This window comes from Carassius carassius, chromosome 37 (assembly GCF_963082965.1).
Source record: "Carassius carassius chromosome 37, fCarCar2.1, whole genome shotgun sequence".
NCBI lineage: Eukaryota > Metazoa > Chordata > Actinopteri > Cypriniformes > Cyprinidae > Carassius > Carassius carassius.
The window spans coordinates 18,472,531-18,616,709 of record NC_081791.1 but is presented as its reverse complement, the minus strand read 5'-3'; the positions used below and the strand labels follow the sequence as shown (position 1 = coordinate 18,616,709).

Sequence of the window (144,179 nt, the reverse complement as noted above, 5' to 3'; positions counted from 1 at the left end):
CAGGAAAGGTTGCATCTGTGTACAGCATTGCTGGTCCATGTTGCCCAGGGCTAACACACACACTGTAACAACAGTGGCCCATCTGTGTGTGTTTGTTTAAATCAGAGCGCATGTTGTTCATGTTCCAGAGGGAAAATACAAAGCAAGTGAGGAAGAGAAATTAAGTGGTTCTGACAAACTCTTGTACTTCTGGTGTGAAAGAGGGTGTGTTAGTGGTGTTATATACTAGTCAGACATCCTAGAACTTTGTGTCATGTGATTAATTATGGTTGTAGCTCAGTGTTGCGACATTAATATCTGAAAATTTACCTATATATATATATATATATATACATATATATATATATATATATATATACACACACACACACACACACACACACACACACTAGATAGACAACATATTTTTTCTCAGTGTAGAAACCTTTTTGTTACTGATGTTTCCTCATAAATCCTTCTCTTTTATGAGTGATGTACAGTACAAGTACAGTATGAATACAGAATTGTGTTGAAAATAATATTTTCTGTTAAAAATAAAACAGAAAATAAAGAAACATACTGTAAGACAGAGGACCTGAGTGAACACAGACAGACCCACAGAAACACATGTAGAAGACATTCTGGTCCCTTCTCTCTTCTCACCAGGATAAATATTTAACAGAGCCTGTCAGCAAGACTTCACTTTGTCTTATCTCTCTCTGAGATGGAGGGAAGGAGTGGAGAAATGTTGGCTTTGTAGGAGAGAGGGATTGTTAGAGAAGAAGAAAGAGGGGGAGAAAAAAAACAAAGACAACAGGTTACAGAGAAAGACAGAAAGATTTCACATTTTAGACTTGTGTGACTGGTTCATACTTCCCTTTAAGCCAGTGTTCAGTATCAGATAGCCCGTCTGCTGCATGTCCTGACACGGCTGTGGCCTCCATTAGCTGTGAAGGTGAAGCAAAGAACAGACTTAAATGTTGGCCGAAATGTTTTTACCAGATATTCATGTTCTTGTTGCTCTGAAGAAGTGCAAAAACGTTCCTAGATGATCAAAAACAGAAAGTTTACCATTTTGTTTGTTTACAACTGTTATTAATGCCACCCACCATTGTTATAACTTAGGTTTGGATCATTTTCAAAAAATGTAATATATTTTATGACAGCGTTTTAGTGGCATGTTGAAAAAAAAATCTAAGATTACGAGATTTAAGTCATAATACTTCGAGAATAAAGTCGAAATATTACGAGAATAAATTCAAAATGTTTCAAGAATAAAGTCGAAATATTACGAGAATAAACTCGAAATATTACGAGAATAGTTTTGAAACACTTCGAGAATAAAGTTGAAATATTACGAGAATAAAGTCGTAATACTATGAGAATAAAGTCGAAATGTTTCGAGAATTTAAATAGTAGAAATTAAAGTTATATTATTTTGAGAGTATGCCTTTATTGCGCATATAAATGCCCCGGATTGATAGCACCAGGAGAAGTTGCAGGCCACCGGGATTGATTTGAATATTGTTGCGTCCGAGCGGCCACAGCATCTTACTGGGATGAGGAAAAGTCCATTTTAAGGACTCCCGGAACCAGCTTAATATCAAGAATATGATATTTATTAACAGACTGAACAGGAACAAATTTTTATCTTAACATCAGCTCACACACCCAATTGAGATTCCTTCGGGGGGCGTCGTAGCTCTCTTATTTAAAGCTTTTTTTTATACACTACAAATATATGTGGGATTATTAGCAGAAATCATACCATGTGTCATACTCACAGGGACAGTATGCTTGGAAATAATATTTCATATCTTCCATTGCATTCGTTATCTGTAGTGCACCAGCCACCCAATAGCAATAAGATTTGTGCTTTTGATAGACCTACTTTTAATGTCGCACCTTTCAAAATCAATTTTATAGTGAAACACAAATTATGTGTCTTACAATAATGTGTTTTTCAAGCTCTTTAATGATCAGATTGCTGTATTTATGTGAAACAATTCATTAAATTAGACTGTTTTCTTTGTGAAAATTCCAAATATGTGAAAATGTATTCTCGTAATATTTCGACTTTCATCTCATAATATTTCGACTATATTTTCGTAATATTTCGACTTTATTCTCGAAACATTTAGAGTTTAATCTCGTAATGTTTAGACTTTATTCTTAAAATATTTTGACTTTAATCTCGTAATATTTCAACTTTATTCTCGAAACATTTCGACTTTATTCTCGTAACATTTCGACTTTATTCTCGAAACATTTCGACTTTATTCTCGTAATATTTTGACTTTATTCTCGTAATATTTCAACTTTATTCTCGTAGTAGGCTTATTACGACTTTATTCTCGTAACATTTTGACTTTATTCTTGTCATTTCTACTTTATTCTCGAAATATTAAGACTTTACTCTCGTATTCTTAGATTTTTTTTTTTTTTTTTCAACGTGGCACTAAAACGGTGTCGTAATATTTACACCCACTGGATGACAAAACGTTTAAAAATTGCTTTACAGGAGGGGCCTTATCCATATCTCGGAACTGGAATTTCATATATATATTTTATTTTATTTGGGAAAGGACTCTTTTGATTTGGGCTGATTTGATTTGAGTTTTACATGGGCATGCAGTTTAGTTTTACATAATGGTGCATATCAGTTTCATCTTTGCACAGCTTATTTGGATTAATAATGTATCAGTTATAGTTTAATTCATTGTTACAGCTGATGGATGTCAGATAAGTAACATCCACAGTGACTGATTGACTACAGTTACAGGTTGACTGTAGCTGAAACTGAAACCGGAACCAGAGAAAGTAAGAGAACACGAGCAGTCGGGCCAGGATTGGGTGTCCATATCCAGTAAAGCGTATGGGTTTAAATAGGAACTGAAGCACTGGATGGGAGCCAGTGAAATAGTAGATCAACAGGTGACTTCACTGTAAAAAATCCAACTCACAAAAAGTTAGACTAATGATTATATTTTAGTTAACTGGACAATTAAATGCAAAAATATTGGCTTAACTAGTGAAAAGACGTTGGTTCAACAATCATTGGACCAACCTAGAATTAATTATAAATTCAATTTGTAAATGCAAGTTAACAAGCATACAAGGTTGGGTTGGAGGTTGGAGCATGCGCACTGTAACGACTATGAAATTGGCGCATGTGCAATGAATCGAACAGAATGAACACCGAACAGACAAAGGAGCCTCACCCTAACTGTGGTGGATATGGTGAATAGGCTAAAGTCCCAAAAAATCAGCGTACTCCTTTAACTTGCACTTATATTGCTCGTTTTGTTACATGTTTTGTGTTAACAACTTAAAATGTTAAACATAGAACATTTAAAGTATTTAGGACCGGTTGAATGAGATAGCACTTTGAAGATTTTTTCTTCTTCTGCCTACTCATTTATTTACTTTTTTTTAAGAATGAGGATGGCTAAAGTTACCAATGTGTTACTGCTGGTTTGAAATAAAATCTGGACCAAAATATCAAGCAATATCAACCTTGTGATGCTGTTTAAAAACACATTTTTAGTCCACTGAACGTACAATATTAAGTCAAGTGAAAAAAAGTTGAAAGTTATTTTCTTAGTTTTTTTTAACTATAAAAACTCAATCAGCTGAACAAAAGATCTTAAGTTGGGAGACATGTGACCTTACTCAGTGAATTGAGTTAAGTGAACTACTTTGTTTTAGAAGTTGAGTAAACCGTGCAGCTGTGCAGCAAATTGCCTTGTAATTTTAAGTTAAGTCAACTTTTATTTTTTTAAAGCGTTCAAACACAGCCTGTGGATTTAGCAAGTCCCTGTTTCTGTTTTTCTACATGATATCACAGTACTGTTTGACACGGTAAGCTTTTAAATTGTGTAAGCCACTGTTTGTAAACAAAAGCTGAATGTGAAGAGGATGCCATATAGTTCGCCCAATAGGAAGAATTGCAGTAAATGGATAACCTTGATACCTTGAGGCACTGAGATGTGGTTAACAGTTGAAGCTGCCCCAGCTGTTCTAGCAAAAAGCCATTACCCTTTACAACTTCTGCACTGCCACAGCTTCATAATAAAAAATATCCACAACACCAGTGATTACCCTCTAGCCCCTCCTCTTCCAGCTCGTTCCACAGGCCCAATTGTATGGACACAGTTCAGGGTCAGTCTATCCAAGCTATGTATTCAAAGTTACGCTAGCAAATCTCATCAACAAAGCAGTCTATACTGAGTACTGGTCATCGGATAAAGAGTCAAGCTGAGAAACCTTAAAAGGTTACAGGAGATCTCTCTTAAGCTAATTGCCTGTGAAGATCATATGATTTTTATTTTATTGGTTTTTATGTGTTCATTTTATTTTAGGATTTAATATCCATATGATAATTAGCTGTAATGAGTTAATGCAAACCTTTTTTACCTTAGTTAAACATTTGACCTGGCTACTTTGTCATCTAGTAAAATAATTTGTGTTTGTTGCTGCCATAATAATGGACAATTTCAGAAGTTTATGCATGTTTGTTCTCTTTTTATTCTTAACAGTAATATTAGTTATAGTGTAACATGTATTAATATTATTCTTGTAAATGGTTTCCAGCATTTCAGGATAAAATCAGAGCCGATCCTCCATATAAGAAAAATACACAAACATGTGTGTGTAATAAGCAGAGTGCACGTTCATTGTGGACCCCAAAAAAACTACTGTGCCATTGACTTGAGACCAGGTTTTTGTTGGTCAATGGCGCAGTCTATTTTAGTTGCCTCAAAATAGCAATACACCAGCAATGTGCCTGAACACACACCTCAGTTTTAGATCAGATCAGATCATGGGCGCAGAAATGGGCACAAATGCATTTGCTATTTAAACAATGTGGCGCAGGACATGAAAATGACAACTGCATCGGGCTAAAACTATGAAAAAACACTGCATTGCGCCGGGTGTATGATAGGGCCTGCTATTTCTCAAGCGGTTTCCGCAAGCACAATTCGAGATGGAGTGAAACACAGACAAATGCATTTCATTCATTCGTTAATAAACACTCATACCCCCCATCCCGACCAACACAGTTTTGCATAGGGCCCCATAGAAGTCTAGGATCATTTCTGAATAAAAGTCTTAAATTCTGCAAACACAGAGATGTGGATTCAGACAGCAATTAAATTACCATACCATATTGTCAAAAAACTAAATGTAATTTGGTGATAGAAGGAAAAACAATTTGGGTTTGGATTGGTGATAAATTCACAACTATCCCTCTTAATGTTAAAATGATATTTTGTCCCCATGATAAACAATTACCATCCAAACACCACAAAATTTAGTAAACTTATTTTTTAAGTATTGTACAGCATTTGGTTATCTAATTAGTATATTCATTATTTGTTTGACATAATTGGATGATGTTGGATACATTTGACCTTGTGGAAGTTGATGTTGGACTTTATGCTAACAGTTTACATGCTTAACAGCTTTATGCTGAGGTGAAACATGCTTCAATTCATGTTTGTAGTCCCCCATTTCTTCCTCTTAAAAGGTATAAAAGAACCAGAAAATAAAAGGTTTGCAAAACAAAACAAACAAAAAGCAAAAAACAAACAAACAAAACAACAACAACCCCCCCCCCCCCCCAAACAAAAAATAAACAAAAACAAAGCAAAATCTAAAAACATAAACAAAAGAACAAAACACAACAAAGTGTTATAACGAATCAGTCCAAATGAAGGCCTTGCGTTTTTAAAAACAGCAGGCATGGAGAGAACAAAAGTGACCAAATTTTCAATTGTGATGTTTACATGCATGACTGAGGCTATGTTGCTTTCCTGTGTTCATTGTTAGCTCTGTGTGTTTATGTTTGAAATGAATGGTTGACCAATGAAGCCAAGCTTTGTCTAATAATACAAACAAACTGAAATTGAAATTGAGGTGTTTTTTTCTTTCCATCTTTTGACAAACCCCACTTTCATGTGGCCTTGTGTGAACAGCATCATCTCATAGTCACTATGATAATTAAAGTTGCAGGCCTTTCTTCCTACACGCCTCCAAATTCTCTGTTGTACTAGCAATTTCATCTGACAGTTCTCCAAACAGACCAGATCCATTTTAAATGGGAACAATAATATGGAAAATAACTTCTATGTTGACTCACTCCTCTGTCATTCTCTCTCAGCATGTTTTCTTCAATGCAGGGCCATTAAGATACCACAGACTAGGATTAGGGGAAATGAAACATTGTCCAGAGCTGAAGGATTCCTGTGTGCCGAAGGGAGGACAGGCGGAGGGAGGGGTGTGAGATAGGATGATGAGGGGCAGACGTGGGGAAAGCGTGCTATCAAAGCTGAAGGAATGCAGAAGTAGACTGTTGCAGTCTGGAGTTCAGTCTGTCCTTTAAACACCTAATTACAACCAACAGACCAGAGACAGAGAGATACTCTCCATACGATGACCTCCACATGGCAGTTTGGACACCATTGCTGGAAACTTTCCCATCAGAAAGAAAAATCAGTAATAAGAGATCTTTAATATTGTTGTTGTTTCATCTAGCAAAGAGGTAACATGGAGATCATTTTGACAAGTGAATCATGTCATCAGTTCACTTGCTATTATGTCCTTTCATTTTGATAAGTTATTGTCAAATTTGCATTCTGTTTTTTTTCTAGTTGCATATGAAAACAAAATGTCCTTAAGAGAAAATGGTAAACTGTAAAATTATTTAGTTCTTTTCAGGTATGCAGTGGAACATGACTGAACAATTACTTTGAAGAGTTCAAAGACATAGTTCACTCAAAAATGAAAACAGTCATTAATCACTCTCTCTCATGTTGTTCCAAACCTGTTGGACCTTTGTTCACCTTCACATCTACCACTTTTGAATAAGGACATCTTTAAAATAGTCCATGTGACATCATTGGTTCAACCTTAATTTTTTGAAGCTACGCAAATAATTTTTCTGTGCAAAACAATTTATTCAACAATTTCTTCTATTTCCTGTCAGTCTTCATTGTGGTATTCTTGCTAACTAAAATGACAAAAATACAAAACAAAAGAAAACAAAAGACTGACAGGGAAGAGAAGAATTTTTTTTCTTTGAGCTTCATAAAATTAAGGTTGAACCATTGATGTCACATCGACTATTTTAACAATATCCTTACTACGTTTTTGGGCCTTGAATGTGTCAGTTGTGTTGCTGCCTATGCAAGGTCAAACAGCTCTCGGATTTCACTAAAAATATCTTAATTTGCGTTCTGAAGATGAAGGTCTTATGGAGTTTGGAATAACATGAGAATGAGTAATTAATGACAGAATTTAAATTTAAACAAGGCTGCATCACATTGCTAGTTTTACTTTATCTTAGTGCTGCGTTCGACACCATAGATCATGACATATTCATAGATCGATTACAAAACTATACAGGTATTCAAGGGCAGGCTCTAAGATGGTTTGGATCCTACCTGTCTGATTGCTACCACTTTGTTTATTTAAATGGGGAATCATCTCATTTATCACCAGTAAAATATGGAGTGCCACAAAGATCTGTCCTAGGTCCTCTGCTGTTTTCAATATACATGTTGTCCCTTGGTAATATTATTAGAAACTGTTATGCTGCTGATACTCAACTATATATCTCAACGAGACCAGATGAAACTTCTAAATTATCTAAGCTAACAGAGTGTTAAAAATGTAAAAGATTGGATGACCAATCATTTTCTCATATTAAATTTGGATAAGACAGAGATATTACTTATTGGACCAAAAAAAAAACTGTACACTGAATCTTGTAGATTACAGTTTGAAACTAGATGGATGCACTGTTACTTCCTCTACAGTCAAAAATCTGGGTGTTATATTAGACAGCAATTTCTCTTTTGAAAACCATATTTCTCATGTTACAAAAACAGCATTATTCCATCTAAGAAACATTGTCAAGCTATGAATCATGCTACCTGTTTCTGATGCAGAAAAGCTAGTTCATGCATTCATGACCTCTAGACAGGACTATTGTAATGCATTGCTAGGTGGTTGTCCTGCATCTTCAATAAACAAGCTACAGGTAGTCCAAAATGCAGCAGCTAAAGTCCTTACCAGGTCAAGAAAATATGATCATATTACCCCAATTTTACAGTCTCTGCACTGGCTACCTATTACGTTGCATAATAGTAACAAAATGGTTTTGCTCCTGCGTTCCTAACTAGCTTTCTACCACGCTACAATCCATCATGCTCCCTAAGGTCACAAAATGCTGGACTTTTGTAAGTTCCTAGGATAGCAAAGTCCACTTAAGGACATAAAGCTTTTTTGCATTTGCTCCCAAACTCTGGAATAGCCTTCCTGATAATGTTCGGGGTTCAGACACACTCTTCCTAATTAAATTTAGATTAAAAACACATCTCTTTCGCCAAGCATTCAAATAATGCATCTCTTGATTTGTGACTGCAGTTGTATCTGATCAAATGCGTATTATTATTCTTTAGCTTGGGTTAAATTAATTAATCTTACTTGGTTGGAACAGCAGCTACACTAATTATGTCTCTATTTTTATCTCTGTTTTGCAATGGGATTTACATCCGGTGGTAACTAGGATTTACACAAGCTCCAGTCTGAATCCAGAACACCTGAGAAGAGATGATGCTGACCCCTCAGAGGACCTCAGATGATGCTAACCCTGAAACAACATATGAACTACCAAATATTGGTAGTCATGTAATCTAATATCATAATTGCTGTTAATAGTGTTCATCGTCTGGTTGACTACGTCTTGTATTAATTTTTCCGAAAATATCTGCCATACAAACATAAACTGACAAGCAACTACTAAATATTGTAGAAACTTAATTTTCTGTAAATTTGCTTTGCAATGATTTGTATCGTAAAAAGCGCATACAAATAAAATTGAATTGAATTTTACTGTAATTACTGTATCATTTAAGTTTCAAAGCTTTTCAATTTTATTTCTTTGTTTTCCATGGTTGACAGAAAGAAACTCATACTGCTTTTGAACAACATGAGGATGAGTAAAAAAGAAAACTTTTCCTTTTCAAGTAAATTATTTCTCTAATGAGCTTATCAATGTAATCCTCATTTATTTATTTCAAATGCTAGTAAAATTCTTTAAATGGCCTCTTTACTGTGATTTTTTATTCTTGTTATTATTCTTGTTTTTATTCTTGTTCATACTTGATTGTATATACTATGATTAAGTGCTCTTTATTCCTTCATATGATCATCCATGTACTGACCTATTTTTTATTAAACATTTTTACAAATTCATGTTACATAGTGCCTTTTTCTTTTTCTTTGACACCCACAGACGCACTCATGCATATATGCATGTACAATAGCGTGATTGGAATATCGTCATCTGTCACAATCGTTATTTTGCTAAAATTTTGGGTTCATTTTTACAGGCTCCATAGTGTGAGCGAGAGCAACATTCAATAATTATTGATCTGTGGACATACAACTTTTACTGGAGCGCCCATTTAATCACAAAAGCTGATTTATTGTTGCCTTTCTGACAATCCCATTAAAATGCTGTCTAGCTAATCAAGTCTATTCACTCTCCTGGAGGACTAATCTTTTACAGGGCTGCCAGAACAAATCCCTGTGGTAACAGGATTGCCAGGGAGTGAGAAAGACTATTTATCTGCTTTACCCCATAAATGGAAGATTAAAGTTTACAAGAGTTTTGTGATTCCACACCTGATCCTAAGACAGTGTTTTATCCTGGTGAAATATACGGTCATTGTTCTGTTATAATTATTGTTTTGTCAATTATTGCCGGTTCACTACATAGAGGATTGAAGAATTGCACAACACATTTATAGACTGCCCAACTAACTTCTTGATTTGGTGTATTTCATATTTTTCTGTTAAAAAAGTGCATTCTCCAAGCTGATATAGAAGCCAAGGCCGGCATGTCTATTTTCTAAGAACAATGACAATCTGTACTCTAAAAAATGTTCTCCATAATTTAATTATGAACACCTGATAATACTGAATACATTTTCTAAAAAAGCTGTAAGCTAAAACGTCTGTTGACTTATTTTATCCTCCAAGTAAGATTGAATATACTTTCCTTAAATTGCATTTATAGAGTGCAGTCATTTGTTGTCTTTTGGAAATATTTTTCTATTCCGTCATGTTATTGAATTATGTGTGTTCAGACCATTATGCAGCCATACTTGTGTGGCTTAGTGACATGATGCATCGTTGACAGTAAGCCGTCTTTGTGGCCGTTCTTTGACCTTGGAGTGTTTGTTACAAAGCCTTTTGTGAGGGAATTGGTTTGAGGGCTTTTACGTTTGATCTGCAGTATTTGCGTTGTGATTTTTATGCTGTGCAGTGGTCTCTGTGATGGGTTAGGTGTGGCAAACTTCACTGCATGCGTATCTGGATCATATACATTCCAGAGTCATGCAGTTATCTGAACTATTTGGTTGGAGGCAGTGCAGGCTCAAATGTGGTTGTGTGGTTTTGGTCACTATACAGGTTTATAATTGTGCATGTGCATCTTGGTGGTTTTTAAGAGGCTCCGGTTTGAGGTCAAAACAAATTGATGCTCCTGTTTGAGATAAAAACAAATTGATTCCAGTGGAGGCACATAAGGTCCTAAAGCTTGCTATAATTAAATTTTACTTTTAAAGCCTTCAGGTTTCTCCTGCGTGGGTATATTTGAGGGGGAGCTTTGTTTTATGGGTTTTTCATTGTGTGTGGGGGGCTTCATCCGCTAAATGAATTGAGAACCCAGTTGAGAGTGACAATGAAACCCCGAAGATACTTTATGGCAGATTTTCACTTTAGACTTGTATTTGAGTCTTATTGATACAGATCGAACAAGGAGCATCTTAAATCTGTCAGTCTGTCAGCTTTACAAATCTATGAAAATGAAAATGTTTTGCATCTTAAAAACCTAGCTTGAAAAATGTGAATGGTTGAACCAAACCTGGTGGGGTTATGAAATCACTGGAGTGAGATATAGGTCTATAAATCCAACTGGATTATGTAGAGTGCGTACTGTATCTCACACTGGCTTTTATTCAGAGTCTATATCATTTTGTGCAGTGTTGGTGATTGCACCTTTGTGTTTCAGCCTCTCTGACCCACAATGCAATCTGATATGTCCATTGTTCTGATAAGCAGGCTCTATGGAGAGAGTTATTAAAGTAATTTGTAATATTGGCATTTTCCTACTGCCTCTAGCTGTGTTTATATTGCATTATTTTATCTGAGAAAACCTTTCCAGACAATTGTACGTGATAAAGGGTCTTCATATGTGCTTAGTGATCAATGCTTATTATAGGAAGAGCTATTGACTCTTTTCACATTGTCACCTGCTGGAAAGGTGATTGTTCCCCTTACATATGCATATTCTTCTGCTGACATTAGAGTTAAATAGTGGAAGATGATCATTAAATGTGGTGTTTCTTGTCTTACAGTGGCGCATGCAAATGCTGTCTCAAGGGCCACTGTGCTGACGTACTGCAACAAGCTCTTCATTAGAATGATATGCAGAAAAGCGGCCCTTCTATTGATCTCACTGGTATTATAGTTCCTCTCAATGCTTGGATCTCATCTCCGGTGAAGCGTATCGTCAGCTGGCTGGTATTGTTACACAAAGGCAGTGTAACATGAGCCTGCTGTCTGGACAGAAAACCGTCAGCGAGAACCATCCCTGTACTCATTTTACCATTTTATATTTGTTTCTTTTGTTTCTCACGGATCATTGGATTGTTCATGATCTTAAAACGAAACATTCTTTTCAATCGGTGCTTGCATAGAAGCTCAAGTCTTGTACAATTGAAGTACATATACCTTTCGATTTACAGCATCGGTTGCAGGCTCTTGCTCCATTTACTTTCACTGCTTTGCTCTAAAAGATTGTCAATCTGGGAATGGCTGCTGCCGATGGAGTGCCAGTAAAGTCTTGTCGATTTCATAAAAAACGGGGACAGATGTTTGTCATTACCCTTATTGATAAGAGCATGGTCAATAGTGTGATTTATTCAGGAGGCTCAGGCTAAGCTTTAGTCACAAGTTTTACAGTGACTTGATCAATAGCACACAATGAACAAGTACAAGAGTAGCACACATGAATGCAAGAGTGTAAGCAAAGGGTTTTGGTGTGTTTACATTCAGGGCCGATAACAGAGCTGCCTGAGATACATTAGTAATAATGTGATGGTTGCATAAGTTATAGTCAAGGAATAACTTACTATTGGTATATTATGAATTTGAAATGCTTCTATCTTTCTGAAATAACCAATAAATGAAAGTGCAATAGGATTATTCTATAAGATAAATTCTATAAGAATAGCGTGGTACATAAGAAAGGGATTTTGCTTGATACAGTCTAGTTTGTCAAAGCCTTTAGTCCAAAAGTAGACGTCACTATGTTAAAGAAGATGGATCTATTACACAATTTGTGACAGTGAAAATTGCAAGTGCCCCTCACCGCAGGCCCAAAGCTTGTCAGAACCTGTGCTGCCAGATCCAAAAATAGAGCCTCAAGGCAATTAAAGTTGTAGGTCAGGCATAATGGATTTAGTACATTATGAGTATAATATTCTCTAGATATTATGCAAAACTCAGTGTTCAAGTCACTGAGAGTTCAAGGCCATCCTTAGATGTTTGAAAACGTGTTTCTGACATTATCTGACTTTTTTTTTATAAGTATATGCATACACCAATTAAAAGGAAGAATTTAATTCTTCTTATTCAGCAAGGTTGCAATAAATTGTTTAGAAGTGACAGTAGACTGTTAAAAAAAGCTATCGCAAATAAATGCTGTTCTTTTGAACTTTATAATCTGAAAAAAGTATCAAAAAAATGTATCATCTGTTTTCAGAATTCATACAGTAGTAATTTAAAAAAAAATCTTAAACAGCAAATAAGCATATTAATATGATTTCTGAATGACTGAAGATTGAAGAAAATAGAAAAGAAAATAGTTATTTAAAATTTTTATAATATTTCACAATATTAAGTTTTAACTGTATTTTGAGCCATGGTGAGCATATACATACAAAAAATATACATACAAATGTGATATGTATGTATGGGCCTTTAAATGATTTTGAAATAGAGTAATGACATCTTTGTCCCCATGAACAATGACTGTTTGCTCTTAAGCAAATGTCTAGCGCTCATTGTTGCGTGGGGGTGGCAGCACAGCCATCTGTTTGTCTGATCAGCTCGTTTCTGGTTCCCTGGACCAGTCTGACCAGAGAGACGCACATTCCTCTGACTGATATAGAGCCTGAAGATGCTGCGGCTCTGGGTTCCAGTGCAAATACAATTACAGCAGCCTTACAATGTCAGGGCAGACACGACCCTGACAGCGGCTAAAGAATGAGCAGTTTAGAGATTGAATTATCCTGCTGCAGCACCGCTGCCTGTCTGGGGCGTGAGGGATGATATAGAGCTGTCTAGAGCTACATCTAATTTTCTCTCTCTCTCTCACTCTTGTCTTTTTATATATAGGCTATATGTGTTGTGAAATATCTGACATCTTTAATGTAAAATAAAGGGACAAAAGTAAAAATGCTTTCATCCTTTACTAACCCTAATGTTGTTCCAAACCTGTATTCTACTTTTTTATTTCTTTTTGTGGAACAGAAGCTAATTCTATGGAACAACAGTTCACAGTGCCTTTGGCTGTCAAAAACACCAAAAAAGATTTCATTTTATTTCCTCAGTGCTATAGTAGAGCTTAATTCCAATTGTAAGAATTGTAATTTTACAGGCCAATTTCCAATTTATTATTATTTTTTTTTATTGAATTAGATTTTTTCAATACTGTTCAAAAATGTGGTGCCCGTAAGATTGTTTAAATGTTTTTTAAAGGCTGTGTTTATTTAACCCGAAAAACCTTTAAAATGTCATTTGTCTGTTTAAGCTTCAATATATGTAGACATACTAATTTCACAGTATCTCTCGAGTTGTGTAAACTTTCATTCATTTTAAAAAGCAATTACTGTGATATTATTTGAGACAAGGCCAATGCCAGGAAACACCGTGTTGTGCTGAATCTAGTGCTAATGAATTTGCACCTCAACACTGACAAAGAAATCAATGGACATTTTCTCTTTACTGTCATATTCAAAACTTATGCTTGCAGTAAGAACCTTCTCCCATCCTCTGACTGCTCTCTAGTCTGTCCTTTACCTCATTTTCATTCTCTGAAGTCACTTTCACAGTTTAATTAATATTCCTGTAATGGCTCTTATAATCTTTGCAGTGTAGCACATATGTGCCATAGAGTCGGTCATGTAATAGAGGCTTAAATTACCTATTAATTCATGTGGCTGAAGGATAAAGGGACGAACCAAATGGCTATAGATCATAACAAGCCCTTATGTAGAACAGTCCTACAGATGGACTGCTGCAGGATCTAACGGTGTTAGATCTGTAATCGGGGAGGAGGGTTTGCAGTTCATAAATGAAAATCATTCAGACAGTTTAACCTTGAAACAGCATTGTCATGTGCAAAAAACAGCATTAATTGGTGCCTAAATCGCTGAAAAAAGATTGGGAGACGTTGTATGGTGAAAGACTGGTCTTTTTATATGAGCTAACGTGCCATTGTGAGTAATGCATTTGCTTGAGGGACTGCAATATTGACCGTAGATAATTTGGCAATGTATCAGCCTGTCTCATAATACTGGACTCACAAGGCCTCACAGTAGATTTCTAGTCTGATCACCAAAGCTTTATATTGATGTCCTACTGGTGAAGATAACCTTGGCTTAACATTTGCTTAGATTTTATGTACAGAATCAGTATAAATATATAGAGTGGAGTGAAAAACTGAAGCCACTTATATATTTTATTTTAATTTTAAATATATTTTTTTAAATGTTGTAGTATTTGATTTTACTCTTTGTATATTTATTTTATTTTATTTTAATAGAAATCAGATATTATTTTGTATTTGATTTTACTCTTAATATAGCTCTTACTCTTATTTTGTTTTTTCTTATTTTATTTTATTTAAATTCAGTGCTGCAGTATTTTATTTTACTAAAATTTGGTTGTTATTTTTTATTTTAATATAATAAATTAATTATACATTATTTGTGAATACAAAGTTTTGTTATATTTGATTTTACTCCCAAATTGTACACTTACTATTTTATTTTATTTTATTTTATTTTATTTTATTTTATTTTATTTTATTTTATTTTATTTTATTTTATTTTACATGTTGTAGAATTAGATTTTACTCTTAAGTTTTACTCTTATCTTATTTTGTAATTTTATTTTTAATTGAATAATTATTTTATTTTGTTGTATATAAATTCAGAATGTTGTAGTATCTGATTTTACTTAAATTTTATTCTTACAATTTTATTTTATTTTAAAATGATAAATGAATTGTACATGTAAAAAGAAAAAGTTTTGTAATATTTTATTTTACTCCCAAATGTTGCACTTACAATTTTATTTTATTTTATTTTAAATGAATTTCAGAATTGTATTTGATTTTACTCTTAAATATTTATTTTTTACATGATATCACTTTGTTTATCATCTGGATTTTAAAACTCAGCTATTATCGGTGTGGTTTCGGACTTCCCATTTAAAAACCCAAGAAATTAATTATCAAACAAACATATTAGTACTTCTATACATTTACTAAAGATTTTAAGCAATCCATTTTTTGTTTACTTCCAGCCAAGATGGCAATGAAACATTTTTCTAAATAGAGACCTTGGTAGTTAATGACTAAGATATTTTTCCCAGTTGTCTGAGCTTAGGACAGTACTGTAACCCAGTGATGGCACTTAAGGGAGCCGATGAAGAGATCTGGGAGCACTAATAGATTCTGCGCTGTGCCAAAATGGATCCTGTCTCCTCCCAGGCCGCTGTGTTGTCACTGTATTTGTGGATCAAATAAATTATGGATGGATAGCTGATCAGGAACTCAATTACAGGCAGATTACTGAGGAAGGCAGACACCAGGAGACTGACGGCCTGATTGAATTAGCACCCTCACACACTTCAGACTCGGCCCTCCTTCCAAGACCACATGGGGATCCCAAATGCCTCAGGCTGTTTCTGCCCACCTCTTATGTTCCTTCCAGCACTCTTAAGATGCAGTTTCTGGGTTATAAGGACATTTCTTGGATTGATTATCAGGTCTTTTGGACAAGGTTTTCTTTTATTATATTATATGTGCTTATTCCGATATTTTGAAGCACAATTGCTTTGAATGGCCTGTATGCAGTGTATCTGTACATGGAAGGATCTAATCCGATACGCCATGTATTCAGAGGCATTAATGTTTTTTGGTGTGTTAATATGGAGCTGCTGTGCTGTATACGTCTATGGATATGTTTACATCCATTTATGTGCACAGACCTTGACACATCTGTTGAATATGTCTGTAGCAGCTGCTTCCATCCGAGCTTCAATAGGAGCAACAATCAGCCAATGTGGGCTGAAAATATATGTGCATAAATATGGGCATTTATAGGAATCTCATTCATGTAACATGATACGTTGAATTGGAATCTTGCCTCCGAAGGAAAGAAGCTATTACAAAGCTCCGGATAGAGAGCTAGAGGGTGAATTGGGTGCATTTATCTTTTCCCACTGGTCAGCAATTGAAAGGGGAAAAAAAGTGAAAAAAAAGCTTGCTGATGCGAAGAAACACCTTTATTGAACAGATCAATTTGCTTCAGTCATCAGACACTTTTTTTTCTAAACTGTTCTATATCCATCTTTTTGCACCTCAGGTCAGAAATCCATTTGTATTTGACTATTTCACATATAACGAGACTAATTGAATTTAACTTTTCGATTAGCAGAAAGTAACATGAAATAACAATAAACAATACATTACAGCATTTATTAATCTTGGTTTAATGATAATTTCTACAAATAAATCAACATTTTAACATTATTAAATTGTATATATTAGTTAATGTAATGAACTACTGAGAAAAAGTATCTTTTTTTAGTAAATACTGTAAAAATAAGTTAATATAAACTAGTTTTGTTAATCATTGTTAACCATCATTTATTTTTCAAGTACTTATTTAATCATTATTTTAGCTTTTAATGTTTTGTGTGGTTCTTAAAATGCATTTCAAATATATACAAATATATTTAAAAAATATTTAAAATAGAAAATCTGCAAGCATAATAATGACTATATTATAATTGTAACTGTATTATAACTATAATTTATTACCAAAATGTCATCAACATCCCTACTAAATACCTACAACTCATTTATCCTCATTTGAATTGTACTACTTGTCCTATTTATATATATATATATATATATATATATATATATATATATATATATATATATATATATATATATATATATGTCTCTCTCTCTCTCTCTCTCTATCTGTAAGGAGTCAAGTCTATGTATATATATATATATGCCATTATTTAAACTGCAAACAAAATCCTGAATGAGGACACCTGTTTGTGGCTTCATTGTCATTGGAGATACTAACATAGCTGAACAAGAGACTTTTGTTGCTGCTCTGTTGTGTCTGTTTTTCTGGAATATTCTGAGACTTTCCTGAGTGTTTCTTTGCTTGGTCTTGATCAGATGCAGTCTATGGCATACTGCTCTGATACATATACACATTTATTGATAGACTATTAAAAAACACGCTGATTTCAGCTTTACTGACAGCCTTGGGCAAACAGGCACCAGCAATATGGCTCACCACCACAGTTTTCCATGCAGTGTGGGTGGGTTGTATGTATCACACTGTCTCCGTCTCTCACTCCAGACGCCATTCTGGCTCCATCAGCCCCCCCAATGTTTCAGCCTGTTCAATTTATTGCAGCTTCAGGCTCTCTGTTAGAGCACCAAACCTTCACCCAGCTAGATATATACTGTACTCATGTCAATCAAAATTGTCACATAGCCGAATATTTTCAGCCGTGCGTGCTTCAGGCATTGATCACTGCTGTTTAATGCTGTGCATCCGATAAACCACCTGACAGATAATTTTTTTTTTTTTTTTTTTTTTACAAACCAAATCATCTCTGATCAATACGTCAAATGAGTCGCTGGTCGAAAACTATCAATCACAGAGGAGCAGAAAGGAAATCAACAGTGCTGCCTTTATGTCTTTTAAAGCCAATGTAAACAAAGTAAGCACCTCGAATGGTAAACAGTCACTTTTTTTGTTTGTCAAGTGCAATGACATTGATCGGATGAGTGGCAACTGTTAACTTCATGAATCATGCAAGTGAGAATCGGCTGGTATTGTGTATGTGAGCTGGAATGTGTCCATCTCTCTGTCCGTGACTCATCTGTGCCAAATCAGAGCTGCCGCTATATATAGAGTTCCTGACATCAGGCTGTGTTGAGGGAAGAGTTGGTGGAAACGTTATCCCGACACAACGGGTCTGGCGAGGTTTGAATAGACAGAGGAGCTCAAGTGACACAGAGTTGCAGACCGAAAGTTATTGTTCACATGTTGCCTATAGGAAAAAAAAATAAAAAATTGGAATGTTTATACTTCATGTTTTGTTGAGATTTCGCATTTGTGACTGTTTCAGATATGTTACCATAAAATTAGGAATAAGTCTTTAGGCCATTCATATTTTATTTTTTATTATATTATTTTATCTAATGACCGGAGGTATTTTAATTTTTTCCATTTTAATTTCCATTTTAAAGTTTTAGTAATTTTTACGTGTTTTCATACCATTAATAAGTCTTTATGCCATTAATATTTGATTTGATTTGATTTCATTTCATTTTGCCTAATGACCAGTAGTATTTTTTAATTTCTATTTTCATTTTAAAGTTTTAGTCATTTTGATGTGTTTGTTTTTTAACGTCTACATGGTTTTTATAAATTTTTCTTTCAGTTTTAGCTTTAGTTATTGTAGTTCAAGTTGCAAAAAGTAAATCACAATGAGAAATGTTGAAAAAATAAGTTTTTTTTAAATATATTTATTTGTATTTAATAATAATAATAATAATTATTATTATTATTATATTTTTTTTTTTTGTTAACTATAATAACCTGGGTAATATCCAAATAACTAATTTCTGTATGACATTTAAATTGTTAGGTGACTTAAAGGTAAGGTAAAAAAGCTCTGACATGTAATTATGTGAACCAACACAAAAGTGAGTTATTTTTAATACACACACAATCACAGTCTTGTTCTGCAACACATGAATGGCAAAAATGTGAGTGGTTAGCCACAGTAACCAGAGTTCCCCCTTGCAGTTAGTGGATTAACCCTCTGTCTTTAATTAGAGCTCTAAAGCACTCTCATCTGACTCCATTTGCAGCCTCAGAAATGCATTGGCACTCTAACCAAAGAAATGTAAAACCACACACTTCCCCTGAATCTTTGCAGGTATATTTTGCAATTCTTTTTCTATAAGCTGGTTTCAACACAGCTCTATTAACAATGTGAATAGTATGTCATGTCATAACTCACTTATTTTATTTTATTTTATTTATTTAATGTTTGCAGTAGCAGGGAATCTTCTTCTAGGCTGCTCCAGTCTAAACTAGTCTGAGCATGCATATATTGTGTTTGGAATGGCATTAAAATCTAAATTCATCATAGGTGACCTTTTGTATGCACAACGGCCTGCTTGTGCTGCTCTAAACGCCATGCCTGCATTAGATAGAAAGTTCATGTTTCTCTGTGGGCTGTGTCACATGTTCCCAGCCAGATTAGCAGCCTTGCCTGGACGTGACTGGGCGTCTGTGGGGAAAGAAGGCATAAAAATGGAGCCCAGTTGCTTCTACTGCTTCACACGGAAATGAATTCCATCCCCGCTATTGCAGAACCTTCAGTGATGTGAAACTTGATTATACACAGACCAACCAATAACAGAATGTTATTGGCAATGTACTTTCATATTGTCATTGATTTAGTCAAATTTGTTTTCATGTTGATTGTACAGCTCAGATTATCAGTTAATGATTATGTTTGAGTTCATACTGTAATCTAGACTTTGGTATCTTGTCAAATTTGAGGAGTTTGTGACATTTGTTTAGCTCACTTTTGAAACTTTTTGTAAGATTTCATGGTTCTTTTTCTCAGGAGCCTCTGTTTAATCCCATTGCTTTCTTTGGGATACTGAGTAGAAATTGAGATATTAAAGAGATTGATGATAGAATATCGGCATTGAAAGGCAGGAATTAACAAAAACAACAAAAAAACATTCAGCTAGTGTCTTTATCTCTGTATTGCTTTCTGTCTTCCTCCATTGACTCAAGACTCCATCTGTGTGGAAGCGCAGCACATAAAAAGCTGAAAAATGTATTTTATGTGGAGCCAAAGTGCTGGATTTAACCCCTCCGTACTGATCCCTCAGGCTGCTGCTTAATTCTCCAATTTTCAGCTGTTAGAGATAGAATAAGAATAATAAACATCTGAAACACCCAGTAATAATCCATCTGACCCACTCCCCTCCTCTTTATGGACACCGAGGCCAGGCTAGAGTTTCAGTCCATCCTAATCTCTGCTGAAGACTCTGCACTCGCCTGGCCGGCTAATGAAACCATATCACCAAACTTGAGCAGCCTGGGACTGATTATCACCACTTTCATGCCCATTCATGCACATTGCACCCCCCCACTCCCCCCCCCAAAAAATCTTGTCACGCACACATTATGAACTCTGAGATAAGATTAAATAATTTGTTCTCCAGCCTCATTCAGTTCAAACTGAATCCTTTGTATGGATTTATTTATCTCCTTATGGAATTCAAAGTAACCCAGTATATTTGTCAAATCAAACGTGTTCTTAAAAAATTGTCCAGACACACTTTATTATCATGTCATGCTATTGATTATAAATACCAAACCAAATATATTGCTTTTAGCTTTTTATGTTTTGTGTATGTTCCTGACATTTTTCCAATCATACCTTGTGTAAGGCTTTTTTTTTATGATTGACGTATTTTGTATTTGTTCAGCTATGATAGAGAATGACCACTTGTCTTCTGGAGTGCCATTCTCTCTGGCTCTAAAATGGCATTGTCTAATTATAGACTCATTTTATTTTAGGTGGTTGCTGGAAAAAAAAGCATGACAATTTTTCCTCTGTCAGGCATGTGTACCACTCAGCAGTGTACAGCTGTCACCTAAAATGAGACCTGAAAATTAGCTCATTAAACAGAATAGTGCAGCAATAGCAGATACACACACACATGCACTTTATATATATATCTCAACAGCTTTGGGTTGGTAAGATATTTTATGTTTTTGAAAAAAGTCTCAAATGCTCACAAAGCCGCATTTATTTAAGTAAAACAGTGTTATATTATTAGAATTTTAAATGATTATTTTCTATCTCAAAATATTTTTTCATTTAATTTATTTCTGTGATCCAGTGCTGAATTTTTAGCATCCATTACTCCAGCTGTCAGTGTCACATGATCCTTTAGAAATCGTTCTTATATGCTGATTTGAATAAGAAGATTTAGTCTTATTATCAATGCTAAAATTCAAACGGATTTTAACTTAAACGATTAAATGTTTTTAGTAGAAACCCTGATAATTTTTTTTCAGGATTCATTGATGAATAGAAAGTTCAAAAGAACAGCATTTATTTGAAACAGAAATCTTAAAAATGTCTTTGTTGTCACATTTGACAATTGAAATCTTTTCTGAATAAAACATATCTTACTGACCCCAACCTTTAGTATAAATTAATAAAACGTTTTTTTTCTTATTCCTGTATTTAGAAATTACTGGGAAAGTCATGGACACTTATTGGTAATAAGGCATGGGATTCCTGTTACATAGATGAGCGCAGCCTATTTTAGCTTAAAACTGAAAATCACCAGCATTTCATCTTCATTAAAGGGTATGCTGGAGTAATCCTGTTCTTTTGCTCGCTTAATGAGTACCAGCGGGGGACGACTGCAAGGCTTGCAGCTTCTCATTGAACCAAATTACTTATTACCCTGATTCATCACTGGACTGTCATTTGTGCACCTGAACCCCCTGCACTGTACAGGCAGAAGACGGCAAAGCTGCTAAAAACTGGTATGACCTCTAACAATAAGGTCAGATTGAGATTTTCAGCATTTTATGTTATTAGCGTTGTTTCTCGTCCTTTGTGTTTATTTTGGACTCCTGCATTAAGTAAGCTCAGCTGCTCGGTTCTTTAGTGTTTATAATCTAATATGCTCAAGATATCATGGGGTCAGTAGACATGTGGTGTTTGAGGTTGTGCTGGGTGGTGAATTGTACACGCATGAGGTTGATTTTATGAGTGACACCTGTCAAACTCACTCTTTCCCACTCTGTCCCTCTGAAGTAAGACTGCTTTGTGGTCATTAGTGCTGCACTCAGCAGGCTTGCAGTAGCCAGACTGCTTGCCTCAGCATTAATGGTTAATTTTTTTCTCTTCTTGTGGGCGATAGAGTGATGGGCCTGCATCCTCACAAGGGCCTGCCAATCTGTTCCCATACAGCCACTATCATCTCCCAATTATAGTCAGCCTGGGAAGAAAACTGCACCATTAATAGATACTGATGCACAGTTAAATGACGTTTCCGCAGGTTGTATTTAGCTTTCCACTTTTTAAATGGTTGCTTGCGCCCTTTTGTGCTACAAAGAGTTGAAATAAAAGGATGAAAATGGGCAGCTACCATTTCACCCCATGCTTTGTGCTGAGCTACAGTGATTTCCACTGGAGCACCACTAAGAATAGTACCGGTTAAGGCTTTTTGTGAGGAAGTTTCTTTTGATGGGGGGTGGTGCTGAATGGCAGCATTTGGGATAAAAGACCTTTGTTGGACAAAGGATAGTTTTATAGATGCTGATGGAGCAAGTTGCTGTGTAGAGTTGACTTGGTTACTGGTTGCATGGTGGGCTCTTTTCCATAGAGGGGTGTTGAACTCTTGCTTTTTTCCCCTTTTTCTTGAAAACCTTCCCACTTCCCCCTGTTTTTAAACATTGATGTCTGCATGCTTTCTGGTTTTTAGGTGTATTTCAAATGAGATTCACCCCCAGTGCAATGTGACGTGTTAGATTTGGATGCAACGGATTTGGGTGCACATGGCTGAACACAGCACTCTAAAAACAGATCGTCAGCTGTGCAGAAAAGCTCCATACACAACCTCGCACACTCTTTACACTCCTCGCAAATTGCTGAGGAGCTCCAAAAATAAAGGCATAGGACTCTCCAGTCCACCTGTGAAAATGTGGGAGTCTGTATAGAATGTAGGTTCCATTACTTCAGACCCCTCCAATGCTAATATGCTAAATGGTCAGTGTGGCAGCTGCAGTCATATCATGTGTTCACACACAAACATTTGAACTGACACATTATGCTAAACTGATTTGTAATGTTAAAATGAAATTCATTATGGTATTGAGTGGATCATTCAGCATTTTCTTATATGTTGAAATAGGTACAAAAGCAGAGCTGAATTGTTGAGCATGTCAAACTGGACTTTGGTGTCAATAAAATGTTCCTGTAGCGGTCATGACCTTTGCTGACGCAAGTTCAGTTAACAACTACAGAAATGAGAGTTAGTGATTGCCTGGAAATTTCTACAAAACTGAGGCATAAATGATACAATTTGGTAATACAAAACTTGCCATATAAAAGTTAAGAGTATATTTAAGAGCTACAAATATGAGAGTGATCTAAAATTGTCTAGAAAAGTATTTTTGGACTCACTTCAAGTTGAATTTAGTACTGACTTGAGACATAAATTCTGCATTTTCATAATTAATTATATATATATAGAATTGTGAAAGTCCACTTAGCAACTACAAAGTAATCAGTCAATTAAAAAAATGTCTAGAAATTTCCACTAATTTGGACTGTGTTTCCCAACATTGTGGACTCAAAAGGAACTACGATCTATTTAGGCTTATGAAACTTTTGGGAAATGCAGCTCTGAGGTGCAAGTTATTTTAATGACAAATGTTTAAGACTATCATTCAAATGTTTGTGGTCAGTATGATTTTTTTTTTATGTATTTGAGTCAATCATGCTCACCCAGTCTGCATTTATTTGATATGAGTGTGAGATGTGGTTACAATGTAACCTTTTTAATATATATTTTTAATAATATTTTTCTACACAATTAATTCCTATTTTTGCTAACTGGAATTTTCCGCAGACAATAATCCAGTCTTCATTGTCACATGAGCCTTAAAAAATCATTCTAATATGCTGATTTGTTGCTCATGAAACATTTCATATTACTATGAAAACAGTTATTCTGCGTCTCTGTGGATTTTCTAAAAGTTCAGAATTCAAAAGAATAACATTAGTTTTAAACAGAAATCTTTTGCAACATTATGAATGTATCTGCTGTCACCTGATCAATTCAATGCATCCTTCCTAAATAAATAGTTTATATAAATAGAGACTACATTTTAAACGATAGTCCAGTATGTTTATAACTATATAAATGAGAGTCTGTGATGTTGAATTGTCTAGAAATGTCATGTTGGATTTACTTAAAGTTTGAATTGAAGTTCCATACTGGTTTGAGACATATGTGATGTTTGATAATAAGATGTTTACCATATATCAAGCATTGGCCAGTATTTTAGAGTCAGCAGTAATTTGACCATTTTCAACCAAAATAAACATCTTTACGCTAATTCCCTCAGGGACTAGCCTAGCTCAGCCTCTGCCTTTCCCTCCACCACAACTAGCCTTCTCTCTCTCTCTCTGTTTCTCTCTCTCAGAAAAATAATACAAGCCTGCACTCCAAGCATGATTGGTCAGCTGCCCCCACACCATAGTCCTCCTCTCATTCTCTCTTTCGCTCTCTTTGCTTAAATAGTTTTAACAAAAAATAGAGAGAGAGAGAGAGAGAGAGAGGGAGGGAGGGAGGGAGGGAGGGAGGGAGGGAGGGAGGGAGGGAGGGAGGGGGATGGGGAAAGCTGGGGGAGGGTAATTGTGTGTGGGTGCTCTGTTGTTACTGGTTGGGAGGGAAAGAGAGAAGGATAGAGAGACAGACAGAGAGAGAGAGTTGAGTTGTGTCCCATATGTGGTAAAAAGCATAGTACTGCACACACAAGCCTGTCTGCTCCAGGGATTATGCTTTTGAATCTGATGTTGAAAACGCAGGCATGAGTAGGTGAGTCTACTTTACTATTAAACTGGACACATTGCTGCTGCTGCTGGTGGTGTTCTTGTCTGAAGCTGTAAATGATTAAAAGTCTTAACTCTGCATTGCACTGTCCTCTACTTCTCCTGATAGCGTGCACTCGTCTTCTCTCTGTTTCATGGCATTCTCCCTCCTTTAATGTGAAACAGCCTCTTCTGCATTCCCCACACTGCATGCAGGTGTCGGTTTGTAAGCGTATGGCTCTGCATGTGTATGCATGTGTTGCATATATAGATGTGTCAGCCTTCATTCTAGGCAAGTTTAGAGGTTGTTGGTTTAGCAGAGTTTTTCGGTCATTGAGCAAATGTAAAATGATCCATGTTTGAGTTTAAATTCTTCCAAAAGCACCATCCTGGAATGAAGATTTGTTTTTCTATCCTTAGCTGATATGTGTCTCAATTCTGATAGTTTTAGTTTTACACAGTTTGTAATTTTTATCATTAAACCAGAGGTTATATGAACATAAAAATATTCTATATTAAGTAGAGTGTCACACAATATCTCATTTTTATCATGAAGTCAGCATGAACTGTAAGAAAATATCTACAGAAAATATATACATTATTAACTGAAGTTTAACAGCAGTTACGTGAACTGTAAGTGTACATAAACTTAAAATATACTATATTACATCGTTCTTTAGTATATTTTTGTTCACTAATTTATTGTTAACCTGACCAGATTAGGTTCTTTAAAAAACTGATACTTGTGTGATTAAAAAAAAATGACACATAAACAAACATAAATTCTGTAAATTAAATTTGTTTGTATCATTATTTAATGTCTAATTTTGTAATGAATGGTGTGCCAGTTGCAATTTCATTTCCTGAAAGCAGAGCTGGAAACCACACTGTTTGACTAGCATTATTATGTAATATTTTTCATTCATGTGTGAGCTTTCCTACATGCTCACTTGAGAAGAAACAACGTTCTCCTTTGAAGTACACAAAGCAGATTGTTCATGCTGCGTTTTGTAATGAACTAAATTCACTTGATATTGAATTTGTATTATTTATTATTATTATTTAAAAATGTTGTATCTTTGCATTTTAATTTCTAAGACTATTTATATATATATATATATATATATATATATATATATATATATATACTGTATATATACTGTTTTAAAACCCATGTGATAGTATGGAAATCCATATGGGATATATATATATATATATATGTGTGTGTGTGTGTGTGTGTGTGTGTATATATATATATATATTTTTAGGAATTTTTAATTTTCATTCTTTTTGTGGTTGCCAATATAGGCTAGTTGTTCTTTTTGCATGTGTCATAGAAAAAGAGAGAGAGATAATTGAACCAGGAGAGTGTGTGGCTAGGGATGAAATGAGCTTAATTTTGTGAAAGCATGCTCTCTGCTGCTGTTATGAGGCAGGGAGAACGGCTATGGTATGCATGGTGCTTTTTGTCAGGGAGATTTAGAAAGCCCTCTTTAGAAGCTGCACATAGCCATACAATCAGCTTAACGTCTGTGTGCAGGCTCTTAATGAATACCCCGTGTATGTTCAGCCCACAGTTAGAGTGCCTGTTTCACTCCTGTATAAAATTGAGATGATGCCTTTGAGGTTCTTGATTGTTAGTTGTATGTCATTTATTCACATTTATGCATCATAAACTTGATGTTTACATGTAAACAATTGTGTATGAGTATATGATTCACCCCTGCTGATCACTGCTGCTCCTCTTTTTTTCCCCCAGAAACACGTTTTTTTAGAGTCCCAATGTGAATACCGGCAAGCGATGGACTACAGTCGTATAGACGCTAACCTGGGTTTCCCCGCAGAACTGTTACCGTAATCGAGACCAGATCCGCAGAATGCTGAGTCCCATTGTTCCCTATAGTAAGTTAAACATTTTTGACATCAAGCTACAGATAATGCAATAAATAACTTATTGTCAACTCATGACTAGTCAAAAATTCCCCTACGGCTACTTGTTTAGTTTGTTGGTAAACCAGTTTGAACAATGGTGCATTTTAAAAAAAATCAATTCCCTAGTCTCCTCTTCACAATGATTTAAGCCACATTATTTTTAGGTCTATGTCATGGCAGGTATGAGAGGTGTGGGGGGTGAGCTAATGGCTCTACCATCATGATGAGATGATGACACTGCCAGTGTCCAGCTTAATCACACAGTTACTTCCTCTATCTCTGTCCTTTTCTGAATCTCTTTCTGTCTCTTCTTTTCTGCCTCTGTTTCTCCATTTCTCTTCCCCCTCCTCACTGCTCCTAATAACTGACGTGTCCAGTTTTAGCCCCCATTCCTAACCTCCCTGCCATGCTTCATTTGAGCTCCGCTCTGGCCCTCTCCAAAACAGCATTGTTTGTAGGCCAGCATGGGGTTTCTTCCCCCAGTTCTGCCTGAAGAGATGCTTTTTTTCTCCACTCTTTAGCTCTTCTTCTCTGTGCTTTATAGGCATGACAGTTACATGAAAAGAGGGAGGGAAATCAAACTAAAGGACCAAGGCACCTCTATTTGAGATGTAATCATGTATTAATGAGTCGCCGGCTTGAATATCTTTAAGCTGGCATGCTAGGTTATTGCATCAACCAATTACCATTGATGTCTAATATGTATAATTCCATTTAGTGAGGCATTCAGAGGACCTTTGTCAGATGTGCCAATGGAATTAATTTTTGTTTGTTTTGATAAATTCCTCTTGTCATGCAAACTGAATTCTGTGAATGCGATTTAGAAAAAAAATGGTTTGATGAGGGGAAGAGGTTTTATAATCAATACGAATGATTATTCCACATTTCCATAGAAGCTAATTAGTTAATCCTCAGAATGTGCACACCAAGAAACATTTTATATTTAAATTTAAATGACAGTTTATGACTAGATGTACCATTTTAGTTTATGGGTTGTAAATTCTTGAAGATCAGTTGTTTAAAAGCCACATTCTTACCTTGATGCAGTAACAATGTACCTTTACTTTTCAATGTTTTCTTTATTATATATATTCCTTCAGTATATATTGTAATTTTTAATATTCAGTTTATTTGATGTATCAAACTCCAAAGTAAAATAAACAATAAAATCAAATATAAATTTAAAATGTTATATTTAACAATGCATCAAAAGTTTGGGGTCAGTAATTTTTTAAGATACCTTTTTTTAATACCTCAATTCAGCATTAAATTGCATTCAGTTACCTCGAAAAAACATTTATTATGTTACAAAGGATTTCTAATTCAGATAAATTATGTTCCAATATATTTTAAAAACCTTACTGAACTCCAGAATTTAGTGTGTATAGAAATTATGTTTTAATTTATATTTATAATTTGTTATGATATGCTTGTCCCAGTATAATGAATCAGTCATTTTTAAAGTAAGTTTTTAAATGTTTGTTGTCTAGTCGGTCTCTCTTTTCACACTTTATTTTCAAAAATGTCACAAAGCCATGTTAGAATATTTTGAATTCTTTGAGGATCTGGACAGTTGTTTGTGTGCTGTTTAGTGTACACACCTTTTAGCCACAAATTTGAGATGGCTAATGTCACAGATCCTGATTTTCAAGTCCTACAGCATGCATTTGGATTCAGGAACTGGTCTGCTTGTTTCTGAAGTTTGATACTTGTGGGCTGTACGAATGTGCATGTGACTGTTCACCCTGAAAGTCTAGTGTGATATTAGGACAGCACACAAAGGTGTTAGCTATCCCTCCTGTTTACTCTTTAAGCTTTTAAACTCAGGCAAATTCCTTTTTCTCACAGTCGTTCCCAGTCCTGAAATGTCCTTCCTGTTCATTCTTCCTCATTCATAAGTCACCAGAGTCAGGTGAGTGTAGGGCAGCTTATGCAATATAGATGTGAATAGTGTCACATCCATGCTGGAATTTTCTTTGTGAAGCAACTTTGTAAAGCGTTTCTGACATCAGTGTTTATGTTTGATTGGAGAAGACAAGCATATCTGTACTCTGTATGCACATTTGAGGATTTTGTTTGAGGTCTGTTACACGCAGTTGCATGCACTCTTGTTGAATCCACAAACAATTATAAGAGTTGTTCTGATGAGCACGTAAGTAGGAACCGCAAGCTGAAGAGTGTTCAGAGTATTCAAGGAAATCTGAGAGAGATTCCTGGGGCCATAGATACTCCTGGAGGGATTTGGTGCAAAGAATCTGTAATCTGCACTTCAAACACACCCTTAAATCAGTCCCAGGCCAGCAGCCCATGAGTGCTCTAACTCTTGTTGCTCAGGGGCCCTGCAGTCCAGCATATTCCAAAGAGAAACAAGCATAGCCTCAGCTCTCACTTTGCTATGACCTCATTTCTTTGCTTCTCCACACTGAAGGCCCAGGCTGAAGAAGCACTCTAATTGCATCTGGTAAGTCATTAAGGCTTTGAGTTGGGTCTATGGGAAGGGGCGCGCTGAATGCTTTATAAGAAGCGATTAACAACGAGCATCCAACACATCTATTCTAATGAGAGCGATGGGGTGAATGCAGCTCTGGAGGGGCATGCGGACCCTTGAGTAAACAGGCAAGGTGCTGAAGTGTTTGTGTGAATGAGTGCGGGGTCATTAGTGGTGGGTGTGAATGGACTTTAATTAGCCTGCAGTGTAGGCAGTGAGATGGAAGAGAAATGGCGGCTGTACGGAAAGGGGCTTAGAGATACACATTCTGCCTGGGACCTCCCGCCTCTGCTCATCATCTCACCATCCTTGAAGACAGCTCATTAGACCCGTTGCTGCAATAATTACGCTTCCAATTAAGTCCCGGGCTTTTGAGGGTTATTGTTCTATGCTCTGAGATATCTCTCAAAGGGCTTGTCCGTGGTTCTCTAATTTAAGATGTAGTTCACTCAAAAGTGAAAACTGTGTCATCACCTTTACTGTACGTTGTTGCAAACCTGTATGACTTTAGAACAGTGAGTAAAATGTTGCAGTGCTTGTTATTTTTTTTTTTTTTTTGCACACGCTGTGAAAGTCACTGAGGTCCAGTGTTGGTTTTGGGCCCCACTGATTTTCATTATATGAACAAAAAGAGTTGAAACACATTGATGCTTTTTAAGTTTTAGTAATTTAGCTTAAACTAACAAAAATTAGAACTATTGCCTTGGAAATTATAAGTTTAATTTTGTATGTTTTATTTTGTTTCAGTTAGTATAGATTTCTGCTAAACTTTAATTTGTGTCATTGTTACAGTGTAATTTTACAGTTAAGTACTGAGTGATATCAATTAACTACATGTACTTACTATATGGTAAGGATTAGGGTTTGTCTTAGAGTTACTTACATGTAACTATGCAAAATTAATTTAGATTCTAATTGTAAATGCATGGAACCTGTGTAATAAAGACACATTAATATCATGTATTACCTTGATTTCAAGTAATAATTGTTTTTAGTGATTAGTTGTACTTAACTATAATAAACCTAATCCATTCCAAGTCATATTTTTGAGTGTGCACACTGAAAATCCCAACACGGTTGTAGGGTCATTAACAAAAAAACATTCATTAAACAACGCAATCCGGGAACTCCTTATGGGGGCAGGGTGGAAAGGAAGGAGGGAGAGGGGAGAAAGAGAGAGATTGGAAGAAGGGGATGGAGGAGAACGGGGGAGATGAAGGAGAGATTGGGTAAGAGAGACAGATGGAAGGGGGTGATTGGTCATCACAGAGCCTTAGGACAGCTGTTCTTTGATATATTAGTGGACACAATGACCTAAACCTGGCCTGCGGACACAGAAAATAGGAACCCTGTTTTTCCTAAAGGGGAGGGGTGCCAGGCATTTGGCCATTTGTGGACAAGAATTAGCTGGTCAGGGGGATGGGGATGCTGTTTCTAAAATTATAAGCATCTATTCATTCATTCAAACCACCAAGGCTGTGTGTTTCTCTCATTTTTAGCTCAATATGAGTAATGATACATATGGATTACAGATATTGTGCTTGACAACATGCACTTTCATTTCCCCCCTAATGTGCCTATATAATTGTTTTGATTTCAGACTTAAAGGAAAATGTGTATACAATCTAAAATGTGCAAATATTCAATATTTTTAATCATTTTATCATGAGTAATAGCCTACATTACGTAATACACTTGTCACATTGCTGATTTGTCATCCTTCTTATGCTGTTAGACTCAATATTTACTGTAGGCATCATCAACATGAACCCACAGATTGCAACACTTACAGTGTCCCAAAAGGCCAAGTAATAACAACTTCAAAGCTCAGAGGTTATGGACTGCAGCTCAAATGGAGAGAGAGAGAGAGAGAGAGAGAAAAAAAATTCAGATCCTTCACCGCCACTCTAGCAGATAGGCTTCTTCCTCTAGGGACCCCACAGGGCCTGGCTGAAAAGAGCCATGGTGTCTGGCAGTGCGCTGAGGAGCAGGTGTGAAAACTCGTAAGACCCACCGCCTCTTCTGCCATGATATCTTTTTAGGCCCATGAAAAGGGAACAGATGAGCAGAAAGAAAGAGCAACAGAGAGATCATGTTAACCACACTTCTGTAACTAATGCATCACTTTATATATATTATCATAGTTATGGCCTATTATGCATGCCTTGTAAATTATGAGGAGATGTTGTCAGGATTTTTGAGGAAGGATCTCACACTTGTTTCTTTATTATTTTCCATTCAAAGATATTTGAAAACTGGATATTCAAGCCCATTTTTGTGATTTTTTTTAAATTAAAATTTCTGTTCAGTATATTGAAATATGTAAATATTGTATATCTCAATGCTATTTATTTATTTAGAATTGTAATTATCATTAAAAAGTATACAAATAAACCCTGCATTTGATTTTCAATAACTACTGTAAAGGATCTGCATGACTTTAAAGTGTCCGATAGGCTTCATCATCGACATTTTGCAGTCCCTCTGACTAAAGCATTGATTTAGAGATGTCTGTTTACAGAATACAAATCAGCTGATGATTAGAACACAGGCTGCCATCTTATCTGCAGTGAGGTGATTAATTCATGTAGAATCCCTCTGCACTCTTTTCAACAAGATCTACTCTCATCTTTCTCCCTCTCTCTCTCTCTCTCTCTCTCTCTCTCTCTTCTATCTTGAAAGAGCCCTTCTTTTGCAGCATCTGCGTCCTTCAAAGGGAGTTCCACACATACCAGAACTGTGGGCTGAAGTTTCGGGACATAATTCCTAACAGGATGCTCACTGTTTAACCGTACAACTACCTCTTTCATGTTGTTTTGATGTTTTATTAACAGAGATGGGTCCTAATTAATCAAATTCGTATGTGTGTGTGTGGTTATTTCCTGTCGCTTGCCTTTTAAAGTTGTCTCCTATTTCAACAGTTTTAGGGCAGATAAATGCAAGTACACTCTTTTCTGCGTGTCGCAAACAGTGTTTGTAGATTTATATTTGAATATGCAATGGGGGGGGGGGTCTTTTTGTAGATAAACCTACTTAAATCAATGTGTGGGGTTTAGGGAGTGGGTGCCCACAATAATGCCTGATTGGATTGATTCAGGCTGGTCCTGTTTACAACTGGCCCCTGTGCAATCTGCCTGGTTTAATGGCCCCGTGTCCCAGAAGGCTTGTTGCATCCATGTAGGTTTTGTTCCTCCGGGCAGGAAAACAAAAGTGACGCTGCCTGAAAGTGCACATGGACCCCTGGGGAGCTGTGAAAAACTGAGCATCCTGCTCCCGCAACCTGCTTGTAGTAACATAGTGGTCGAGTCAAAATCATAACTAATATTTTGGTTATCCTAACTCCCTAGCAGCACTTTATTGTAATCTGCTGATATATACTGATTAGTAATTTTATTCAGATCACATCTGTGAACTCAAGATGGCACGCACAAACAAACACACGCGCACATTTACAAAAGAACCCTCAATAAATCCCAGGACGGCACAAAGGCTGTCAGCGCACTACTGCTGAATAGATTAATAAGATTTCCATAATTAGGCAGGCTTCTGACAATAGGATCCCTCAGCTTTTGTCTCAGGACCAACAGGATTGTCAGGCCAGGAGGACGTCCACTGGATGGACTGTGCAACAATGGACACACAGACAGTAAGACGACCAGTGGAAACATCTGTCTCCCTGCCAGCCTCGGACCCGTATAGAGCCACCACGGCAAACCACTTGTCGCGGTTCACACAAAGCAATGGCCAGGAGCTCCCATGCAGACAATGAAGTTTTGTTTATATGGCCCTTGAGAATGAAACCATGTTGAGACAAAGCTGCACTCTCCAGCATGTATCCAGCATAACAATTAAACTCATAACATACTTTGCCGTTTTGTTTATCTGTCTTAAGTCAATGAAATCTCTCTTTTCTCCAATTATTTATTTTTGTTTAAATACGCACTTCATCATTTTTCAGTCATTGTTTAGGTTCAAACAGAATTAGTTTGTTATGGCTTATTGCAACTAGAAAGTTTTTATAATTTTTTTTTTAATTATACTGCTATATTGACCAACATAAAAAAAGACTTTCAATTAGTTAATTGCTACATTCTTTGCATAAAATATATAAAATCAAAAAAATTAAATAAAATGTTTTGCACTACTTAAATGTTTTTTATTCATATTCACATTAAAATTTGTTATTATAATCAGTAGTATAAACAGTATTCTACTTTATTTTACAGTGCATAATGTCTTGTTATATTTATGCTGCACATGCTTGGGCAAGACAAATGTAATGGCAATAAAAAACCTTAAAATGTAAACGGAGAGAATTTAAGTGATCTTTTTTTTTAATAGAATATTTTTTGTTCTTATGTGAATGCAGCTATATTTCACAAAACGTATCATCTAACTCTTTATTGACATACCTTATGATTGATTCCTTGGCTTGATTCTGTCATTTATTCACAGAAATAAATGGCCTTCAGTGGTCATTTGCACTTCTACTGGTGTAATTGGACCATCTATTCTCAAATGCCCAGAATGAGTTAATCTCAGAAGCTGTTGTGATTTAAATAGAAACACAGATTAAATCACATCTAGATTATTAGAGTCCCTGCTGAGGCGTAGCTCTAATTGCAGACCAGCTCATCTGTGGTTTATTTAATGCTAATGGATATCATTTTTAGCCGGGTATTGGGATATAAATGTTAAATCTTTCTTCTTGAAGCCTGCCCAAAATGGCACTTCCATGTTCAGTTTGGCAGTGCTTTCCCATGTGTCTTGGTGCATGTACTCTTATGTAAATTGATGCAGTGGACAGCAGTGTGGCCGCCTGAATGACTTCCCTAATGTCAAGCCATATCCTCTCAGATAGACTCATGCGTGTGCATGCACATGCACACACAGTGGCCGGAGCGCCTGCTGTCCATTTCCCCTCCTCATTCTCTAACCGTTCCAGGTTTTATGAGCTCCTCTGGGCTGCCATCCATCTTTGTCACACACTGGCCCCATTATTGTACTCCATACAGCACCTCAAAAACCAGTCTGCAGATGGGATTGTCCTGCTGGACAAATACTGTATCTACTGACTTTACAATGACCAAATGCTTTACCTGTGTTCATCTTGTTTACAAATTCTGAAGATTTTTTTGTTTTTATCTTGTAGTTATATTTTAAATCGGCTATAGCAGTAAGGTGCTAATTTGTGTGTGGGGAACTTAAGGCTCTAGAAATGAATATGAAGGACATGGTAATCCAATGGCCATCTGGTCTGTTGATGTGATTTTTTGGAATAAATAGCCGGCGTAATCTGAAGACACACATGGGAGGGTTTGCCAAAGGGAGGAGCGAGAGTTCGAGAAAGAGAAAGAGCACACAAAGAGGGAGGGCCGATTTTTTGGGAGAAAAGGAGTGAGGTGGAACATAGCGCACACGACTGAAACTTGATTTAAATTGCAATAAAGCTGCAGCTTGCACACACAGAAGAGTGAATAACTTATCACTTTCTCCTCAGACTGCAGCCTACGATGAAGATTTGCAGTTTATTCCTTTTACAACCTCATTTCCCCCGTAGCCCTCACCCCAGGCTGATTCCTGACAGTTCAATAATGCCAAGCTATGTATGGAATTTAGGCTAGCTAATGCCTGTGGAAGGAGCAGTTGCAGACCCTCATGAAATGACTGGTTTTAAAACTATTTTCTGCTCCCTGAAATTCTCAAGAACAAGAAAACATTTTATTTCATTTTAAAGGATTTCAATCTTTTTACTATTATAACATACATAAATTATGCATACTTCTAAAAAAAAGTATATTTCTTATGCTGTTAAGATGCAATTTGATTCATTGTGATGGTTTATTTAAGTTAATTTTTTTTTTTTATGAAGTGCCTTTGAACTTCAATGCTGTCAAGTGTATTGCACTTTTAGAAGCACAGAAAAGCTAATTTGAGGGTTGAGACTGGATGTGGAAAAGAAAATGTTTTCTTTTTTATTCAGATTTATTTTTCCTCATGTCCATTAAGATCTCCTTCATATTAGGTCAGCATAATTAATCACAGGATAGCCAGAGGAAAGGACATTCCACATTCCCAGTGCTTATGGGAAGTGGCCATTGAATAGCACAACTATTTTGTCCACCACCCCCCCCCCCCCCCCATTTTTTCCCCAAATGGTCCCCTCCATCTCCCCCTCTGTTCCTTCTTCCCTCTTTTTGCCTCCCTCTGTCAAGCTGGCCACAGAGGCCTTTTGGAGAATTGCTTTGTGGATGGACTGTGGTGGTGGGAGGGGATGTATTGAGGGAAACATCCAATGGCTGATAACAGTTTCTCCTCTGAGAGAATTGCAGATGGTAACACAAGGCTGCTACATGGCTGAGGGCTTGAAAGGAACAAATTCACAGCCCTTTTCTTTTATACATAATGCAGAAAAAGAAAGACTCTCTCTGCATGCACGCACAATACCAAAAGAGTCCTATTACCAGGCAAAAAAAAAAGCCCTGCTATCAGCCATAATGTGTCTTTAGTCATTTTACCTAATCTTATAATTCTTTGATAGGAAAAAAATTAACCGGATCTAAGATTGATTTGTGAAGGATATGAACACATGCTGTTGATATATACATATAAGTTGCATACATATAACTTGCATAATCTAACAAATTGCTGTCTCCGGCAGGCCTATTGAAGATGCACTGGAACCCGGAGCATGCACAGCCCCTGAGCCAGTGGCCTGAGCAGCATTTGGACGTGTCCTCCACCACCTCATCCCCTGCCCACAAGTCTGAGCTCTACCCCAGCCGCAGCCCCTACAGCTATGCCTGGGCAAATGATGACATTTCAGCGCTTACTGCCTCCAACCTGCTGAAGCGCTATGCTGAGAAATACTCTGGAATGCTAGACTCACCATACGAACGTCCTGCTGTGGGCACATACCCTGAGCCTGGAGCCTTTGGGGCCCTTAATGGAGGGCAGAAAAGCGAACTGGAACCTTGGCCTCTAACGCACAGCACTGATGGGGGGTATCCCTTAGTGCCTCCTTCTCATGATGGTTTGTCTGGAACAAAGGTGGTTCCCACATCAGCAGGTCCACCAGGCTCTGGCAATGTGTCAGCAGTTAACCTTTCAGACTCGGGATACAGTGGGAGCAGCTCCTGCAGTGGGCCCCATTCCAGTGACTACCCACCCAGTTATAATGGCACCTACCTTTCATCAGGGTACTGCACCCAACCCAGTTCAGCACTTCCACCAGTTTCATTACATGCCCTTCAGCCTAGCCCCACACTTCTCCCCAGTTACACACCTTCTACCCCGATTTACAACTACCCCCCTAACACCTACGCTCACCAGACTAGCCTTGCTCCTAGCTACACCCATCCAACAGGCCCTTACATCCCCTCAGGCATAGCCACCCCTTCTCCACTTCCATCGAGACCCACAGTGGTTGCTGGCAGTTATGGTTATCAGAACAGCAGTCTAGGGGGCTCAGAGCCAGGTGGCCCTCTGAAGAGAAAAGCATTTGAGATGACCCTGGATGAGGAAGATGGAGACAATTCACGCTATAGGAAATATAGCTATGACCCCATAAAAGCTGGGGGAGATTCTCCATATGGGGTCCCTGATAAAGCTGAGTGCCATGGAAATGGCTTTGGAACAGGCGACACAGATCCTCAAGCCTTTAAGCCTAGTAAACCTTCATCTCAGTCGAACCTGGAAGGAGACGGAGTGGGGAAGTACAGTGGGCTAAAGCCCTTGGTTTCCAGAACGTATGGAGCCGCAGGGGACTACAGTCCACCGGCAGCCATGACTGGGAAGAACAGAAATGCGGAGCAAGGCTTCTCCCAGCATCGGTCTCAGAAGCGCTCCGATCCCATGAAAAGCATGGAGCCCCAAATGCTGGAGCTAGTAAGCCAGGAACTGCAAGATTGCCGTCCGGCTTTACTTTGGAGTGAACTGGCTGGGAACAGTCACATCAAAGCAGCGCTGGAGGAAGATGTGCTGTGGCCTGTCCTTCGACCCAACCCTGCCATCCGCCCACCCAGAACCGTCCTGCTGTTTGGTCCTCAAGGAGGGGGCAAAACCACACTGGTACGATCCATGGCATCTCAACTGGGTGCTACCTTCTATAGGCTGAGTTGTGCAACTTTGGCCTCTAAACCGAAAGGAGAAGCAGAGCAACTTCTTGCCACTCTGTTCTTGGTAGAAACAGCCCGACAACCTGCAGTGGTGATGCTCAGTGACGTGGAGGTCATTGAGGGGGAAGGTCTCAGACAGCAACTGCAGGCCCAGTTAGAGAAGATTCAGCATGGTCAGAGCAACCTGGTTCTGGTTGTGTGCACCACGAGACGGCCTGATTTGATCAAAGATCCCCTTATGCGCTGCTTCACCAAGCGTTACCACATAGGCCTGCCAGATGGAAACACACGCAGACATGTGCTTCTGCAGGCGCTGGCGCCCCAAGGCTGCAGTCTAGGCGAAAGGGAGATGTCAGCAGTACTGCAGCGTTCAGAAGGCTTCTCCGTCTGGGAGCTGCTGCAGCTCTGCCAGCAGGCTCTGGCATCAGCTTCTACCTCTGCACCCATGCCCTTGCACGGCCTCCCTTCATCCCTTTCTTCTCCTACCTTCCAAGACTTTGAAAATGCTTTCTGCAAGGTACGACCTCACAGCACCCCCAAAGAACTGGCCACTTGTATGGAGTGGAGCAAGGTTTATAGTCACTGAGAACCCAGTCAGCCACTGGTTTGGGACTGCTATATGTTTATCTTTCTTTTTTTAACTACTTTTTGCAGCCAAAAGTGTTGGACTTGAAATTACAGTTTATGGTGGGGAGGCATTTTGCATTTAATCTAGGAAACATACCATGGCGTGTTGTTTTTTTCTATAAATATACATATACTTTATTTTTTTCCCAAAGAAATGAAATTTTTGGCCTTTCTTGAAGGGGCATTTATTAGTTGCTTGGCATATCTGATAGAAAGTCTGAATTATATTTTGGAATTTCACTGGAATTCCAATTAGCCTTTATCCTGGATTAAACCTGGAGGTTATATATAACTTGACTTTTCCTGAAAAAAAACCCATTAATTATAACTCTCAGGATCCTATTTATTGCCAGTCCACTCCAGTGGTGTTGTTTAATTTGTGTTGATTTACTTTAAAGATCTTTTGGTGTTAAAGGGCTTAGGATATATCAAAACTACTTTGTTTGTACCAAAAATGCTCACCAACAATATAATGTCAGAGTCAAAGCATTCACCAAAATGTATTTACTGTTATGCAACCTCTAAGGGAAGAAAGCAACAGTATTTTACAAAGTTGATTGTTAGGCCACGGTCAAATCTTGTGCACTTTTTGTCAAAATGGTCATTTTACCAAAAGAGTATGCATTGCTACCCAAAAAGTGTTAAAATGCTAATCCATAGAAACTCAGATAATAGAAAGACAGACTTTTACTGTTGATACACTTATTTCAGAACACTTTATTGAAGATAATAAATATTTCCTCAAATACAACATGTAAACAACCCATCAAATTCCTCACAATCTTGTGAGAGCCTTTGCGCAGGACCCTCAAACAAAAAAAAACAAGCAAGGGCCCAAGAATGACAATTTTCTCGCTTTACTCAGTTTATTTTATTAGTATATGTAGTCTTGTTTGAAATACTCAGGAAGAATTTCTTTACCTCAGAAATGATAAATAAAGAATGTATGTAATCTTAGGGTCTTAGTAGTAAGCATTGAGGTTGGAGGTGAGCAACAGACCTGACACAGACCTGTATACACACTGCATCTGTGCTGTTACCTCTTAGGTGAAACTTGAAAATGCTACAAAGACGAACAATGAATGTAATTCAGGTATTTCAGAGAATATCTGATGCCATAAATACATGTTTTTAACTCTATTGAAAATTTTTCCCTTATCCTTACCCTTTATTTTTGATGTAGATTTTTGATGGAGTGATGATTGTCTTCATGAAGTGTTATTGTAGATGGCAAACAAGACGCTTGATTTTGTTGGACAACTGTTTTCAGAAACCAAGGTACAAAGCATATGTCAGTGCCCTTTTAAAACAACCAATGTAAGTACTTGAGGAGCAAAAAAGAAACAACCCAAAGATCAGAAAATGAGAAATATATATATATATATACAACCCGAATTCCGGAAAAGTTGGGACGTTTTTTAAATTTTAATAAAATGAAAACTAAAAGACTTTCAAATCACATGAGCCAATATTTTATTCACAATAGAACATAGATAACATAGCAAATGTTTAAACTGAGAAAGTTTACAATTTTATGCACAAAATGAGCTCATTTCAATTTTGATTTCTGCTACAGGTCTCAAAATAGTTGGGATGGGGCATGTTTACCATGGTGTAGCATCTCCTTTTCTTTTCAAAACAGTTTGAAGACGTCTGGGCATTGAGGCTATGAGTTGCTGGAGTTTTGCTGTTGGAATTTGGTCCCATTCTTGCCTTATATAGATTTCCAGCTGCTGAAGAGTTCGTGGTCGTCTTTGACGTATTTTTCGTTTAATGATGCGCCAAATGTTCTCTATAGGTGAAAGATCTGGACTGCAGGCAGGCCAGGTTAGCACCCGGACTCTTCTACGACGAAGCCATGCTGTTGTTATAGCTGCAGTATGTGGTTTTGCATTGTCCTGCTGAAATAAACAAGGCCTTCCCTGAAATAGACGTTGTTTGGAGGGAAGCATATGTTGCTCTAAAACCTTTATATACCTTTCAGCATTCACAGAGCCTTCCAAAACATGCAAGCTGCCCATACCGTATGCACTTATGCACCCCCATACCATCAGAGATGCTGGCTTTTGAACTGAACGCTGATAACATGCTGGAAGGTCTCCCTCCTCTTTAGCCCGGAGGACACGGCGTCCGTGATTTCCAACAAGAATGTCAAATTTGGACTCGTCTGACCATAAAACACTATTCCACTTTGAAATAGTCCATTTTAAATGAGCCTTGGCCCACAGGACACGACGGCGCTTCTGGACCATGTTCACATATGGCTTCCTTTTTGCATGATAGAGCTTTAGTTGGCATCTGCTGATGGCACGGCGGATTGTGTTTACCGACAGTGGTTTCTGAAAGTATTCCTGGGCCCATTTAGTAATGTCATTGACACAATCATGCCGATGAGTGATGCAGTGTCGTCTGAGAGCCCGAAGACCACGGGCATCCAATAAAGGTCTCCGGCCTTGTCCCTTACGCACAGAGATTTCTCCAGTTTCTCTGAATCTTTTGATGATGTTATGCACTGTAGATGATGAGATTTACAAAGCCTTTGCAATTTGACGTTGAGGAACATTGTTTTTAAAGTTTTCCACAATTTTTTTACGCAGTCTTTCACAGATTGGAGAGCCTCTGCCCATCTTTACTTCTGAGAGACTCTGCTTCTCTAAGACAAAGCTTTTATAGCTAATCATGTTACAGACCTGATATCAATTAACTTAATTAATCACTAGATGTTCTCCCAGCTGAATCTTTTCAAAACTGCTTGCTTTTTTAGCCATTTGTTGCCCCCGTGCCAACTTTTTTGAGACCTGTAGCAGGCATTAAATTTTAAATGAGCTAATTAAGTGGATAAAAGTGTAAAATTTCTCAGTTTAAACATTTGCTACGTTATCTATGTTCTATTGTGAATAAAATATTGGCTCATGTGATTTGAAATTCCTTTAGTTTTCATTTTATTAAAATTTAAAAAACGTCCCAACTTTTCCGGAATTCGGGTTGTATATATATATATATATATATATATATATATAATTGGCAGCTAATCATGTCTAATCATAAATTGTGTTATACTATTATGTGTAATGTATAAAGTTGGAGCAGCCTCTACCAATGTTCAAAATGTTAATCTTTTTTGGTTTATAAGGTACATAAAAGTTGCATGGAGTAATTAGATGTCTTCAAATCACCACTGCTGAAGAACCTGATATTACGTTTATAATTAAAGTTAACAGCCGCTGATCACTCCTTTACCCCAGCACACCCCATGCTCTTAGCACAATGGTTTGTCTCCTTGGTTGCTGGCCCTGTATAGCCATGTGTTGAGCTGTTTTCCCATCCCCCGTTCCTCTATCTTACAAACAGCCTTTTGGAGAAGCCATATTCTGACTGATGTCGAGTAACCCTATAGCACTGTTCGGCTCTTCAAGTACAGCTGGTGGCTTTACTCATGCTACACAGGTCAATCAGAATGACGCCAAGAGCACATATTGATCAGTTCCGAATTGGCAAAAACCTACAGAACCTGACAGACTCAGGGACATCCAAGATCCAACATGCACAAATACATAATCTTGTGTAGAAAAATTCAGCACCAATTTCCATTCATTCAAACTGAGATTTTTACTAAGATATCATAGGCAAATACGGATATTTTGCTGATTTCAAAACAGGAACACAAAGATACTGAGCAGTTTAACAGTTTGTCCAACAAAATTGTCATTAATTAGCTGTTTTGAATCTATAAGTACAATAAATTTGTTCTTGAATCTTGTTCTTGTACATTTTCTGTAACCATTTCTACCTCATTTTGCAGCATATTGTACATGAAAATATTTATTTCATGTCTTTTTTTGATGTCTGTTATAAAAATGATAATGTTCTTGAACTGTAATGGTCTACCTCAGAAAAGACTGTATTTTAAGAAAAAAAAAAGTATTACACAATATTAAAGAGAATATGTTGAAAAACTTTAATGGCTTATCTTCCTGTACAGGTCAATTGGTAGATTGGCTTCACTTTACATGCACATGATTTCAAAATATCAGTGAGATTATCAAGTGATGTATTAAAACTAAGTTTTGTGGAATGTTGAGGGCCATGTGGCTATTCTAAACTCTCAGAAAAAAGCTGTCACTGAGAAACTACCTTTTCAAACGGACACTTTTGTACATTTAAGATACCAATACAGACCCTTTAGGTACAAAAGTGAACCTTTTGAAATGGTTCTACCAGAGTGACAGCTTTTGTAACTTTTTTCTGAGAGTGCGCATATAAAAAAATAAGTGAATAATATAGCTTCCGTATAAGACAGTTCGAGCTGGACACCTGTCGCATCAGGTGTAGACACTGTTTCTCACCCATCTAGAAGAAACAAAGCAACCCTGGCATCCGATAGCATAGCTTCAGGGTGGAGTGTCAAATAAAGGTGCTCTGTGATCAAGGCTTCAATATAGTACAAAAAGAAAAGCTAGATCATTTATCTTATGTCTGCATGAAATATAGTCCATACAGATATGATGGAAATTGACTTAACTACTTACGAGTGATTGCAACCATTGTCTTAACATAGGATATGCGTCAAAACATTGACCCTCAACATAACTCTCATTAAGTCCAATGTATTTTTATAGTATGGAGATTAATCTCATATTTAATGTAAAGTGCTGATGGATGTTGATGATTAAGTCTCCGATTAAGATGAATAATGCAGGGTTATACACAGTCCTTGCCCTCCAGTCCCTATCTAAAGGATAATTAATCCCCAGCTACCAATAGAATAAAATAACATCCTTCAATTCATACATTCAATTGTGGTGCCACTAAGGGTTATTAATACGAATGTGAAGGTCAATAATTACCTTTCCATTGAAACTAAATCTTTTCATTTTAAATTAAAAGATGTTTTTAGTGTTAAAAAATAGTAGATCTCAGACTGTAAAGAGAGAGATTGTTCAATATCAGTTTCATGAGCTATAATTCCACATCAGTTTGTTTACATAATGTTAATTAGCACCAAAATTTGGTTTACTAAGCTGATCGGAGTGTTATTATTTCCTAGCTCTACCTTTATTTGGTTATCCAGTGACATGCTTGTATTTCACATATAGATGGACAATTCTGGAAGTTCCTATTTATATTTTTACTTAATTAAAACAAGCAAACAAAAAAGTGTATATTTTGTTTACTGTTGAGGATATTTGAAAATGTACATGAGCAAGCAGAAATTCCTCATCGATCCCCATATCTCTTCCACCATATCCCTCACCATGGCAATCATCCATGCTGGTGCACTCTGAGTGATGTGACCTGGTCAGCTTGAATTCGACCTCTCTGACTACAGCAGAATCTAAATAACAGAATGATAAAGTGTTCAGATTCAGCATTAAGGAAAAGCTAAAAATGACTATGGTTAAGTTTACCATGAAACAATGTTAAAATAGCAAATAAACACATTCATATGTGCTAATACACAAAGGTACATGTGTATTATAAAAACAATAAAGATAATATAATACTTAATATGGATACCTCAGTGTATATCGTAAAATCCCTCAGTTGCACCTACATAAGTCTGTCAATTTACACCTTTCATAAGACCCTCCCTACAATTTCTCAAATGATATTCATGATTATTGCTAAATGTATTCTGTATTTTAGTGGAATGGATGTGGATGTGAGCAACAAGATTCTCAAAGATGAAAGCTGTAATTAGTATATAAAAGTTGTAATAATCTGTCAAAATAATTGTAAAGAATATTGCATCCCCTAAAGTATATTATAATCCATCAAAGTTATATATAATGTTCTATTATTATATTTACATTTGATTTAATATACAGTATATATTATATAAAATTTATGTACAGAATACAAAATACACACACACACTCATTCAAGATACAGTTATATAATGAATATGGTCTTAAAGTGCACACTGTTTAATTTAATTTTTAATTTGATGGTATTCTCATCTGAATTGGAGAAAAGTTTAATGAATCACAGCTCTTTAATAACCCCCCCCCCCCCCCCCTTTTTCAAAGGACCAAAGTAATTGGACAACTGACTCAAAAGCTGCTTCATGGACAGGCATGGGCTATACTGTACTTTTGTTATTTTTACATCAGTTAAGCAAGTACAAGTTCTGGATTTGATTCTAAGTGTTCCATTTGCATTTTTAACTGTTCTGAACCCAAATCATGCAGTCAAAGGATGAATCCATACAAGTGAAAAAGGCAATTGTTAGGCTTCAAAAACAAAACAAATTCATCAGAGAGATGGCAGGAACATTAGGAGTGGCCAAATCAACTGTTTGGTGCATTCTGAGAAAAAAATAACTCACTGGTTAGCTCAGCAACATAAAAAGCAATGGACACCCACAGAGGACAACAGTGGTAAAAGATCGGATGATCCTCTCCATGGTAAAGAATAACCCTTTCACAACATCCAGCCAAGAGAAGAACACTCTCCAGGAGGCAGACATGTCACTGTTAAAGTCTACAATCAAGAAAAGACTTCACAAGAGCAAATACAGAGGGTTCACCACAAGGTGCAAACAAGGCCAGATTAGACTTTGCCTAAAAACATCTAAAAATGCCAGAATACTTCTGGAAAGGCATTTTTTTGACCTTTGAAATGTTTTGATGACAAGAATGTAAAAGGGTATGGAGAAGGCTTGGAACAAAGCAGACAACATCATCTGTGAAGCATAGTGGAGCAGTGCGTTGGCATGAGCATGCATGGCTTCCAGTGGCACTGGGTTACTGTTGTTTAATGATGACGTGACAAAGTACAGAAGCTGCCAGAAGAATTCTGAAATGTGCAGGGATATACTGTCTGCCCAGTTTCAGTCAAATGGAGCAAAGTTGATTGGGCGGTGCTTCATAGTACAAATGGACGATGACCCAAAACATACATCAAAGCAGCATATTACATCAAAGAGTGGTCTTGGCATTTTTAAAGGTAAATAAATAAAAATACCTTTCCTGATATTTGCAAATGCAAACACATTTTAAATATGCCATGTCTTCTGCAGTTAGTCTCTGTGATTTGAGCTCTGTTATATTAATATATGTTAGCCTTTTAAGAACATATTATGCTTTAAGGTCCCCACAAAAAGCTTACCATGCATTACATCTTTTAAATGGAATTTGTCCTCAATTTTTCACATAAAGGCAGAATTTTTTGTGACGCAAACCAGAGAATTCACATGCAGTGCAGCAAGATTTCCCATAGCTCAGACCCTGACTACTCTTCTCTTCGTAACTGCTCGTGTCTTACTCTCCTTTGTCCTGTCTAGCCTTGATACTGACAAGGTTGACATCAGAGGAGATCCCTGACACAGGGTGAGTTAAGGCTGCCAGCTGGTAGCAATCAAGTCTATTTAGGAGTCAGGGACACATGGACCCCCAGGGCCAAAACCGTAACTAGCCCAATCCTTAGCTCTAACTCCCCCCAAAACCCTCTAGTTACCCAGTTCAGCTGTATTGATTCCAGATGTGCTGCCATCGGTGCTACTCAGCGCTAGGCCTTTACCAAAGAGTACCCCAAAATAATGAACAGCTGTGAATGAGGGGAGAAAATGTTTTTGAGTAAACAAACAAAAGGTCAATCCTTCAACAATTTGCTGATTTTTGCCTTCCTTTTAAAATATGAATCATTATATTTATAATTGTGCTATATATATATATATATATATATATATATAGTACAGACCAAAAGTTTGGAAACATTACTATTTTTAATGTTTTTGAAATAAGTTTCTTCTGCTCATCAAGCCTGCATTTATTTGATCAAAAATACAGAATACAGTAATATTGTGAAATATTATTACAACTTAAAATAATAGTTTTCTATTTGATTATACTTTAAAAAAATAATTTATTCCTGTGATGCAAAGCTGAATTTTCAGCATCATTACTCCAGCCTTCAGTGTCACATGTAACATCCAGTCTATCACATGATCATTTAGAAATCATTCTAATATTCTGATTCATTATGAGTGTTGGAAACAGTTCTGCTGTCTTCCAAATTCTACTAATATATATTCTAATAATATATTTTCTTTACTATCACTTTTTACCAATTTAACACATCTTTGCTGAATAAAAGTATTGATTTTATTTAAAAAATAGAAAGAAAAAAAAATTAATGACCCCAAATTACTGACTAGTAGTGTATATTGTTATTACAAAATATTTATATTTTAAAAACATAGCTTCTTCTTTTTTTTTTTTTTTACTTTTTATTCATCAAAGTATCCTAAAAAGTATCACATGTTCTTTAAAAATATTAAGCAGCAGAACTGTTTCCAACTTTGATAATGAATCATCATATTAGAATGATTTCTAAAGGATCATGTGACAATGATCCTAAAAATTCAGATTTGCATCACAGAAATAAATGAGAATTTAAAGTATAATAAATTAAAAAACAATTATTTTCAAATTGTAATAATATATCACAATATTAAATTTTTTTCTGTATTTTTGATCAAATAAATGCAGGCTTGATGAGCAGAAGAAACTAATTTCAAAAACATTAAAAATAGTAATGTTTCCAAACTTTTGGTCTGTACTGTATATATATATATATATATATATATATATATATATATATATATATATATATATATATATATATATATATATAAACATGTATCACAACTAAATCAATATTTACTTTGACTTTTCCTCAATAAACTCCTGCTTATTACTAGTTAGCAAGGTAGTTGTTAAGTTTAGGTATGGGCTATGCTTGAGGGATCTAAGATATGGACGTGCAGAATAAGTCATTAATATGTGCTGGTAAACATAAAGTACTACTAAACTGCAAATAAACAGAAAATATGCTAGTAACATGCATGCTAATAAAGCAACCAATTGACAGGGAGAATAGGCCACTAAAGTGTTACAAAAAAAAAAAAACATATTCTATCACAGTTTCTTATGCTGTCAATTCTTAAGTTGAAATTGGCTCACAAAAATATCAACTGGCATCATTCATGCATTCATGTTTTTGAACAATTTCTGATAATGTCTTGTAAAGTTTCCATAGGCCTATGTTTATTTTCACAGTTGTTACTTTTTTAAAAAGCTGCAAATGGTTTGTTGAGATAGAAATTAAACACTTTGCACAACTATTATGTAATTTTTATTGATAACACTTGTTGCTTCAGAATTTCGTTTCGGGCCTGTCAAACTCTATCAGCGGGAGATTGATCAAGTCAACTCTGACTTTGTTTAAATTAAGGCTGGACAAGAAAACAACCCCTGAAGCTCATACAGCATTTTCAACAGCCCTCAGCCAGGCCACATGCATCATGACCGGTCAGGAAATGGGCTTTGATATGAGGAATGCCTGAAGCTTGAAACAAACTTCACTGCATGAACATGGACCATATGGGACGAGTTTGATTAAATCTAATCTTTAAACGTGTAAATATAGATTATTTAACATTTACAATTTTTAATTTTTGAACGTTTAGTTTTATTGCATAACTTAAACTTAAAGTGACCAACGCAGGTCAGCTCGCTTTTCAAATAGTGACCCATTGCCCTCTAGTGGTAGCACAAAATAATGTTGTTTTTTTTTTAGGAGGATTAAAAATCTTGTTTTATTAATGTTCTATACGCCTACACTATCCTAGTCATTTCTCAAAGATATCAGCGAGCAAAAGAAAATGTTATTCTGAGTGTGAGTGTGAGATTAGAAATAACTCTATAGTCGTACTAATGACTATGCAGTTCCCTTTCATAGGTCACTTCGATGCTGCGGTGACGTCACCACGTATGGGAACACCTTTGGTGTGACGAATGTCTGAAGCCCTATACCATCCCGCCAATCCTATTGGCCAAATAGCGCGTGGCACCGCCCAGCATGCGTAGGCATATATATACCTGGTGCCGCGCGCCATTTACCTCAGATTTCATTCCTTCAGTACGAAGCGAATCTTCTGTGCCCTATTGTCTCGCGTTCTCAGCGATCATCTACGAGCAGTATACTCCTCTCCGCGGACGCGATGAGCTTCAAAAAGTGCAAGGACCCGTGTACCAGGTACATCGTTCAGGGGGACACTCATGACAGGTGCGTAGTTTGCCTAGGCTTACACCACGCACAGGAGGCACTTAGCGGCCTTTCTTCATGCCCCCATTGTGATGGCCTGCGACTCAGGGTGCTTCGCTCTAGGGTAGATGTGTTCTCCGATGTTGCCGTGTCTAACCCCCGCCACACCACTTCTGCGACTGCCGAGGCACCGCACGAGGTGATAGCTTGGGGTGACACGTGTGACATGGAGTTCGAGGACAGTTCAGCGATGGAAAATTACTCTCCACAGGAGAGGAGGTTTCGAGGTCCTGGAAACAGCCGTTTGCGGCGCGCATCACGAACACTGCGGCTGCGGATTTCGCCACCATTTCGGGCATGGCGAGTCATGGCTATACAGCGATACCGCCGGTGGAAGAGACTCTCGTCGAACATCTTGCGCCTAATTCGGCCGCGCCGTGGAAGTCCCGCCCCCTCCTCCCCTCGAAGGCGTGTCGAGTCACGTCTAGTTTAGTGGGAAAATCCTATATGGCCGCTGGCCAAGCGGCTGCTTCGCTTCATTCTATGGCGGTCCTTCAGGCCTACCAAGCGGAGCTGTTAAAAGGATTGGACGAGGGGGACGGCATTACACCTGAGGGGGTCAAGGAACTACGGCGAGCAACTGATTTGGCGCTTCGTGCTACCAAACATACTGCTCGAGCAGTGGGCCGTTCCATGGCTGGATTAATTACGGTTGAGCGCCACCTCTGGCTTAATCTCACCGATATAAAGGAAAAGGATAAATCTTTCCTCATGGATGCCCCTGTGTCTAAGGACGGTTTATTTGGAGAGGCTGTCACTTCAGTGGTGGAGAAGTTCAGAGCAGCGAAACAGCAATCAGCCGCTTTCCGCCAGCTGATTCCCCGCAGACCCAGAGAGGTTGAATGCCATCAGGCGCCCGCGCGTTCTCGCTCAACCTCCTCTCACCGCCAGCGAGTGCCCTCTCGGGAAGAGCCTTCACCTATGGCGCCCCCTCGCAAGGACTGGGGCCTTAGGGTTGTTCCACCGGCTCAACAATGCCAGCGAAAAAGGTTGAACCTGAGTTCGACGGCCAATGCCTCTCGTTCTCGGGCACCTAACAGCAGCTCCTGATTTTTTCGCTGCCTGCCAAGGACTGTGCCCTCCGCTAGAGAGCGCTGTTGGACCGCTTTCGCGCATCCAACACTCTCATTGCAGTCCCCACGCTCAAACCCTGACTGTTTCGCCGCAAACAGCGCCTCGAACAGCATTGGAGCGAACTGTAACACCAATCGCTTCCTCAGACACTATGCACGATCCAGTTTTCAGAGCTCGAGGAGCGCTTCAAAGGGTCGTCATCGAACGGCCCGTCATGACGGCTCGCACAGCCGCCGCTGTTTCGCTAGCGGCAGAGCCCGATGCTCAATCTGTTGGCCTAATTCCTGCCGTGGACACGTTTCAGGATTACGTACAACGAGATGCAACGGCTGCTATGCATATACTTCCCCTGTGCACGAACACCGTGAGTCTTTCGTGCCCGGACATTTCTATGTGTGCAACAGCGTTGCAGGAAACGAACATTTTGAAACTGCTAATATTGTTTCGGGCCGCGTGGGAACGCTTGACCGGCGTTTCTCAATGGGTGTTACGCACAATTTGTCACGGATACACCATTCAGTTTCGGAAAGGCCCGCACCCTTTCCGCGGAATTCTCTCCACGGTGATGAAACCGATGGACATGGCGGTGCTGAGACAGGAGATGTTAGCTCTACTGAGCAAAGGGGCTATAGAAGAAGTACACCCCTCTCAGATGGAGTCAGGGTTTTACAGCCGTTATTTTGTGGTACCAAAAAAGGACGGCGGATTACGACCCATTCTGGATTTACGCCGTCTGAATCTTGCACTCAGGTCGAGCAAATTCAAGATGTTGACGGTAAAATCTATTTTGTCTCAGATTCAACCAAACGACTGGTTTGTCACGATCGATCTGAAGGATGCTTATTTTCATATTCAGATCATTGAGAGACACCGGAAGTTCCTCAGATTCGCTTTGGAGGGCAAAGCGTATCAGTACCGCGTTCTTCCCTTTGGCTTAGCGCTAGCTCCCAAAATGCATGGACGCAGCTCTGGAATTACAAACAAATTGGAATTACTGGCGGTTTTTCTGGCTCTCCAGTATTTTTCGAGTCTACTGACCGGCCGTCATGTGCTTCTCAGAACGGACAACACTGCGGTCGTGGCTTATCTGAACCATCAGGGAGGATTACGTTCTCGCCCCCTGTGCAGGCTGGCGAGGCGTATTCTTCTTTGGTCTCACGACAGATTTCTGTCGATCCGGGCTGTTCACATCCCCGGACGACTGAACTTCGGAGCGGATTTACTATCCAGACAGGCTCTGGAACAAGGGGAATGGAGATTACACCCCCAAACGGTGAATCACCTATGGCGTATTTTCGGGGAAGCGAAAGTGGATTTATTCGCGTCGAGCACGACTACGCATTGCCCGCTATGTTTCTCCCTATGCCCTCCATCACCCCTGGGTCTGGATGCGCTAGCTCACAGCTGGCCCAGGACCAGTTTGTATGCGTTTCCTCCGATTCGGCTGGTCCCAGCGGTATTATGCAGAATACGGCGGGACAGAGTGGGACAGCTGCTGTTGGTGGCTCCGCGATGGCACACACAGCCGTGGTTTGCGGATCTCATCAATCTGTTAGCGGGCTCTCCGGTGGAGATTCCCCATTATCGCAAGCACAGGGACGGATCTGGCATCCGAGGCCAGATCTGTGGAACCTGTGGGCGTGGCCTCTGAGCGGAGTGAGTTGATATGTCCCGGTCTTTCTGCTGAAACTACCGAGACTATACTGAACTCTAGAGCAGTTTCTACGAGACGCTTATATGCTTTCAAGTGGAAACTGTTTATGACATGGTGTGAAACTCATGATGTGGATCCAGTTTACTGCCCTGTGGCTTCAGTACTGGAGTTTCTTCAAGACCGTTTTTCGGAGGGATTGACACCAGCCACCCTGAAGGTTTATGTGGCGGCTATCTCAGCTCACCATGAGCATATAGGTGGTGTTTCAGTGGGTCGTCATCCACTGGTTTCTCGCTTTATACAGGGTGCGCGACGGTTGAGACCTTTCCGCCCTGTGCGAGTTCCTTCATGGGATTTATCCATTGTGTTACTGGGTTTGTCAGGGCATCCGTTTGAGCCCCTGGAAACTGTATCGGATAAGCTCCTGACTGTGAAGACACTTCTTCTCATGGCTTTATCCTCCCTCAAGAGAGTTGGGGATTTACAGGCTCTCTCTGTCTCACCCTCGTGTATGGAGTTTGCACCAGGCTCTGTGAAAGTGTTGTTGCGACCTAGGCCTAATTATGTTCCTAAGGTCGCGTCTAATCCTTTTCATTTTCAGCAGGTGGTCCTGGAGGCTTTTTCTCCTGCTGCGTCAGAGTCTGGAGATCTAAGTCTTTGCCCTGTGAGGGCGTTGAAGACTTATGTGGATCGCACTGCCCCATGGCGTGAGTCTGACCAGCTGTTTGTCTGTTTTGGACATAAGAATAAGGGCCATGCAGTTACGAAACAGCGCATGTCCCATTGGCTGGTGGAGGCTATTTCCTTGGCCTATGAGGCGCGCGGGCTCGCTTCGCCCTTAGGAGTAAAAGGTCATTCCACAAGAGCAGTGGCTTCTTCTCAAGCCTTTCTCAGTGGATCTTCTTTGAATGATATCTGTGCTGCGGCAGGCTGGTCCTCACCGAGCACTTTTATCAGGTCTTACAGTCTGGATGTGAGGATGGCTCCTGGCTCCCGGGTTCTCTCCGCTTGAGCGGATGCTTCCTTGGATCCAAGCTATCAGGTACGTCAGGCGTGATGGTATAGCGTTCCCATACGTGGTGACGTCACCGCAGCATCGAAGTGACCTATGAAAGGGAACATCTCGGTTACGTATGTAACCTTGGTTCCCTGAATAGGGAACGAGATGCTGCGGTTCTGGCCGTGCCATACCTTGATAGATTTCTTCTCTTCTTCGTCATGAAATCTGAGGTAAATGGCGCGCGGCACCAGGTATATATATGCCTACGCATGCTAGGCGGTGCCACGCGCTATTTGGCCAATAGGATTGGCGGGATGGTATAGGGCTTCAGACATTCGTCACACCGAAGGTGTTCCCATACGTGGTGACGTCGCCGCAGCATCTCGTTCCCTATTCAGGGAACCAAGGTTACATACGTAACCGAGATGTTTCCTGACTTCAACATTTCCTGATCTAAACGATGATGTGCTGCCAGATCCACTTCAAATCAAGCAAACTAGACTGATGAAATGAGCGACTTTCTTCACAAAACAATAATAGTGACTACGTCAAATTGTGTATTTCTATGCTTCTAGAGAAAAGAGTATAAAAAAATATCAAGCAACTTGCACCTACAAAGTAGCTTATAAACCGCTGGCAAGGCAACACCTCACGAGATTTCCAATGTTCATTAATTATTAAGTAAGAGGTAGCCTATATTGTTACATACATTCATTGTTGCATTTAACTGTTTTAAAGTCGTAAACAATACATTTATTTTATTTTATTTAATGAAAAAATGTAACATAGCCTTCTGGATTCTTAATTACTTGTAGCTGAACTGCCGGCTTTTTGATGCATTACAGTGCATTAAATATATAATATCTCCTCAGTTGTTGTTGTTTTTTTTTTAGATAAGAAACCAGAATAATGAAAACGCAAAAGAAATCGGTCTTATTTGAAAAAACGGAAACCTCTTTCGAAACTTCTTACTGGAAATCAAGCGATTCGAGCTGAAATGGCGTTGTTTCCCCGCCTACAAAGTGACGTTTTGTCTTGATAAATAGAAAGTTAGGCTACCTCTTACAAGCATGATGCGCAAAATGTTGTCTTGCTAGCTCTCTAGATTTAGTTTCACAGCCAATGAGAATGTGTAGATATATTAGTCTGCGTTGTGCTCGTTGATGATGATCACACAGCTGAATTTGCCCTTGTGTTGTTATCACCGATTCACTGATTACCAGCACAGTTTCAGTGGCGCAGCCTGGTTCATTAAATATATTCATAAATATATTTCCTACAACAATACGTTTTCCTTGTATTTTTTTATTATTATTTTCAGTCAAGTTAGAATTTATAGTGAGAATATTAGGCCTATATTTGTAATTTATTATAGGCCTACCTATATTTACAATATATTCGTTGTCGGTAAATAATTATTTCCTAAGAGGATTTTCTCTCTCTTTCACTTTCTTAAGTTCTTTTTTAGCATTATTGTTTTGCGATGCTAAAACGTAATACATAGCCTACACAACCCAGTGACAGAATGGGGTTAAATGCAGATTTAAAAAAATATATAATATAAGGTGCCATATAATGTTGATAAAATAAATACAATACATTATGAACTTTGAGCAAGAAATGAATGACCATTAAGACGTAGTGCGGTCAAACAATATGAATTTAATAAAATATTCAGGCTCACATGTAAGACGTTAGAAAGGAAAATGCTAAAGTAGGAAGACAAAACCAAGATAGACCTAGTTACAAAAGTGTGAAGATACTCCCTTTATGTATGAATATAAAAGTTTGAACATAGCCTAAAATAATTAAGCCCTTTCTGGCACACATAAAACTGGATTTAAAAACGATGACATATCTAATGGTCTGGGTATATAAAAATAATATATAAATATGTAATAATGTCAAGCCGGATAAAGTTTCTCATTCACCTGGTAGAAGATCTGCATCAGGGCGGCCAATAGGCAGCAGCTTTAGTGTCATTGTAAAGTGAAAGTAGGTGGATAGAAAGAAAAAAAACAACAAACGCACACGGAAGGCGCAGACTTATATCTCCTTACGTGTGTTAAAGAGCTGGCGTCGAAATCAGGTAAGTTAGCCTATATTCTATCAGTATTGTATTTTTGCTATATAAACTGCGAACGGTGAGTTTATCGCGAACTGAATTTGTTTATCGCTTGGTGTTGTTGTAAGGAGGAAACATGAGTTTTGTAACAGCCTACTTTCCTCTACTGTAACTGTTGTACGAAAATTAGCAATCGTTCGCAGCGAGCGAGCAAAAACTGACTAAAAAGCCATCAAAGAGCTCTCTGACGAATAAAAATCTCACTTTATGATAATTTAATCTTGTTATGATTGTGAAGTCGGTTTAGTTAGGCCATTATATACTAACCTACTTAAACGATACCAAATGACATAACCATATTTTTTTGCCTGGATACTCCATGTAAAGATACGCGAGGGATATGTCTTCATCTGAATTCACATATTCAACAAGTTTCCTGTATTTGACTCACTGCACTGGAAATATAGCAGGAGCGTAAGGCCTACTTATATGACTTAACGTAGCCGACTTCCATGATTGTGCTAAATGCCACGTTATATATATTTTAGTTTGAAAGTGGAAAATACTTAATTGTTTAGCACGAGCGCCTACACGAATTCACGCCCTACTTTCTGTTCCCCATAGGCTGTTTGTGGCATTGGTTTGTTACGCTTTTTTGTGTGTGTACACTAGAGTGGTCTGTTCTTTGTAAACCCTCTTCACTGTTGTTGTGACATTGCTTGTGTCAGCATCATACTTTGGGATGTAACACCCTCATGCTGTTATTTGTCATAAATATTATATGAATACTAATGGTTGGCTTTGCTGTGGCCTTTTAAAATGCACTAAAAAGGCTTAGTGAAGTGTTTATTTCAGTAATAAGTGGATTAGTTGATGTAAATCAATATATCTATATGTCAATCATTATTTTATGCTATTTGTCAATGGGTAGTTTTTGTCATGGATGTGGACATATCAAGAATGCAATGCAATTATTAATTACAACGATTCAGTCAATTATAAAGGTTAATTAAAAATTTAATTAAGGAAAAAAAGTGATTGTATGCACACCTCTGTGCAAAAAAAAATAAATTAAAAAAATATATAAAATTGAATTAAATTTTGTATACTTTATCAGTTTGTAGATTGTTTAATTTGCTTAAATCCTTTGTGTTATTAGTCACAGCATTTCAAGTTGTATCAACAGTAATTAGATGAGTGTAAAAGTCTCTGAGTTTGTTCATTTCTGCAGTATGACATGACCATTATGAATGCAGTCATCCATTGAATGAAAAGAGATCAAATAAAGTGGATGAGTGGTAAAGTGGTTCATGTGTCAGGTGCCAACTGCTATCTAAGTTTCAGTGTTTGGCAGGTTTGATGTTGAGAGATGGCTTTCTGTTTTCCATCACAGAGAATTCACTTTATAGGAAAGAAAATACACAAATCAAACATCAGAGATTTCAATATGAACAGATTTCTCTTAACCCAAAGGATCAAAGCTATCTCTTGCATATTTGTTTTAGATGCTTACCGTACAGTTGTTCAATTTCTTTTTTATTTCCTTCAGTGTATTTTAAGAGAACTAAGACCTGGATGACACCTTAACAAGACAGGACTATGAAAGAGCAGTCTTTGCGATAATTAAGTCCAACTCACACTGCACTGACAGACACAGACCAGTGCAGACAATCACTAGATTACAAAACATTACACCTTAGACATTCCAAGACCTGAAAAATACTAATTCAGCATGTTTAACTGGTGAAAACAAGCTTTGACAAATGCCAACAGACACTAACAGACTAACAGACACACTGATAAAACAAAATGCTGTGAATTGACCTGTAAACTAAATGTTTAAAATAAAATGTCTTCTCTGCAAATACATAAAGCATTACATAGAGCATTGTTCTATAAAGTCCACCTACAGTCACTAATTTAATCCCTTAAAACTTATCTTTAATAATAAAAGTAACATTTTAAAATTGTTTCCCATGAAAATATTTTTTTCATGTCTTGAAATGGATTGACTACACCTTTACCTCATTGGTTAACCGAAGCTGTAAACACTATACAATGGCAAGTGGCAATATTGGATTAAATCAGATGTCTGAGCCAGAAGAAGAAAAGGAAGATTATACATGGATTATACACGGGAGCCTACAAGTTTGATGTATCAGAATATTTTTGAGACAATGCACTTTTAAGGAGAAAAATGCTCAGCAGTGGCCGATGAATTTGCACATGGTTTTCCTTAAATAAGATTCAGAGAATATGACCTTGCTTTGCAGCCCTTAGAGCATAAGGATCAGCGCAGTGCTGAAAAAGAAAATTATTTTATGCAACAAAATGCTAAGAGATAATAATGAGCAAAATAGTTAAGTAATACTTTACTTAAAGCCTCTATGTAAAATTCATTATTAAGGTATTCATTATGCGTGTTGTAATGCATTATATCCTTTAATAAATTATTATTATTACCAAAGTTATTTTACCAAAGGTTAGCATAATTCATGCATTAAAACATATCAAAATATATATAAAACGTAAATAATGCTTTTTTGTAATGCTTTAGGTAAAATACATACATATATGAACATCAATCGTACTAATAATGTATGTATATGTATATATATATATATATATATATATATATATATGTGTGTGTGTGTGTGTGTGTGTGTATATATATATATATATATATATATATATATATATATATATATATATATACACACACACACACACACACACACACACACACGGATGTATTTTACACATATTTTTGTTTTGTTTGTTTTTAATCTATCTATCTATCTATCTATCTATCTATCTATCTATCTATCTATCTATTAGGGATGGGACGGTATGAAAATTTAATATCACGATTATAGTGACTAAAATTATCACGATTATCAATATTATCACGGTTTTGTTGAAACGAGATGAAAGTGTTCAAAAATAGTTGATGCTCACACTGAAAACATTTCAGCAAGTTTTATATTTAATAATCAACAAACAACTAATAAAACAAGCAACTCTATGCACTTAATTTAAAGAAAGATTAAATTCTGTGGCATTTCCTTCCTTACAATGAAAAGTGTAGAAGCATAGAAAAGCATAGAAAAGTCACTGACTTTCGCCATTCCTTCTCGAAAAAAAACAAAAAAAACATTGTGCGCTGCGCTTGCGTCAGACTGTTGCTGGCTGGACATGATTTAATAGTGAGTTATTAAAACCGCGATAATCAAACACGGTTTTAATGATAATTCATTTTTAAACGATATTACTAACCTTCAGCACATTTTATCACGGTTATCAATAAAACCGGTTATCGTCCCATCCCTACTATCTATCTATCTATCTATCTATCTATCTATCTATCTATCTATCTATCTATATACAGTACAGACCAAAAGTTTGGAAACATTACTATTTTTAATGTTTTTGAAAGACGTTTCTTCTGCTCATCAAGCCTGCATTTATTTGATCAAAAATACAGAAAAAAATGTAATATTGTGATATATTATTACAATTTAAAATAATTGTTTTTTAATTTATTATACTTTAAATTCTCATTTATTTCTGTGATGCAAAGCTGAATTTTTAGGATCATTGTCACATTATCCTTTAGAAATGATTGTAATATGATGATTCATTATCAAAGTTGGAAACAGTTCTGCTGCTTAATATTTTTTCAGAACATGTGATACTTTTTTAGGATACTTTGATGAATAAAAAGTAATTTTTTTTTCTTTCTTTTTTTTTTAAATAAAATCAATACTTTTATTCAGCAAGGATGTTAAATTGATAAAAAGTGATAGTAAAGAAAATATATTATTGAGTTCCTGTAGCTCAGTTGGTAGAGCATTGAGCTATCAAGCGCAAGGTTGGGGGTTCGATTCTCTGGGAACACATGATAGGTTAAAATTGATAGCCTGAATGCACTGTAAGTCGCTTTGGATAAAAGCGTCTGCTAAAATCATAAATTTTAAATTTATATTAGAATATATATTATTAGAATTTTTTTTTATTTTGAATAAATTAAGTTCTTTTTAACCTTTTATTCATCAAATATATAGACAGCAGAACTGTTTTCAACACTCATAATAAATCAGAATATTAGAATGATTTCTAAATGATCATGTGATAGACTGGATGTTACATGTGACACTGAACGCTGGAGTAATGATGCTGAAAATTCAGCTTTGCATCACAGGAATAAATTATTATTTTTAAAGTATATTCAAATATTGGTCTGTACTGTATATATATATATATATATATATATATATATATATATATATACATACCCAAGATTGTCATACCAGTAAAGCAACTTGAATTTAATTTAATTGAACTGAATTGAGAGAAACAGTTCAAGTTCTTCAGATGATGATGAGTTGTTAGAAATTATACCTCTGACCTTTTGTCAATGACCTCCTGGGTTGAAGCAGTAAAAAAGCAAAGCTATAAAACAAATTTATATTGATATACAAATATTTTGAGGCCATAAAACCCTTTCATGAATATGCCATCCTATTTAATCAGGATCCTCTTATATTTTATTTGGGTTGTTCTACACTGTAGAAAGTGGAAACATGATTTAAATATAAATCAATGCATTTAGGCTTACTTAGCGATGTTAAATAATATTGTACACTTAAAGTAAACAAGTTAATTTAGATGTTACGTTACAATGTTTTTTTTTATCAGGGTGCGTGCTACAGAAATAAGCACTGGGTTTTTACCAGACCTGTTTTTCCTGCACAGCTTCTGGTGTTCACACAACAGCAATCTAACTAACCTGATCAACACAGTGGTCAAGTTTGACAGACTGTTGTCACTTATATGAAAAATGCCGTTATTATATTCTTTAAGCATAGTCTTGAGTTTCCATGGTTCATTGGTTTTCCATGTGTGTAAGTGTAACGTGACGTTTTTCCCTTGAATGGTTTATCTTCAGATATTATGTCTGCACATAGGTGTGGTCTTTTTCACCTACGCTGCTTCAATCCCTTTGTTAAACATTAGTGCAGGTAAACCTTTAAAATAGGAATGGTGCAGATTAGCCAGAAAGAAATTTAGAAATATTATTTGGAACAGAGGGATTCACAAATACAGGATGAGTCATGAACTATAGACTCACACTAATTAGTTATCTAGGAATAACTTTAAAAACTTTATTGGCAATTTTCTCATCTTTGATAATATAAAACACTTTAAATACCCTATGATTACACCCTGTGATTTTACAGTGAATGCTTAAATTGAAACTAGAGAGTAAACTATGGATTTGTGTGTTACAATTTACTATAGAAACCTCTGCTCACTTGTACAGTTTAATTGCTAAACTACATATTTTGAAGCTGGTTATTGAACCTTGACAGCTCTTGGAGAGTGAGTTTAGGTGGTTATTAAAACTAATAACTAAAATGACATGGTATTACACTGCGGTTTTCTTGCCTCAAGTGTAGTTCATATGGAAAAACATTCTGTTTTTCTGCTAAATCGATATTTGATTAAAAAAAATAATAATAAAAAAAGTGACCCAAGCAGTCACAAAGGAGGATCAATAGCGAAGTTTGGATCCAAAGGGTTGTTTATTTGCAGCAGATGTGCAAAATGTGCAAATAAATAGGTATAAGAGCCTAAAACAAAGATTGTAATAAAAACAGTCTAAAACTAGAACTGCAAGTACTAAAAACAGTACTAACTCTCCTCTACAACATCGATGCTGGAGTTTCCCTTGCTACACAGTTAGGGATGCACCGAATATTCGGCCACCGAAGATTTTCGGCCGAAAATGGCCCAAAAGAGCATTTTCGGTTTTTGGCCGAAAGACTTTTATCACCGAAACAACACGGCCGAAATGTTGTGATGATGACGCAAACAGAAACCGCGACCTGAACGTGCACCTGCATAGCGCAGACCACGAGCTCCCCGCGACATTCACTTCACACCAGTGAGAACATTCTCTCTCTTCTTATTCCTTTATTCGCAGCACTAAAGCGTCTCCTAACAAAGAGATTGAGACGGACCACGAAGTGAGAACAAAGAAAGGTACAGTCTTATAGAGTCTGTTAGCACACGTCTCACTGAGATCTTTTCGGATCCTCTGCACTTCATCGCGAATGTGCTTGATCCGCGTTATAAAGATCATTACTTGGATGCGGAAATAAGGCAGCGCGCACGAGAAATGATACAGGCCGCGCTGGATGCGGAGAACCCGCGTGGAGACGGAGAAGCGCCAAGCGCAGGAGACAGATCAGAGCGCGGAAAAAAGACTCGTCTCTTGGCATTCACCCTCGTTGTCTGATATTTTCAGTGAAATTCTGCAAGAAAGTGCCTCAAATAATAATACATTGGCTATTGTTCTAGTTCTTAGGCTACTATATATGTGACATTTTATTTACAGTAGCCTATATATATATATATATATATATATATACACACACACACATATATATATACATATACATACATAATATCAGATTGTAGCCATATTTCTGCTAGATTTCTGCTTTAATTTGATAAAACAAATTATTTATGCCCTGCCCCTATTTAAATACACTCTCTCAAATATTTCTCAAATGTCAGGCAGATGACAAGCTCAACTGCTCAACAGCTAGATGGTTATCTGTCTGAAGTCCCCATCCCCAGAAGTGATAACAGTCTTGCCTACTGGAGAAGTAATGCACTTTCTAGTCCTACAGAGAACAATTTCAAATGCACTTGACCTAAATGCACTTTGTTTTTATGAGAGAACAGTTCATTTTAAAACCTTTCTGCAGGCCAGTAGGCCTGTACATTATTATTTAATATTCACATGAGTGGGATACATTTTTAGTTTGAATTTTATTTTATACTGTGCATTGTTGCAATGTGCTTAATAAATATTGCATAATTTGTAATTATGTATTTTTATGTTTTTTATAATTTATGTAATTGTAATTATCTTTGAAACTTTAATATTAATTTATGCAATTGCAATGTCTTAATTTTAGTAAAGTTAGTACATGGTCATAGCAATAAATGCAATGGAATAATTGGCATAATTTCTTTCGGTGTTTCGGTTTCGGTTTTCGGCCTTGGTTTTCTCTTTTTCGGTTTTCGGTTTCGGCCAAGAATTTTCATTTCGGTGCATCACTATACACAGTACAACAATCTTGTCCAAGCTCTCTATCTGTCCACCCCCAACTTCTAGTGGTGGCCCTCTTAAATATACATTTTTTTCCCGTTCTCCCCAAATTGGAAAATAAATTCTTGCCTTTGACTTTTTTTATGATATACATGGTTTAGAAACAAGAGTTAAAATAATAATAATAATAATAATAATAATACATTTAAAAAGAGACAAGATAAACCAAAACATTTGCACAAGCATTTACATACACTAGTTGAGCTGAGCGGTTTTTCTCAGTTTGCACTTCCTATTGAGACTCTCACTTAGCTAGACAAAAAAAATACAAACACGCATCCAACATTAACAGTAAAAAACAGTGATGAAAGACCATGTCAAAGTCTCTCCATCACAATCTTTAAAAAAAAAAACTAATTATCTATTTAGATGGTTACTGCTGAAGTTATCTCCTTAGCCGTATTTGATTTCCTGTATAGTTTAAAGGAATTGTTTACAAAAGAAGATATTTTTAAAAATCTGTTTTTGTAACTATAACTATAACTATAATGGAAGTCCAAAGTTATCTGGACCCCAGTGTTCTTCAAAATATCTATATTTCATTTGAGAATTTTAATTTATGTATCAACTTTACATTTAAATTTTTTAGCCCATTTAAGTTTTATGGGTCTTCAAGTTCTTAGTAAAAAAAAAAAAAAACTGGAAGAGCCATATATTTCTAATAATACTATTCATATACACAGCTTAAGGCTGTTTTTCTCAAATCATTTTAGTGTAAAAGAAAAAAAATTATAGTATGCTTAAGTTCAAGACCAATCAACATTTTTTTTTTCAGGAAAGAAATGTGCAGTGACACAATAGTCAGTAGTTTTGGAAGACATGATCCAGCATGCTTTCATGCCTTAGAGTGCAATTCAGTTTCACTGCTTAAATCGACATCACATTTATTTTACACAGTTAACAAATTTACCTAACTTGACATTATGACTTGGTTTGTTCCTTAACAGAAGGTTTTCAATTTAAGATCCTGAAAATTAACATTTTATGTTTCACTGTCTATCCAAACACACAGAAATATGTGTGTACGCCTTAAATACAATTACATTTAATTAAGTTCCATTATGAACCATTAAAGAAACTAAATGGTCAACAGCATTATCATAATACATATGCTCTACTTTCTTACAATGCAGCATAAAGCTAAATGATAAAATGACAAACTATAAGTAAACTTGTTATATTAGTGATGGTTGGGTTGCCAGGCAGTTGTTGTCAAGCGTGTTGTGGTATACAGTGTCTTCTGTCCCCTTATGTTGGTGAGAGATAAGGCAGGCATACTGTCTTTTCTCCCTTGTCTAAAGAAAAGTCTGAACATTAATAACAAACCCTGCTCTCTCCCCAAAGCATCTGCCTGTGCTCTTTGCACCAAAAAAAAAAAACCCTATTAAGCCTGAAATACAACATGGCATAAAAGGGTTGGGCTTTTCTTCACTTATTTTAGATCATCAGATGCTATTTATCAATGAGCTTCTATAAATGTCATTCATTTTGTATTGAAGATTTCAGTTTTTCAATTCAGTTTGTTCAGAGTAAGGAACTTGTTATAAACTCAATATTTAGTTGTTTTTATATAAAGATTGTGTCTTGTTCCCTTTCGAGAGTTCTCTCGTACTGCGTAAGCTAGCTTACGCTATGGGAAAAGGTCCCCTTTTCTCGAGAATATGAAGCCAAAAATTATCCTTAATTTTTAAATAATGTAAAACGCAGTGCTGCAGCACAGCAGACCCAAGCGAAGCGGCTCGCGCGCTTATTGGCTGTGCTGCGGCAACTGCAGCAACCTATGGTGAGGCGGCGGAGAGTAACGAACCAATGGGGGCGCTTCGCGCCCATTGGACGTCAGAGCGCGCCAAAATAGGCGTGGCTGGAACTATATAAGCCACCGCTTCACCATAGGGATCAGATTTCATCTCCTTCAGCGATCTCACCTGCACTTCGCTGTCTTCTCCGGAGAAGCCTCTACACGCCGTCGAAAAGCCTCTCAGCGGGATAGCACTGCAACGCAGATCTGAGGACGCCGGCTCGTGCTTCATCTCGACGCCGCCTTCAGCACTCGCTTCCTGCTGCGCCATCCGGCGTGACTATATCCTTTTCAAAGCTAGTGTGTTCGCCGCTGCATCACACTTTTTTCCTCCAGAATTCGAGGCGTTGTTTCAAATGCCTCGGGCCTGCGCTTCCTGCCGAGGCCCTCTGCCCAGCGAGGACCGCCACATGATCTGTGTCTCCTGCCTGGGCCGCGAGCATGCTGAGAGCGCACTCTTCAAGGGCGGCTGCCCTGAGTGCGACGACATGGCTATATCGACCCTGCGGGCTCGATTAGCTCAAACCAGCCACGATGCTCCACCCGCTCCGCCTCTTCTCTCAAGTGCCGCGTAAGAAACGCCGCGATCAGAGAATGCCTGAGCATACTGTTACACGCGAGCTCACGCCGGAACACTCCCCGCGTGCCTCGCCCGCTCTCGCTCCTTCGCCTGTCCTCTTCGTGGACGAGCAGCGCCAGTCCCTGCTCACCAGCGCCCCCTTCTCCTTCGGAGCGCCTGAGGCGGAAGAGGACAGACACGACAGCCTTTCTCTCGCCGCGTCCAGTAGTGAGGAATGGTCGGGCTCCATTGCGGACCCCCCCCCCTCTACAGCGCCCAGCTGCACCGGACAATGCACCGATATCGACGCGGAGCTTACTCGCGTGCTTACAAGGGCTGTCAGCGACCTTCAGCTCGACTGGTCTCCTCCAGACGAGCCCGCTAAAAGCAGGCTGGATGAATGGTTCCTGCAGGGGCGCCCTTCGGCCCCTCCGCAAAGAAACGCCCCCTTCTTCCCGGAAGTTCACAATGAACTCACGAAGTCGTGGAAAGCCCCATTCTCCGCACGCTTGAAGACTTCTGTCTCGTCAGCGCTCTCCTCTGTCGACGGCGCCCGAGACCACGGTTACGAGAGCCTCCCCCCTCTCGAGGAGGCTATTGCTGCACACCTCTGCCCGCCCTCAGCCGCTGGATGGCGGTCGAAGCCTGTGCATCCATCCAAGCCGTGCCGCACCACCTCAGCTCTCGCTGGCCGAGCTTACACCTCCGCTGGTCAAGCTGCTTCGGCTCTACACACCATGGCTGTGCTGCAGGTTTTTCAGGCCAGACTTCTCCGTAACCTGGACGAGTCTGCCCCAGATACCTATGACTTTAAAGATCTCCGCAGCGCTACTGATCTAGCCCTGCGTGCGACAAAGACCACAGCACAAGCGATCGGCCGAAGCATGGCAAGCCTCGCTGTTTTAGAGCGACACCTCTGGCTCACGCTCACGGAGATGAAAGACGCCGACAAATCCGCCTTTCTCGACTCTCCTATCTCGCCTTCCGGCCTCTTTGGCCAGTCGGTTAAGGGTTTCGCTGAACGCTTCACTGAGGCTCAGAAAACGTCGCAGGCAATGAGACACTTCCTGCCGAAACGCTCTAGCTCTGCTGCGGGACGCCGTAGAAACGCGCCGCCCCCTCAGACCTCGAAGCCATCGCAGCCAGACTTACAGTCTCGCCCAGCGACCAAAACCCAGCACCGCTCTCGCTCTACGAGCCGCAAACCGCCAGAGAGACGGGGACCTCGGCCCAGGATTGTGCTGAACCCCGAGCCTCCGAAGCCCTCCTGACCTTCGGGCTGAAAAGACCGTGGTTAAGTCCCGCTGCGGCCGGACCACCACACAAGAAACCTCACATGCTTCCTCCAATCCCCTCACTAAAGGCGGTTGGAGATGTCTATACTGCAGTAAACGAGCCTGTTACAATGCACGCACGCCTGCACACAAACGCCGTTTTCACGGCGACCTCAATAAAGCACAAAAAGAGCTTTTTCTATGTAGGCAGTGTGCCCACTACACAGTACGCACCCCTACATGTATACACACTCCCCCAAGTGTCACAAAGACTCACTCGGGTCTCCTTTCATGCCCACCTTCCCGCTCGCGCCGGAGGTGCTCTAAATGTAGCGCGCGTGCCCACTTCTCAGTGCGCAACCCTACAAATAAGCGCTGTCACCACAGTGTCACAAGCACAGCATACTCGAGCTACTGGTCCCCTCATAACAGGCGGCCAGTGCCCGAAGCACATTCAACCCATAGCCGCACGAGCCGCTGCATGGCAGGCCATCCCCGGCATATCAGATTGGGTTTTGAATATAATAAAACGAGGTTACTCGCTCCAGTTCGCTCGCAGACCGCCGCGCTTTCGCGCCGTGGTCGAAACAAAAGTGAAAAGCGAAATGACACACGTCCTTCGCGCCGAACTGATAAACCTTCTTGCAAAAGGGGCGATAGAAACTGTCCCCCCTGCGCAGCGCGAGTCAGGCTTTTACAGCCGCTACTTCCTCGTACCAAAAAAGGATGGCGGTCTCAGACCCATCCTAGATCTCAGACGTTTGAACAAAGTGCTTATGACGCGATCGTTCAAAATGTTAACTACCAAACAAATACTCGCGCAAATTCGCCAGAGGGATTGGTTTTTCTCAGTGGATCTGAAAGACGCTTACTTTCACATTCAAATAGCACCCCATCACAGGCCATTCTTGAGATTCGCATTCGAGGGGCAGACTTATCAGTACATGGTTCTTCCATTCGGCCTCTCCGTAGCGCCCCGTACGTTTACGCGGTGCATGGATGCCGCTCTCGCACCCCTGAGAATGCGGGGAGTGCGAGTATTGAACTACCTCGACGACTGGCTAGTTTTAGCCCATTCCGAGGAACTACTGACGACACACAGATCCTGGATGCTCAGCCATTTAGAATGCCTGGGTCTCACGATCAACACTGTCAAGAGCGCTCTGTCTCCCAGCCAGAGGATTTCCTTTTTGGGGATAGACATAGACTCTGTGACATGTACAGCGCGTCTGACGTCACAGCGCGCTCTCACTATTCAGCATTTAGCCGTGTCGTTCAAAGCCGGGTCTCTTTACCCGCTCAAACGATTTCAGGAAATGCTAGGTCTGATGGCATCAGCCTCTGCGGTTCTCAAACTGGGCCTGCTGCGCATGCGCCCACTACAGCGCTGGCTGAGAGACCGTGTTCCAGCGCGCGCCTGGATTTCCGGCCGCGCACGCATCAGGGTGACCCACGGCTGCATCGCAGCTCTGGCCCCTTGGAAAATAGCCAACTGGTATCAGTTAGGCGTAAGCACGGGCGCTGTCTCGAAATGGAAAGTAGTCTCGACAGATGCATCCAACCTCGGTTGGGGCGCCCTGTACGAGGGCAGGTCTGCCTCCGGCCTCTGGTCGAGCCCGGAGCGACTGTTACACATAAACTGTCTGGAGATGATAGCGGTCGAACTATCCCTGAAAGCTTTCCTCCCATTTTTAAAGGGCCATCACGTTCTGGTCAGATCAGACAGCATGTCAGTGGTGGCCTACATAAATCGCCAGGGTGGTGTCAGGTCAGAAACCTTGCACACCCTGACCGAGCGTCTTCTGACATGGGCACATTGCAATCTGCGCTCGCTAAAGGCAGCGCATGTACCTGGCATCCTGAACCGGGGCCCGGACATGCTTTCCAGGGCCGAATGTTCCCCCTGGGGAGTGGTCTCTTCACCCACAGACGGTTCAGTTGATGTGGAGCATCTTCGACAGGGCAGAGGTCGACCTCTTCGCCTCAGAAGACAACGCTCATTGCCCAATATATTTTTCAAAGAGCAGGGACGCGCTGGCCCTCGATTGGCCCAGACGCCCGCTTTATGCCTTCCCACCGGTCGCGATGCTGCCGCAGGTCATCGATCGGGTCAGGAAGAGCAGATGTGCTATGCTGCTAGTAGCCCCACTCTGGACGACCCAACCTTGGTTCTCCGAGCTGATGCAGCTGTCCAGTACAGCCCCATGGCCAATACCGCTGCGGAAAGATCTCCTCACGCAGCTGAAGGGCACGCTCTGGCATCCCCACCCCGAACTTTGGGCCCTTCATGTATGGCCCCTCAACGGGTACCCGGGAACCTCCCTGAGGGAGTGTTAAAGACCATTACGGAAGCCAGAGCGCCCTCAACCAGGCGCCTATATGCGCAGAAATGGTCAGTGTTCTCCACCTGGTGCGGGACACGGAACCTAGACCCTCACTTATGTGACGTGTCGGAGATACTCTCCTTCCTACAGGAGCGTTTAGATGCGGGCAGATCCCCGTCTACGCTCAAAGTGTATGTGGCAGCCATTGCAGCTTCTCATGCTCCGGTGGCCGGCCTATCACTGGGAAAAAACGAACTGGTCATTCGTTTCCTTAAGGGAGCTCGTCGGATGAACCCTCCCCGACCCCCTTCAATCCCTTCCTGGGACCTGTCTACGGTCCTAGAGGCCTTAAAGGGCCCCCCTTTTGAACCGCTTCAGTCTGTCGATATGAAGCTTCTTTCGTTCAAAACCGCTTTTCTACTGGCTCTGGCCTCAGTCAAGCGAGTGGGGGATTTACATGCGCTATCTGTAAGCGCTGACTGTCTCGAGTTTGGGCCTAATGACTCCAGAGTCATTCTCAGACCAAGACACGGCTTTGTCCCCAAGGTGCTCTCAACACCGTTCAGAGCGCAGGTCATCTCGCTGTCAGCCCTTTCCTCGCAAAGCGACGAAAGCAACGCGAGCTTCATCTGCCCCGTCAGGGCTCTTAAAACCTATATTGCGCGCTCCGCCTTATTCAGGAGGTCGGACCAGCTCTTCATATGCTTTGGTGGGCGCACCCGAGGTCTCGCCACCACGAAGCAAAGCCTATCGCGATGGATAGTAGACACTATCTCGCTGGCTTACAAATCTAAGGGCCTTCACTGCCCGTTCGGCATCAGAGCCCATTCCACCCGAGGTATGGCCTCGTCATGGGCGTGGTCCTGCGGGATACCACTGGATGATATCTGTGCGCCGGCAGGCTGGCCTCTCCGTCAACATTTATTAGATTCTATAATCTGCAAGTCCCTGCCCTGCAGGCCAGGGTACTTTCTATATAGACGTGCTAAGCCTTACCACGTCCCCCTTTTTTCGTTCCCTATATAAAGCTCACTAAGGTTGGCTGTTGGGACTGGGATTTCTCCTGCTATAAAGCCCCGAGCTCTCGCCTTGGGCTGTGACAGGTCGAAGTTCCCGAGCACGCACGGCGTTTTACATTGTGTTCCCATAGCGTAAGCTAGCTTACGCAGTATGAGAGTACTCTCGAAAGGGAACGTACTCGGTTACTAACGTAACCTCGGTTCCCTGAGATGAGGGAACGAGTACTGCGTAACCTGCCGTGCTATGTGCTCGGACCGGGTGATCGCTTCAGTCGATTTAAAACCTGATCCCTATGGTGAAGCGGTGGCTTATATAGTTCCAGCCATGCCTATTTTGGCGCGCTCTGACGTCCAATGGGCGCGAAGCGCCCCCATTGGTTCGTTACTCTCCGCCGCCTCACCATAGGTTGCTGCAGTTGCCGCAGCACAGCCAATAAGCGCGCGAGCCGCTTCGCTTGGGTCTGCTGTGCTGCAGCACTGCGTTTTACATTATTTAAAAATTAAGGATAATTTTTGGCTTCATATTCTCGAGAAAAGGGGACCTTTTCCCATAGCGTAAGCTAGCTTGCGCAGTACTCGTTCCCTCATCTCAGGGAACCGAGGTTACGTTAGTAACCGTGTACGTTTTTTGTTCTTAATACATGCATGGATAGTTTTCTAGCCTGTATGATAAACCTTGCAACAGCAGTAGTCGATGTCCCTCTTTAAAGGTGTTAAACCATGGGTAAGCAGGGCATTAGTGCGGATTAGTGTGTTGACATCTGTGTGTCTTAACAGAACTGTCTGATTAATAGCTCTATGTATTTCAGAATTAAAGGGATATTTCACCCAAAAATATAAATGAGTGATTTTTTCAGAAAGAAGCACCATTAAATTGAAAATTTCCTTCTGAAGATAGACAGGTTAAATGATTTGCTCACAACTTGAGTTAAACTGATTCTGATTTATGATGATAAGTGCTTAGATAAGTCACATTTAAATCTAGACTCAAAACCCATCTGTTTAGCTGTGCTTTTATTGAATGAGCACTGTGTGACGTCCAAACTGATTGCACTGTATTTTACTTAATTCGCTGTATTTTATGTAAAACCATTTTCTATTTCTAACTGTTTTAAATTCATTTTAAATAATTACATTTTTAAATAATTTCCAACCTTTTAAAATTGCTTGTTTTATTTTTATTATTATTTTACTTTCTTTTATGTAAAGCACTTTGAATTACCATTGTGTATGAAATGTGCTGTATAAATAAACCTGCCTTGCCTTAGCCAAAACCATTATTTTTTTTAAATTCTTGACTGATTTGGTCACTTTTTACTGATGTTGTTGTATGGAAAAAGCTATTGTTGAGTTGAGTAATCTTTTTTCAGTGAACAACTCTAGTTCCAAAGAACTGAAAATGTCGTTTTTACAGTGCAACTAATGTCGTGATTTTTATTTCTTTTTTTAACTGTTGCAGTGCTTGCATACTATGGCGCTGTGGGCGCAAATGACCCCGCGGTTACAGTACCTGCCAAATCAGACACTGAATGAACTCTACCCGGACACATTCCCTCTGGACGTCAGGCACTATCTGGCCAGCTGGATAGAGGAACAGAGATGGTATGACATCACTGTTACAAATTAAATGGATGCTTTTTATGTTGTATTAAGATTAACACAGTATTGTTTACCTGAAGTTTGCGCTGATCTGACACTTATAGTAGTAGCGTGAATACATCATCACAGGCAGTGTAGAAATGCTGGGTACACACCAAAAGATGATCGTGCTGATTTTGGGCAAATTTCCCACCTTCCGACAATCCTAGCTATGTCCCGATTATCTTGATTGCTCTACAGATTATTTTATCAGATTTTCCCTTGGTGTGAGGTGTGATCGCGAATCATAAATATTCAACATGTTTAATATTTACGATCAGAAATCCTGATGTGTGCACGCTCTGCAGATTATCACGTGATACGAAACAATATCCAATCAGAAAGCGAGATGATGGAAGACGGAAGCAGTCATGGCGCAGCACAAGGGTGAAATTGATGTGGACAGCAGAGATGGAGGATCAGCTTATTGATTTGTGGCAACAAATCATTGCAATTTCTTCCTGCATATCGTCCACCATGCTTTGTCTGAATTCTCACGAGATTTTGCGAGATTTCCTGTGTTCACAATCGAGACTCTGGTTGAAAATCTGCTCATGTGTGGTGTGCTGTCTTTGACACATCATGGCACACCACACACTATAGGAGCAAAACGGTTAAATCTAGGATTTTTTATCCTCATGTTTGTGGTCTATCACATTTTGAGAATCGTATGACATGTAAAAAATATTTTGGTGTGTACCCAGCATTAGTAAGTAAGTGTCTGAAAATTTGAGAAGTGAGTAGTATTAGGCTGATGGTAATGACTGAAAAGTAGTTTGACCAATAGCATGCAGGCATTGTACATAAACAACCAATCATGGTGTGTGAGAAGGTGGAATCTACAGAGACTGCCCAAGCAATGCACATATGGGTACATATAATAAGAGGACTGTGGAGAGCACAGTGAAAGGAAAACAAAACTTAAATCAGGACATTTTAGGCAATTTATAAATCCTATCCAAGACAAAGAGGATGTAGTAATCCCTATATGGTGGCCTCCATGAGTTGACCCATTCTGATATTAAACATTTAAAAGTTAATTTCTTATAATGTTTTTTCAGTAAGGTCAAATGATTGAGTGCACATGTACTGGTGAGTAAATTAACTGTAATAGAAACATGAGTAACTGTTGTCTAAGGCATAACATTTAGGGTAGATCACTGCTTAGGAATTTCCTGTTACAGGGAACTGAGTCATTCTTATAACAAGAATAGGGAATATGGTTGGAGAACAGCACAGGACAAGCTAGACTTGAAAGGCTTTGTTATATGTCAGTTTGCGACATTTACTAAGGATGATTCTATGCAGCAGGGCTTTAAAAATGTCATGCTTTTCTAATGTTTTATTTAGGGAGACCTTTGATGTGGATAACAGGGAGCAAGAGCCTCAGGCTCGAAGGCTGTTGGATCAGATGATGCATTTGCTGCAGGAAGTGGCCCAACTCAACCCTAACGTGGTGGAGAGGGTCAAACTACAACATATCAGCCGGAACTTGGTGTGCATAACTGATATTCCTAACATTCGTGATTTCTGCTGGCTTAAAGATACAGGGTCATTCCGTGTCAAATCAACCAAAACAATAGAAAAAAAATCCCTAGCTCAAATTTTTGATTTTGCTAATATTTTTTTTCTCAAGAAAATCTTAAATGTAATGGATGAATATTTACTGAGTAATCCACTATATTGTATAAGGGGGTCAAAATGGCAATTTTAATCTCTGAGCCAAATTACAGGGGGGTAAAAATGACTTCAGAAAGATGGCAGCATGATAATGATATTTTTACACAGAGATTGATAGGTCTGGTAGTAAAATCTGTTGACTTTAGCAATCTTCATTGCATTATGTGGCAGTTAAAAATGGTGAAACTGCACTTTTAACGTTTTTTTTCTCCAAAGTTTGCATGACTTTAACTCAAGAAGTATTAAAGATATCTTAATGTCCTTTTAGATATTGGGTATATGAAATATAATGCTTCTTTTCTTTTAAAGAGGAATGTCTGAAAAACAAATAATGTTGAAAACTAGACGAGTATTGAGATCTGCATTGAACATACCTGAGAGCCATAAATATTATTTTTCCAAAGTTTGCATGCCTATAACTCAAGAAGTGTTAAAGATATTGCAATATGATTTCAAGGCTCTACACAGTTCAGTCCCAGAGATATGGGGATCTCAATGAGGCTCCGTGTCCAGAATGTCAAATGTTACCTATTTTTAGTGGTTGAAAACCAAATGGTGGTCACTTTGTATACAGCTGATACTTACTCTATTTAAAACAAAGTGTCTACAGAATAAGTAATGTTGAAACTAGGTGTTTATCTTGTTTCCCTCTATCAAAACAATATGCACAGAACATACCTGTCGGAGTGCTAAAAATGCCCTGTAATGGTCAAGTTGAGGCACATTACCTGTCTCTCAGTAGACTATTCATAAGATTCAATATTTGAAATAGTTTCAGGGATATTTAGAAGAAGGAATTTTGTTCATTTTAACAGCTTCTGAATCTACCAAGAGTTCAAACACGCAGTATTGTAACATCTTTGAAACAAATTGCACACCTTATAGGAAAAACAGGTTGCTTTTGCCACAAGGTCTTTCTTTCCTTAAGGTCTTTCACAGGTAAATCTCACCCCAGGTAAATGGGATCCTGGGTAATCTTATTTTACATTACACACTGTTCATACTTTACCTAGATTTAACAATTATTACTGGTCACTCATAATCTGATGTGTCACACACTATACATTACTAAACCCTGGGTTACTGTTATTATTTGCATATTTGCATTGGCAGTGATGACTAGATAAATACAAAACCACATTTGGTGTGAAAATTGTAGGATACAACAATTTGGACAGGGAGCTGCAGGATTAAACCAGAGTTTTAAAAAGGAAAATTCCAAATGAAAAGTTTCTTAGGAATCAGAATCTAAAATCATATTAAGATAACGTTATATATATCTTGAGTTACAGGCACACAAACTTTTGAAAAAATTATATTTATGACACAAACAGGTGTGTCCTATACAAATTTGACAGGGGGAAACACAATGCATTCATAGTTTCAACACTACTTATCCTTTAGACATTCTGCACAGTAAATATATTGACCCAGATGTGGTTTTTGAAAACTGAAAATGTATACATTAACAATTTACTCCTGGAGCCATATTCAAAATCCAGTAACTCTGGAACCCATTCAAATAGAGCCTTAAATATGAAGATACTAAAAGTAACGTTTGTTAAGACCCAATATCTAAAAGGGCATTAAGATATATTTAATGCTTCTTGAGTTATAGGCATGCAAACTTTGGAGAATTTGGACTTTCCCCATTTTTGAATGGTCAACACTGGCACATAATGCAACAAAGATTGCTAAAGTCCACAGATTTTACAAACAGACCTAGCAATTTCTGTGTAAATATAACATTATGATACTGCCATCTTTCTGAAGTCATTTTACCCCCCTGTAATTTGACTCTGAATCTCAGGTGAAAATTGCCAATTTTGATCCCCCTCTACTCTACTAATAGTGGATTACTCCATAAATGCTCATCCCTGACATTAAATATTTTGGCTTTCATCACTAAACATGTCTGTCTTTCTTCCGAGAAAAAAATTAAGCCGGGGATCTCTGGTTGAGTTGATACAGAATGATCCTACTGTATCATTTAAAACCGGTTAAACTAATGACTTTTTATACAGGGTTTGTAAAGTGGGGTGCTGGGGACCCCGAGAGGGTTTATGGGGTTAACATTAATATTGATAATATTGATATTTTCTATATTTGATAATTGGCTTTGGTTTCAATACAGTAACAATATAAAAGCTCATTATTTAATTTACAAGCAACAATCAACCCTCTACATTGCGACTAAATCACTCGCATATGCGACTTATTTTCACTTCGGGCGACTAGACTGTGTGCTTTATAGTTTCACTCTCTGTAAAGCGATCTGTGCTGTTTTTTAGTTCATCTGAATGGATGTTCAAACGCACCTGTATTTGACGTAATGTAAACTCTAGTGTGAAGGCGCACGACTCGCCGCCCCTTTGTCTCTCACACACGTAGAGCGAGAGAGAGCGAGTAAATTGATGCGCTATATGTAATCGATATTCTTTGTTGTATTTTCCGGTCAAAATAATGACGCTCCTTTGGAATTCTTCACCTTTTAAGAACTGCCGGTTTTTCTGGAAGTGGGCGGAGCTAATGCGCAAACGGCTGGCTCGGATCTCATTGGCTGGCGCTCACCTTTTTTCGACCCGGTTTTGATTTCAGCAAATCAGTTCGAGAGAACGCACAAAACTTGATTAATATTCATGAATTCAGCAGCTCATTAATTCTTAGTAGTCCTTAGTGCTTGTTATAGTTCTTATTAGTAGAATTTGTATCATTAATATCTCATCAGTATTTTAGTTTTTTTATATTAAGGTTTTTTTTTGTCTTTTTTTTTATACAGAAACACAGAATGACCAAAATATCTAAGATATCAGATATCTAAGAAACTGCCATTTTACAAACAGTTATACTGTATATATGCAGTCATGCCCAAAAATATGGACACCCTTGGTAAATATAATCAAAGAAAGCTGTAAAAATTAATCTGCGTTGTTAATCCTTTTGATCTTTTATTTAAAAAAATCACAAAAATCTTTCATTGGATAATAAGAATTTAAAATGGGGGGAAATATCATTTATGAAATAAATGTTTTTCTCTAATACACATTGGCCACAATTAAAGGGTTAGTTCACCCAAAAATCTAAATTCTGTCATTTATGACTTAATTTACTCCAAGGGCTCTCAGTCCCTCCATTGAAACTGTGTACGGTATACTGTCCATGTCTAGTAAGGTAAGAAAAAAATCATCAAAGTTGTCCATGTGACATCAGAGGGTCAGTTAGAATTTTTTGAAGCATCGAAAATACATTTTGGTCCAAAAATAGCAAAAACTACGACTTTATTCAACAATGTTTTCTCTTCCGGGTCTGTTGTGAGATTTCAAAACACTGTAGTTTAGTGATATCCGGTTCGCGAAAGAATCATTCGATGTAACCTGATCTTTTTGAACCAGTTCACCAAATCGAACTGAATCGTTTAAAACGGTTCGCGTCTCCAATAAGCATTAATCCACAAATGACTGATGAGGAGCTGATGATACTGCGCATGTGTGATTCAGCGTGAAGCAGACTGACACACAGAGCGTCTGAACCGAACTGGTTCTTTTGGTGATTGACTCAGAACTGATTATGTGCTAATGTTATGAGCGTGAATAAACCGAAGGCTTGAATCAAGGGCAATCATCATTACGTCGAGCGCAAAAGAACCAGTGAACCGTTTTCTTCAACCGGTTTATTGATTCGAACTGTCCGAAAGAACTACTGGTGATCCGAAAACCGATGCAACCGGTTCTTGACTCGAGAACGAGCCAATCTTTGATATCACAAACTGCAGTGTTTTGAAATCTCACAACAGACACAGAAGAGAAGACAATGCTGAATAAAGTCGTAGTTTTTGCTAATTTTGGACCAAAATGTATTTACGATGCTTCAAAAAATTCTTACTGACCCTCTGATGTCACATGGACTACTTTGATGATGTTTTTCTTAAAAAAACATCATCTTTCTGGACATGGACAGTATACCGTACACACAGTTTCAATGGAGGGACTGAGAGCTCTCGGACTAAATCTAAAATATCTTAAACTGTGTTTCAAAGATGAACAGAGGTCTTACGGGTTTGGAACGATATGAGGGTGAGTTATTAATGACATAACTTAGATTTTTGGGTGAACTAACCCTTCTATATCCCTAATCCTACCCAATACCCTAACTTAACAACTACCTCACTATTGAAAAACAGCAAATTAGGAGTTTGTTGAGGCAAAAATCATAGTAAAAAATCTGTTTTTTACATAGTAAAAAAATGTGACCAAGAGTCATTGTGTATTGTATGTTATATAACCTCATCTTGAGTTACATTTCTTTGGCATTGTGAACGCATGTATCTCTTTCTTACTTTTATATTTCTGCATCTCTCACTCTTGGAAGCCTGCCATGTTGACTCATGTTGTGACAAAGCACACTGTTTGTATTTCTGCCTATTTACTATGTAACCTTGTGTAACTGCTTATCAGAGTGTGTTCCAGCCACAACCCATGCAACTTGTGAGGATAGTTCGAGATATTCTAAGGAAAGAAAGACACTTATTAGCGCAGGCGGTAAGTACAAAACCCTTTATTCTGCAATATTTTACATTTGTTGGGAAAATGCAACAGTAATCTTAACTTATGAGTAAAGTTATGCATAATTTAAATGTTCAATATGTCATTGTTCTTGGTGTTTTTGTGCTTGTCTGTAGAGTATGCATCCTAACTTCGCATCCTTCCAGCAAATTCCTCAGGCACCTCCAGCTATCAATGGCACCCCACAACCTGCAAGGGAGGATGGGAAGACTGATGTGGACAATCTGATGGTCCAAGTTTTGGAAATTCAGAACCTCCGTCAAACACTCCATCAGCTTCAGGAGGATTTGAACTGGGAAAAGCAGGAACTGGAGTCGATTCAAGGTAAGAGATCGAAATCTTTTTTTTTTTTTTTGTCAGATTAGTGTTTCACATTTGACTGAATGAACTTCTGTCCATTATGAAGAGGAAAATAGTCTAAAACTTTAGGAAATAATCAATCCATTGGGAGTTCCACTAGGTCAAGTTTACCTTGTTCAAAGCACAAAGGGGATGAAATACTTTTTCAAACCCACATTTTTTAAAAAGCTTTTCTTTAAATGAAAACAGAGGAGGAAGTGCTGCTCGCCAGTTATTAATTCCATATGTATAAAACTCTTTTCAGTTTTTAACGTTTTCCTCTTTCATTGGTTCCTTTTCCAAAGCACATTCAATTATTATGATCAAGATATTTGTGAACTACTAATCATCATACTTTTGTAGTATTCATTGTTTTTTACAATACATATTATTCCAAAGCACCTTTAAAAAGAAAAGCAACATAATGCTCTCACTTTTCACAAATTTTGTATTGATAACACCAGAAAAGGATTATGGGGGAGAATGTAAACTGTGCAAAATCTAGAGGGCAGAATGTAAACTATATATAATGTTTTCAACTAAAGTTTGTTTTCTCTGACAGCCTTTAGGAAGCAGTAACTATACAGACCTAAACACCCCTACACATGCATGTGCATGTCTTCATACAGGTCCAACATGAGGGGGGTGCTGTGTTCGTCAACTTTTGGAATTCTTCCTTCTTTTGAATTTTTTCTTTTAAACTTTTCCTCATGAGTCATGGTTACAAAACTGGTTATGCACTTGTGGCGCCTTCTTTTTTGTGATGAGATCGAGCAAGCACACAAATGTCTTTATTTATCACAGGAATGATATGTTAAAAAAACTGAAGTATTGCAGGCCATACATTAGGCACTATATAGTTGCACACTTGGCACAGTCCATGCAATGGTTCTGTCTACATAGCTGCTTTGATACGGTTAACACATAGCTATGCAGCAAAAGGGAGAAATACAATAAGACAAGCCCTAGAGCAGCAGATGTGTAAATAGTAGTTTCCGTCATAAGGGCTCCAACAAGTCTAGCCTTGATTTGAATTTTTTGATGAGTATTTTGATGTCACAGCACAATAATGCAAAAACATAAAGCATAGGCTCAAAAGTTAGAGTTAATTTATATGAATGATCAATTTAACTTTTTTGTCTTCGCTTGGTAGTCTTTGTATGAAATTTTGTACGAAAACAGATTAAATGTGCATGGATAAACTGCAATTTCAGTTCTTTGGAATTGGAAATCTGTATAGCCATCAGTATTTGCAAATATATGCAATCCATTATACAGATCTTGGAACTCTTAAAATTTCATAATTTGGTACTCTTTAAAAATTTTGATTAACCTGATTTATTATCTTACATTTAATTAATTTGTTTAAAATGTATTAATAATTAGGGCTTAAAAAATTAATGCATTAATAACTAGGGTTGGGAACCGAGAACCGGTTCTTATTCAGAACCGTTTCTGTTTTTTAAAAAGAACCGGAACCGTGAGCAATTTCTAAGTTTCGGTTCTGAAAATGATTCTGTTGCAACACGTGACCAAGCACTGTGAGCAGCCTTTCACCAGTGTTCTGATGATTCTGCGTTTCCAGTAAAGGATGTCACAAACCAAATAACAGAAACAACTGCCTCTTTAATTACTGAGCACATTGTTTCCAATGACGCGCACTCCACAGACTCGCCATGCCGGCGTAATACAATATTTACATTGTATTGACTTCAACTTGGACCACTAAATAAATATACTGCTATTGTTATGCAAGTATGAGGGTTAGATTACTTAGTGTACAGGTCATTTCAAGAGTGATAAACAAATATTTATTTTCATGTATTTTAAATGTTTAAAAATGTGAAAACCGCTCATTGGATCACACCATCTCCTGACTGCATTATTATTTGTAAAATAAGGGCTTTATGGAGTGTGTATACATGGTTATATGAATGTAAAAAAAAAAACAAAAAAAAAACATAATAATAGTTCATTTAAATGGAACCGGAATCGGAACCTATATGTTGAATTTTGACATTGCCAACCTTTAAATTAAGTTTCCAGTAGGTAATATACAGTATTGAGCATTGAGTAGTTGAGTATTGTGCATTTTCCCTTACCACAATTTTTTCAATAGTTGTTTAATGATTTTAATGGAACCAGAATCGTAAACGAAAAATTTCTAACGATTCCCAACCCTATTAATAACGCATTAACGCAAATTCATTTTAACTTTTTAACGCATTGTCTGTTTAATGATTGATTGACTTCGCGAGCCTCCACTGACTGCGCACGCACCTTCCCAAATGAATGAGACTTTTGCCAACTCTTGCACGCTTCCAGGCTCTGTTCCATGCTCTCCCTCTGCCTATGTAAATCTCGTACCAAAGTGTCAACCCAGTTTGCAATATGAAATAAAGTCTCAGATTACAAATTTTATACATTTTAATACTAAATTCTAACAATAAATACTGTTTTAGCGTACTTAATATGACGTAAATCATAAAATGTAGCGCTTCAGTTAAAGCCAAAGCACTGAAAAAACAGAGTTGCGTCAAGTTTTGATCTCGCCAATGTTGCCGCGTGGTCACATGATCCATAGCGCTCTCCAAACAAACCAGTGTTGACATTACAGATGCATCTTAATAAATTAGAATGTTATGGAAAAGTTCATTTTAGTGATTCAACCTAAATTGTGAAAATTGTGTATTAAATAAATTCAGTGCAGACATACTCAAGTAGTTTAAGTCTTTGGTTCTTTTAATTGTGATGATTTTGGCACACATGACATTTAACAAAAACCCACCAATTATAATATCTCAACAAATTAAAAATATGGTGACATGCCAATTAGCTAATCAACTCAAAACACCTGCAAAGGTTTCTGAGCCTTCAAAATGGTCTTTCAGTTTGGTTCACTAGGCTATACAATCATGGGGAAGACTGATCTGACCAGACATTCCTTGCCAAAGAAGCCGGCTGTTCACAGAGTGCTGTATCCAAGCATGTTAAAAGAAAGTTGAGTGGAAGGAAAAAGTTTGGAAGAAAAAGATGCAAAACCAACTAAGAGAACTGCAGCCTTATGATAATTGTCAAGCAAAATCGCTTCAAGAATTTGAGTGAACTTCACAAGGAATGGACTGAGGCTGGGGTCAAGGCATCAAGAGCCACCACACACAGACGTCTGAAGGAATTTGGTTACAGTTGTCGTATTCCTCTTGTTAAGCCCCTCCTGTACCACAGGCAACATCAGATGCATCTAACCTGGGCTAAGGAGATTAAGAACTGGACTGTTGCCCAGTGGTCCAAAGTCCACTGGGCAACAGTCCAGAGTCTGGAGGAAGGGTGGAGAAGCTCATAGCCCAAGTTGCTTGACGTCAGGTGTTAAGTTTCCACAGTCTGTGATGATTTTGTGTGCAATGTACTAATGTAATGGTAACTACGATATACACCAGCTCCAGTCTGGATCCAGAACATCTGAGAAGAGATGATGCCAACCCCTCAGAGGACCTCAGATAATACTAACCCTGAATCAACAAACAGAACTAACAAATATTGCTACAAGTGTGATTGAATCATATAATAATTGCTTTTAATAATGTTCATCGTCTGGCTGACTACGTCTTGTATTAATTTTTCTGAAAAATCCTGTCATATGCACACAAACTGACAGTCGCCACTTATAAGCTACTACAAAATATTGTAGAAACTTAATTTTCTGTAAAGTTGCTTTGTAATGATTTGTATCGTAAAAAGCGCTATACAAATAAACTTGAATTGAATCAATGTCATCTGCTGGTGTTGGTCTATAGTGTTTTTTGAAATCCAAAGTCACTGCACCTGTTTACCAAGAAATTTTGGAGCACTTCATGCTTCCTTCTGCTGACCAGCTTTTTGAAGATGCTGATTTCATTTTCCAGCAGGATTTGGCATCTGACCACACTGCCAAAAGCACCAAAAGTTGGTTAAATGACCATGGTGTTGGTGTGCTTGACTGGCCAGCAAACTCACCAGACCTGAACCCCAAAGAGAATCCATGTGGTACTTTCAAGAGGAAAATGAGGAACAAGAGACCAAAAAAATGCAGATTAAATCAGGAGGAGGCAGTAATTAAATCAAAAGAAGCCCTTACCAAGTATTGAGTACATGTACAGTAAATGAACATACTTTCCAGAAGGCCAACAATTCACTAAAAATGTTTTTTTTACTGGTCTTATGAAGTATTCTAATTTGTTGAGATAATTAATTAATGGGTTTTTGTTAAATGTGAGCCAAAATCATCAAAATTAAAAGAACCTTAAGAAGTTAAGACTTAAACTACATCATTCTGTGTGCATTGAATTTATTAAATACACAAGTTTCACAGTTTGAGTTAATTTACTGAAATAAATGAACTTTTCCACGACATTCTAATTTATTAAGATACACCTGTACATTTGAATGGGTTTAAGTAGGATAGACGACAGCTTCATTATACAGGTATTATTTGCAGCAATTTTTGGTAAACATTACAGCATATTATGCATTGATTATTACAACGATGGCATTTACAGTATCATTTTATTCTGGAGAGTGATGAAGAGGCAACATTAATATGGTTTTCTTAACCCTCAGGTATTGCTTACTTATAATGTGACCATACAACTATTAAAAAAAAATTTCAGTTAAATAAGTATTGTATATTTTAGTTCAATAATATTTATTTAATATTTATTAATTAATATAATTAATAATATTTTAATATTTTGAAGAGATATTTTGGTACTAAATACTATTTGTGCAACTATTATGATTTTCTAATATGTATATTACTATTAGTGTAGTATGTATGGTTAAAATAGGAAGTTTTAAATTCCAATGCAAATATGCAAACTAGAGTCATTTTGTGGTCAGGTAAAACAAATAATTTTAATTTGTAATGCCGTGATATATATATATATATATATATATATATATATATATATATATATATATATATATATATATATATATACAGTACAGACCAAAAGTTTGGACACACCTTCTCATTCAAAGAGTTTTCTTTATTTTCATGACTATGAAAATTGTAGATTCACACTGAAGGCATCAAAACTATGAATTAACACATGTGGAATCATATATGGAATTATATACATAACAAAAAAGTGTGAAACAACTGAAAATATGTCATATTCTAGGTTCTTCAAAGTAGCCACCTTTTGCTTTGATTACCGATTTGCACACTCTTGGCATTCTCTTGATGAGCTTCAAGAGGTAGTCACCTGAAATGGTATGCCAACAGTCTTGAAGGAGTTCCCCCAGAGATGCTTAGCACTTGTTGACCCTTTTGCCTTCAGTCTGCGGTCCAGCTCACCCCTAAACCATCTCGATTGGGTTCAGGTCCGGTGACTGTGGAGGCCAGGTCATCTGGCGCAGCACCCCATCACTCTCCTTCTTGGTCAAAAAGCCCTTGATGCCTACAGTGTGACTCTACAACTTTCATAGTCATGAAAATAAAGAAAACTCTTTGAATGAGAAGGTGTGTCCAAACTTTTGGTCTGTACTGTATATAATAGACTTGTTTGGGGTAGGGATAAATTAAACGCAACCTGCGATGATGTCAAAATCGTGTTGCATTGTGGTCTATGGAGCGACCTGAAGTGTGCATATGAAGCTGACTCGCTCCCTCTGTCAAAATCGAGGGGTCGAGGGTCTGTCCATATAAACTTCCCTCGTCCACTTTGTAGTGGAACACACTTGAAAATGGCAGCAGGGATTCCCCCAAGGTCAAGTGCTTAGTGAAACACAGCCAAAGTCGTACAAAAACAGATATAGTAAGCAAACAACATTTTAAACTGTACTCTGTAGTAGGTGAGAACCAGAGATTATTCATTTACATAAATTTGTGAACATAAAATGATCGTTTAGAGCCAAAACACCAATGAGCATAACATAACAATAACATTCACATAACGATTGAATAGATATGAACACAGGCAAACATGCATATCAGGATATCTAATACATTTTTCCTTGTCTGTCTACAGGTCAAAATGAGCTGGATCCACAGCATTCGGATCAAGTAGCTAGACAGACTCGCATACAACAGCTTGAATACAACTATTCAGTCTGTGCAAAGGTAAATGCTCAAATGCATCATGATATGAGGAATGGTATGGTAATGTGGTATGAGATGGTAGAAAGGAGATGGAAGAAAAGTGAAGAAAAAGCAGTTGCAGTAGAGCTGTTTTTTTTAAATAAATTATTCCTTTTATTTTGCTATTATTATTTTTCTTTGGTTTTTATATTGTTTTTTCTCTTATCTTTCTCTGTACAGCACTTTGGTTCCAGTCTAGGTGTTGAAAGTGCTTTATAAATAAAGATTGAGTTGAGTTGAGCTGTTTTTCATGGTTTGTATGTGTCTGTTTGTGTTTACAGAAGCGCGTTCAGCTCCTTCACGTGACCTTGTGTGCTCTGGAACAGTGCCAGTCCTGTCTTATTCTCAGAATTAAGTCCTGGAGGTGGGAACAGCATCGAGCAACCATTGGCATGCACTTCGATGACAACCTTGGCCCTCTTCAGACATGGTGACATTTTTGTTTCATTTGTGTTAATTTTATCAGCTAAATCTTTCCCCTTAACAAACATCGTAATATTAGTGAACAGTTTTGGAGAACTTGATGTTTCCCCATTCAAAGAGATAGGAGTTCCACTCACATTTCACTGCTGATTATATATTCTCTATATAATCGTGTAGGTGACAATCAAAATATGAATCTTAATATGATTTCTATCACTGCTTTTTTTCGATGTCTCTTCTTGAATGTTATCTACCAATTGACCCGTTTTCCACTTATTTTGTGTACTATTAAACAGTGTTTTAATAATTCAGTCAACCCTTTTTGAAATGTGGAGCATGAAGAGAATTGTGTCTAATAGAAAGCCTAGAGATCAGTGTTTCTAAACTAGTTTGGGATTCAAATTTGATAGTGGTGAACTCAATTTTCTCAAACTCTTAAAATATAAAATACAGGAGACCTTAAAAGGATATAAAGTTTACTTGAAATTGAAACTTGTCTTCTAAAATTCTTCATCTATTTGAGTTTAACAGTCAAAAAGGTTTTTTGTTGTGAGGTTGTTTTGGATCTCAATTACTAGACTATTAGACAAGATTTGAGAAAAAGGCAGAGGAAGTAGAACTTATGTTAGATTATATAAATATGTATATATTAGAGGTTAAATAGACTGGTCCTCTGTGCATCTCTCAGAAAGCAGAGCTTGGCAAGAGTAATATCACCCATAATAATACATCATACACAGTCTATTATTTGTATATATTTAAAAGGCAATGATTTAAACCTTAGGCTACGAAATGATACATGAATGAATGGAATAAACACTCACCAATCAAACAGCCGCGTTGCCCGTATCAGTCTCTCTAAAATGAAACCAGCTCTCTCTCTTAAGAGTACAGTAGGTTTAGACAGTTAACGTTTGTTATTTAATTGTTGCATTAGGCTATTAATTAATTAATAAATGAACGTTTATTGATAAAAACTAGTTTATGTCTATTCATTTACAGTAACATGAACCACTAGTAGTCGAGTAGCTAGAGTATTATTATTTTTTTATTATAAGAAATCAACTAGCAGAAATCAGTAGTCGTGCAACCCCTAATATATGTGTATGTATGTATATATGTATATATATATACACAACCCGAATTCCGGAAAAGTTGGGACGTTTTTTAAATTTTAATAAAATGATAACTAAAAGACTTTCAAATCACATGAGCCAATATTTTATTCACAATAGAACATAGATAACATAGCAAATGTTTAAACTGAGAAAGTTTACAATTTTATGCACAAAATGAGCTCATTTCAATTTTGATTTCTGCTACAGGTCTCAAAATAGTTGGGACGGGGCATGTTTACCATGGTGTAGCATCTCCTCTTCTTTTCAAAACAGTTTGAAGACGTCTGGGCATTGAGGCTATGAGTTGCTGGAGTTTTGCTGTTGGAATTTGGTCCCATTCTTGCCTTATATAGATTTCCAGCTGCTGAAGAGTTCGTGGTCGTCTTTGACGTATTTTTCGTTTATTGATGCGCCAAATGTTCTCTATAGGTGAAAGATCTGGACTGCAGGCAGGCCAGGTTAGCACCCGGACTCTTCTACGACGAAGCCATGCTGTTGTTATAGCTGCAGTATGTGGTTTTGCATTGTCCTGCTGAAATAAACAAAGCCTTCCCTGAAATAGACGTTGTTTGGAGGGAAGCATATGTTGCTCTAAAACCTTTATATACCTTTCAGCATTCACAGAGCCTTCCAAAACATGCAAGCTGCCCATACCGTATACACTTATGCACCCCCATACCATCAGAGATGCTGGCTTTTGAACTGAACGCTGATAACATGCTGGAAGGTCTCCCTCCTCTTTAGCCCGGAGGACACGGCGTCCGTGATTTCCAACAAGAATGTCAAATTTGGACTCGTCTGACCATAAAACACTATTCCACTTTGAAATAGTCCATTTTAAATGAGCCTTGGCCCACAGGACACGACGGCGCTTCTGGACCATGTTCACATATGGCTTCCTTTTTGCATGATAGAGCTTTAGTTGGCATCTGCTGATGGCACGGCGGATTGTGTTTACCGACAGTGGTTTCTGAAAGTATTCCTGGGCCCATTTAGTAATGTCATTGACACAATCATGCCGATGAGTGATGCAGTGTCGTCTGAGAGCCCGAAGACCACGGGCATCCAATAAAGGTCTCCGGCCTTGTCCCTTACGCACAGAGATTTCTCCAGTTTCTCTGAATCTTTTGATGATGTTATGCACTGTAGATGATGAGATTTGCAAAGCCTTTGCAATTTGACGTTGAGGAACATTGTTTTTAAAGTTTTCCACAATTTTTTTACGTCTTTCACAGATTGGAGAGCCTCTGCCCATCTTTACTTCTGAGAGACTCTGCTTCTCTAAGACAAAGCTTTCATAGCTAATCATGTTACAGACCTGATATCAATTAACTTAATTAATCACTAGATGTTCTCCCAGCTGAATCTTTTCAAAACTGCTTGCTTTTTTAGCCATTTGTTGCCCCCGTGCCAACTTTTTTGAGACCTGTAGCAGGCATTAAATTTTAAATGAGCTAATTAAGTGGATAAAAGTGTAAAATTTCTCAGTTTAAACATTTGCTACGTTATCTATGTTCTATTGTGAATAAAATATTGGCTCATGTGATTTGAAATTCCTTTAGTTTTCATTTTATTAAAATTTAAAAAACGTCCCAACTTTTCTGGAATTCGGGTTGTATATATATATATAGATATATATACTGTTTTTTTTTTGTTTTTTTTTATCATGTTTTTTTTATTATGTACTGTATATTTATATAATAGAATAGAAATAACACAATAAAAATAGATAGGAATTATTACATTTCTTACAAATTTTATATTTGAAAGTCTCTGACGAACTACAATAGATGATTTTACTAAAGATTCTGTTTTCACATCAATCTGTAGTGGTTTTTATGTAATGTTTTTACAAATTGCATGGAAACCAATATGGGGATTTTGAACCCATTCACAAAATTTGTTTTTGAGCACAAGAGGAGGGTTAAAATATGTTTCTTTTAAAAACTCAACAGGCTTATCTTCATTGTTTGACAGTTAGGTTTGTGGCTCTTGAATTTCAGCAGACTGACAGACAATAATTAAACTAATTGCGGCGCTATCTTTGTTGATCCTTTCTGCAATTGCAATCATATTTAATGTACTGTGGAGCATATTTTCTACTTCCTTGACTGATTTAATTCACACTTTTGATGTCATGCATGTCATGCAACCTTTTTGGCTAAATGTCTTCCACATTCTCTTTTTTTTCACTTTTTTGTTGGCAGGTGTGAGCAGTTGCTTATAGTAAATGGTAACCTGAGGCAGGAGCTCATGTTGGTGAACCGAGACCACGGAGGGGCTGAGTGTCACAAATTGCAGGAAAGCCTGGCACATCTGCTCCAGACTCTCATACAGAGGTATGCAGGCCTATTTCAGATCTGAGAAAGATAATATTGCAACATATTTAGACATCATGCAATCACAACAGATGATTATGCAATCATTTGAAAAATGTCAGTGCTTTTTCTTCTGGCTTTCTGATATTGTACTTTTTTGTCTTGGCAACTCAGTTCATTGGTAGTAGATAAGCAGCCTCCCCAGGTCATCAAAACCCAATCCAAGTTTTCCACCACTGTACGGTATCTGCTCGGAGAGAAGATGGCCCCCGGGAAACCCGTCCTGTTGAAGGCTCAGATTATTACTGAGGCTCAAGCGAGAAACCTGGGTCAACAAGGTGTCGTACCCAAGTAAGCATGCTGTTTTTTTTTTTAAATATGCACATACAAGTCTCTATTAAGTAGCATATTTACAGAAAAAAATATATATATATTTTTCAAAACAATTTTTTTTTTAATTTAGTTTAAATTTATAATTAATCATTAAATATTTTTTGTAATAATGGTTTGATTAAAAACAATTAGCAATAAAGTTAAAAAGGTGTTTTGCAAAAATCCATTAGGGATCTTGAATTAATACTTTTACAGTTTTTTTATTAATACAAATAAATTATAATACATGTTAATTTTTACACACAGTACCGCATTCAGCAAGGATGCATTACATTGATCAAAAGCAAAAGTAAAGTCATTTGTAGTGTTACAAAAAGTCTATTTCAAATTAATGCTGTTCTTTTGAGCTTTCTATTCATTTAATAAGCCTAACAAAATCTCAGTTTCCACTAAAATATTTAGCAGCATGATGTTTTCAACTTTGATCAAATCAGCATATTAAAAAGATTTCTAAAGGAAAAAATCCAGCTTTGCCATCACAGATAATTGGTATAATATTTCACAATATTTCTTTAATTTTAATCAAACTATTGAAAGGTAGTGTATACTTATAGATTTTAAATTAAAAATGTTAACATTTCAAGATAAATATAAATTAATGTATTAACTTATGAACAAACACATTAACAGTGAACAATAGTGTTTTAGTAAATTAATATTAATGTCAATTAACAAATGCTGTATTGTTCATTGTTAGTTCATAGACCGTTTTATAGGCTATCATAAACAAACAAAGTGTTTTTCACCTGTGCACTTTTGATGGTGATGAAATATTGAATTTATTATCTTTAACTCGGATTAAAAGTAATTTTACAATTACATGCCAAAGAAACCGTAATTGAACATGAAATATGATGATGAAGAATGCTGCATGTGTGCAGTATCATCTTTGATCTACAACTTAAGTGTCGTTATGTTGTAATTCCACTGATGTGCCTCATGTTGAAATCTGCCTGTACAAGCATTTATACATGTCATACATTTGACAACCTTTGTTGCTGTTCTCAGACATAAAGAGGAAGTGGAGGCACAACAAGATAAGCAAACAGAATCAGGGTTTCAGTTGAGCTGTTAACCATACAGTGTCAATGCAACATTTTAGAGGTCTAACATACACTTATAAAATATGCAAATGTTTTATAATCGTTCTCTCTGTTTTTCTCCACTTAGTGAAAATGTAGGAGAACTTATCAACAGCACAGCCATATTAGAGCACAACACTTCAAGCAAGAGCACATGTGCTACTTTTAGAAACATGGTGGGTCTTGTCACAAACAGCTCTTTGAGAATGTTGATTTTTGATACATCTCAATATTGTCATGTTACCTTAATGGTTTCAAGAATGCTATCGCTTTAATAAAATATGTTTCTTCCTATTTAGTCCATAAGGAGGATCAAACGAGCTGACAGGAAGGGCTCTGAGTCAGTGACGGAGGAAAAGTTTGCTTTGTTGTTTACCACAGAAATAACCATCACGGGCTGTGAGAGCCCTTATAGCATTCAGGTGCCTGCTTTACTAATTTGTTTTAATCCAGTGGATTGGTTCAGTTTATCATTTAGTCATCAGGACATGCAGTTTAATCAGATGTCATTATATTGAAAATATTAGATTCATACATTAGTCCCACTAGGATTTTACAGAACTTTTTTTTAATGATTTTTGTCACCCAAAGTGACTGAATTTGACAAAATTATGTACACAATTTTTGTGTCGTTTTACAGTGATATATGTAACATTACCCTCTCTGTTGCACATTTTGTAAGTTTTATTTCCTGTTAAACTTTTTTATAGAAAACTGATGATGCCACAATTCAATGATTTTAAAAAAAACACTTAAAAATATTAAATAATTAAACTTTTATTTCCTTTTAAACACTTGTGTACAAACCTGACTATGATTAAGTCTCAGTGTTCCATATGGTCATTCCATCCCTGCTCACTTTATGAAGGCATTTACTGCAGTACAGCAACAGGACAGTTGAGCATGTATTGATTTATTTGTTTTGACTCTGAATTATGGATTATAATGAGCTAACATCCCCTAAGGTAACTTTTATTTACCAGAAAATTGGCATAAATAGTGCAGAGTTTGCACTGAATTCAGCAACTGCAAAATCCTGGAGGGACTATCGCATAAAAATTGTAAATGTTGGTGTTTAGTAATTTTTACAACAGCAATTCATTGGCTTATTCATCCTACAGGCAATCTCTCTTCCTGTGGTTGTAATTGTACATGGTAGTCAGGAAATCAATGCTATGGCAACCATCATATGGGACTGTGCCTTTTCTGAACCTGTGAGTAACATGGAAATACCCCATCACACGTCTTTTTCCTGTTGATGACCATTTTCAGTGTTTTGTAAACAAGTCGGCGATGTGTGCTCTTTGCTGTGATTATTTCAGAACAGGATACCTTTCGTCATTCCGGATCGTGTGCCCTGGAACAAGATGTGTGAAGCTCTTAGCAGTAAGTTCATGTCTGAAGTGCAGACGCACCAGTGCTTGGACAGATACAATCTTCACTTTCTCGCCCAGAAGATCTTTGACCAACCAGACATCTCTGAAGATTTCAGCAAAATGCCAGTGTCCTGGGCTCAGTTCAACAAGGTACCACTAACATGCATTTGTTGTGCATAAAACAATATTATGAGCATGTGTTGTAACAGCTGACTAGTAGCATAGAAATACATTTACATACTGTTGTGTCTTTAAATTCATTGCAATTTATAAAAAATGTCCATTTCTCAAGACCTGTAAAAATATGTTTATAGAGACTCTAGCGCAATTAACGTAACATTCACTAAGGGTTTGACTTGCAAAATGGTGTGAATGATTATTTCTGTGTCTGTTTTAACACAGGAAGTTCTGCCTGGTCGAAACTTCACCTTCTGGCAGTGGTTTGAAGGGGTGATGGATCTTACAAAGAAATGCCTGAGAGACTATTGGACTGATGGGTACAGTTACAGTTCCGCAGTTTGTTATTCACTTTATAGAGAGCTTCAAAAGACTTGATAAGTAAAGAAATGATGAGAAATAGATATTTGCCTCTGATTCCCCCCCTAGACTCATCTTTGGCTTCATTGGAAAACAGCATCTCCATGTCATCCTGCAAAACAAACCCAGCGGCACCTTTCTTTTGCGCTTTAGTGACTCAGAGATTGGTGGCATCACCATCGCCTATGTGGGTCCCGCTGAAAGTAAGTATCAAATATTTATACTACTGTACATGATGCACTATTGTTCAAAAGTTTGGAATTGGGAAGTTATATGTTTTTGAAAGTTTTTTTTTCTTACCAAGACTGCATTTATTAGTAGTAATAGTGAGAAATATTATTACAAATTGAAGTTGGCATGAAATGTAAATGTCTTGTAAATGTCTGATGACGTATAAAGGATAATTTTGGGTTTATCTTCATCCATTTTTGAATGCAATGCCAATGTCTCAAAATCCAATCAATATTCGATGCATAGACCATAGTCCCTGTCCTAAATTTTTTCTTTTTCAATAGACTGTTACACTCGGACCATTTGCTACTTCTTTCATTGCAACTTTAAAATAACTGTTTCTATTTTCATATATTTTTTCAAATATAATTTATTCCTATGATGACACAGCTGAATTTTCAGCAGCCATTACTCCAGTAATCAGTGTCACATAATCCTTCAGAAATCATTCTAAGTTGATTTGCTGCTCAAGAAACATTTCTGAAAATAGCTGTGCTGCTTAATATTTTTATGGAAACCGTGATATATATTTCAGGATTCTTTGATGAATAGAAAGTTTAAATAAAAATGGCATTTATTTTAAATGAAGTTCTTTAACAATGTAAAAACATTGTCACCTTTGACGAATTTAAATTTCCTTCCTAAATAAAATAATTAATTTTATAAAAAAATCTTACTGACTGCCAAAATTTTGAATGATGATATATACAGTTTTGTCTGTATGTGTCTTAAACAGTTAAGAACAAAGAAAGTTAATTTTAATGGGTTCATGACATAGATTTTTTGTTTTAATGTTTCTTAAGGTTTATCTATAATGTTAATAAAGTTTACTTTATGCCTTTCATGGTGAAGTATGGTCGAGTGTACGACACTAGGCGTCGCTCTTGGGAGGCCAAACACCTCTGACATCTTTGTGAAAAGGCCAGTGAAATTGGGTGTGCCGAATTTGCATAGGTGGCCACGCCCCGGACATCCAGGTGTAAATAGGCCAGCGTGGTATCTGCTCGCTCTTCCTCTTTTTTGGCACCGAATACAGCATTTCTTGTGTGTTTCTGTTTGCGTTTGGCACGTTTCGTAAGGCGACTGGCAGGAGTGTTGTATTCAGTGTTTAGGCCGTACTCTCGCTAAGGCAGCACTGGTGGATGGATCTCGCCCCACTTATGAGGCGCTTCTCATTGGCACGTTGCGATGTGCATTTTGAGCTTCCATTCAGAATGTTAATGCTCAAGCACATGGTTTATGGCAACAGACCTGAAGGATGTGTGCTTTCATGTCTCAATCCTACCAAGGCACAGGCCGTTTCCTCGGTTTGCCTTTGAAGGATGGGCATATCAGTACAAAGTTCTTCCCCTTCGGGCTGTCCCTGTCTCATCGCATCTTTACAAAGATTGCGGAGGCTGCCCTTGCCCCTCTTCGGAAAGTGGGCATTCGCCTTCTCAATTACTTCGACAACTGGCTGATCCTAGCTCACTCACAAAAATTGGTTTTCGCACACAGGGACACCTGTACCTTCGGTCCTTGGGAGGAAATGTCTTTTCTATGGGCAGGAGTGCCCCTAGAACAGGTGTCCAGACACATTGTTGTTACAACAGATGCTTCCAAGACAGGCTGGGGCGCCATGTGCAACGGGCATGCAGCATCAGGGGTCTGGACAGGCCCTCGACTGCATTGGCATATCAGTTGTCTGGAGTTGTTGACAGTGCTTTTGGCCTTGTGGAGGTTTTGACCTTTAATCTAAGGCAACCTCAATCGTGTAGTGGATCTCCTCTTGCAACAGGTCTCGCTCAGGGGCGAACTGTGAACCCAAACTGTTCAGCTGATTTCGAGTTGGTTCGGCACAGGTGGACCTCTTTGCTTCGTCAGAGTTGATCCATTTCTGGTTGTGGTACTCCCTGATCGAGGCACCCCTTGGCAAAGATGCAAAACAAAATGCTCTGACACGATCCGGGTTGTCATTAAAGATAAACTATCCACTTGTTCCTAACGCTTGGATCATTCTGATATCTCTTAAAAGAATTAAATTCTTTCACTCCATTTGTCCTAATGATGACAGACTTAACTGTGTGGACTGTGTCAGAAAGCGAAAGCACATCTGTATACTATATCCAGTTTAGACAAGACAGCAGCAGTGATTGTAATTTCAATTTGCTTTTGACGCAACACATCACTCCTATTTAATGTAATCATGTGTCAGCCGTTAAGCGACTGAACTCCAGTTGGCGGGGCCTGAGAAAAATGACTATTCATCAATGTCTTGCTCTGGAGACAGTGTTTAGACAATGTCATCTGACAGCTCCGATCAAAACGAGTCATTTTTGTAGCTCGATTAAATAAATGCTTTGTTTATAATGACGAGGACATTTTAAGCTATGAAACTTGCAGGATGTTTTAATGGTATAAAGATCTCTTATATGCCAAAAGATCAAAGCAAATTAGATTTCTTGTGTCCTGACACCTTTAAAGAGCTTTTGGAGTAAGGAAAAGCTTTCTCTTACCTTAAGTTTATTTATTATTTTTATTATAGCCAGATTTATATATGTCCATGTAATATAGGTCAGTAAGATTAATTCAAATGTATTGATCCTTTGAGGATTTGCAGTAAAATGTTTGTTCTGTGTCACTCTTTTCTTCTCAGATGGAGGCAGAAAAATCCAGAATATCCAACCCTTCACCAAGAAGGATCTGGACTCAGCTGGCCTTGGCGACCGCATACGGGACATTAACTGCATCACTCACGTGTATCCAGACTTACCAAAGAATGAAGTATTTAAGAAATTCTTTACAGGTATGTAACCAGATCTTTTAAAGACGGTGGCTGTATACTGAGGTTTCACTAAGGGTTTAAAAAAAAACAGTATGTTTTAATATAATATAAAAAAAAAGATGTATTTTGTGCTAAATATAAGAAAAACATTAAAAAATGATGCATGTTTTCTTTTGTCCTGAAATAGTACCTTCTCCCCCTAATCCTGATGGATACCTGCCATTCAAACTAACAACAGTAGTCAACCCGTAAGTTAAATTATTTTGCTGTAAATTGATATCACTTTTCAAGATGTCATTAAATTTAGCCTGAGGTATTAATAAAGAAACCTTGAAGATATGATATACTAAAGCATAATTTTATTATCACACAGTGCCATTATGTTAAAATAACTCAGGGTATATAAAAAGAATGGTTTCTACATTGAGTATGACAGGAAAATTTATTCTAGACATTTAACTTTTACTGTAATAGGCATTGACAATGTCTGTAACATAATTGTATTTTATCTTTTGATGTTCAGAGGAGACCAGGGTTCCTCCACCGCTAGCATACCACCTGACACTCCTATGGATATATTTGGGCAACCTATGAGCAGTGTCTTTGGGTAAACATATAAACATTATTTAAGCCACACTGTCACAGTATTTTACAAGTCTTTATTATATGTTATATAAAAAATTTATTTTCCCTCCACAGAAGACAGGACATGTTCTCCCCGTAAGTACAATTATAATTTGGCTTTGGTAAATATGCTCATATGGAAAAAGTAGGACAGGAGAAGCAATATGCTGATTATATTTTTTGATCAGAGGGCATTATTGTAAAATGAGCCATCGATGGCTTTTTAGGCAACATCCTAACCAAAATAGTTTCTTGAAACATTGATAACTGGCACATTAAGTACACGGGACAATGTTCTACAGTCGACACTAGTTGCTGATTCCAGTAAAGTCAGACATAATCACATGTCGCTAAGCTAAGATTGGGAAGTCGTGGCCTAATGGTTAGAGAGTTGGACTCCCAATCGAAAGGTTCTGAGTTCGAGTCTCGGGCTGGCTGAATTGTGGGTGGGGGGAGTGAATGTACAGTTCTCTCTCCACCTTCAATACCATGACTTAGGTGCCCTTGAGCAAGGCATCGAACCCCCAACTGCTCCCCGGGCGCCGCAGCATAAATGGCTGCCCACTGCTCCGGGTGTGTGTTCACAGTGTGTGTGTGTGTGTGTTCACTGCTCTGTGTGTGTGCACTTCGGATGGGTTAAATGCAGAGCACGAATTCTGAGTATGGGTCACCATACTTGGCTGAATGTCACGTCACTTTTTTTTCACTTTCAATATTCCAAGCCTCAAATGTGTTTTCCATCCTGGAAGTGGCTTAACCACTGGGGGCACATGTGATAGCATAGTTTGAGTTGGCTATCTACAGTAGGAAGGCAGTTCACTAGAATTTAGTATAGAGCAATTGGACCCGGATAAATGACTGTTTAACCACTGACTATTCTGTGTGATTCTGTTGCCCTGTCCTAGACTTCCTCATTCTACACCCCCATATATGCCAGAGCAAATACCTGTTCAAGGACCACTCTTCCAATCACCCATGTGAGTCACAGCCACAGTAAGGTTTCCTGTAAATTAGGGTATAATTGATGTATCAGCTTCACTTTCTGTTCATCACCATTCGTTTGTCCTTTAACAGGCCACAAGCTCCCTCAAGTGAAGAAATAGACATGGAAGCACTGGAAGGAATTTTGTCATCAATTTGTCAAAAAGACTAACAAAGATCTTCATTAGAAGTACAGACCCACAGTTCTTCTTGGACAAAGGCTTTTGGATGGCTTGGTGCTCTAAGGACATCCAGCACAACTCACACGTCCCAAAGGACACATTACCCATTTTCCCATAACAAGTGTATAAGTAGTAATGCACTTTTCTTAAATTAATTTCCATGAATCATTGGGTGGAGGGTGTTTTTATCACATGGATTGTTTTCATCTTGACGTCACAATCGCTTTCTCTTGCATAAACACACTAAACATGCAGTTTAAAGAAACAGTGTGTTTCACTCAATCATAGTGAATGCTTGCTAGCAACATTTGAATGAAATTTCTATGAGAAGGTAAACCTCTGGCTTAAGAGTCTTATTAGAATGCAGCACATAAACACACAACTGGTTCCCTGTTTCGGTCTTATGACTGCTCTTGAAAGTAGCATTATAACTGACAAGTGGAACAGGAAATTATTTGCTATCAGGTGGTTTTATCAAGAGAGACCAAATAAATTGAACATAATACACATTTTTGTCTGCCAGACATTTTACTCAATGTCCTTAATGAAATGTATTGTGTGCTGAGGCAGACAATGGTACTTTTAGACCTTTTAGAAATGATATGTTTTGTGCCATGTTCAATTTAGACAGTTTTTTATTTGGTTGTGTGATTTGCATGACTTGTGTGTGATTGCATATTCATATTTTAAATTACATCACTAGTGAGTTTTGCTTTGCTCTGTCATTTATCATTTGTTCTTTCAGTTGCACAAAATTAGCTACATTTTATCGCTGCAGGCCTGCAAACCTCTCTTTACATCATTGATGAGTATAAATCATGTAAAATACATATCATGTGCACAAAAGAACAGTAACGTTTTATTTCAGATGTAGACAATACTGTTCCTGTGTACTCTACAGTGTTCTGTGTGCACCTTTTCTGTGTTTAATCTTTAGTGCTACAAGTCGTCAACGTTCTTAAAATGGAAATGTAATATACAGTTTCTATTCTGTAAACTGTGATTTTTGCCGTCCAACAAATACTGTTCTAGATCTTGTAAAATATAAAGCTTTCTTTAAAATCTGAGGGCTTTGAATATGAAAATATATCAAATGGGATATTATTCAAAGGTGTAATGATTAACTGTCTGTATGTATTTAGTCTAGAAGGGGAGTTCCACAGCGTTTTGTTTCTGTTGTCTATTCAGATGTTCTTTCTGTAGCACTAACTGATGAATGAGCTATATATGCACCTGCCTGATCGATAACCGGAAATCTCGTCATATTTCTGTTTCCAGCCACAGAGAAGTGTAAAGCACTTATGCATTTGTCAATGAAAAATGTAAAAGTTGCCATTTTTCTTTTTTTAATACATGTGACCAAATTTGTAAAGCAGGTATAAGATTTAAAAAAAGAAAAGAAATGTTCATATTTCAATGTTTTAAATCGGATAAATAAAGTCAAAATCCATTTATGACAGATTCCCTTGCCTGCGTATTAAATAGTTAAGGATTTGTCCAGAATATATGATTCTCACACATTTCAATAGATTAAAAAAAGTTATATGGCAATTAACAAATGTAAGTGTTAATTTAGAGATGATAAAAAATTACTATTGTTGATGATATTTAAGGCATTGGCATTATATCACACTCCATAGTCCCCATCGAACTACCAAATAAAAGACCTTGATGTTCATATGTAGAGAGTCCATTTAATTAAATGGCTTCAAAAAAAGTTTGCTTACAGAGCAAAATGGTGAGGTATGAAGACCTTTCATGTGACTCTGGTCTCCCTTCAGATCTTGGATAAGAAGACACTAGTGGAAAGAGTGCAGAAAGGAATAGGGTGGATGTAGCGATCACCTTTTCATTCCATCAGATCCAAATGCTACAAGAACATCCCAGTCGCTCAACAATCATCTAATCCAAGAGAAAGAGTTGACTGAATTACCTTCGCAAAGCCCTCTTCAACTGTGTAAAACAGGAATAGCCATTGTATCATAATGTGTCTATGATGTTTGGAACCAGGTCTGCTCACATTAGTGGCTTAAAATTTATTTTACAATGAATTACACATACTGTATATTTTCTTGCCTGAGACAAATTATCATTGCTTTTATCTAGATTAGCTATTTACACGCAAAATAATGTCAAACCCCCTAATCTAAACAAGACATCTATGCATGCATTTATGTTCAGTGAAAATGCCTGAAACTGTATGGATCAGATGAAAAGTACTTTGGAAGTATAGACTCAAGTTTTGTAAATCACACAATGGGAAGAAAATTAAGTGCTTTTATCAGGTAAAAGCTAAAAGTTAGGATTTTTGCATTTTGCGTGTTTATTATTTTATATGAATGATGGTGTGACTGTGCTTCTTTTAAAGAAACACATGCTGGGCCATTAGGCCACAGTTAAACAATACAACAGTTTAAAGCAGACTCAAAGAGGGATCCAAAATCCCAAAGGATTTATAAAGGTTTTAGTTGTAAATTAACATCCACCTAAACCAAGGTTAAATTTTTGGAGATAGAAAAAATAACATTGCATGAATACAAACACGTGGCGAATGGTGGAAATGGAAGAGCCAAACTGGAAACTCTCGGAAAACACACACACACCACGCACAACTGAATAATGTCGACTGTAAGTAGAATGTAAAGAAATTGGTTGCAAAATGCTAATAATATAGTACATGTGTCACATCTCTGAAATATCAAAGAAAAAATTAACTGAAATGAAAGAGATTTAAACCCTGTGAAACTGGAAAGCATGCAGAAGTCCACTTCTAGTGTATTTCACTCTTAGTAGACTAGAAACGACAGAGGTGCCCCTGAGCGGCGTTAGCCACCTGATCTCGCTCCCTATACCTGGCGGTACAGAGCGCAATCCTCAACAGGAAGTCCTCTTCTTACCCTCATATAGTCCTCGGGCAGAGGTTATAGTGTCTCGATTGCCTTTGGAATTGTGTGTGATTCTCCCTACAGAAAACTCTGTTGGTATGTAAGAGGTGTGTGAGGATGAGGTGGGAGAAATGATAGTATGTATGTATCTGACGCATCAGGGATCCAAAGTTTCCTGGCAGTGTTTATAAGGCTTGTGTTTTGATCTCAATCGACTCTCCTCGGGTCTCCTGCTGGGCTTCGGCCTCGGGAGGTCGGTTGCCCTTGAGGACAGCCAGTCTCTCGGACAGGCCGCGCATCCGGGGAAAGAGCATGAAGTCATAGAGCAGAGCGCCCATAGCACTGCCGATCATAGGGCCCACCCAGTACACCTATCGGAAAGTGAGAGAGAACAGATAGAAAATTGTTGCATCTATGAATTAGTTAGCAAAATGTTCCTTCATCTAAATACAGTGGAAATTTGCCTCACCCAGTGGTTAATAAAGTTCCTGAAAAGCACAGCAGGGGCAAAAGACCTGGCAGGGTTCATTCCAGCTCCAGTGTAATACATCTGCAGAGATTAATGTCAAGTCAAGTCAAATTTATTTGTATAGCACTTTTCACAATACACATTGTTTCAAAGTTGGTCATGTTTATATATGCAGATTTATAGATGTTTTAATTTATAAGGAGCCAGGCAATAATATAGTTACATTTTGCAATAAATAAAAAATTATCAAGAAAAAATCTTTTTAAAATAGCATTACATAACTAATAGTGTCAGTACTCTTTAACTGGTGGGTCTAAATTGAAATAGGCTTATTAACTTTGAAAAGGGAGAAAATGTTCAAAGATGTCATTAAACAAACTCTAGAGTATTTATCTGTTACTTGAAGAGAAAAATGTTATTGTCATCATTTATTCACCAACATGTCATTTCGAACCTGGATGACTTCTTCTGCAGAACACGAAAGGAGATATTTTGAAGAATTTTTGCTATCTTTGTCCATACAATAGAAGTAACAAAACAACCCTGGACCCCACCGACACTGACAGGATAAAGTCATAACGTCACATGATGGTGAATAAATGATGAAATTTCCATTTTTAGGTGAACTATTTATTTAAAACAGTTAATTACTTGATGTTTGTTTTACCTAGTGTTTGTTCCACATGTTAGGCAAGTAAGTTTTTCTACGTAGTCTATTTCATATGAAGAACTTCTGCAGCAGTGTTTATTTGCAGTTTTTGTTGACATTTTAGTGCTGTTTTGCTTAGTAAAATCAGGGCCAATAGAAAACCATTGATTTTTTAGCCTTTTGAATGGCATCTTACCCCCAGCAGGTGGCCCACAAGCACTGAGAAGCCAATGGACAGGGCAGCAGACCCAAGTCGACCATTTCGCCTCTCATCCGTCACAGCGAAGACCACAACCACGAGTTGCAGAGTCAGGAATATCTCTACAGTGGTGGCCATTCCCACACTGATGCCTGGCTGAAGCTGAAAGCATATATAAACACAGTTTACAAATCACAGTAAAAATAGTTATCCAAATACATTTACTGTCCACTATTTTATTTATGTGAAATAGTCTTCCTTTAGCAGGTCCCCTGATGGTTTCAAACATTGATCAATCATTTTGCATCACTAGTTAACGATCCATTATTTCATCTAATCAGCTCACTAAAACAAATACACTCTCTTACTGTGTTCAGGCCAAGATTGCCTCTCATATTGCTTGGCGTAACCCCATACAGCACAGCGGCTCCAGCTAGAGCTCCCAAGCACTGAGCACAGATGTAGAAGAATGCACGAAACAGGGACATCTGGGAGCCAATCAGGTAGCCAAACGTGACAGCCGGGTTGATGTGGCCGCCACTGATGTGACCGATAGACTGGATGAGTGTCGCAGCTGCCAGACCGAAGCAGAAAGCAACTTGAAGCACGTTGTGTGGTCCAGTGGTCCAACGGAGAGCTGATCCCAGCCCGAAAAACACAAAGAACATGGTGCCATAGAACTCGGCAAACACAGCCCGCCAAAAAGACATGGACCGGAACTCCCACATGGCTGCGATAACTCAGAGGCGATGCCAAGAAATGGAGGGATATGAGTGTGAGAGGGAGAAGAACCTCCAAAAGAACCAAAAAGAGCTTCTTGGATGTGATCTCTTTGATTTTTTTGTGGATGGACACAAAAAATAAAATGCGTAGAAACTATGGGAAACCAAGCATAAATGTTCTAAAAACCTAGAGAGTTTGCGCCAAAAGCAGCCCTTCTTTACAAGTCTGAAATCATCTGTCCCATTGATTTCTATCCTGTGGTTTTTGTCATAAAACCTTCAGTGTGACTCTGGCAGGTGATGTCTGCATCTATGTAAAAGTTCTAGATGATGTTTAATAGAAGAACACGGATAGACAAATGATGAGCATGTCCAGCAGACATTCAACCTCTCTGATGGGAAAGCGAGAGGCCAGAGGGGTATTTATAACGACTGTGACCTTCAGTGACACTATAATCCTTTGGCAGAATTGTGGGAGGGGGCTGCAGACAATACAACAAATCAAATAAAAAAAATCTTAACCCATTACTCTCCCGCTTTTAGCTTATGGTTGTCAATCTAAAGCTTAAAATACTGCCTGCAAATTTGAAATTGAGTGATGTTAAAATGTTAAACACTAACTTGGTGGAAAATTTTTCTAATCATAAAACTTTTGTTTTGCAAAAAAATACAAAATAAATCCTGTCTCAAACTTTAGGAGAAAGGACATAAAAGAGGCAAAAGGGGAAATAGCATGTTAATCAGATTTGGGAATATGATGACATTTCAAAGAACAGCCCCAGAGGAGAACTTTCCCACTCCAGCTCACGATAGGAAACAGTGTTTAGAAACTGTCTCTTCTCTAGCCCCGGCTACAACACCAGGGCCCCTTAAAGGGTCTAGTGCCCTTCACAGTGTGGATTAAGTGCTGACACAAAGAAACAATACCTCTCGTACAACAGAAGGAGGCCTCGCACGGATGTATCGAATCATAACTGACACCCCACATGCACAGGACAGAAAATATATGGGGGTCAATATCACAACAGAGTGCCTTTCAACGCTCAATACTCAAAACACTGGTTTTAATTTCCCATTCGCTTTATGTTATATCATAAATAGCAGACACTCAATTACTACAGAAATATTAGCTGATCTCCCACACATTTTTGATAATGACTTTTTCACATAGTTACGGGCCATTATTCGAAGCATAAACCATAAGATATGTCCACCCTGTCATGGACATATATATTACTGTTAAATATGTTTTCATTGCAATATTAAGATGCAAATTATATTTTCTGAAAGGTATGATGTTCCTTTAATAAATGGTTATTAAAAAACCTATATAATAACAATAAACAATATATTAATTACATCCTCAATCACATTAATATATACCCCCCCCCCCCCACCATATCATTTTATTTTTTAGCAATATTAACAACAAATGAATTCTTTGTCCACCCTGTCATGTTTATGTCCACTCTATCAAGTCTAAGTGGCCAACAGGGTGGACATTTTTTAAACAACGATAGGGTGGAAATGTTGAGCATATTAGCTGACCAAACTGTTACTAGCTAAATATTAGTCTGGTTTGTTCAGGAGAATTTGGTATATTTCAACTTACATATTTTGAAAATATTATATTCTAATCACTTCTGGCATATTTTATGCCGACAGGGTGGACATGTTTAGCTTTGGCAAGTTAGCAAACTCACACGAAGAAAATTTGTCACCAACTTATTCACCTCAGCCACTGAAGAGACAAAAACAATCTGTAACCTTGATGTCACTAAAGGGGATGGCCTTTACTTAAAGGAGCAGATTCCCCAATACAACAGGGTGGACAACCATTCAAGGGACATGGACAAACTCTTCTTTTTTATTAAATAAAAATATAGTTTATAGTTTCAATACACTCTAATTGAGTAATCTCTTATTTAACAAAATATTAATAGGAGATTTTTATTTTATTTATTTATTTTTTTTATGATTTGACAATTAGTATTCTATAATAGTATTCTACTATCATTCAAATTGAATGAGCAGTGCATGGGACATAGCAAAATAACACAGATCCTCTTACACAAAACTAAAAATGTGTCTAAAGACCCAAGTAATGCTTTTGTTATGAATATAAAAATTTAGCCTAATATAACACACCCTTTCATAGTCATTTTTAAAGGTGTCATGGCACAAGTTATTTATGTACAGGACACCTAAAGGCACTCTACAGTGAAACTGATGCATAGGTCTTTTAGTAAAAACATTAAGAAAAATCTATAATAAATGAATGAAATGAAATATTAGATATGAGTGTGCATGCAAATGCATAAATGTACATTACAATGTAAATAATATAATAGAAGGCAGATGCTTTTACCTAAAAAAAATAATTTAATTTAAAACAGAATGCAAAATGTTAGTTATTATTACTATCAGCAGCATTATTGTTATTAAATTTTTTATAGTTATATATTTTTGCATGTACAATTTTTGCATATTTTTGCATATACTCTTTACATATACATATTTATAATTATTACTAAACATATAGATTATATTTAATATATTATATACAGTAGTCATAATAAATATAATAAATATAATATAATATAACGTCAATCAGTTTTGATATGTTAGATAGGTTAGTTACACTTGTGCAGCTATATCACTTTGCTTGTGGTCTATAATATTGGTAACAAATCTATAGCATCCCACACCATTTTTACTGTAATTGCATGAAATAGTGACTTTTTCACAGCACACAATGAGGGCTTTGCTGTAGGACCCCCTACCCTGGTCAGGACAGAGCCAGCTGGTTCTGTGCAGAACTGATTAGGCAGAGTTTTACATTGTGTGTGCTGGCAGGACTGCTGGCCTGAGGCCCCATAAAGCTCTGGAAAATCCATGTTTGGATGCAGGAGGTGATAGTGGGGTGGGGGCAACACTGAGCCTCTTCTCTGGGCAATCATGGTGAGCTATAGACTAGTGAAAGAATACTGCTTCGCTTGTGTTTTTTGCTCTTTCATCTGGGATGAACCAAAATGCTGGCAGCAACAGTTTCTGTTGCCTTCTTTGATTAAAATTGTTATGGTGGGATTTGGTTGTTGTCTGAAATGAGCATGATAACTACTCTGAAGGATAAGTCATGGAAAACACACTCTAATTTTGTTTAGTCAAGAATTTTCAGGCAAGTGTTAACTCTTTCTATACTAATTCTAGCCTTAAAAACGGTCTCAGATAATAACAACATTGCATTGCAATCATTCTTGAATCGGCAATCATTCTTCACCCTAAATAAGGTAATTTAAGGTGAAGCACCTCCTAAATAAATTAGGTATCGAATATCTGTCATTGCCTCTCTCCAGTTTCATTTTTGGCAAGATAACCGACCAGGCCATATGGATTTGCTTGGAAGCAGGTGTTTTTAGTTGCGTTAAGAGTCGTGATAACTCTGCAAGGCCGGCTCAGAGTAACCAACTTTTGTGTGTCCATTGTGGGCAGGATTACTCCACACCACTGCTTGCTCATTTGTCCATAAGCCGCCTTTTGTTGCAGAAGAGAGATAGCTTAAAACCGCTTGCGTGAGGATTTTTCTATTACCTCTAGCACAGACTGCTGACTCCAACACAACCCTCATCGACCTCCCATACCGCCACTGTCTTAAACAAAACGCTAGCTAAGGGAACTCAAACCCCTAAAATATACCAGATATTGGTTAGAGATGGTTAGAGATTCAGACTCGTAACCCAAAGGTTGTGGGTTCGAGTCTCGTGCCAGCAGGAATTGTAGGTGGGGGGAGTGAATGTTCAGCACTCTCTCCACCCTCAATACCACGACTGAGCTGCCCTTGAGCAAGGCACCGAACCCCCAACTGCTCCCTGGGCACCGCAGCACACATGGCTGCCCACTGCTCTGGGTGGTGTGTTCAAGGTTAGTTTGCGTTCACTGCTGTTGGATGGGTTAAATGCAGAGCACAAATTCAGAGTATAGGTCACCATACTTGGCTGTATGTCACGTCACTGTTTATTGCTTCTTTTTGGAGCTTCCAAGACATCATCTCCTCAGAAAAGAATATATAAATGAAATCTGGTTTAAGAAAGGGCAGTTCTCTAAGGGACTTACTTAACCTTTTGAGGGACACCTTGTTCTGGACTCTAGTCTGCTCAGTGGAACCCTTACCCTTCTGAATTAGAATTGTTCAATCAGAACCCAGAGCTCAAACCATCAGGATAATATGTAGATCGGTGCTGGAATCCATGGACTCCTCACACCTAAAGTGGCTGAACAAAATTAGCACATCTGGTGACAAAGTACTTTTCTTCATTCTGGGATGAATACTGAATATGTGGTGAATGATCAATAGTGAATGTTTTCAATATGAGCAAAACCTTAAAGAACTCTATGGGGTAAATAAGTTTAGGGATTTTGTACAGTCTAGTTAAACCATGTTAACCACAATTTAACCATGGTTTTGCTACACTAACCAAAGTGTAACTATGGTAGTTTTTGTAAAATTGTGGTTATACAAATGGTAGTCAATAGGCCAAAAAAAAAACCTGGTTACTAGTTTTGCATTATAAAACCGTGGCTAATTTTCGTAAGGAATTCTTCTAGCAGTTTGAAAAGTGATGATTCTTTCACAAACCTTAAGTTAGCATACACGATATTGTCCTGAAGTTATTACTCTTACCAAAGAGGCATTTAACTGACTTTTGACTAATGTTGTCTCCTCCAATGTGGTATCACTTCTCGAAAACTCAAAGGGCAAATTCATTCTTGCCAGGTATGTTCAGCGGAAATGGAACTACAGCGCTCTCTTGTGGTGGAAGGGCTGTTCTTCTCTTGACGTGATTAAGACAGAATGTTCCGGAATTTCCGCTGGCAGGTTTTTTTCCTTTTTTAGGTATGCACCGACAGATGTTGTCCTGTCATCGATTTGATAAATCCATATTTCCTAATGCAATGTCAGCTTTCAGTGTTCACGATCAATCTCATATTTAGAACTGGGTTATTTTACATGCTTAATGTGAATTAGAAAGTAAAAACACTATATTGTAAAATAGAAAAGGTGGTTAAGAATTTAATTGTAACTAAATCTTAACCAATAGTTAACTATTTTTTTATTATTTTTTATTCTGCTTCCAATAATTTCATAAACCTAAATATCATCTGAAATAACAGGCACTACTGCAAATGATCCTTGATACAGATGTTCAAATAAAGGACAAAGAATTCAAAGTGTTGTTCAGAGACAGTTTATTAGAAATATGTAGACAAAAACCTCACTGCTTTTAACAAACTTAAATTTATAAACCTGAACTGACAGGTCACAACATTGTTTTCATCTTTTAGTCACACCTGCACTGATATTAAGAGTGCAAACACAAACTGGTCATCTATTGATAAGTTACCCTATGTTCTGTACAGCTGTGAGGCATATGCTTTTTTTAATCACTTATCTTAACATATATGGAAGAAACCAGTGTACAATTGCCTGCTACACGTCTAAGTGTGATACAAAACAACAAATACTAACTGCCAACCGGAAATCATTTCATAAAGCAGTGTGTACAGACAGGACAATGCATTCTAAACATGTTGAATTAACACATATACCTATCCGAGGGGCAAAACTGCAGCTAAAACACATAAAACAGGGGTTTACCAATGAATCAGTGCAAGGGCTTTGAATATGCCATTCTGATTTCAAATGCAGCACTAGTGAAAATCAAATGTCTCGGCTGGCATTTGCAATAAAGCAGCATGTGCCAATACTTCCTTCGCTCACACACAAGGAAATCGTAACCTCAACACAACAAAACAAAATAATATAATTAAATAAAATGTACAGTTTGAATGAGAGGGAGAAGGCGGAATATGTCGATAAAGTCATTCATGTCCTTTTTCCATTACTACAAATTACAATGTATACATTACATGGGTGCAATAACCCCACTGACATTGAGGGAAAAGCCCAAGACTGTAAAAGCCATTGAGTAAACGGAGCATAAATGGTGTCCACAATGCATCATCGAGAGCTCGTAATTGTCCATGCAGAACAGAAAAGTAAAGAATGTATTGGCGAGGGGCTGACATCGCCATCAACACAACAGTAAAAATTCATTCCTTGTGACTTTCTGCAATAAAACTGTTTCAAAAACAATGCAGTTTTTAAATGGCTACCAACTCAAACTTAGTCTCTTCATTTAAGCGTTAAGTGAAAATTCTTGCTTTCTTCTGCATGACGGTTTGATCTTCCTTTACTCAAGGTCTGGCATTTCTGGAGGGGGGGATTAATAGTAAATGAGTGAATAAATAAATATTTTAATTACATGTATTTTTTTTAACAAACGTCAGTCAAGTTTTAGTCAAGTTGTTTTTAAGAATACTGTTCATTAATACTATATAAAATTATAACGGCTAACATATATTTGGTTTATATGTATTGATTTTCAAAATAATACAATGAACAAACAAACATCACACAGAGGACAGATATTTTAAGAAAACATACTTTCATCATCACTATCTGCAGACTCCTGGAATGAGATAAAAAAAACAAAAATATTTTAGCATAGCATTTATTAAGTAACTAAACTTTGTTAACTAAAAATAACTAATGAATTAAAAGTTAAATAATGGGATGCCTAATGAGCGGATATGGCAAAAATAACTATATTCTTAAATTTAACAACATTATGGCTTGAATAATTCTCTCACATCATCTGCACCATCCACATCTGGTAGGTCATCTTCCCCACCCATGTTGTTCATCATCTTTAAGAAAACAAAATAAAAACAATTAAGTATTCCCTTCACAAAATTCCAAGAATATCTATATTATTAATAGTAATATATACAGCCACGAACCTCTGAAAAACGGTCAAAACTAGACAGGTCTTCATCGGAGTCATCCTCCCAGTCCTTCCAGTTATTGAAGTCAACACTGAGCCAATTTAGCTGTACATTGAGAAACATTAATTAACACGTGCTCTTATTACTAAATGAAGGTACATAATTTAAACCGACCAAACACTGACTTTTGCTTTTTCTTTTGTTAACCTTGGCCAAGACTTGCCAGGTTCTGCTTTTTTTAGACAGCAAAACACAGACCTGTCTGTGCGTTTGTGTTTAGACTCCTGCAAAAGAATAACAGCGTTCTCTGTGACACAAAAAAAATACATGAGCCCTGCAGATAGAGCTTTTACAACCTGAATTAGAACAGAAACCATCAGGTGGTGTACTTACATTTGGGTCAATGGACTCAAATAGTTCTACTTCATTATGGTGTTTCATGTTATCTGTTCCTCCAACACAACTAAAGCAAAACAATATAGCATATTACAATTCAGAAAGAACCACTATAGTTCCTATAGTTCTATATTGCATTGCATTAACGTTACGTTATAGCATCAAATACTTCAATAAAGCACATATTAAACACCAGTTCATGGCAGCACATGGAATAATTATATTTTGTAATGACAATTTCATAACGACTAAATTTAAGACTTAACAATAGCTGCATTTAGATGGACCCTACTAATCTGATCGTAATAGGACTAGAAGCACAATCAGAATTTTAAAAAAGTCATATGTAAACACTTCAATCGGATTGAATTTGCCAGATCCGACTAAAATTTTACTCGGATTGTAAGGGGTGGTTTTTTCCTTTTTTAATCCGAGCGAGAGGACATGTAAACACTTAATCGGATTGAAAACTGAAACTGGAAAGTACTGCGTATGTGCAGTGACGAAGAAACAGCATAATGACGTATGAGGGGGCCCTTTTACTACAGGTTTTTTTTTCCCCTAAGCAGCACTGCACAACAGTTCATGTGCGGGTTGTAGGCTAATTAGAACCCGAAGCATATAAAGATTACATGTGCTTTTTAAAACAGCATGCGACAACAGTGGAAAACTCTGTATATTCATGAGTGTGCGGATGTCAAAAGAGTAAATCTGATCAGAAGCTTTTGACATAAAGGTGCATATCAACCCGATCACTTTATTTAGCATTCATGTAAACACTATGATTGGATTTATCAATCAGAATTAATTCATTCCGATGGAAGCAAAAAGTGTCCATGTAAACGCACCTACTGATTGAAATAAGATGTACCTGAAGTCAAGCTTTGTTTTGTCAAATTTAACTTGGACATCTTTGCTGTCTTCTATACAGAATTCAATGAAGACGGCCTCCCGTCTGTCATACCACTTGGCAGTTGCTGGCTGCCTGCAAAACGAATGGAATAAAAACATTAGAAAATATCTGGAATTAAAATATATTTGAAAAAACATGCAGATCATCAAACTAGACTTCAATATGACATTTAAAAAAATGCATTTAGTACTAATGGGGTACATGGTGAACTAAGCAACCAGCTAAGTGCATTTGTTAAAAGGAAAACTACACACTGAAGTGCAGCTCTAAATTGACCCTTCGCTAAGCCCCGCCCTCCTTAGTTACTGTTGCTACGCCTGTCAAGCTTTAGTGCCTGGCACGTCTATTACAGCATGTATGCACCGCGTCTCGAGATAATTAGTCATTTTTGGTGAAAAGGTGAAATATCTGAGAGAGCAAGACAAAAGGGACTGCAGTATGCATTCGAGGGATACATCCAAGACATAATATGCAACTGATTAGAAAATAATTTAATTAAAATTGAAGCTAAATCCTACAGGTCCCAGAGCAAGCAGCAGCCGCCTCATACGCTGACCATTCAAATAGGAAACACACAAACAGAGGAACAGCTATGTTCATGCACAGCAAGATAAGTGAAATTTGAAAGTAATCTAATAATTATAAATCAAACAGCTTATCCATAAATCTTGTGGAATAAACACAAGACATTAGCCTGACCACTCCCTTTGTAATGATAACATACTCCCGCTTATATTTTTAGTGTGCCAGGCTACTTCTCACACATCAGGAAGCAGGTAAGTTGAAAATGAGGTTTATGGTTATAGTTATGGGATTTGGCAAATGCTTTTGTCCAAAGTGACATACAAATAAAAAGTTTTTGTTAATCCTGTCGACATGTAGTTCCTCCCACACTGCTTGATCCATGCCTGGCATTTCTCCCCTTGGGTTTTAGCTTTCGGGAAGGGAAAAAAATTCCACCACCCCATCCAAACTCTTAAGATACCGGGTATCAGATTTGCACAACCCATATGCACAACGCTTCGACATGTTTCCCTCGCTCAAAAGCTTGCCAGACCTCCCGAGCCTAGTTACGGTTGCTTAGCCACGATTGGCCTGTGGCTGTTTTCGGGCGTGGCTTAGCGAAGGGTCAATTAAGATGTGCCAGCTGGAGGCCTTGGCAGGGGTGGAGCAACAATTACTTTACCGTGACAACCAGTTGGTATCGATAGGCAGGTTCATGTATTGCCTCTTAGCAATCTACTGTTGTCAGATTTATTTGGTGATTTCCAATATTAAATTAAGCATAAGCTTAGTGAACAGTTTTGGAGTATTTGATGTTTCCCAATTCAAAGAGATAGGTGTTGCCCGAGAGGTGTTTCAAAGATGGCCACCAAGTGACATGACTTGTCTTAAAATGACTTTAATTTAATCATACACCAATTAATATGTCAAGCTGTTTTCAATACATTTTTTTGTTTAGATTTGCTGTATTACGGGCCATATTAATTCTAATCATCAGGATTAATTCCTGCTGCAATCTTAAAACAAGTTGCATCAGTAAATTTGAGTTGGATAAAGACGGTCTCTCTGGCTAGCCAAGCTGATGCTCAGGTGGTTTATTCTGAAGGCTGGGTGGTCACATGTTTTTATACAGTCTATGGTGGTCACCTGTTTTTATACAGTCTATGGTAGTCACCTGTTTTTATACAGTCTATGATGGTCACACAGTATGATGGGTGTAACCCCAAACCCTTTTAAAACCATCCAACATACCAGCCTTATTAGGCCTGGACAGCAAACGAAGACTTATCAGTTGAACAATTGGCCAATTGAGCACCAGCTTGGAAGACTAGCATAACCAGGTTTTAAGACCACATTAAACCAGCAAATTTAGGCTGGATTAAGCATGTGTATTTATTCCCAGCAGGGAACACCCTGTATGTCCTGATCTGTGTAAGGCTTAATCAAGGTCCTAAATAACGCTAGTAACGTTACATTTTCCTGTAATGCAGATAAAAGCTTAAATAAACATAATCATGTAATAGTAAACTGAGCAGAAGCTCTGATGTTAGCTGTGTAGTAACTACAGGCCTAAACTAAGTTAGCGGCTAACCAGCTAGCTAAGCTCTGCTGTGGGATCAATGTGCGCTATTTTCCTCACCGATTACGATTTTTTTCTATACAATTTGAAACTGTCTTCCCTAGAATGACTAGTACTGTCCTCAATATCCATGTCTAATAACAGCCTTATGTGAGAAAATCTCGTTTGTCTGATAGAGGTTATGAACACACTTGCTAACGTAACTAGCTAGTAAGTTAGTGCACTGGCGGCTTAACTCACATGTCGATATCTTCTTTCAGTTTTCACCAAAATCTGCGTTGCCACTCGCGTCCTCTCGCCTGCTGTAGTGTTTAGAAACAGCGCTGTCAGATCAAAGCGAATGCATAAAGACAGAATCTAGCTGTTTATGCTCCGCTCTGTCAACCTGCACAGGATGCGTGCGTGTCTACTCTCTGGCGCCGTGCGCAGTGACGCATCATCTCAACGTTTCTAGCGACTTCTGCTGCTCGCTCCGAGCCCGGGCCACGCGCGCGCCCTGAGCAGATGTGTCTCCATAGTAACAAAGGCATCGCTCCACCCATAGACAGTAAGGCTCCACCTCGACTGTTGTAGGATGCAGGATGTCAGCTGATGCAGGAATCATACGTATTTATAATAATGTGATATATAATAAACTTTTTTTTCTTGTATTCTCTTTTCTTTCGTTACGTTTCTCTTATCTAGAGTCAAAATAAAATGTATTGTCAAGTTTTTCAACAATTACAATAGAATATGGCCAAAGCATAGTACTGAAAATAAAGAAGGCGAAGTAAATAAATTAAACGACTGAAGACAAAAAGAAGAAATAATAATAATAATAATAAATGGCAGTAATGTTAAAGTGATAATTTAAGTAAAATTTAAAGTGACAAATTATTTAATTATATCTATCTATCTATCTATCTACTATCTACTTTGGCATGATGATTTGCATACAATATGGTCAAAGCATCAATACAAAAAAAGTGTCATCAAAATAAATTCAAATAATTAAATAATAATAATAATAATAACAGACAGCAAAGTTAATAAAGAGATATTTGCAAATTCTTATGAATTTAATATATCTATCTCTCCCGTTAATATACACAGACGGGGTAAAAAAAAAAAAAAAAAGTCAGACAATAATTTACAAGATGTTTGATGATGTGTTTTTTATAAAGAGCGCCACACAATGGTCACATCCCGTAATCTAATCCAGCTCAGCCAAAAGACTAGAATGACGAACTTCCTGCCTACATTATCTTGTATTCAGGGGATCTTTCGCTGTACCTAATGACTAAAAGCGAACTAACTGATAACGAAATATGACATAGAGACGCCCAGTTAGTGTCGCGAAGGAGTTCAAGGCGAATCAGTTTCGTCGTGACAGTCAGCGATGTTCTTTGTATGCTTGTTGTCTTCCTGCTGTGGCCAAGGACGGGGAATTGGAAAACCACAAAGAGACTGAGCTGGTGTGTTGATCGAGAGAAGTGTCATCTGAACTTGAATAGGATATCCCAAGCATTAATTCGCCAGGGTTGTCGTAGTTTTAAGGCACGTTCAATGCAGCGGTCGTCTGTTGACTTCTTCGTCGAGTGGAAGAAGGCATTCTCCAGCTGCAGTAGGTTCCCTTTACATTCACCTCTTCCGGCAAAGTCACTACAAACGGTGAATTCATTTATTACACGAACACAATAGGCTTCATCTCAATGTGTTTTTACATTATTGTTATTCCTATTTAGCAAACGCTTAGGTTAAGGCAACTGCCATCCTTTTCTTCATCTGTCAGCTTGCTGGACGATCCGCAAAATAAACAATGTGTTGATCTAACTTGTCTATTTATTTTCTCTAAAACAGGGAAATAGGCCTGTTACTGCAATAAACGAGAATTTATGGGATCACAAGGTAATTTAGCTTCAATAACGTAATCACTGCAAGCATCAAGTGACATTCATGAGCAGGTAGAGAAACAGAAGGATCCTTTGTTTATACAGTGAACACATTTCAGAGCAGCTGATGTGATTTTACACAGCTGCCTGTTGGTGTTGAACGAGCAATACTCAGCACAGCCTATTCATGCAAGAAACTTAATTGTCTAGAATATTCCACCCTTCTGCTGCACAGCCACAAATCGATTGGATTGTGAAAGGTTAAATGACATTATGATGATTAAACCTAATACTATAATCCTTTTTATAAGAGCTTAAGCACAAGGAGCTCATAAGATCTGGCTGAGAAGAATTTGCATGCCACCCTGCAGCTCTTGTCGGGTGTGAAGTATTGTGAATTTATGCGGGTTGACTCATTACACGAGTATTATTCATCATATGTTTCTCCAGACAAGAAAAGGGTGAACTGATAACAAGTGCAATTTAATATTTAATCAAAAAAATTTTAATAAGGTAAAAGGTTTACCAGCACTGTAATTGATTAGTTAATATGACACCAGTCAGTCACAGCAGTCTCCTGTAGTGTGACATGCTATATTTAATCTAAAACTAGTTTAATCCGCATTTTAAATTATTAACATTTTTTTGTATAATTATTACCCTGTTCTTAAGACCTCATATTAATTGAGAAACTGCATAAAATTATTTAAAAAATGAATGCATAGAGACAAAATAAATGTAGACAGAAATGACAAATATTAGATTTTTTTAAAATAAAAGTCATTTGTATGTTTTATCTGTAATTATATACTACGAGTTAAAAGTTTAAAATAAAGTAAAAGAAGTATAATAAATGTTTTCTATTTGAATATATTTTAAAATGTAATGTATTGTAATGGATTTCAAAGCCTGAATTTTTAGCATCACTACTCAAGTCACATTTTAATATTCAGACTTTCTACTTAAAAACAGAAAATAATTCTTAAAAAAAAGTACTGGTAGTGTATATGATTATTATAATATATTTTGCTATATATCATATATAATTCTTATATTTTTTGTATAATTATTATGCTGTTCTTAAGACTGCATAAAAGTAATTAAAAAGATATGGATATTATTAAATGGATATTTAAAATGGTACAAAATCTGAGGAAATAATCTCCTAAAATAACATAAAATATACACTTTTCTTCAAAAAAGATAGATATATAGATAGATAGATAGATAGATAGATAGATAGATAGGTAGATTTATATGTATATAATAATTTTTAACATAATTTAAAATTGTATTTATTTACTTTAAATTTATTTACTTTTTACACTGTGTGTTTCTTAACTAAAATACTGGAAAGAAGTAATTCAACTAACTTTTATTTTTATTTTTATTTCTTTTAAAATAAATATATGTAGCATATATTTACCACAAGAAAATGAGCAAAATACTAAATAATTGCACCATTTTTAATGTTCATGGTGGCCTCATGATGACTCTTACAAACGGATCTCTTTTTCCTCACAGTTTCATCTGATGAAATGAGCGTGCGAGCGGGGCAGGGCAGTGACGAGGTGCTGGTGTCGCAGGCGGTGTGGGATTACCTTGCAGCCGCAGGACGACCCTGGTTGGTCGACTTTGAGGACAAGCAGGGACTGAGTGCGGACATCATCCGGCGCGGGGAGCGTGGCGGCTGCTGTGCCGTGCGGCTCTCCCCGGTGGAGGGCATCAGCAGGGCCAGGGCTGGAATGGTGGAGGGGCCAGTTTCTCCTGTTACACGGAAAGCTTTCATAGACTTATGCCGTTGTGCCCGGAAAGAGATGACCAAACAAGAAGCAGCTCCTAAAAGGAAACGTTCTCTCTTACCATGCATGACGGCAATGGAACCAGACGGGGAAGGGAGCTTGTTGCCGCCTCCTCCCCCTCAACCACGGCGCTCGCAGAGGCAACAGCAGAAATACAGGAAAAATGCAGACATGGACACCTGTGTGGTTTTACCCATGCAACATGAGGCCGCAGCAAGGACCGGCGCCGAATTAGCCATCACTCGTGAAGAAGAGAGTACCGTTTGCTCTATCTGCATGGGTGAAATGGTGGAAAAGACAACTCTGGACAAGTGTGGCCACTCTTTCTGTCGGTCCTGCTTAGAACAGGCATTTCAAATCAAAAAAGCGTGTCCTGTGTGCAGGCTGGTATATGGGCAGCTTATCGGTAACCAACCGGCCAGTGGGACCATGATGGTTGAAAGAGACCCAGACCTTGAGTTGCCTGGCCATGAAGGTTATGGGTGCATATGCATTATTTACAGTTTCCCTCCCGGTTTGCAAGCGGTAAGTACTGCTTACATGCAGATAACAGCAGCGTGTTTTGCATTCAGATAACCACAGACCAGCTTTCATTATACCGCAAAGAAATTCCACACAGAATCTATTAATCACACACTGTTATGTTTTAAAATTCTTTCAGCAAGAGCATCCAAATCCTGGGGTGAGGTATCCAGGCACGGACCGAGTGGCATACCTGCCAGACAGCCCTGAGGGAAACCGTGTCCTCCGCATGCTGCGGCGGGCCTTTGAGCAGCGCCTCATCTTCACCATAGGCACCTCCATGACCACCGGCATGCATGATGTTATTACCTGGAATGATATCCACCACAAGACCTCCATATGGGGTGGACCACGATGGTATGCACTTTAATATTTGCTTGCTAAATTATATCAGTGGGAATCAGTGATCCCACAAGCATCTCTTCCCTGGAATTGCTTTTTGACTTGACCATAAAACTTAAAAATGTAAAGCCGTTGGTTTGGGTGATACATTAATTGATCAAAAAAGTCAAGTTCTTTCATAAAACTCCAGATGGCGCTGACTGATCGGTTCTTAATGTAACTGATGATATTTACAGCGTAAAATGATTGGTTCTTGTTGCATATGCAGCCAATGAACTTACTGGTTTATATTAAAATGACTGGTTAGCATCCACTTGAGAATTTTGCAACATGCATTCAGAGTTCCTCTAAAACCCTCCACCTTGCACAGCTCTGCCTATATAGATCTGCTACGGGTTAATTTATATGCTGTTTGTGCAGCAGCAGTGTCTTAAATACTCACAGCACCGTATCACCATATGTAGTAGCAGTTCCTGTTCTTGCTTGCAGCAGCAACAGCAACAATCTACAGCAATAACAACAGCAGCAGCAGTGTAACAGATCTATTCCTCCTAGACCAAATAGATTAACATTGTATCTTCCAAATCTTCCATGATAGAAATACAATAAAAACATTAGTACTGTGAAATATAATTACAATTTGAGATATATGTTTTGTATTTGAATGCATTTAAAAATTTCATTTATTGCTATGATGGCAAAGCTGAATTTTTAGCAGCCAGTCTTCATTCGATTTGTTGCTCAAGAAACATTTCTTATTATCAGTACTAAAAACAGCTGCTTAATATTTTTGTGGAAGCCATTTTTATTGATGGAAAAGGAAGTTCAAAGGAACAGCATTTATTTGGAATAGAAATCTATAGTACAGCCACTTTTGATCAATTTAATTGCCTTGCTAAAATATATATATATATGTATATGTATATATGTATATGTATACATGTTTGTGTATATATATGTGTGTATATATATATATGTGTATATATATATATATATGTATATATATATGTATATATATATGTATATATTTTACTGACCCTAAACTTTTCATATCATATACTCATACATTATTCTATACATTTATTTAATACCTTTTAATATGAAAAGGCCAGAGAAACATTTTGCTAAGCTTCAACTTTCGTTTTAACTTAATTTTATTTTATTTTTTTTTCAGCTTTGGTTATCCAGATCCTACATACCTTGTTCGGGTGACAGAGGAACTGCGAGAGAAAGGAATAACAGCTGATTGATTTGTGTCGAGCACTTGAGAAGTTTCAAAGGATGGCAAACGTGTGCGCTTGACCACGGTCTCTTCACAAACACACTGTGGAGTCAAGCCACAGTCATCTGCTGCAGCATTGATTTGGTCAGGACGCTGTTTCACAATGTTTCATTTCAGTCATTTCAGCTTTGGTCTTTAGTTTACTTGAGTGAAGGCAGTGTGTTTCACATACACTATTTTCTTTGGTACAAACCTGGGGTGCACTTTACTGAGACTGATTGTTCAGTGTAGTCAGCTGAGTTTAAGATACCCACTGGACTGCTAAAATTTGAATGTCATGAAGGTGTACACGATTCCTCATCTACAGTACAAACCTCCTCTTTCCTGTTTCAGGTTAGAATCACTAGACTGCTGGCCTCCCTCTTCTAACTCAGTTTGTTCCATCCAAACTATCCTTTAGAACAGCTGATGGTAAGACAAATGGCATAAGCACAGTTCAATGGGTACAGCTGGGAAAATCCCATACAACCTTTTTTCACAGCACTAAGAGGCACTTTTTCGATGGAGGTAATCTTTTTATTATGAGAATTTAAAGTGGATTCTGCCTGATCTTCCAGAGTGCAGGATCTAGAGAGGTTATTTGTGGGCCTTTCTAATTATAAGGTCCTAGTAAAAGAGATGCAAGTCGATTTCAGTTTGTCCTAGCTTTCATCACTTATATCGTATGTTTTTGTCTTTCATTCCAATATGATGTGCATAAAAAGTAATATTTTTTGCTTTATGTTTGTTAGGTTCAGTTTTCCCTAGTTTGTATTTTTATAACTTTGGTCCCATATATATAAAAAAATGATGTCAAACCGAAAGGGCGTTTAAACCACTTAAACCAAACTAAAATGTAATAGCCCTAAACTTTGCTGTAACCATCATGTTTATGTCTCAGACTTGGAGCCAAGCCTAGCACTCAGTTTATTTGGACTAATCAGCAGATTTGTCCATACAAAATTGGTTGAAGTAGAAAATAATTCACAAAATCACAAAAATATGTCCAGGTCACATTTAACCCCAAAATCAAAAAGAAATAGAAGAAATTATATTTCGCAGTAAGATTGTAATACGATTTTTTTTTGTTCCAATGCATAACATTATTTTCTGAATATTTTTCTCAATTTGGATAAATTTCCCTCCATATTTCAATATTTTTTGTTATATCTGTTATTCTCAATTACAGTTTTCATTACTATAACACATATTACAGTAAAACAGTAATGCACTTATTTTTTTATTTTTAGCACAAATGAAAGACTTAATTTAAATAATTGCAATTCATTTGAAATAGCTACAAATAAAATTTTGAAATCCATAATAAATGACACCATGCAAAACCCACAAAATGGCTTTCTTTGAGCCCAATGTATGTACTGTATTTTTTTCTTTTGATTTTGGTGTGAGATATGACCTAGGCTTTGTGAGATTCATCCAAATATCTTAAATTCAGATTTATCGAATTTGATTTATATTTCTCATTTCAATGTTATTGTGCCTTCTGCTAAAGGTCACAGCCTGTTATAAACTAACAGTACTCATTACTTGTTGGTATTGGTACAACTGTGTTTGATCAATATGAAACATTAACCTTATAGCAGTCTTTAAGCTTTACGCAAAATGCATCATAATTTCGAAAGCGTTGATCAGGTCTCAAATTGTTTTGCGCAAACCAAAACATTTACTTTGTATTATGTTTTTTTGTGTGTGTGTTTTTAGAGGTTGCTTATGTTTTACACTTAACAGAAAATAGTATCAGATTTAAGTTTTGTTTTGCTACCATATTCTTTTACTCTCACCTTTATGTTACGAAGGACCAATTCAATCAGGATTTGTAAGACTTAAGTGTTTCTGTCATGCAAAATTCTATGCACTTCAAAATCCGATTTCTGAAATGGACCTCTTCAGATGACTGATTGTTCAAATTAAATAATTTGCCTTTATAGTTGTGTTGATTTGTATTACATATTGAATTGTATGCTACAATTAAATTGTGCTTTAAATTTTCATACTTGAATAAAGGGATTCTGTTCTGTTACACTGTGTTGGGTTTTTATCAAATTCAACTTCTCAGGTTAGTCTCCTTATCTCTGTAAATATTAACTAGCTACGACCTGCCAGAAACTGCAGCTGTCATGCATGTCAGACAAAATGCATTTTTCTCAGAACAAACTATACTGTAAAATTACGATTTGAGCATGTTTTACAACAAACTCCCTAAAAAAACCTTGATATTAGTAATAATTGCTTACTAAAAGGTTTTGTTGTGTTTGGAAAACAAGTCATTTCTGAAAGAATAATACAAATTTTAATGATATTACATAGAAATTGATTCAGTAAGGGTTTTACATCTTTGTATATTCTGTTTTATATTTTTTCTTCTTCATTAAATTTGTCTGTAAAGCCCTAAAGAAGGGTTCCTGTTGTGACAACATGCCCCACTGTTGTTGCACATTATTACAAAGTATGCAAAAGTAATAATGATTGAATTGGTTCAATTTATTAAGTATGTTTATGGAAAGATTTTTAAAATGTAAATTTATAAACAACAATCAGGAGAGGAAACGGCACTGCACCTAAAACCAGTTCGGCGCGCTGCTCTGAGATGCTCATTAGAGGGCGCTACTTCACTTTTAATTCTGAAAATTCATATTTTAACAGTATTATGCTAACGTACTCATCTCAACCATGGTAAAGGCACCGTATGCATCAGTATCCACCGCATCTCTGCTTCAACATCTGGAATGACACTCAGAACAGTAAATAGCACGTAGTAAACATACCATACCACACTATAATACTTAATATTAACCTCTGCAGCTAATAATTCATTCTACAGAACACCTGGAGGGACAAATCCTTGGTAACGTTAACTGTATTTAATGCAGTCTGGGTCTTATTATCTGTCACCTTGCATTGTTTTACTCATGGTTTCTGAGAAAGAGGAGATGCTACGCAACCTGTCCATGTAGGAATTTCTCTAATTTGGCCAGCTTTTACAAAACGACAGATGACTTTGTGCAAGTAAGTAAGAGATTAATTGGACACAGTTTTTGACGTTAAAAGACAACAAAAAAGATACTTTCCATTCCATAAAAAGCCATTTATTTATCATAACACATTCAATTGTCTGCACCCAATATTTGTAATACTTGAGGGGGATTTTGGCAGAAATGCAGTGAAGTGTAGTGCAATGATAAAAGCACTGTGCTGTAAATGGGAAAACCAGTGATGTAATGTGTCTCAGGGCATTTCCTCTGATTATGCCTGTGAGCCTTTGAGCAATGCACTGAATCACTGTCTGCTCTACAATAGTGCCCTGACCACTCTCTGCATCTGTGTGTTAGGTAAGAGTATGGAAATAACACTTGGCACAGGTAACCAATTAGTCTTACTCTTGTCTCTGCTAAGGGTTAGAGCTTTGTAATGCCATGAATGTAATTAGTGGGAAAGATCTGGAGTGGCTCAGGTGTGTGATGCCAATGTGCAGACAGGACCATGAGGCTTTGCATTTGTATGAGTGCCATGTTGATGCGTTTTGGACATCTGCTGTTCTTCCATATCACAGGCCAGCCCATCTGGCTCAGCCAGGCTTTCCTCTCCACAAAAAAATTGTTGCCGCCACCCCCATGTCACTCTGTGTCAGGATTGACAGAACTTAATATTTGTACTGCTTGTTTGCCTGAGTAACACATTTATGGAAGATGATCATATGTTTAGTATGTTTACATATTTGTCATTGCGTCAAGATAAGTAAGACAGGTTGCATACACATCTAGCTCATTTTTTCTTTTTGGGGGAGCTGATATTTTGCGATTTATCATATTCATTTTATAGCCTATGTATTTTATATATTAAAAATAAACATAAATATAAAAAAAGAACTAAACAGAAAATATAGCCTACTGCAAATTTTCTGCCAGAACATTATCCATTAATTTTATAGACATGTTAACACTAAAGGACAATACAGTACAGTGCAAGATAAAAAAATAAAATAAAAATCAATATGGAAATTTCCTTCATATTAATACAGTACATTGTGCTCTATTTTTAAACATTTTTTAGAGTGTGTAATTTAAACAATTATCCTTGATATTTTGAAATTGTGTGTGAAATGGTGCATTAAACAAGACAGACTGTGTGTTCAGTGATTTTGTTAGTCTTTGTACCGTTTATTTCCCTGGGCATCTCACTCATGTCATTATCCATCTGCCTGCATGAAGGGTTGGGAGTTGCAAAGGACAGGGAAACATTGAAATAAAGCCTAAATGCAAAAATGGTGAAATATGTAAGTATGAGCATCCCTATTGTATTTTATGAAAATATATTAGGCTAATAATAATCAAGAGTGTTTGAAACTTCAGGAGTCTTAACAATCTGGTAAATAAATTCTGTGCTTTAATGAGTCTCAGGCACTGAGATTTGTACACATTTTACTGGAGTTGTCCTGTCCACAGACTCAGAGTTACCTTGTGCCCCTTTCCACTGTGCTCTTTAATTAGACAGGATCTGGGCTCTGACAGCCCTGGCATGCTGCCTCTCGCTCTCTCTTTCTTTCTCTCTCTGATTGTCTCTCTATCTGTCGCTGTCTATTTTCTAATCCCAGCACACCTCTCTGTAGCACAGGCGTCAATATGATACACTTTCATTTAACTAACAATGGGCCTAGGGCTAGAAACCAAGAAACTGTTCACTTAAAAAAAAAATGAGTGAGATGTAGGTCCGTTCGGTTCTTACACCGACACCGTACTAAAAAATAGCAGCTCTGGCAGACAATGTTTGTGTTTCTTGCGCTATTGAACAGCAGCCGCAACAATGCTACTGAATTTACAGCGAGAAAACCCCACATGGAAAAAACCTATATAAACATGTTTCAATATAGGTTTTGATATAGGTTTTTAATATATGTGACATATATAAAATTGGCAGTTTTCCTATATTATATGAACATATATATGTACACAAATATGCAGTGTTGGGGAGTAACTAGTTACATGTAACGGCGTTATGTAATTTAATCACAAAATTATTGTAACTGTAATTAGTTACAGTTACTACGAAAAAATGAGTAATTAAATTACAGTTACTTATGAAATTTTTAACGATTACAAAGGGGATTACATTTGAATGTTTACACACATCCACATACAGATTTAACTGATTTATTTCCCAAATTGCACTGACTATTCTGAGACATATCGCCCTAATAATTTCCGGGATGCGGAAATACAGTCTGGTTTGTAGAATCCAGTCATAAAAACGGATGGAATATGCCACATTTTGGATGACTAAATCAAAAGTAGGTCAGTACACTTGAATCAAAACATGACATGGACTAGTGTCTGTGAATATTAAGCCCCAAAAATGCAATGTATGACTTGCACATTCTGCGTGTCTGTGGAAATCAGGCGCGGACTGGACACCGGGAGAACCGGGACAATTCCCGGTGACCTGGCAGCCGATTTTGCCCCACTATTTAATATCATTATTGTATAATTGCCTGCCGAATGTACTAAAGCGATCATTTGACCCGAGTAATCAATGCGAGAGAGGGAGACTATGGAAGCGCACAGCTGGAGCAAAGAAGCAGAACTACTGTTCAGGGTTTCAGGTCAGTTTCATCTGTAAAGATGCTTTTTTGTCTTTGTTTTTTTTAATTTATTTAATCAAGCAGCAGCATGTTGCTCACCAGTCATCACTCAAAATACTATATAAAGGACATCATTATTATCTGTTGTAATGTTACAGTAGTAATTTAGCTGAAAAAAATTCAGATTTTTTTTATAGGTTTAGGGGGAGCTACGACAGACAACAACAAAATTAACATTTTAATATTTAACTATAAATCCAGAGAAAATGGTTACTATTGTTTAACTGTGATAACCAAAAATGTAAAATTATTTTACAAATGTATTTATTTAAAAATAAATACAAATCCATTTGCAAAAAAAAAAAAAATTAAACAAGGTTATTTTACTTTTATATAGGCTAATAAAAGCATGGTTAATTTTTGTAAGGGAAAAATATGAATCGTGTACAGTATTAGGATTTTTCTATAAAGATATTGTAGTATTGGAGAGTATTGTATTGTAAAGTATAGTTTTGTTTAATCTTGAGTATTAAAGTCAAGAGAGAGATGCATAACAGGTCAAAATAAAGAAACTGAAGAGAAAAATGGAAGTGAAGGTGCAGTTCAGGAGAGAACTTTTAATTATTTTGCATGTCCCCAAATTAAAGATTTAAAATAGATAAAAATTGTTTTGTCCATGAATTTGTTTGTATGAGTTTGAATTTTCCAGTCTGATTTTTTTTCCCAGTCCGCCCCTCCTGTAAATTAATGGCAAAGGTTTCATTTACTACACATAGGCCTACTAAAGCTCGCAGTGTTTTCAACCTCTGCCGCCTCAATATAGGAGTACACGAGCACATAAACACAATTTCTAGAACTGCTCTGTGTCACTTCATGTGCATTTTACTTATTTTGAGAAAACTATCATCATATACAAAGAGACAGCAGTTTTAAAAAAAAACACCAATGTTTCAGGAGTTTATTACACAGAATACGTCACATGCTTATTAGATAACTGTATTTAAGTTGTAATATTCTTTTATTTATTATTCTTTAATTTTCACAAATTTAGAAAAGTAATCAAAAAGTACTCAAAAGTAATTAGTTACATTACTTTAATAAAGTAATTGAAAAAGTTACACTACTATTACATTTTAAACAGGGTAACTTGTAATCTGTAACCTATTACCTTCCCAAAGTAACCTTCCCAACACTGCATATATATACACACAGGGTGCGATTTGCCGTGGGGGGGGGGGGGGGGGGGGGGATGCGTGGGATTTCCCCCTATCCCTGCCTCTGCTATTATTTTTATAAATGTATTCCCCAACCCCCCCCCCCCCCCCCCCCCCCTCAAAGTGATCAGTGCTACTACACTAGTGGCGAGACGGCTCACAAAACTTATCACGATTTCCGTGGTTTGATTAAAGTCAATTTTATTTTAGTATAGAAAGGCTAGATGGCTCAAGGCGGAGTCAGCTGTGTCGTCACTTGGCGGCCATCTTAGGTCAGGAGACTGCGCTGCTGCTCCCTGCTGCTGTCGACGGAAGGTGAGTGACATACGCCAACTAAAATGCTCGTAACTTGCTGAATTCTTGACGGATTTACAAACGGTTTGGTTTATTACAAACCTTATTAACGTGGCTATGATTTGTGCTGATGCCGATGTTTAAGTTGTAGCTTCACGTTTTGAGAAACGCTTAACATTGCAGCGTAGCTGTGTGTTTCATGGCTGCCCTCTACTCTAAAGTGATAACACAGTCGACATTTTCAATTATTAACAGGTTTCCTGAGACCAACAACGTTTCTTGACAACCTAATCTTTTGTCTAAATGTCATTTTGTGGATGTGGTTGTATTTATTTGCTGGCTAGCAGTGAAGAGGTCGTAAGTGAGTCACCAAGCAATTGTAAATTGGTGGGAGAGGCAGGGTTAGTCTTTCGTTTCAACATAGCATTGAGTTACACATGATTTCCAAGTGGTTTGGTTTCTTAAAAACATCTTTACATTTGGATTACTTTGTTGGTTTTTTGTTTACAGAACCTCTGATTACGCTTGTGGAAAATGCCTGATTTTTGTGCCGCCTACGGCTGCACCAACGCACGGAGCCTCCAAACCAGAACGCGTGGGATCACCTTTCACAAGTAAGAAAAGAAAATATTATGACTATTATTAGGATACTTAGTAATACAAGTTCTGCTAGGAATAGTGTAACTGAGACAACATTACAAGATTGGCTACATATATTTGCATACTTGCAGTACATAGAATCAAAATGATAATATATTTTATACTGTATTTTAGTCCATACCCTCAATGTTGTGTATGGGTATACCTAGTACTTTTCCTGTCTAGTCTACTTAATATACTATTTTCTTAAAAAACTCCGTGGCTATAATTTTTCATTAGTATGCAGTTAAATAGCCGCATCCCTGAAGTTTATGACACACCAAGCCGTTTGAAAATCGGTTGAAAATTGAGCAAGATATAGTTATTTCAGCACTACATGCACAATAGACTTTAATGTTATAACTGGACGAGCGGTCCTGTCCTAAGATGGCCGCCGTTTGACGTCGTCGGGTCCCATTGGCTCTCAGCGCCGGTAAGCTATCTAGCCTTTTTATACATGTCTATGGCCACGCAGCCTCTCTGTATTCAGACTTGCTCAATGTCCCGCCCACGGCGCTATCTGATTGGTTACACCTCACGAGTAATAGCCTATCAACACTTGCAAGACGGTTGAAGCCGGTGTTTTTGTTCTACGCTGTCAGATTTCCCTACCTTCCATTAAAACAGTGTGTAGTACAATTCCGGTCCGCTGGGCAGTGGAGTTGCTAATTTGGAGACTTTGTCGCTAGATTTAGCAACTTTTTTTTCCAAAAAAGCGACTAGCGACAAATCTAGCGACTTTTTGGGCAATCATTATTTAGTCTCCGAGACTCTCTGGTGCTGCCGCATGAGCGCGAGGTCTCTCTTTCCCAGCGCAAACCTCTCTCTGCATCTGCTGTGTTCAGCGAGCGCAGAGAGGAACAGCACTTTCAGTTAAAAAAAAGAGATATTCTGTTGCTTCTAACTCTATTTCACAAGCAAATACAGCCGACATTAGGGAAGTCGTGGCCTAATGGTTAGAGAGTCGGACTCCCAATCGAAAGGTTGTGAGTTCGAGTCCTGGGCTGGCAGGAATTGTGGGTGGGGGGAGTGCATGTACAGTTCTCTCTCCACCTTCAATACCACGACTTAGGTGCCCTTGAGCAAGGCATCGAACCCCCAACTGCTCCCCGGGCGCCGCAGCATAAAATGGCTGCCCACTGCTCTGGGTGTGTGCTCACAGTGTGTGTGTGTGTTCACTTCGGATGGGTTAAATGCAGAGCACAAATTCTGAGTATGGATCACCATACTTGGCTGAATGTCACGTCACTTTCACTTAGTCACAGCACAACCACTGACTTTATTGTATGAGTATTTGATTTCATCAGTGCAGATTAATGTTTGAGAGCTTAGTGGACCGCGTTTCAGTCATTATAATATTAATTCTGACAACAGAAACATTAAAATATAGTAATAAAAACAGTTTTATTGCGAATTAAATTAAATGGCTAAATTAAATTGCAGAGCATAGAGAGGCAATACAATACGATGCACTTACGTCATACATATGCTAATTAGCGCATGGTCATCTAGTTCATGTTCTCATGATTTATTTTTATGAATTAAAATGTTTCAAAACATCCCCCCCTCTGTTTTTCTCACAAATTGCACCCTGTGTACACATATATGTACATATATTTACACATATATGTACACATATGTGCATACATATACCTATAATGCACGTATATATGCACCTATATGTTCACCTATAATAGTAAAATTAAAATCCATAGCTGCTAGGCAACATAAATAAAAGTCCAAAATGTAGAAATGTACATTATTTATTTACAAGAACAATCAAATAGTATAAGAACAAAAATAAGACAAAAAACTGAACAGAAAAAAAAATTATCTTTATTATTCTTTGAAGGTCTGTCATGACGCGCCTCATCCTCCTCCTCCTCCTCCTCCTCCTTCTCCGCCGCCTCGTCCTGATAGGGTGTCCGAGATTTTTATTCTTTCCTTTTTCGGCGCACAAATTTTTTAGCGGATAGGCATTTTCGTCCACACGGATCTGGCGTTTTGGAAGAGTGAAACCGATGTTTTGAAACCGGGTCCCAGAGTGGATATATTTGAAAACGCCGCCCATTGCGTTTCGTCTTGACGGCGAATCCATACATTTTCTGAAAATATGGCGTCATCAGCCCACGTCTCGCCCCTAGTCAAACACCACTACATCACGTAACAGCAGCAAAAATATGAAAAAACACTGAACGCTAACATTAACACGGATTAATAAATGTATTGTTCCATGTTCGCTTGTGTACCACGCGCAAGGTTTATCAGCAAATCCATGTCTTCTCCGTTTTAAGTGTATCTCTGTGGCAGAATTACAGCGCCATATTCTGGTCTGGCATGTATACTACATCGGTTTCGTGTGGACGCGGATATTTCTTGAGACGAGGGAAAAAAGACCGAGGTCCGTCTCCGTGTGGACGGGGCCGAAGAAGTAACGGGTACTTACGGTTATGGATAGAAATGAGGCGGAGTAAAGAGTACAATATTTGCCTCTCAAATGTAAAGTAAAGTCAGGAGTACTCCCCAAAAATGATACTCGAGTAAAGTACAGATACCTCAAAATTGTACTTAAGTACTGTACTCAAGTAAATGTACTCCGTTACTGTCCGGCTCTGTATATCATGTTAATATATTGCCATAGTTAAATTCCATAACATGCCAATTACATGTGATACCTATTTCACATGTTCGCACATACATAAGTTCTTGCATAATTTTTTCTTTAATTCTTAGTTTTTGCCTTGATAATAGAAAATATGAGCTAGGCATCATGTATGACAGTCAAAAATGGGATATGAGCTACAAAATTACCAGATCCTGCCATTAGCTATATACTGTAGAAGACATATCTTGTATGTATAGGGCTTAAATGTGGATATGAAGAAGCAATACAGGAGACCTATATTTCCTGTATATGCACATATATGCACCTCAATTTTGCCTATATGTGGCATATATACGCATATATGCAGCATATATATTATCATATATGTGCATATATGCAGTATATATGTGCATATAGATTTCATATATGCGCATATATCCACATATAGGTTCTTTCCATGTGGGACAGCTTACTTACTATTGAAAGATTTTGTATTTATTTAATAATAATAATAATTCATCACATTTATATAGCGCTTTTCTAGGCACTCAAAGCGCTTTACATAGACGGGGTATCTCCTCATCCATCACTAGTGTGCAGCATCCACCTGGATGATGCGACGGCAGCCATATTGCGCCAGAACACCCACCACACACCAGCTTACTGGTGGAGAGGAGACAGAGTGATGAAGCCAATCAGCAGATATGGGGATTGTTAGGAGGCCATGATGGTCTGAGGCCAATGGGAGAATTTAGCCAGGATGCCAAGGTCACACCTCTACTCTTTTCGAAAGACATCCTGGGATTTTTATTGACCACAGAGAGTCAGGACCTCGGTTTAACATCTCATCCGAAGGACAGTGCTTGTTGACAGTATAGTGTCCCCATCACTACACTGGGGCGCTAGGACCCACACAGACCACAGGGTGAGCACCCCCTGCTGGCCTCACTGGCACCTCTTCCAGCAGCAACCTAGTTTTCTCAGGAGGTCTCCCATCCAGGTACTGACCAGGCTCAGCCCTGCTTAGCTTCAGTGGGAAACCAGTCTTGGGCTCCAGGGTGATATGGCTGCCGGCAATTTAATTTTGTTCAAGTGATCAGAGAAAAAGACTTAATATCTCCATTTTGCATCTCAAATACATTTTATTTATCTTGATTTAATGAACGAAGAAGACATACATTTTTAGAAATTAATTTAAGAGTCTGTGCTCTGATTTCATACTTTTTAAGTGAATGTAAATAAAATAAAAAGGCTGATCTTAATTTTACCCCTCTCTCTGACTGTGTATGAGCATTTCACCTCCAGCAGTTTATTTGACAATGCTGAGAGTGTTTTTGTACATTTGTTTTTGGCGTATCTGTCTTCTAGATTGTGGTGACATTTGTATGAGTTCATTTAATTGTGTCATGACACCACTGTATAAGTGTCAAAGAATGTAATGCATAAGTAAATGCACCATCTAATTTAGGGCCGTGTATGGTTTCTGTATTACTCAGATTCCTGAGAGATTCACAGACAGACTTCACCATTAGGGCACGAGAGCAGCTCTGGCAAGGACTGTTGGCAGCATTTCCAGAAGACAGATTGGAAGCCTCTGGTTTAAAATGTTAATAATTAGCAAAAGCAAGTGTTACCACTTGTGAGAGTTAAAAAGGGATCTTCATTCCTTTGTGAGCATAAGATATTAAAATGATGATCTGTAATTACAGTCAAACTTATTCTTAGAGCTATAGAAGGCTATATAATGTCCACAGAGTGGATATCACTAGAGGTAAAATAAGACACAGAGGTAGCGTTTGCTTGCAGGATGATGAAGCTGTGATGTTACTGAGAAAAGAAATACTGAATTACAGCATTTATGGATTTTAATACTATAAATTGTTTATTAAATTCCGTAAAGCCGATTAGATTCAGTTTTATGGGGATATAGAATAGGGATGACACTTTTGGGGGCTCCAATGTGTTTCACTTCGTCAGTTTGGCCTAGCATATCATTTTCAGTGCAGGCATCAGGACAACAAACATTGTTGTCCATAATTTATTTACTGCAGAGGCATAGGCTGCACATCACTGCAAATGTCATATGTTTAAATCAATGCAAATGTTATAAGAAGCATCTATAATATTCCACACACTCAAGCAGATATGTTTCTGTCCACACCTTTTGTGTCAGAGCCACTGAGATAGTCTGAGTTATAACATTTTCAAGCATGAAATGATTGCTGGAGGCAGATTTGATGGCTCCTGCATCTTTGAACCAACTGAGCATTGCATGTATACAGCTTTTGGTTACATTTTGTAACCATTTTATTACATTTGTGAACAAGTGATGAAATTACATTTCTCCAGATCTGTTCTGATGGCCTGATGATGAGTAAACGTTCTGCAAATTAAAATGTTTGGGTAAACTAATCCTGTACAGCAGTTTTTTTTAATATATATGTATATATTAATTGCTCCGCGATAAATTGAGAATGGTGCAATAGTTCATATTTTAGATTCATATGAGCAAAATATGAGAATTTCTCTTCACTTCATGCTGCCTATTTTTGGTATTGGCCTCTTTTTTTCTCCTGCAGGCATTCTTTTTATCTTTTTATCTTTTTTTTGGTTGTTTGGTGATTGTCTGAATGGAGCTGCCTTATTTATGACTCCAATTACATGGCCAACATTAGCAGGGCCTTAAGCTTAATGAGTCATGCAGACGATTGGAGCGATGGCCCATGGAGCTGGATGGACGGGACTTTAAACAAATACACTATATCTATAGAAGCATTTACCATTGATGTACTGTTGGTTTTAGGCAATACCAGTCACCTGAAAAGGCGCATTATCTCACATTTGCCCACATAGTAAATATGTTTTGCTGTGTGTCTGTTGAATCTATAGTGGGTTTCAGACTATAGTTTACACAGAGATAGGTCAGGCTGGAAGACTTACAGCTACAGACAATGCAAATGCCATGACCTATGCAGCCAGGACATATAAATGTCATCTAGCTTTGTTTAGGTAAACTAGATGTTCTGGGCTGAACACATTGTTTAGCCTCATGATCAGACTGAATCCAGTGTGTTTATGGCATTTCTTCTCTGATTTTCTTTGCATGATTTCTTTGTTATTGTAAGCCTTTCAGCGTATGAAAAATGTATGAGAGGAGCTCTTCACATCAGTGTTAATATTCACACCGTGCATGGATGCACAATCTGAGTGATTGTCTGTATCTTGTTGGATAAAGACATTGGAACAAGGGGAAACGTTCTCCCTGTGTACGTCTTCATGTTCCCATGACAACAGGCTTACCGCTGTGAAAACGCATGAAGACAAGGATTATATTTGTTCATAGGGAAAAACAAATCTACAAAGTAAGAAGCTCTTGGTTATTTGGTCTGTGTCAATACGTCGTTGAGAAAGATGGCGTGTTCATAAAAATACAGAGGATGTTCACACAGACACAAAGCCCAAACAGACCTTGCTGCAGGTTGAGATGATGAATATTTTATGTACTTACTTGGAAACTACACTTACTGTGGTTTACTTTGATATATAGAGTCCACAAATTTGAGGGGTGAGATGCTTATATTTTATGCAACAATTTTATTTTTACAATTTTATCATTACAAGTGATATTATCAGCATAAATATTTAAATTTATTTAAATGATCTTTTTTTTGTTCAAAATACTTTTTAATCATCATTATGTCCAGTTTTAGTCATCATTATGTAAAGTATAATAAAAAAAATACAATAAATAAATAAATAATGTATATCCTGAATGCACTGTAAGTCTCTTTGGATAAAAGCATCTGGTAAATGCATACATGTAAATGTAAATATAATAATGATGATTATTATGAAATTGGATTTAAAAAGTATTACCACTGTCTAAAAAACACAGTATTTTTTGTAAGACCAAACCAAAGTATGGTATGTTTACCTCACTATCAAAGGAACAACTGTGAAGTGAAAAGCAGCAGTGCAGTATGCATGAAAGCTTCTTCAACTCCCAAATACCAAGAACATGACTTGTTTTTGGATCCTGTCAGCAGCATGGAACATAAAGTCACTCTGTGTTTCTTACATAACGTCCTTCAAGCTCACTTTGGGCTTCACTTCCTATGTATAGTCCTTGTGAGTACATGGAGAAACATCATCCAAGTTCTTGTTCAGGGAGTGTGATTCCTGATCAGAGCTCTGTCATTGGGCTTTAACATCAATTCTCACTCAGTCCAGTTCATAAATCCTCAGCTTTTCCATAAGAGCTGTGCCTTTGAGAGCCAACCACAGTCCAACAATAACAGCAGCTATTTTTATACTTTGAACTGGATGGGTCAGGCAATCAGCTGACAAGGTGGAAGTGAAGGTCTGATACAAAATAATATTTTCCCACAGTGTGTTTAATGCTTTCTGAGTTGGACTCCTTTTTACTTAATGGCACAGAGGTAATTTAGGGACCTTGAGGTGATAAAATCTCATGGTTCTTCACACCACACATCCTGTTCTGAGCTGTAGCCATATTGGGTTTTTAAAAACAATTATTACGCAGCTCTGTGGAGTAACAATCACAATATTCGGTAGTCAGTTATTTCCTAATTTTCTCTATTGTCACTTATCTGGAAACTAGAACTGCAGCTAAGTTCACACCACAGACTTGCTCTGACATGTCATGCAAATGCAAATTGCAGAACTTTAAACCTTGATTTTGTTATTAACATTACTATCATTGCAGTTTTCGTCTTTTCGACATTTTAAGGGGCCATTCACACAGAACATGTTTTCATGATTAAATTGTTTAAAAAAAAAAATTTCAAAGCTAAACTTATTGTAACTTGACCGACACACTATGTAATGTTTAAGACAAATGATGCAGGTCACAATCACAACAGTCAAAGACAACCATCTCAGTAGCAAAACGATGACTGAAAACAACAGCGAACTGCAAAAATGTATTCTGTGAAACCTAATTTTATCTTATTGGAAATGGATTGATGCATTTAGGGTGGTTTGCACACAACACATCTCAGCTTTTAAAAATGTAAGACACTGGGCAATGGAATAGAAATAATGCAAGGTCTTGAGATTTTTAAGTAGAAGACTTAAAACCTAAAATAATTTCAATTCAATCAAATATTTCAGTATTTCAAGGGCGAGTAGCTCTTGTTAGGTGCCGTTCATGCTAAATTTTGTATTCCACTGCACTGATTTTCCATTGTTTAAAAAAAAAAAAACATATTTCAAGGTATCAAAGGCAATCAAAGACATCCGTCTAGTGCATTTACATGGGATAACAATAGAAAAGGACCACAGAGGAATGTGCTCTGTGTGAACGGCCCCTTTGACCCTTGCACTTGCGTCGCACATGACATGACGTTTTAAAACCACAGCGCTTAAGTTAAAATAAGTTTCACTTTAAAAATATGCTTAACAGTGATCTTTCTGGTGCAAACTTTTGCATCGCTACAAATTTTTTAATTCCACTGCCATGCATTTCACATCTTTAAACACAAAAACAGATTTTGTTTGAACAGCCCCTTATGTGGGATAATGTACATTAAGCCGGTCATCTCTGCAAAAAAAACCCAGACAGGGGGACCCCAACGCAGAGCAAACATAACTTACATTTAATCCCATCATGGCACTTGAACTGAAAAGCGTATTTGTGCATTTGGGGGAGTTGTCTGTGTTTGACAGGGATGAATCATCCTGGTCGTGTTCAGTACACAGTGGTTTACCCTCCTCCTTGTTGTTTGGTAGATTTACTTGCAGGACACGGTCGGTCATCGCTTGAGTGCTCGCCTATATTTCTTTCTTTCTCTTTCACTTGGAGGTAATGAGAACAATGTCAGTAAACCTGACTTGTGTGGCTTGAATACACGGCTTTGCTCCGGCTGCCCCACTCAGTGCATTCAACACTGTCACATTCTGAACATCAGACCTCGCTGCCAATGCCACAGCCTTTGTGTGCACCGTTGCCTAGTGATGGCATGAGGAAAAGCACAATGCAAGTGTATACATATCTTTGCATGTTGTGTATCTTTTCTTGAGGTTGCTCAATATCCTGTTTCAGTTTTTGCAGAGCAGGCATGCGGATATTGTTATAATCGGAACCAATATTTAATTAGACAATTAAATGAGCGGCGGTATGAATCACCCAAATAAATACACACAGATGAAAAGAATCACAGCTAAATTTACGATTACTCATCCAGACAGGAAAAACGGAAACACTTGACTTGCTTGACTGAATTGTGGGACAGGACATACCATTTAATGTGTTTGGACGTGTCCTAGAAACACAAGGAAGATTTTAGTGCTTCTGTTGCAAAACAACGGAAGAAAGCGAGCCTGGCAGAGCTTCAGGTTGAACAATTGATCATGTCTGCATTTGCCCTATAGAGAGCGAGTGGGTGGACTGGGTGCTCATGGGAGACTACAGGATAAGACTTCTGTCAGCTGGTTGCAGGATGATTAAAAGAGCACACACATGGAAAAGACATTTTGCTTGGGTAAACAAAATAGTTTATAATGTTTGTTAACATTCCATGAATAATTCTGAGCCATTAAGAGAGGATAAGGGTAATTATGAAAAGAAAATTTGGATAGAAAATTAACAAATCGGGCACAAAACCTAGAATGTTAATGCAACGCTAATTTGTTAACATTCTGCAACTCAATACTGGTGATTTGTGTTACATTTGAATTATAGTGGGGTCCAAATATCTGGAATTCAAAATATATTTAAACATGGAAATGAACAAAGTTTTAGGATCTAAAAACAGAACGGGTTTAAAACAACAACAACAAGTACATAAATAAATTAATTAAAAATTATAATATTATGATGTCAAATAAATATATTCTGCACTATTTCTAAATAACCAATCCAGTTTAAACATCAACTTGAGAAATGTTTACATAACATATTCTTTTGTAATGAAAAATGTTGCATTAAATTAGAATTTTTTTAAATAATAATATAAAAAATGTCAATATCCCAAATAAAAATATTGTTTTCTCAGAGGCCCACTCCTTCTTAACCTTATACAACCATTAAAATCATGAATGATGGTTGAAAATTGGTTGAGTTGATATTTAATTCTAAAACTATTTTTAATTACTAGTTCATTTGAATGACAAAGAAATCATGTTACCGCATGATTTTCCCCATTACAAAAACATTCCTCAAATTTGTCATTCATATTTGAAACATGTTTAGACAAGACGACAATTAATTCATAATATTAATTTAATTTTATATTGTATTAAATCATGAACAATTTCATTTTCTCAGTTTTACCCAAGTTACTGTAAGAAACAAATATTTTGATTACTTTCTAGTATTTATGAGAAATGTATCAGTAAATATTATTATACTTATTTTAACTTTTTATTATGTCTTTTATTTTCAGTATTCTTAACGTCTATTTCATTTTGATGTTTGTATGATTCTTCAGTATTGCAGGGTAATAGTTGCTCTGTGAGGTTTAGAATCATTTTTGTTATTGTGGTAAATGCGGGGCACATTTTACCCTTGCAGCTCGTCATGTGTGCTTCATTAGTCTGCCCAGAGCACACAGACGCTTATGGACCTTCACAAATAGAGTGCCAGATCAAATATGTCACATTATCACTGAGCGAAAAAACATATATTTACATACACCGCTGAAATGTTTTGGCCCAATATAAAAACATCAGTCACCCTCAACCCCAAGAGGGCACAAAAGAGAGGCAGTAGTGATGGCTGCTGATGATCTGGCTGGGCCCTGCACTGCGGCAGAGACTGTGTGTGAGACAGAGAGAGGGTGGAAGTGTCTGTGGGTCTGCTGCAGAGGCAGACGGCTCATCAGTAATCAGAGAGCGATGCTCGCTTTCCCTCCTCAGGAGGTGTGTGTTCACACACATTCAGACAAGGATAAGAAACCCTAACCGAAACAGTGATCTGGTTTTTAGGATTACAGCTCTCCGTTTTTTCAGAGACACTTTGAGAAAAGGTGCATTGTGGGATGCTGAGATGTTTTTACACAAGACCCACCTGTCAGAAGATCATGCCAATAGGCTATATCAACTAAAACTATGCTTTTGGCCATATACCTTAGAGATGTAGACCTTGCTGACTCTATCTAACAATTAAAATCATACACCAAAGTCATATTTCTCACATCATCTGCTGAATCAATATTCAGTTGAGTGTATTCAAAACACTTTATTTTTCTCGCTGTTTTTATGAACACTTGAGGCGCACAAAAGAGAAATGTAAAATATTTGTATAAAATAAAACATCAAATATATTTTTTGTCTAACTATTTTAAAACTATTCATTCATATTAATGGCAAAAAAAAAATAAAAAATAAAATCCAGCTATCATCTAATTTTACCCATTACAAAATTAGTCGCTTTGGATAAAAGGGTCTGCTAAATGCATAAATTTAAATTCAATAAATTTAATTTAATATATATATATATATATATATATATATATATATATGTATATATAATTAAAAAATCTATTTAATTTGAATGATTGTTTTATTGCTAGAAAATATTTGCTAGAAAGATTCTTTTTGACAGAAATAGTCAAATTTTTCTAAGCATCTTTGTGACTCACTTTCATATCTTATATACTCAAATGCTTGCATAGCCTACTAATAATGATTAACTATTAATAATAATAATAATACTCATCATTATATAACTATAAATGTAACTTATGAGGGCAATGTCATTGCAACAAGCAAACGATTTCAAATAAGCTGAAATGGAAACAAATCTGTTTCCTCCTTAACAATTTTGTCTGGTTCTTGGACTGTGCCATAATGCCTGTGGCCCTAAACCATATCTGTTCATAGCCGAGTGAGCAATTCCTTTCCCTGTGTCTGTCCAGATGTTGGCCTAATTTACTATGACTATCTACGTATGCAGTTAAAGCTCCCTCTCCATGCTTACATGTAAGTATCTGCTCCTGTTTTGTGCTAGCAGACACTAGAGAGGTCCAAGGTGAGACTGGACCCTTAGGTGCTTGTACTTTCACTGCATGTGTCTAGCATGGCATTTAACAATAACCTCGATCCTTCTAGCATGCTTTCATAAGCACTGTTGAGTGGCTCAAAAGCACCGCAGGTGTTCAAGAGGTCAGAGACCCTGTAAACTCACTGATTTGAAGCAGGAGGGCAGAGCTTTTGATAAACTCCCACACTGACATCACTGAAGATTTTGTAAATCTTCAAAAAAGAAGTTGTAAATAAAAATGATTTGAATACATTTTACAATACTATTTTAGTCTTTCTATTTAAAAAATGTTAATGTTTAATTCAATGGCCCTTTCAAACAGTCTTTACTAGGAAATAGAGATCATATATGAACAGGAAAAAAGATTGTTTTGTTCTGTTTTGAGTCAGTCACAGTGCTCTGTCAAAGATGTTTACAGATGTAAAAAAAAAAATTCTATGTAAACATGAGCTAGACGGACATCTGACCATTGCACCTGATATTGTGCATAAGACCCTGTCAAAGTTCCTTTAAGGGACTTCACTCGGTGGCCATCTTTGAAACGCCTTGCAGGCAGCTATTTCAGTCAAATATAGCTTCTATCTCTTTGAATGAGGAAACATATAGATCTGTCTGATCCCGGGGTTACAATTAGCCTACATTTCATATTTGAAATCACCAATGAAATCTGATAACACCTGTCTCTACAATTTAGTTTCTTCTGCTCAAATAGTATTGAAAAAGCTTATTTTAAGGCTAAACCAGCCAATATGCATGTTCAGTCTGAAGTCGAATATTAACCTACTGTATAAAGACCTTATTATTCGCCAGAGAAATGAGCACCAACTTTAGAATTCTGTCTCTGAACTTCTGTTTTTGCTGTAGCTGTATAACAGGGGAGTCAAAATCCTATTGTAAAGTTAAAGAAAGTTATAATGTGCTGTGCATTCTTATGTTCAAAGCAGAAACACTGAAAAGGGGCGGGGCTACATTAGTATACTGTATTTAAAAAAAAAAACAGTAGGCAAACAGTACCAGGATGACCTATTATTTCTAGAGAGTAACAACACTGTGGATGTAGTACGAATTCATACTACCCATATACATACTATATAAAACACTTTTTAATGGTCGCAAATTTCCAATAAACTTTTGTTTAAATAATCGGACAGTATGTGATATCGAGCGCACAGTGACTGTTTCTAAAGAAAAACAGAGCTTCTAACAGCAGTTACATTATGAATTTAGAAGACAGGAGTGTTATTGCGAGTTCCACTTTTTCCCATTTATTAGCCTTTTTAGCATATTCTTTTCATCATTGTGTAGCTAATAAATGACTCTTGTGTTTTTAAGAATAAAAAACAAGTTCTGTACACTTGTAATGGCCTCTTATTGGTAAAAAGATGAAACACCGTCGCTTGTGTAAATAGCACATTGGTGTATTTTCAAAAAAAGGTAAATCGGGCAATTTTATGGCAATTTACCAGGTTTAATGCACTCAAAAAAATTACTCTTTAAACTTACTTAAGTCAATTATGGACAGTGGTTCCACACAACCAAATTGTGTTTTGATAACATTAATGGAATTTGTTGAATATATGCAAACTGCTTGTGTTGTGACAACACAACTGAATGAGGTAGAATCTATGTGAAATAGTAATGTCCAACCAAATCAATTTATTCACTTTGCTTCAACTTAAACCGGTTAAGTTAACTCAACATGTTTTGCTTTATTACAATCTAGCCAATTTTGTTTCACTCTATCAACATAAGGAGGTTTGTTTCAAATTACTCATTTCAATTATGGACAGTGGTTCCACACAATTAGTTCTAGTTACTTTAACTAAATATTTTCTATTTAAAGTTACCCCCTTCAACAAAGCATATTTTGTGTGATTTGTCTTGTAATGAGTCAAAAGACAAGATGTCACAAATGATCAAAGTGTATTTGTTAAACAAGCAATAAATAATTAAAAACAGTTACAGTAAATACAGTTTAAACCACATTACAGAATTACAAAAAAATTACACAAAATAGCAGAAATATCAAACTACTCATTTTCTAATTGGCATTCATGGGTAACCAATCAAACCTTATTCCAGGAACAGGAACAGGCTCCAGAAATAACTTCTTCAGTATTCCAAATGTGTACCTGAGTTCAGGAGGGTTGCTCAAGTTCAGTCCATATATCAGTCCCAGCAAACATGGTTTTGGAGACTGTAAACTGCTAGGTCCTGAAGAACTTTATCCTTTAAAACTCCAACTTCTGCTGGACTGTCTTCAATGATGCAGCTTCAAATAGATTCCCATGAGTCTTCTGGATCACCTCCTGATTGCTGCCAACGTCTGTATCCTAGAAGTATTTAAAAGGATGGAGAACTCAAATTCTTGTGTATTAACTTTAACAAATCATTTATTAACCTTGAACTCACCATATACTCCATACTGCTAGGGTCTTCATTTGGATACTTCAATTTCATTAGTCTGAAGATGAAAACAACTTTTTTGCCTTTGTTTTTTCCCCCCTAAAATTACATGAAAAAAAAGTCAGTCATTCATCTCCTTATGGGAAATACAGGCAAGCAGAAAATGGTACACACATCTGTACCTTGCACGGTAAGCAACAGAACTGGAATGTTCCCAGACCCAGAAACATAGTAAAGACATTAGTAAAACAGTCATGTGACATCAGTGGTTCAACCATAATTTTACAAAGCTACAAGAATACTTTTTTGTGCAAACAAAACCAAAACAGCGACTTAATTCTTCTCCAAATCGCATCTTCCACCATTATCAACAGCACGTAAATAATTCATGCGCATGGTGCTGCTGACCTAGAACACGCATGCGCTGAGCCATGATTACATGCAGAAGAAAGCAATGTTCATGCCTCTTGTTTCTCTCCATAATTTGCGGCATATGTGATTTGGAAAAGAATTGTTGAATAAAATCGCTATTTTTGTTTTCTTTGCACAAAAACGTATTCTTGTAGCTTTGTAAAAGTGTGGTTGAAGCATTGATGTCACATGAACTGTTTTACTGATGTCCTTACTATGACTCTGGGAACATTTAAGTTGCATTGCAGCCTTTATGGAGGTTCAGAAATCTCTCACATTTTCATAAAAATATTAGGGATGCACCAATTGACCCGCCATCAATCGGAAACCGGACGGTTTTTGCTTAAAATACGCGATTGGTAATCGGCCGGTCTTTGGCCTTTTTTTCGGCCGATTTTTCCGGAAGTTCGTCCGCGTGCTCAGACTACATCTAAATGAGGGTGAGTAATTAATAGGGCTGTCACTTTTGTGAAAAAAAATCATTTTCGATTTTTAAGACATAAGTGTTCATTGAATCGATTGTAAAATCGATTTTCCATGTCAAAAAAAAAAAGACGTTTCCTTTTTCAACGTCAAATAACAGACGAACGTAAAGAGAGTGCTGGAAACGCACAAGGCAGCAATATTTCTTATTTATTGGCATGAAGTTTCGTGCAGAATAACAAACAGCAAAAAATATATGTGCAGAGGGGGCGGCTGCCATGACAAAAGAAAAACATCAGTGCAGGCTTCAACCCGGCTGCATTTATGATTTAGGCAATTCAAAAATCTCCAAGATTATTTTAAATAATGATTCAATCAATTTCAAACAACTGTTCAAAAAAATTTAACTTTAAATGGACTTGAGAACAGGCCATGTGTCCAGAGCAGAGCGTTTTTTATTCACTATATGTCCAGCTGTTGAGAAGACGCGCTCCGACCGCACTGATGTCCCAGGGACACTCAGGTACAGCTGCGCAATTCTCCACCACAGAAGCCGGTCACTGTCAGCTTGCTATATCATAACTCAGAATCTCCTGTAACTAGAAGCGCGAATGAGGAGAATTTGTGTCTACCGCGCCGCGAGACCTCCAGACGCTCTATTCGCGTTTGATGTGAACGCAGCATAAGAGGTCGCTTTCGACGTCACTGGGTCTTATAGGCGTGTAAAATTGCTGGTATTTTTTGTCTAACTTTCGCAAAGCATACTGCACTTTCGGAATTCTTTATTTTCTTTTTCTGCTTGTTTGTGAGTTTTGTTACATCTATATTTTTAATTGTTTAATTATTTTAAAATGAATAGTGTACATATTTGGTTAAAATCGATTCCCTATTTTCATTTTCGAAACGGTTTTTGGTTGGTCCGATCGATTGTGCAATCGATTTTCGAACTAAAAGTGACAGCCCTAGTAATTAATGACATGTTTATTTTTGGGTGACCTAGCCAGTTAAACACACCTGAACCAGCTAATCAAGGTTCTTGGGAATTTTAAAACAATAAAGTATTACTAGAAGTTCCAGGCAGGTGAGTTAGAGCTAAACTCCAGAGAACACTGGCTTTCCTAGAGCAGGTCTGGACTTGGTCTTGATTCTAATGGGCCTATGGTAATTCTGTATGTCTCAAATTCTGCACAAATCTGTAAACACATGAAGTGCAATGTGTTACAAAAAAAAAAACAGTTTAACAGCAAAAACCAATTCAATTATCAAAATATTAAGTGATTTATTTGTGTGAGTGATGAATAGTGTCATGTTTACCATTCCAAAAGGGTGAACCTGATTACATATCTGGAGCATTTGTATAATGTGAACAGCTCAGAGTAGTGTCCGGTTTAAAGTCATTGTATGACCACACCGCCATGTTCATAAACAAAGCTTCAAATACTTTCACTGTGCTGAGCCAGGGCTCTCCAAACTCGGTCACATTACATGGTTAGACATTTATTTATTATTTAGCTTTTTGCAATTAGTTAAAATATACATATTCTAACAAATAAAGGGAATTACTTCCGCTTTTGAAAGTCATTATGTATTACTAGTATACAATTAATTTATACAAATAAATATATTTTGCACACAAAATGAGAAAAGAGAGAAACTCCTATTCGCCATTTGATTAGCTATAGGAGGAAGTAGCTGAATGACAAATCATTCTGCCTCTTAACATCTCTTATTGTAAGCCATATGTATAATAAAAATAAAGGTAAGTGATAGGACGTTTTATTTTTGGATAAACATTTTACTAATAAATACAATCTCTCTTAAAATACCTTATTGGGTTATGATATTTAAAACAGTTTGGTTTGATCTTGCGCAGAACTAAAACTTTAATTAAATATTTCCCACAATTATAAAATAAATGTATGATAAGCTAGCTCCACACTGGAGAGCTGCTTTATAACAGGAAATCAAGTTATAATTCTAGCTACACTGACTCTGTATTTTCATGTTTAATATTGAAAAGCTATCTATTGCATAAGGACTGTTATATAAATAAACGTGACTGGACATTTCTTTACTGGAGTGCCTGGAGAACCTCAGAGTTTGTGCAAACATCCACATCGCTGTAATCAAATATGTTCTTAAGAGCTGCTTTTACATCGCGGTCAGTTTTTGTTGTGTTTATGCAGTTATTGAGAGCAAGGCGTGCAGTATATATTTACATATTCATCCAAGTTTCGGATCGGCTCGGTTTGCTCAAACTGAAGTGCTATCTTCTTCTTTTGAATTGAATCAGGAGAGTGTATTACAATCTTGCGCTACAGCGCCACTCAAACTGCATTATTGGAGGCTTTCACATTAGGCATACGAGATCAAACAACTAACGTTACTCAAAAACATTTGCCGACAATTAATTTTTTTATCGTCGACGTTGTCGATAATGTCGACTAATTGTTTCAGCCCAAGTATATATATATATATATATATATATATATATACTCAAGTCAATACCTTAGTCGTGCGCTTTCACATCTCCCCAACCGCTCAAAATCATCTATTAATGGTGCAGTAAACCGATTACACAATACTAGACTGCAAAACAAAAGCACCCCAAAACAGAAACTCTAAGAGAAATTAAAGACTTTGACTTAACACAAGAAAAACTTTAGATTTTCTTACCTGACTGGTACCTATTTAGCTCTCCTTCGCACCGTCATCAAATCATAGACAGTAAAAGAAATGGACACAGCGACCCCATTGGAACTCAATTGAGACAAGTGAAGCCCGTTTTTAGCTATTTTTAGCACTTCCGTTTCTGACGCGCAGACTCAAACTAAGCTTGATGACATCAGCAACCTGTCTGACATTTGTAAATCTTCTAGTAGCTGTGCGTGAAAACTGCCATCGTTAATCTTGCAGAGACTGCGAGCTTGAGCGGGGATTTCTTTGGCGTGAGTGAGCAGGAGTAAGTATTCTGATTAATTATTTTGTATAGTATTTTAAAATGTAACGCCAGTACGCCATATTAAGTTAATTGCCTGCGAGCTTCTCCTCCTGTCTGTACGGTAATGTGACAGAGAGTCGAGTGGTTATGACGCAATCGTTAGCCTATTTTTACAAAAACTGTTTCTACGGGGCCATAATGTAACATAGAAGGTAATGGAGCCCTTTATACATTGTCGTGTATCTTTAGAAATAAATAATGGACAAATGGAGTCTTTAAACGCCTCAGATGTAAAGTTATTCGCTGTCAAAGTGATGCCAAAATGAATGGGAGGTCAATGGGATGCTAACGCAAGTGAAGTTCTGCTACAAGATGGCGGCACCAGGCCGACTTCAACTTCCGGTCGACTTCCTTGCCGCCTGCATCAAATGCATTGGAAATCGTCACTTCCGGTTTTTTATTTGAATTACAAAATTAAACACTTTACGTTAGTTTAACGATTGATAATTAAGTAAAATTGAAAATGAAACATTTTAAGTTGATTAAGCACAATACAATTGTGTTTTGGCGGAAAACTAAATATACTTGTGTTGTTTTAACAAAACATATCTGTGTAAAACGAACAGTGCCACAAATCCATTTTTTTGAGTGTGTGTAAAAGGGGCTAATAATGTTACTTGCTTTTTCTGAGTGAAAATTTATTTTGTAGTGTGTTTGAGTTTACAATTTATAAAGTCATGCTAGTCCTCTGTAGCACACTAGATTAAAACATTGTAATGCACAAAAAGTAATTTCACAGATGGTCAAGGGACTTAACGTCTGCAAATAGCTCCACTATAAACAAACATCACGCTCCTACTAGCGCTTCTTTAATCTAATGTTCTGCTTTGTTGGATAAGCCTTGAGAGAGATGGTGCTTTCATAATGGAAAGCTCATTTTACATGCACCCAATGAGTAACTTCATTATGGTTGTCTTTGTAGAGCCATTTCCTAGTGAGATTGGAAGCTGGGCCGTGTGGATGTGTCTGCTGTGAGTCGGGGTCTCCACCTCCTGGCAGCGATCCTCTTTTGGACACTGGCAACAGCTTGCTCCCCACATCCCTCCCAGATGATGTGTCTTGAGACAGATGTGCTCCCCAGATATCCAAGGAATCTAGGAAAGTAATATGCTGTTAAGGCAGGAGATGTCTTATACTGGCTGATGAAAGAGAGGAACATGCCAACACGACAGTCCTCCTGGCATCCAGTTGATAAGGAACGCTATCAGAAGGACAGCTTGTATTTTATTGGTGGATTTGTGTCAACTGTAAAAATTCCACAATATTTGCTAAATGTAAGACAAGTAATCTCATTAAATGATAAATTTACCTACTTGCTTAAAACTAAATTTTAGAATGATTTCTTACGGATCATGTGAGAAGACTAGTAATGGCTGCTAAAGAACTCAGCTTTCATTAAATGATTAATATATCCAATTAAAATAATTATTGATATGTACCTTTTATTATGTAAATGAAGCAGGTGGGCAAGACTTTTAAAAACAAACAAAAGATCTGATTACCCGATTTTTCAGTTTGAGCACAATTAATAAAAATGTTTCTATATAAAAAGAAAAAGACAAAATAAGCGTATGGCTTTCTTAGTCAAATAAAAAAATTTGGGGCAGCTTTTTGGTTTTCCTTGGCTGGAAATTAAATATTTTTAAAATGTAAAAAGTATTAATACTAGAGTAGACAAAATAAAATAAAATAAAAATTGCACCATAACTGGGGGCTTTTATACTTGTTGATAATGCCAATAGGCATTTTTCTAATTTGCTTTCACAGCAAAGGGTTTAAAATAAGATACACAAACAAAATACTATCATATACTAAAGTCATTTGTGCCACACAAAGGCAAGCTTTATTACTGTAAAGACAAAAGGGAGAAGTCATTTTAAAAATAACATTTTGAAATAAAACTGTGAAACACAAAACAGAAGTGATCTCAAAAATGAACCCAAATAAATAGGACCAAGCAATTTTACATCAAGCACATCTTTTGTCAATTCACAACAAGAACAAATATTTAATCTTGTGACATTCTTTTAAATGTCTTACAAAGATTACAAAACAGGATATGTACAACTGAAGAACTAGAGGACATGCTTGAAGTGTTTTTGTTCCCAATATTGTGCAATGGCAGCATAATGACTGACATAATGACTGAATGTCTATCTCCATCTGGGACACTTGCATTACCCAAAACTTAAACAAGTAAATCAGCAGCTACAATGTCTGAACAGCCACTTTACATGCCGTTTATAGTCCCTAGCACCCAAAATTAATCTTCAGTTTTTTTATTTACGCAGTCACTAGACAACGCAAAAATGAATTTGGTGTGTGATCACAGTGGCTTGTAAACAGCCACAGCGGCTGCTCGCATTTTCCCTTCCACCACTGATGATTGAACAAAAGGAGAAAAATATTGACTTCAAGTATACACAAAGCAAAAACAATTATTTGAACATCAGTTCAAATGGAAAAATATCTTTCATTAAACAGGACCAGCCTGTTCAGTTTTATTCCAAAAGTCGGCTTCCTTTTCAAGTTCTTATCAGGTCAGCTGATCCATAGATTTAAAAGGTCCAGTCTGAATTTCCCTCCAGTCCATCTGCTCCTCATGCATTAACCTCCCGTATGCTCATGAACAGAACACTAATATTCTTATTTGGTAAAAAAAAAAAAAAAAAAAAAAAAAAAGTGTTGCACTCCATTGGTCATATTTTCATCTAATTACTTTAACAAAGTCTGAACAGAGTCACAATATATTGGCTTGTTTTTACAGCAGCGGTGATGTTTGTCCACATAAATATACGTATGTCCACAAAGCCGTAGCATGAATTTATAATAGCCTTTTTTGTTTTAATTATTGCCACTGTAAACACTTTGCATTATAAGCACTTGAACCATAATTATTGCTTTGTGGTGGAAAGCAGACTTAAAGACTTAAAGCACTTTGCACAAGAAAGCATGTTTTTTGCCAAACACATATTACCCACAGATATTTCAGCTGCTAGTG

The 144,179-nt window shown here is 37.5% G+C and overlaps 5 protein-coding genes and 1 long non-coding RNA gene across 8 annotated transcripts; 3 read left to right on the top strand and 3 right to left on the bottom strand.

Moving 5' to 3' along the window:
• The first annotated feature begins 24,884 nt into the window (after positions 1–24,884).
• Positions 24,885–39,562, top strand: LOC132118260 (fidgetin-like protein 2). The gene is made up of 3 exons (XM_059527964.1): positions 24,885–25,042; positions 26,795–26,937; positions 36,117–39,562. Exons 2-3 carry the CDS (start codon positions 26,913–26,915, stop codon positions 38,156–38,158), a joined length of 2,067 nt encoding a protein of 688 aa, XP_059383947.1. The 5' UTR covers positions 24,885–25,042; positions 26,795–26,912; the 3' UTR covers positions 38,159–39,562.
• Positions 39,563–53,968: 14,406 nt separating this feature from the next.
• stat6 (signal transducer and activator of transcription 6, interleukin-4 induced) lies at positions 53,969–93,529 on the top strand. 2 transcript variants are annotated; one of them, XM_059527963.1, is made up of 18 exons: positions 53,969–54,126; positions 69,719–69,861; positions 71,248–71,392; positions 76,032–76,115; positions 76,286–76,463; positions 82,487–82,578; positions 82,878–83,026; positions 86,345–86,476; positions 86,630–86,806; positions 88,019–88,106; positions 88,230–88,352; positions 89,052–89,144; positions 89,253–89,456; positions 89,709–89,803; positions 89,913–90,046; positions 92,710–92,859; positions 93,026–93,086; positions 93,362–93,529. In XM_059527963.1, the coding sequence occupies exons 2-18, from the start codon at positions 69,731–69,733 to the stop codon at positions 93,447–93,449; spliced, it is 2,124 nt and encodes a 707-aa protein (XP_059383946.1). In that variant the 5' UTR covers positions 53,969–54,126; positions 69,719–69,730; the 3' UTR covers positions 93,450–93,529. The 2 variants fall into 2 exon arrangements, with proteins under 2 accessions (XP_059383946.1, XP_059383945.1); XM_059527962.1 differs by having other exon boundaries at positions 76,256–76,463; positions 93,362–93,524.
• A 3,519-nt stretch (positions 93,530–97,048) lies between these two features.
• On the bottom strand, positions 97,049–99,958 carry mipa (major intrinsic protein of lens fiber a). The gene is made up of 4 exons (XM_059527961.1): positions 99,196–99,958; positions 98,825–98,989; positions 97,980–98,060; positions 97,049–97,881 (listed from the first exon to the last, which is right to left on the bottom strand). Exons 1-4 carry the CDS (start codon positions 99,553–99,555, stop codon positions 97,696–97,698), a joined length of 792 nt encoding a protein of 263 aa, XP_059383944.1. The 5' UTR covers positions 99,556–99,958; the 3' UTR covers positions 97,049–97,695.
• Positions 99,959–104,779: 4,821 nt separating this feature from the next.
• LOC132118256 (prostaglandin E synthase 3-like) lies at positions 104,780–110,255 on the bottom strand. The gene is made up of 8 exons (XM_059527960.1): positions 110,028–110,255; positions 107,663–107,776; positions 106,789–106,858; positions 106,581–106,679; positions 106,411–106,500; positions 106,261–106,317; positions 106,055–106,079; positions 104,780–105,820 (listed from the first exon to the last, which is right to left on the bottom strand). Coding segments are annotated over exons 1-8 (477 nt in total). The 5' UTR covers positions 110,030–110,255; the 3' UTR covers positions 104,780–105,800.
• Positions 110,256–110,952: 697 nt separating this feature from the next.
• Positions 110,953–115,722, top strand: dtx3 (deltex E3 ubiquitin ligase 3). Of its 2 annotated transcripts, XM_059527958.1 has the most exons (5): positions 110,953–111,437; positions 111,627–111,674; positions 113,183–113,985; positions 114,122–114,339; positions 115,499–115,722. In XM_059527958.1, the coding sequence occupies exons 2-5, from the start codon at positions 111,662–111,664 to the stop codon at positions 115,572–115,574; spliced, it is 1,110 nt and encodes a 369-aa protein (XP_059383941.1). In that variant the 5' UTR covers positions 110,953–111,437; positions 111,627–111,661; the 3' UTR covers positions 115,575–115,722. The 2 variants fall into 2 exon arrangements, with proteins under 2 accessions (XP_059383941.1, XP_059383942.1); XM_059527959.1 differs by lacking the exon at positions 111,627–111,674 and having other exon boundaries at positions 110,954–111,437.
• Positions 115,723–136,982: 21,260 nt separating this feature from the next.
• On the bottom strand, positions 136,983–139,310 carry LOC132117726 (uncharacterized). Its single transcript, XR_009425832.1, has 3 exons — positions 139,243–139,310; positions 137,350–137,401; positions 136,983–137,270 (listed from the first exon to the last, which is right to left on the bottom strand). It is a non-coding gene; the product is annotated as an uncharacterized LOC132117726 (long non-coding RNA).
• Between the last annotated feature and the right edge of the window lie 4,869 nt (positions 139,311–144,179).

Coding starts and splice junctions, on each gene's coding strand:
- LOC132118260 (XM_059527964.1), top strand. CDS start 26,913: ATGCTGAGTCCCATTGTTCCCTATA. Junction 26,938..36,116: donor GAGTCCCATTGTTCCCTATA/GTAAGTTAAACA, acceptor TGTCTCCGGCAG/GCCTATTGAAGATGCACTGG.
- mipa (XM_059527961.1), bottom strand. CDS start 99,555: ATGTGGGAGTTCCGGTCCATGTCTTTTTGGCGGGCTGTGTTTGCCGAG. Junction 98,990..99,195: donor GCAATCTTGGCCTGAACACA/GTAAGAGAGTGT, acceptor ATATGCTTTCAG/CTTCAGCCAGGCATCAGTGT. Junction 98,061..98,824: donor TTGTGGGCCACCTGCTGGGG/GTAAGATGCCAT, acceptor TAATCTCTGCAG/ATGTATTACACTGGAGCTGG.
- dtx3 (XM_059527958.1), top strand. Junction 113,986..114,121: donor TCCCTCCCGGTTTGCAAGCG/GTAAGTACTGCT, acceptor AAATTCTTTCAG/CAAGAGCATCCAAATCCTGG. Junction 114,340..115,498: donor ATATGGGGTGGACCACGATG/GTATGCACTTTA, acceptor TTTTTTTTTCAG/CTTTGGTTATCCAGATCCTA.
- LOC132118256 (XM_059527960.1), bottom strand. Junction 106,680..106,788: donor TTGAGTCCATTGACCCAAAT/GTAAGTACACCA, acceptor ATTCTTTTGCAG/GAGTCTAAACACAAACGCAC. Junction 106,501..106,580: donor TAACAAAAGAAAAAGCAAAA/GTCAGTGTTTGG, acceptor CTCAATGTACAG/CTAAATTGGCTCAGTGTTGA.
- stat6 (XM_059527962.1), top strand. CDS start 69,731: ATGGCGCTGTGGGCGCAAATGACCCCGCGGTTACAGTACCTGCCAAAT. Junction 76,464..82,486: donor GGAACTGGAGTCGATTCAAG/GTAAGAGATCGA, acceptor GTCTGTCTACAG/GTCAAAATGAGCTGGATCCA. Junction 89,145..89,252: donor ACTGTGCCTTTTCTGAACCT/GTGAGTAACATG, acceptor TGATTATTTCAG/AACAGGATACCTTTCGTCAT.